The sequence below is a fragment of the Artemia franciscana genome, chromosome 16, assembly GCF_032884065.1.
Source record: "Artemia franciscana chromosome 16, ASM3288406v1, whole genome shotgun sequence".
Taxonomy (NCBI): domain Eukaryota; kingdom Metazoa; phylum Arthropoda; class Branchiopoda; order Anostraca; family Artemiidae; genus Artemia; species Artemia franciscana.
Window position 1 is genome coordinate 35,186,422 of NC_088878.1, and position 144,179 is coordinate 35,330,600.

General features: G+C 34.9%; 2 protein-coding genes across 3 annotated transcripts in view; both read right to left on the reverse strand.

Moving 5' to 3' along the window:
* Positions 1-40,818: 40,818 nt before the first annotated feature.
* Positions 40,819-113,996, reverse strand: LOC136037390 (large proline-rich protein BAG6-like). Of its 2 annotated transcripts, none has more exons than XM_065720134.1 (14): positions 113,884-113,996; positions 103,917-103,995; positions 96,279-96,396; positions 93,201-93,350; positions 87,945-88,104; positions 82,306-82,613; positions 81,043-81,263; positions 76,761-76,946; positions 64,578-64,756; positions 62,321-62,484; positions 56,495-56,733; positions 54,090-54,167; positions 51,012-51,165; positions 40,819-41,626 (listed from the first exon to the last, which is right to left on the reverse strand). In XM_065720134.1, the coding sequence occupies exons 2-14, from the start codon at positions 103,989-103,991 to the stop codon at positions 41,517-41,519; spliced, it is 2,142 nt and encodes a 713-aa protein (XP_065576206.1). In that variant the 5' UTR covers positions 103,992-103,995; positions 113,884-113,996; the 3' UTR covers positions 40,819-41,516. The 2 variants fall into 2 exon arrangements, with proteins under 2 accessions (XP_065576206.1, XP_065576207.1); XM_065720135.1 differs by having other exon boundaries at positions 41,284-41,626; positions 113,823-113,934.
* A 5,884-nt stretch (positions 113,997-119,880) lies between these two features.
* LOC136037391 (uncharacterized) overlaps positions 119,881-144,179 on the reverse strand; it is a 29,236-nt gene continuing 4,937 nt past the window's right edge. Inside the window, exons 2-4 of the mRNA XM_065720136.1 lie at positions 143,628-143,773; positions 124,121-124,248; positions 119,881-120,209 (exon numbers count right to left, since the gene is read on the reverse strand). Coding sequence (XP_065576208.1) covers positions 119,991-120,209; positions 124,121-124,248; positions 143,628-143,773 — 493 coding nt within the window. The 3' untranslated portion in view covers positions 119,881-119,990. The remainder of the gene's footprint in view (positions 120,210-124,120; positions 124,249-143,627; positions 143,774-144,179) is intronic.

Consider the following 144,179-nt stretch of genomic DNA (forward strand, 5'->3'; position numbering starts at 1 on the left):
GTCAACATTAACATCTTGGGAAGAAGTTATGCCGTTGGCAATGTTTCTAAGCTGATTGTCACCTCTGAACGGAGAAGATTCTCCGAAGTATCCGACGAGCTTCTGGGTATCGTCGAAGTCACGCTCCTTTCTACTGGAACTCGTGTCGCGGTACTGCTCACTTGTCAAGTAACCAATTTTTGTCAAATTTTGCATCAAGAGGTTGATCTCCAGGCATGCTGGTCTTGACAGAACCCAAATGGCTCTCTGCTGTTCTGTCATCCCACCTCCAGTTGTAAGACCGCCCGATGTTTTCAGACTTCTCATATACTCCTGCTCGATGACAAGATCTGCCGAGAGCCCAGCCCAGCGTCGCTCTGATCTTCTAATGGTGTGACCTCCCTGTTCAAATGTTTCGAAGATTGGTGGGTGACTAGTTTGAAGCTTAGCCATCTCTTGCTGGTATATCCAGACCGACTTGACATAGAGGTTATGTTCAGATGCTGCTAGAAACGGAAGCATCTCGACTGCAGATTGTAGGTGCAAATCCCACAGGCCTAGTCTCTCGGCACGTATGAACTTAAGCAGTATCCCAACCATGTCAAGATACTGAAACCAGAGCTTCGCAGTTCTCTGAGTCAGCAGGTTTTGGCGTCTCTGCTTGAGAAAGTTTTCAAGTTGCTTGAGCTGGGGATCATGACTGAGATCTTCGGGTGGGAGGTATCCATCCAGTACGTTAGCAAAGACAGTAGACATGTCTAGAGACGTCAACGTCGCTTGCTCTTCTTCGAGGAGATGAGCATATATGGCCGAGCTCACGATAATGTGAGCTCGAACAGCTCTAGAAATCGCTTTTCCAGAAAGAATGTGCGGCACTGCACCAGTCGCGTATACCAATTCCAGAACCTCTTTCAGACCAGAACCTTCCATGAGGTGTCCTATGCATCCGACGAAACTCATCATCAAATGAAAACCGCCTAACTTGAGAACAATACTACTCAGCTCATTCGTCGTGTCGTACTTGAGGATCTTCATAGACTTCCACCAGAGCGGCTGGTCAAATGTGAGAACGGGTGTGAATCCGTAGGTTCTGCCTTGCGAAGCTACAAAGCGCAAGGTTGAGTAAAGGCAGGATTCGTTGCTAGACGGGAGGTCAATCATGGGCAAAAACAAGACGCTTGCCTTGCTGCGAAGGTTTCCCGTTTCATGATGTATTTGGTTAGAGAAAACTGACTGCATGAATCCATTCCAGCTCGGCCTTGGGACATTCAGGAACCCGGTAGCTAACCAGAGCTGATCGAGTGAGGCATACGGGTCGTTGACATTTTTGTCAGGGATCTTCTCATATTGCACCTTTGAAAGCACCGTCTCACTTAAGCGGTAAGGGTAGATGGGAATTTTTCCTATTTGGGCTACTTCATCTAATGAAACTTCAACTCTCGGAATGGGCGATCGGCTGTTAATGAGAGGAGGTGTGACTGTTGCTAGCAGAGCCATCCCATGGAAAGTGTTTCTTCCGTCCATCGTGCAAACATCCTGATCTGCATTATCAGCTACATGCTGCACAGCATGTGCGGAGGTAACTCCTGCAAGGCTAGATTCATCATGGACTGATGCACAGCGTTTAAATTTCTGGACTTCAGCATAGGAGGAGCAGAATCCATGGCTGTGTAAAGTGTCAATAATAAATCTGGACTTGAAATGGTGATCCAGTTGCACTGCTAAGCCTAGTTGCAGTGGACAAATGAGGGCACGCGGGCGAGCTGCTTGAACGATGGAATTGCCAATGGCAAGCACTTTGAAGGAAATATCGGTTCCAACGAATATTTCATCTAAGAACACCATTAGGCTATCAGGTACAGAGCCTTCCAGCTGTTCTCCGGGAGATATCTGCTTTGCGGTCATATATGATTCCTTCTTTGCTCGCAGTCCTTTGATATCACTTTTGATAATCTTTGCTGCTGCTCTAATAAGCTTGATTTTCTCACTCTCTTCGTTATCAGTTTTGTCCAAGTAATAAAAATTCTGGAGTATCGCTGATGCTTTTTCTTTGAATGTCACCACGTCAGCCTTACCGTCAATAGTTGCAAATACTAGCTGGTCACTGAAATATTCCAGAAACTTACTCTTCAAGTACTTGAAGTTCAAGGTCTGTCCCATTCAAAAGCTCTCCCATTTTAACAACAAGTTCACTGACTGTATACTGTTCTTCGTCATTTGCTTCGAAAAAAGTAGCCAGCTTCAAAAACGCCTGATATTTTCTCATCGTGACCTGGCCTCCCCCTTTTTGGACGTTTTTTATCTGGCTCAGTATCTTCGAGTATTCCAAAAAGTTCTTGCGAAGCAAATCTGGCTGGAAGGCTCTTATTTAATCGAAACATAGAAGAACAGGCTGCGTGATAAATGGCGTCAACTGCGTGCAGGTCTGACACTGCACATATTCGGCGGAAAACGTTATTTGACCAATCATCATCACGGCTTTTGCACACTGCCTTTATACTCTCTTCAAAGTCTTTAGTCCGAACATTCTACCACTCGTGTCCTTTTCTGTGGGTAGTGTGGAGATTTATCCTTGTAGTGCAGAAAAAGCAACACTCTTGGAAGTTGAAACTTGGAGTCCGTGATCGGAGTACCACTTTTTCTGCTTTCGTCTTTTCTTGCAAGGTTCGAGGTCTCTCATTCTCAATTTTCGACAGGTATATTTTGTTTGTGAAAGTCTTTCTGCAAGCAACATGGAATTGGTTCCCTGCCTCGACAGAGACGCTGGTACCTCTCGTTTTGCTAGCTTCATTGATCGCCGTAGCTCCTTTTTCTGCCAGTACCGACGATTCTGAGGTGTCTATTGAACGTTCACAAAGGGGACATAAAACTGCGGTCTCAGCCATCTAAAAAAGAGAACTGGGAATAAGTGAGCTGTCGGTGAATGTTACAACGAAAACCCTCATTCTGAACCGAAAAATTCGTGCTCCTCTTCGAAAAATACCCCGTGATCGTGTGTCGCTTGATTTTTTTTTTTTTTTTTTTTTTTTACTTCGTACAAAAACAAAACATAAGATTAAACGTGATGTTTCTGTCTAATAAAAGAGCACAAAAACAATCGTTTCTTAAAAGGGAAACCATCAATAAACTACTTTTCTTTTCACGATTCCTCATTCTCGGATTCTGGAAATATCTAAAAAATAGGCGCAAAAAACGTGAAAAAAAGGGAATTTCGCAACGGGATGGAGATTTAGATTTTTGATATGTTGTAGAGCTCTCTTTTCTGAAAACAGTGGTGCAAAAATAATTTCTGTACCAATTTTTTCCTGGTTCGACCATTTGTTTCCGTATCTTTCCCCTACTATTAGGCCACATTTTAAAACAGGTTTATACTGAGCTGTAACGAACTGTAACGCAACAGTAACTATAACGAATAGTAACAAGATTTTCTGCTTGGAGGAAATTTCCACAGTGAGAATTTTCCGTTGGGAAGGAAGTTTCCAGCGATTACCATCCGAAATTCTTTTCATTTGTCTTACTTTGTCTTTGCCGACTAAATTCAACATGTGGAGATGTTCCGGGGGAAAGTTTCAGCAGGTTTGAAACTGTCTGGAGGATTTTTTCGTGGGAGGTGAATTATCCGGGGAGTAACTTTCCACTGGGGGTGGGGGGAATTAAAAAAAAAACTTCAATTGAGAGGGATTTTCAACATGATTTGACTCTATCAGGAATTAAAGTCTTTTCAAATGAACGTATGCTAAGGAGAATTTTTCAGGCGAAAACGTCCGCGAGAAACTTTCCTGGCGGATTTTCAGTGAAGATGGAATTTTCCAGGAAGTATTTTCCAGGGGGGGGGGTACTTTACGTTGGAGGATATTTTCTTTGATGAATCTATTGTTGGGGGAGGGAATTTTTCATGGAGGAAACCTTCCATTTGTCGGCATCATTTGAAAAACGAACAGAAATTAATAAAAAGAAACAAATTTTCTCAATTGAAACTAAGGAGCAACATTAAAACTTAAAATGAAGAGAAATTATCCCGTATTTTAGGCGGGTTTCCCCTCCTCAATACCTTGATCTTTACGCCAAAGTTTGGCTTTTGTTTAAATAAGAATTATTCCTGAAACGCAAACGCTGTTTAATTAAAATTAATTAAAAAAACTATTTATACAATTAAGTTTATCAAAGAAAATTAAAGAACTGCATTAAACCCAAGATGACCAAAAACAGAATCAAATAATCTACCAAGCGTAAAACTACCCCAAAGCAGCATCAATAGACAAATGAAACCCAAAACTAACAGAAATTACAATAAATAACCGAGTCAAACTCAAGATGAGCAGAAGTTCATATGATTAGGGCTTACAACCCCATGCCTTCTCAAGGCCGGAACACAATTTGCACTTATGAATGTCTTCACTTTATAACTTTAATAAATAAAAAGTTGTTAAGATTTCGAGAAATATATATTAGCATATGTATATTAACAGACGATTCACATCCTTTTGTATTTTCGTCCTTTGGTGCATTGGGCTTTACAGCATTTTGCTGCAAAGCCCTGCATTGGGTTGCATTGGGTTTTTAGCTTTCTACTAACTAATAATTAGCTTTCTACTAGCTTTCTACATTCTACTGCATTGGGTTATTAGCTGCAGTAGTAATGTTGCTTGTAAGAAAGCTGCAGCATTTTGCTGCAAAGCCCTGCATTGGGTTGCATTGGGTTTTTAGCTTTCTACTAACTAATAATTAGCTTTCTACTAGCTTTCTACATTCTACTGCATTGGGTTATTAGCTGCAGTAGTAATGTTGCTTGTAAGAAAGCTGCAGCATTTTGCTGCAAAGCCCTGCATTGGGTTGCATTGGGTTTTTAGCTTTCTACTAACTAATAATTAGCTTTCTACTAGCTTTCTACATTCTACTGCATTGGGTTATTAGCTGCAGTAGTAATGTTGCTTGTAAGAAAGCTGCAGCATTTTGCTGCAAAGCCCTGCATTGGGTTGCATTGGGTTTTTAGCTTTCTACTAACTAATAATTAGCTTTCTACTAGCTTTCTACATTCTACTGCATTGGGTTATTAGCTGCAGTAGTAATGTTGCTTGTAAGAAAGCAAAAGAGAAAGATGAATCATCTTGAACAGATGTTGCTTATTTCGATAAATATACCTCAAAATTATAGATTCCGGAATCATTTAAAAGCTATGTTTTCCCATCCAATGAATATACCATGATTTTGGTCATTTAGATGCTCCTAACCTAAATTAATTTACATTTTACCTTACCTTTATCTACTGTCAAATCAGGTACCATCAAATACAGCTGTTTTATAACTGTCCACAAGGTTTATGAATTGCGAAAAATTCGCAACTTTCAGTCTGTCACGTCCAGGTCAAATTGCATTTTATTTATTAAATGTTTTTTGCAACGTTTTTAAAATCTGTCTTTTTTCTTGAGTAATGTTTCTCTCTTTTAAAATAATTTGGCACCGTACCTGGAGTTGCTCCCAAAAAGGTATTCTCTAATTTAATATAACGATTTTAACGTCGCAGGCAGGCACGTTTGAAGAGAGGTGTTCATTGGGATCACGCCCCCTCCGAAATATTGATATTTTTAAGATTTTTCCTAAAAATATTTAAAATTTATATGTAACTTGGCTATTTTTGGTACTTCTTTCAGATAATCCCCCCCACACAAAAAATCCTGTGCTTTTGCCCGCACAGGAAAATACAAGCACTTTGACAAGAAGAGGGGGGCATTTGGAAAATTCTCAAAGAAAGTATTTAGAAACATTTCCTCTTTAAATTCAAACTTCATAAATAGATGATTTTTTATATCATCAGGTAGGTTTTGCCTCCGGCATAAAATAAGGTCGTTTTCACCCGGCTCCATGGATAAGAATCAATACTACTACTACCACTACTAACGACTCACCGCAGCACCAAGCCGCCTGAGACCAGCATAGCTACGCACACTCCTCTACAATCCCAATCCATTCAAAGCCTCCCTCTTTACAACCTCCCAGGAAGTTCCCATTTCCTTTAGATTTTTCTTTATGATATCCTCCCAGCCCAGATGAGGAGTACCTGCTTTCCGTTTAGCCCAAGATGGTTGCCCGAAAAGGACAATGTTCAGCAATCTGTCATCCTTCATCTGCAGAATGTGCCCTAGCCATATCAACATTTATTTCATTGTAGCTCTAGTAAGTGAGATTAAACGGAATTTTTTGTACAGTCTACTGTTTGAAATACAGTCAGTCAGCCGAGTACCCAGAGCAATCTGTAGGCAATTTCTCTGGAAAACATCTAGTAAATCTTCATTCGCTTTTCGGAGTGCCCATGCTTCAGAGCCATATTTGACCACTTTATCACTGTACCTTCCAATATTCTAATCTTGGTTTGCATACTTAACTTCTTTTCCTCCAAACTTTTTTAACTGTGAAAAACACCCTGAGCCTTGGCTATTCTAATTTTAACACCTTCACTGCTCCCACCATCTTTTCTAATAATACTACCAAGGTAAGTGAAGCTGCCCACCTGATCAATCATTTATTACCCAACGTTACCTTTTCCTCTTCACTTATTCCTAACCTTAGTGACTTAGTCTTCTTAACATTAATTTTCAAACCTATTCTAGCATCTTAAACTCACAAAAGCTCTATAAGTTCATTCATTTTGCTCAAATTTTCAACTAGGATGCTTAAACCATCAAGATAAGATAAGATTTATTCATCACGAAACACACATACAATATTACATTTTACTATTTCCCCAAAGGCTCTTTGGCCTGCAAAAAAGGGGAAAATGAACGAGCCACTTACTCAGAGAAGAAAAAAAAAATAATCACTTACTCACAGAGAGAAGAGCAAAAAGGAGAAGAGAGGAAGAAGAGAGGAGAAGAGAGCATAATCTAAGCCCAGGCGAGTTTTTCCTCCCCATTTGATTTTGTTGTCTCCCATTACCTGTGCTCCTTAAGACAATGCTCATCAAAATGATCCATATAAAGGGGGATAAAACACAACCCTGCTCAACTCCTAGTTTAATATAAAGCCATCTGGTTTCATCTCCTACCTTAACCACTGCAGTATTATTCTCGTAAATAGCACTAATCATTTTAATATATTTATCTGGTATAGCGTATAAGGATAAGGACCTTTGCTAAAGCTCTTTTATCAACAGAATCGAACGCTTGTTCATAATCTATAAAACTGAGAACCAAAGCTGTTTGACAACGAAGGGACTTCTCAATTATTAACCAAAGAGTGAAAATTTGGTCGACACGTCCTCTTCCTTTTCTAAAACCACTCAGTTCCTCTCTTAAAACTTTGTCAACAGCATCTGTCAGTCTAAAAAGTATGATAATACTAAGTAATTTGCTACCTACAGAGATCAGACAAATTCCTCGATAATTATGACACTCACTCCTATCACCTTTCTTATACAGTGGTTTCATTAAGGTTTTCCTAAAATCGTTAGGTACTTCTCCCTTTTCAAAATTATATTCATAATCTTCAGTAGCTTATTCCTAACCTCAGACCCACCATATTTAAAAAACTCATTTACCCCACTATCAGCACCTGGAGCCTTATTATTTTTTAATCCTTTTAGTGCTGTCACTACTTCTTCCTCACAAAACAAATCCTTTTTCACATCCCAGGTATCACACACATTTTCGTTTTCCTCTATATCTTTTCCCGCAACTGTCTCTCGGTTTAGCACATTCCACCCATCTCTCTTTAACTCTTTCGTTATCACTAATTGCGGCCCCGTTCCTATCTTTAACTTGGACAAGTCCATATTGACAACTCCCTCTCAGTCTATTAACATGCCAGTACAATATTCAACTATTATGCCGTTTAGCTGTATCTTCCATATCCTTGGCAATTTTATCCATGGCCTCCGCTATACGCCTTCTTAGTTCATATTTTAATGCTTTCTCCACTTTCTTTGCATTCCTTTTGTTTTCATGTGATCTATCACTCTGATAATTCTAGTGCAAACCTCTTCTAGTCTCTATTGCACATAAAGCTTTTTCACTAATATTCCTAGCTGCAGTCTTAACTTTCTTCTCTAAGACACCATCAGCAAATTCACAAATTATTTTTCTAAAGTTATTCCAACCATCTTCCACATTGTCAAATTTTAACCTCTCAAGTTTAGACTCAACTGTTCCTGGAAAGTTTCTCCCAAATTATCATCCTGGAGTCTACCAACATCATAACTTCCCGGGAGGTAGTTACCCTTCCAAAATTTCATCTTTAAATTAAATCTTAACACTACTAGATGGTGATCTTTACTTTTAACATTAATAACAGCCCTCCTTTATACCCTAGTATCTTGTATTGATCCAGCCAGTCTTCGTTTTACTGTAACATCAAAAAGTTCGTGGTAACGAACTGTAGTAAGGAGCGACCCGGCTCAATAGTAAACAAAACTCTAAAAAATGGAATTTTGATACCAATAGTTACATCAAAAGAATTGCATTTTAATGCTGAATTCAAATATACAAGTTTTATCAAGACTTGTTTTACCCATCAAAAGTAACGAGCGTGAGAAAATTTGCCTCATTTTCGAAAATAGGGGGAAACACCCTCTAAAGGTCATAAGATCTTAACGAAAATCACACCATCAGATTCAGCGTATTAGAGAACCTAATTGTAAAAGTTTCAAGCTCCTATCTATAAAAATGTGGAATTTCGCATTTTTTGCCAGAATACAAATCACGGATGCGTGTTTATTTGTTTGTTTGATTTTTGTTTTTTTGTGTGTTTTTTTCCCAGGAGTGATCGTATCGACCCAATGGTCCTAGAATGTTGCAAGAGGGCCCATTCTAACGGAAATAAAAAGTTCTAGTGCCTTTTCTAGGAAACCAAAAAAATTGGAGGGCACCTAGGCCCCCTCCCACACCAATTATTTTCCAAAAGTCAACGGATCAAAATTCTGAGATAGCTATTTTATTCACCTTAGTCAAAAACCTTACAACTATGTCTTTGGGGGCGACTTACTCCCCCACAGTCCCTGTGGAAGGCGCTACAAGTTAAAAACTTTGACCAGTGCTTACATATAGTAATGGTTATTTGGAAGTGTACAAACGTTTTCAGGGGGATTTTTAGGTTAGGGGGTGAGAAGAGGGAGATATGTTGGGGGAACTTTCCTTGGAGGAATTCGTTGTGGGTGAAGAAAATTTTAATGAAGGGAGCGTAAGATTTTCTAGCATTATTTAAAAAAAAGCAATGAAAAAATAAATATGAAAAAGTTTTTTCAACTGAAAGTAAGGAGAAGCATTAAAACTTAAAAAGAATAGAAATTATTACGCATATGATGGTCTCACCTCCTCCTAATACCCTGCTCTTTACGCTAAAGTATTTTTTCTACGGCTTTTGTGATTCAAGGGTCATTCTTAAGGAATTGGGATAAAATTTAAGCTTTAGCGTAAAGAGCGAGGTACTGACGAAGGGGAGAACCCCTCATATACGTAATAAAAACATGAGACTACAAAAGTTCGCTACGTAAGCTAATTTGTAAGTTACGTATATCTTTTACTAATAAAAACATTCGTAAAAAATTAAAAGTTCTAGTTGCCTTTTTAAGTAACCTAGAAATCGGAGGGCAACTAGGCCTCCTACCCCGCTCTTTTTTCTCAAAATCATTCGATCAAAACTTTAAGAAAGCCATTTAGCCAAAAAAATAAATGTACAAATTTCGTTTTAATTATTCATCTGCGGAGAGCCAAAATCAAAACATGCATTGATTCAAAAACGTTTAGAAATTAAATTAAAAAACAAGTTTTTTTAACTGAAAGTAAGGGTCTGACATTAAAACTTAAAACGAACTGAAATTACTTCGTATATGAAAGGGGCTGCTTCCTCACCAGCGCCCCACTCTTTACACTAAAGTTTTTTACTGTTTTAAAAAGTAGAGTTGAAAGTGTCAAACTCTAGCGTAAAGAGCGGGGCGTTGATGAGGAAGCAGCCCCTGTCATATACGAAGTAATTTCTGTTCGTTTTAGTTTTTAATATCGCTCCTTACTTTCAGTTAAAAAAAAACTTCTTTTTTTTTATTTAATAATCAATAAGGTTTGCCGTCTTACCATTACGCGAATACCATGTCAACTTATAGGCCATTTCATGACCAAATTCCGTATTGGCTATAACTAGATTCTTATACCTACAAAATTACAAAAGTCAGTAGCCATTACTGTTTTCTTTTCCTACACCAAATTAACCTAGGCTAGGATACCATCTATCCCTATTTTTACCGACCTAGGTGTTAAAATCTCTTAGTAAAAACACCATATTTCTACCTGGGACCCTGTCTATTTGCTCCTGTAACTGTAAGTAAAATTCATCTGAGTCACTAGTATCTCCGTCAGTCGGTTCAACAGGGGCATATACTACTAAAACTGATACCCTGAATTTTTTAGTCATAAATTGAGCTATTAATATTCTATTATTAATACCTTCCCAGCCTAGACAAGACTTAGCAGTTTCCTTATTCATCATGAATCATGAATTATTTTTTGAGGACTATAAAAATTCAGAAACTCTTGTTTGATCGAAGTAGAAAAGGTAGTTGAGGCTGAATAAGCAATTCCTCATTGTTTGATGGGCTTTCTGAGGCTTTCAAACTTACAGAACTTTCTATGCTAAATACTCAAGTTACGTTAAGTATAACCTTTCACACTAAAACAAGTATTTTTATACTAGGCTAGCGTCTAAAATCACCAAATTGTCACAAGCAATCTATTTAAAAATGACAAACGCAGAATGGAGACAAAGATTCAAGCTCTGATCCGGCTTTAGAGGCTTTCTAGGAAAAGTATACTTGTTTATTTTCAAAATTTATTAATTACCATTTAGAAATTTAATTTGTTACTACTATATTGACTAATTCATAACGTAACATAAGGTAAATAACGTAAAGTTTTTTTTATAGTTTAAATCTATTCGGCCCGGCTTAGCCTCCGTTACAACCGAAATTTGGTCCGGAAGATTAACATAACGCAATGTAAAGTCTTTTATTAAGGATACTTAACATTGAAAACGTAAGACTTAAGACTATGTTACGCTTAATGCTAGGATTGTTACGTCTCATGCTATGGTTCTTACGTTTATCTCCTTTCATGTCGAAACTTTTCGCTTCACACCAGAAGGGTGCTTTGTCGTAACGTAAATATGATTTACGTAATTATGTATATATTATTTACGTAATTACGTAATTACGTATATATTATTTACGTAATTATTATTTAACGTAATTATGATTTCTATGGTCCAATATGACCATAGAAAATGATCGCATTCATATTTTGCATAAGCTTTGAATTTGCATTTGCAATATGCCACCAACAGATGCCACCAACATGCCACCAACAGTTGCAATATGCCACCAACAGAGAGTGACAGTGAGGAATTATTTGGTGATAACCTCTGCAACTGTTTATGAGGCGTCTGATCAGCCAGGGAAGTATGTTGTCTGATTTCTTACATGTTTCGGAGGAGGAAAATTTCTTTTATTTCAAATTTACTTTTATTTTAAGAAAATTCTCTTTACTTCTTTAATTTTTTTCTTTCGAAAGGCCCCTTAAGCTATACATATATTTTATAGCTTCTACAAACTCAATGATTCTTTCATCGAAAAGGCCCGTTACTACCTTGTAAATGTAAACGTAAGAAGTTGTTTAACTTCTTCCATCAATGCTCTTGTGATTACGGTTACCTAAGGTCTTACGTTTAGTTACTGAGCCTTGTAGAACTGGGCATGAAGGGTGGAACGTAATGCCGAAAGGTCCCTAATGCTAATATGCAAAGTTCTAAGGGGTAGCGTATAAGCATCATAACTCTTGGGTTTAAGTGTCGACTTCTTGAACAGCTCAGCAGTAGTAATAAAACGGTTATATATTACGTAAAATATATGCTACAGGACAGAATAGAGACAATGAAGTGTTGTCATTTTTTTACTGTTATTGTAAAGCAGTTGTTGGCAAAAGGAAGAATTTGTTTTGGCATCTACGATTCAGTAAAAATCCATTTTCATATCAAAAACTATAGTATCAAATTATTTCTGTCAGTTGGAAAAGAAGACCTGACTTCTTTTCAGGTAGAATACCTTTTCAGGTAGAACCCCTAAATATTTCAGAAGCCCAGTGCTTCACTATTCTCAAATCTTTGGGTTTTTTTTACAAATTTCCTTAAGAAAAATTGAGTTCTCTGAAATTCCCTAGGAAATCAACGTTAAAAAAAAAAAAAATAACAACGATTGGTATTTTGTGTTAACGTTGACGGATTTACGAAAACTAATTTTGGATATATTTCAGAGGCACCAACTTTCCTTAAAGGTAATTTGGGGATATTCCCAAAAATTTGGGGAAAAGCAGAGAAAGCAGACCAGAACATTGAGTAAGAGCTTTTTTAGTTTAAGTCAGATTTGCTCCTAATCAGATGCAACACTAAGGCTTCTACTCGTGGGTACAATTTCGATTTTGTCTCCACCCACAACTATCACTACAACAGAATAAGTAAACGAAACCGAGCTTGAAACCCCTCAGAGATACACCTGGGCATAGCTGTCCCCCTTCCATCTAGTTACGTCACTGCTCCTAAATAAGATATTACAGTGTTCAGTGCAGTCAGGTTAAAATTACACGCAAGAAAGGGGCCTTAAGGCTCATGTCCCCTCTAAAGTCTCATCAGAACCTGGCTTGTACATCTCGTCTAGCCCTGCATCTTCACGTCTGCATCTGATCATCAAGAGGTGCATCTTGTGCTGCCTACATGCGACTTAGTGCACAGTTCATTCAAGAGCAAGTTAGTCCTCTAACTAGTGGCGAAGAGGAAGAAGAAAAAAAACAGAAGTAAGAAAAAAACGGTGATATTCCTTGCTGATCAACATGGGAGGCTATAAGTTTCTTGCGTGGAGTTTTCGACAATGGCAATTCCGATGGTGCAGTTTTCTTTTCGTTCTGATGATCTTTTCGAGGAGTTTCAGCCTATTTTTCGAAATTCCCACGAAATTGTTTTCAAGATAACACTGTACTATTAAGACTAATTGAACATATAGTTATCACTCCTGAGTAAGCTAAAAACGGCAAGTTCTTCTCACAAGATATTTTTTTTCTAAACATGTTTTTAAATTTTCGGCTTTTATGGGCTGTTGTTCATTCGTTATCTTCTATTATCTTCTGTTTTTGTCTTCTATTTTGATCTCCTATTTTTATTCTTATCCTTCAAGTATTCGTTCTAGCTATCGCCGCAACCACAAAAAGGGGTAAGCCCAATTATAATACTATGGCACCAATTTTGTGCCGTATGAATAATGGCACCATTTGTGTCCTGTCTTGAATAATGTTTCTCTCTTCTAATGGCAATTTGGATCTAGATCTGAGTGGCTTCTAAAATGGTGTTCTTTATTTTATAGGAGACCCTTGTAGGGCGAATCTCCCCCTAAGAAGGGGGAAGTCTGAGTATAATATTTTTCAAAATGTTCCACTGTGAGGGGAGCTCACCCGAATCCCCTAAATTATTTACAGTTAGTGTTTCCAACAGTTTATAAGCATTTTGAAATGTTTATTTAATTCTACCTCACGACTCCTATGTTTGCTTGTTTAACCTTCAAGTCATTTTATGCCTATTAGATTTTGTAAAAGGACAAGGAACTTTTAAGGAAATGAACGCATGTGGTTACAAACCGGCTAATTAGGATTAAGCCTAGTGAATGAAAAATGATTCTCTTAGCCTAGACAATGACCTAGGGTTTGATACCTAAGCATTCTAGGAAGGGATTGGAAAATGAATATAAATCCAAATCAAGGCAAAACGAAGGAATATGTTTCTTTAGCGGTGAGAAATGGGCCTGTTATTATTAATGATGTCCTTGAAACAAAAAATAAATCTAATTGTCATTTTCAAGACCAAAAGCACATCAGCAATGACAGTTTGGCCGCAGAGAAGCGGAGAGGTTACTTTGGAAAAAATGGGGCAAAAATTCTTTGTTTTTACCGGCTCAAAATTCGATATAGCTAGAGAAAGTAAAGGCAGCAGCGGGTAAAAAAGCGGGGCTTTTGATTGCCTTTCTAACATAAGCTTAAGAAATAGTTTGATTGACATACGAAAGTACGTCACAAAAATAAACCAATAGGACTCAAGCACACTTTTTAATACAGAAAAAATAAGACAGTATTTATCTTTTTTTTTTCTCGGTTCAGTACTATTTAATTGCCTCGTTTTCAGGTTTGACTGCTTTTAACCCCCAGCTTGAATGATGATGATTTTTTTTTTCATCCTATTACATAACTTTCCCTGACAAAACTTGAGTCTTCTATAATAGGATTGCCACCCGTCCCAATTTATTCGGACCCTTACCGTCACGGACCTTCTCATCCCAAAAAGACTCAGTTGTGCCCCAATTTTACGAAACACTATTGCGAGAAGGGCTCAAGTTCGGAGACAACTCCACCATGGTTATTTCTGCTGGCGTCGGCGCAGTGGACTGACGAAATAAATCTGCTGGCAACACAGATTGTGCAATCCGTTGAACAATGATAATTGAACTACAAGCGGAGTTGCATGGAGCATTATGGATGTATAAATGGAAAGAAAGACTTCCCAAAAAGGACAAAATCATCTGAAAAATAAGGAGGAGCATATTCGTCGAAATAGCAAAAGACATGAGCTTAATGCAAAAAATACAAAATAAATCAACAAAATTTGATAATTTTAAAAAGAGTGGGTTCGAGGCCTCAAACACCTCCCCCTGGCATATTCTGCCTTCTGCCAGGGGATTAAATAGTTTTTGGCGACGATTGAGCCCCCTTCTCCATATTGTGAGGACATAGGTCAATGCGGCTGAAAAAAATTCAAAACCTTCCAAAACTATAGAAATAAAAAATAGAAATAAAAAGGTAAAAAAGAACCTAAACGTGAAAAAGGGACCAATGACTAGATCCCGACGCCACGCCAGTTTTCTTTTCGGCAGCGATTAGCTGATTTTTAGGGAAAACAGCAGCGCGCCGCAGGCGCGCTGCGTCGGGCGGCGTCAGGGTCTGCAAACAGCACAATCTCTTCTGACTTTTAACAATTACATATTCCTCTTAGTTAGGAAGGTTTTGCTGAGGTAACCTAGACCTGATACGAACAATTTCGTAATCCTTAGGCTACCTAATTTTACCAATGAATTACAAAACGAAGTTTCTCCTACGGGAGTAAAGAGCGAAGTTGGAACTTAAAATAAATAATAATTATGGTTTTACAGATTACGTAAGATGTATCTACAAAATTAACGCAAACAAACTGACTCGTGATATTTTCCAATGTCTGTAGAATTCTAAATACTGACACTTTACTGAAAACTTGAGTTTTTTCTAGAGGATTAAAGTCGTATACTAAAAGCTATCAATGTCATAGTTGTTATAAGACTGTTGAGAGACATACAAGTTGAGATAAAGTGTTTTTAAAACCGCAAAATGGGCTATGTAGGCAATAAGTTCAAATAATATCAGCGATCTATAGTAGTAATAGGTTCCTACGACCGAATGCTGTGCGCCCTAGCAACCAGATCCGGTCATGACCTTTCCCAGCAACCTTATCTCCTATGAATCCTGTTACAGCAAATATGTTTCTAATTGGTCATTATAAAACGCTGAGTTGATTAAAGCTTCTATTGTAAAGAGTGAGACCATTAAACTATGTTCGGCGAATCTGAACTTTTGCGAATAGGAGGAGGGGAGGGGGTACGCCAAGGAATAGTCATCTGGAGTTTCAAAATCAAACCAGTTGTCTTTCTATGAACGTCGGCTGACTGTGTTAAAGACAAAGGGTTCTTAGCGAATTCTCACAACGGACTAATGAAACTTACTAAGGGGGCTGGGAGGGGGAGCATGCGGGGGGATCTTGTAAACCTCCACTTAATAATTTTGGACCATAATTATTACAATTGTACAATTTTATTACTTCAAAGCTTTTCCACTTAAGAAGTGGCACCAAAAGTGCCGTTTTTAGTGCTATATTACACTTAAGGATGATAGAATTGATAAAAGGCCTGTAGATATGAGCGTTAGATTTCAAATGAGCCGTTAAAGATCTCTCTAAGAAGTTCTGGTGGTCCACTATCCTTAGATTTTCCACTTGAGACGTGGCAAAGAAGCGCCATTTTTAGTGTCATTTGGTACTTGCAGATGGTGGAATTTATAAGAAGAACTTACATATAAGCAATAGGTTCTATATGAGCTATTCAACATCTGTCTACGATGTTCTGGTAGCCCCTTACCCACACTCAGGCACGTACGCAGGAATTTTTTTTCCCGGGGGGGGGCAAAACCTTCGAAACAGCAGAGATAAAGTAGCACTTTTTTTTATTCAGTAATGCAAAAAGCACGTATAACGGAAAATACAGATTAACTTTAATCTCTAGTATTGTAGCGGATGGGGGGAAGAAGACTGAAGCCTCAAAAGTACGTTTTAGGCTCACGTTATGTTCATAGCGATTTAGAACCAGTGATTAATCTATTATATCCCACTGAAAGGGAAATTTTAGGGTTAACAGTGCAATATGGGTGCTGTGGGGGGTAGTTCTTCTGTTGTAAAAACGTAGATTTTAATGAAAAATAATAGTTTCCCAAATTGATCCATTAAAAGCTGTACTTTATCCTGAAAAGGGGGGATAAACGCCCTAATATCAAGGATAATTCTATTTTGCTGTGGAAAGCAAACTCTCTTTACAAAAAAAAATAACAGTACAATTGCTAATAACTTTAAAGAGGGTAAAAAATTTAGACAGAAAATGGTTAATAATTGGGCAGTGACTTGACCGGATAATTGCATGCTGTAAAATCCCACAAAAAAGGCTTTACACATGTATCTAAATACTTAATAAATGTCCTACTTTTGGCAGAAATCCCAAGAAACCATGGGAAAATTAAACATTTCACAAAATTTCGGGGGGGGGTGAGGGCCCCCCTGCATACGTGCCAGCCCACACTCCTTGTGAAAATGGCACAAAGTGCTATTTTCAGTGCCATATGGCACTTAGAGATGGTGGAATTTATAAAAATCAATTAGATACGAGAACTTGTTTGTAAATGAGCTTTTAAACATCTCTCTGTAATGTTCTGGTGACCCTCAAGCTCTGGAGAAAAAAGGAAAAAAGAAATAACAATAAGAACAAAAACAAAAAAGAACAAAAAGAAATAACAAAAACGGGAGACAGATCAGTGCTACCCATGCAAAAACGTGATTTTCCTTGTTGTTCAAGGTGGGGGACTGTAATTCCCCTGAACAAGTTTTTTTTTTACTATGCTGGCTCCAATGGTGGACTTTTACTTTTTGATCTGACGCCATTTTGAAGGGTTTCAGTCTATTTTTCCGAAATCGCCATAAATTTCTTTCAGCAATAAACTTTTACTTTTAGGATGAACCGAAAAAATGGTTACCATTCCTGAATCAGTGTTAGATGGTAATTTTTCCTCACCAGGCAGTTCTTTTTTCCAAAACACGTTTTCTCAGCTTTTGGTTACTATGGGCTCTGGTTCACTCTTTACTAGACTGCAGCTGCTGCTGCAACCATGATCCTAGTTATTATGTTGATTTTCTTTTTTTTGATGTTGTTGTTTTATTTTCATAGACAAACAAAAGCACACTGCTTGAGATAATAAATTTTGAAAAAATCTTTTCAATAAAGTGCAAATGACGCTCTAGCCTTTAGAAGGTTTAGAGGCGTTATCCCTACTCCTTTTTGTGGTAATTTCTGCTTGTTTTAAAACTGACTCGATTATTCATTGTAATTTCTGTTCGTTTTAAGTCTGACCTGATTATTCATTGTAATTTCAGTTCATTTTGCACCTCAATTGGCAGTGATTTCTGTTTAATTTAAGTTTGAAAATTTATTTGACCTTCGTTGGTTTTAGGTAGCTGTTTACTTTTCTTTGAAACACTTTTTTTTGAAAGTTTCTTTTCAATTAATAGGCGGCAAAGACAGTGCGGTATAAGATGTTATTTAGTATAACTGACCAATATATTTTAGTACAAATTTTCTGAATTTCCAGCCTAAATCTGCTTCAAAGCTAGTTTTTTTGTAATATCTTTTAAGTAAAGTACCGTTCAAAAGTGAATGTCGAATAAACAAAATATCCGCGCGAAAGGTTAAGAGTCATCAATCTTTTTGGTTAAGCGTTTGATGACTCTAGTTTTCACTTTCGTTTAGGATTGAATGGCTGAATGTGATGTCCCGTGGGGGGTTTCGAGGAAGTGGGGGGTAAACATACCAATATGAACTAGTTTACCGTACTAAGCAAGAATATGTTGATGAAAAACCTTGAAACTGAGAGCAAATCAGAATTGTCACTCGCTGGAAGTTTTGGTTCTCTTTGGGCCATAATTGCTGTTTTGTTGTGATTACTTTTTGTGATAAGCCCCTGGGGTGATCGGAAAAACAGTCGAGCTACCTATGCTAAAATGCGGCTTTACTTGATTCTCGAGGTGGAGGACTAAATTTCAGTGTCTTCAGCATGATTATATATATATATATATATATATATATATATATATATATATATATATATATATATATATATATATATATATATATATATATATATATATATATATATATATATATATATATATATATATATAACCCCCCATTGTACTTCCTGGCTGAAGGGCCAAGTAACGGAGATCAGCACTGCCGGTAGAGACTGTAGAGTCTAATGCCGTGTCCTTTACCTTTGTATGTATATATATATATATATATATATATATATATATATATATATATATATATATATATATATATATATATATATATATATATATATATTTCAATTTATATTTTAATTCTGCTTAGCTTTATATACTGCAGTATTGCATTTTTAGTAGTAGTGGGTGCCAAATGTAAGAAAATTTTGGGTGAAAAATCATAAGAAAATAAGGTAAATCAAACAGTTTAGAAAGATGCGGCAAAACAGTTTAAAGCTGTGGTTGTCTTTGGGAATCAGCACATCGTCAATGTATGATTTATTTCGAGCGAAGCGTGTACGCAAATTTAACTAATTAGTGCTACATATTTACTTTCACGGTTCAAAGTATCAATACTGTCGAAAATGTGGCCCTGCCATAAAAGGTTCAAATTTTTGAAATTAGCAAAAGAAAAATCTTAGCAAATTATGGATTTCGGATATGAATGGACCGAAGCCGGGCCCATGGGTAAAACATATTTTCATTTTAATGTCCTGGACATCTTGTCATTAATTTTCGTGGAACTTCTTACATTCAAACAATTTTTTCAATCTTTCAGGGCATATTCAACAAACCAAGAGACACTATGAGACACTAAGTATGTTAAGTTGAAACTTTCAGGGAATACTTAGGGAGATGTTGAACTAAAATTAAATACCCTATGTGCATTCAGAAAAGAGTGTAAGAACGATTTCTCACGAATAGCTTGGAGTATTAAGTTGAAGCTTTCAGAGCTCGTCTAGAGGGATGAGGAACTAGCCAAAAGGCACTCAGTGTATGCTGCAACTACTACTATGACTACTACTACTGATGCTAAGGGTATTAAGGTGGCCTCAGAACATCTGACTGATATTTTTGATGAATTACTAAATAACATGATAAGATACACTATTTAGGGATCATGAAATTAATACCGAAAAAAGGTAGCTCTGAAGACCTCAACAACTGGAGGCCAGTCAATATCACAGATTGCGATTACAGAATTATATCTAAAGTATTACCAAACCGTCTAAAAAAGGTGCTACCGTCCATACCAAAGAGGAGTAAACCAAAGAGGAGGACAAGAAAACTGGAAAACAGCAGATGAATTGGCTAATATTAGAGATGTAATAATGCAAGCAGGAAGTAAAAAAAACGAAAATAAAGTACAGGATAACGAGTTATGATATTAAAAAGGTCTTCGATAAAACAAGAAAAAAAATTCTAGTATGGATCATGAATTACTACGGTTTCCAAGAGACATTCGTAAAATGGATATACAGGATAATTGAAAAAAACAAAACAGTACAAGTAATTTGTGTGAATAGCGACGTTACGGGAGAATTTGAAGCAGAAGATAGAGTGCTCCAAGGGTGCCCGCTGAGTCTTTTACTGTTTGAACTGTATTTTGACCCGTTACTCAAATATTTAGAAAGGGAAATAAGTGACATTGTAATAGAAAATGTGGCAATAAAGTTGAACAGTTTTGTGGATGATCTGACAACCTACACAGAAACAGAAGATTCAAAGTGGCCGTTCTAAATACTATCATTGGGAGATGAAGTAGAAGAGGTGTGTGAGGGGATCCCCAGAAAGAAAAAATTAAAATATTGGGTATTTGGTAGCATTGGGCATTGGGTAGCAGGTAAAATACTGGGAATGTTTTTTCAAAGAAGTTGAAACCGAACGGAAAGTGGAACGATATCGAAACTCAAAAATTCCCTTAAAATAGAAGATGTCTGACTGTTCACCAGAACGCCTACTTATGCTTGCCCAGTTTTATGGTATATGTTCTTTGTTTCGCAACCAAAAGACACATCCAAAGCAAATTGTAAGGGCAATTTACCAGTACATATAGAATGAAAAGTTTCCACCTAATTTGAAAACGGAAAATATGTTTACACATAGAAATCATTGAGGCCTTAATGTCATACATGTGGAATGTAAGATGAAAGAACTCTTCATTAGGACGATGTTGGAACAAATGAAAAGGAAAAAAAAAATCACCAACAAGAGTTTGGTATGAAACATGGAAAAGAAAAGAAAATGCTTGATATAATCAAGCATTCGAAGAAATTTATGAAATAGAAAAATTAGGAATGTTGCTTGAGATACGTTGGAAATTTGACAAAAAAAACTTAAGAAATATTGTTAAAAAAAAAAAAACAGTTTCCTCCACTAAAGATCATAGAAGATGGAAGTTATAGTGAAAAAGAGGTGGACAAAGGTTTCATGCTGCTAAAAAGTTGCCTGTTGCCGCTAAAAGTTGAAGAACACATGTTGTTCTTTATGCATAATTTGTTTCCCACAGAAGAGTTTAAAGTAAAGATGAATTTGAATTGTAGTAATGGACTATGTAAGCTATGCGAGAAAAAACTAGAAACGCAATGTCACGTAATGTTAGAACGTGAAAAACAAGAAACCAATGTAGCAGGACTGAGAAATTTATTAGCAAATGTTACAGGTAAAAAAGATGAAGTTATTTTAGTGGAATCTGTGTACCAAAAAGTAGATGATGAGGCCTATATAAGGACAATAGCTTACATTGTACCGCATTTTTGTTATTACGCGTGGAGGCAAAAAGAAAAGCAGAAGCAAGATTAGGATTTGATAAATCGTGTGAAAACAGAAGGAAAAATGATAAGGATTATGAAGTGTAAGAAATTTGAAGATGTGTTTGGCCTAAAGTAGAAGGGAATAGTTTTGGGTCTTGGTGGGTAAGGATGTGTTGTTAAAAAAAAAAAAAGGAGAGTTAAGAAGTCTAAAATTAAGTCTAAAATAAAGTATAAAAATTACAAGTCTAAAGGTTTAAGGTTTTATTTGTGTGTGTTTTTTGTTTTTTTTTTCATTTTGTGGTTTTAGGTAGAAGATTAGAAAAGGGAGTTTTTAATTCTGGTATACAAAAAAAGAAGGAATCTATATGTATGGAATAGTTTTAAAATTTAAGCTAATTATCTCGGAATTTTAATGTGTTTGATTCAAGAGTTCGATTAGAATTTTAAATTACAATATTTAGCTTTAAGATTTGTTCAGTCACTTTAAGTTTATATATTTGGTAAAATTTAAAAGTAATATAATTAATATCGTAAATTAATATCGTAATTTAAAAGTAATACAATATAATCGTATAGAAATAATATACGATTAAAAAAAAGTATTAAGGTGAAAATTCCAGAGAAAGCTTGAGGGGGTGTTCAACTAAATCAAAACATATTATGCACATACAGGTTGTCAAAAAGGTATGGAAATTCCAGAAAAAGCTTAAGGGGGTGTTGAACAAAATCAAAACATATTATGCGCATGCAGGTTGTCACAAAGGTATATCAACAATATCCCAGGAATGGCCTAGTGTATTAAAGTCGAAACTTTCAGGGCATATTAAGGGGGAGGCTGAGCCAGCCAATAGAAACTGGTTGCATACTGCCTACAATATATATATATATATATATATATATATATATATATATATATATATATATATATATATATATATATATAATGTTGAGCCAGCCAATAGAAACTTGTTTGCATACTGCCTACTATTACTACTGCAATTGCTACTACCATTAAGCTGCAACTGCTACTACTACTACAGTTACTACTACGACTACTACTACTACTACTGCCAAAGCTAAGGGCTATGAGGTGAAACTTTTAGGGAATGTTGCGGGAGATGTTGTCTAAATTTAAACTACTGCTGCGACTACTTCCATTTTTTTTTTTGAAGAAATTCAGGACAACCAAAAATTTCCGCGATAGTACCACGTTGCTTAGAGCAACGTTAAAAAACAATGCGAACATAAATTGTAAAACTTATAGAACAATTGTAAATGCATACGCTAAATATTTTTCATGAGGAATCTTATTAGTCAACAAATACAACGATCTCTTTATTGCAGGTGATTCATTGCCCGATTACATTTCAAAGCATTTGACCCGAAAATTTTATTATTTAAATCAATTATAACTAAATGAGCCATTTGATTCTCGAATCGTTGCGGTAAAGAAGTTAAACTTTTGTATCCAATTTTTGTTACAATCGAGCATTCACTCTTAAAGCATTAAGATAAGAAGTCAACTTCAATTTAAGGGGTGAGTAATGTTGAGGGAGAGGCTATCTCTTTCATAGAATAAAGTATTTTTTGATCATTTAAGGTTTTAGCAAAACTTTAAATTCATGAAAAAAAAACGTTTCCGTTTTTAATTACATATTAGAGGTCATCTCGTATGTGTTAGGTGGATACCCCCTAAAACACCACTCATTAATACTTTAAGAACAAAGGGAATCACGCAAGGGTGCCCACTCAGTTAAATACAGTTATACTAAACATAAGGGGTTTGTCATTCCTTCAAAAACAAGGTAGCCAGAAAGGCTACCTAGGATATAAAATGTTCTCCTATATTAATCAAAAGGACCCCTCCTTAAAAATTTAAACACTCTGGCCAAAAAAGAAACATTTTCCAAAGTTGATCGGAAGGTCCTATCATTGGTCCTGATCTTCGGCCTAAAACACGATTTTCGAGACTTCAGATTCGTCTGCCGCTGTTACAGAAGATTTAATGTCCTCCTCCTAACAGCCGGTGTGCACTTTATTGTTGTGCCGTGATATGCACTATGCGCTGAAAATTATGTCACAGAAAATTACCGATTCTAGCCCTTTTCTGCACCAAAGCAAACTTTTTATTCCGAACAAGGTAAAAATGCGATCAAGAAAAAACAAAAACTGTGAGACAACCAATAGGCTTAGGAATTTCGAAAGCTCTTAGCACCCACATTTAGTGGGTACAGGAGAACATTCATCCGTCATACAGAATGCATGGTTATCATATACCTTCATATACCAATACTACCTGCATCGAAAAAGCTGTCCTGGCCGAGCGGGTTTGTGCGCTGGATTCGGGATCCTTTGTCTGAGAGGACGCGGGTTCGAGTCCCAGTGTATCCAATTCTTCAGTTTGGGACGGGGGTCAGTGGCGCGACTCTTTAAGCTTAGCCAGAGTTGACCCAGCTCTAAATGGGTGCCTGGAGAAATCTGGGGAAGGTAAACAGGGAGGGTGCGCGAAAGCACAGGATGGCTGGCCCCCAACCCCCCTTTGCAGTTCTTGGCTGAAGGGGTTAGAAACGGAAATCAAACGGCTAAGAAAACAGCAGGGACTGTAAAGTCTAATGCCGCATCCTTTTTTACCTTTACCTGCATCCGATGGTGCATCGTTTTCTTATATATATATATATATATATATATATATATATATATATATATATATATATATATATATATATAAAGTTATTACAGAAGATTAACTTACATTTTTATTTGAGTGCGTCAATACTTCCGTGTAGCTGCATAGTTGCAACTTACATATACAAGTTAGTTTGAAGCTTCAGCAGTTAACTGCTGAAGGAGTTAGTTAGTTTGAAAGCTTCAGTTTGAAAGCTTCAGGAGAAGTTAGTTTGAAGCTTCAGTTAGTTTGAAGCAGTTATTTTTTAAAGGGATCAGTTAGTTTGAAGCTTCAGCAAATTTTAAAGTCAAAAGCTTTAAAAGATGCCCGTTCAAGCCATAATTTTTTGCCTTTCGTTTGAAGCCCATTGCAATGAAATTAGAGGAAAATCGATTGGACCGTCTTTTTTTAGGTCCGACAGTTCCATAAAATAAGTGTTGCAATAAACAATAAAACATTTTTTTCTTTCACATTTATACTAAATTTTTTCTCTTAAGTCAACTAGAATGATTCAAAATTATGAATTTTAGAGGAGAGAACAAGAGATAGGAATATTATAAATATGTTCTAAGTTATTTGACTATTAATTTGAAAGAGAGGTGGCCCGCTTTTGAAAATCATGTACACGCTGTGTCGTACCAAATGCGCCAAGCGTGGCGAAAAAAGACGTGGCGTGGCGAAAATCGACCATACAGATGGCAATATCACCAAAATTGACTAAAAATTCTTATGAAACGTTCTAACTTAGATTAATGTTTATTATTTTTGTTTATTATTAATGTTTATTATTAATGTTTGTAATGTATTAATGTATTAATGTATAAATTAATGTGTTATTAATTGTAATGTTTATTATTAATGTTTGTTATAATGTTTAATTAATTAGATTAATGTTAGATTAAGATTAGATTATATTATAAAAATGTGGGTGCCACATCCTGTACATTAATACATTCTAAGACCAAACTGGTTACACATGACGTATCAAAAAAAAAAAAAAAAAAAAAAAAAAGAAAAGAAAAAAAAGGAGAGAGAGAAAAAATGAGGATTTTATCAGTCAGTAGCAAACTATGAATACAACAACAATCAAATATTTCGACAAGGACCTCCGCCAAGTCGTGTGTCTTTCTTCTTGTGTCTTTTCTCTTCTTGTAGGGTTCACTTCAAAAGATTAGATTTTGTCTGTGTTGTTTGTTTGATTGTTTTTTTTCTGAGCACTGTGGACGACTTGGTGGAGGTCCTTTTCGAAATAATTGCTTGTTTTGGTTTTCATAGTTTGTTACAGGCTGATAAAATCCTCGTCTTTTCACTTTTTTGTTTCATACCTAGTACACTTTTTATTCCTTAAACAGGAGGTAGGGGGGGGGGGGGGGGTTGAATGCCAAAATTTCACCTTTGTCCTGCAGGAGCCGATGATGAAATATGTCTAAAGTATTTGACTGAACCTTAATTTGATTTTTTTCTATGTTTATCAATGCTGACAAACTGGGGGGGGGTGGTCTCTGTAAATAAAACCTAATAAAACACATAGTAGGTGAAAATCTTCTAAGAATTCAGTTATTTAAAATGAATTTGGACTGGTATTGGTGAGGTGAAAATTTTTCCAGCCAAATCTCACACAGGATAGAATTAAAAAAGAAAGAAAAAAAAGGCCCATTTCTTTATTTAAATATTAACCTGTCATTCTAATTTCTTAATCAACGTGTGCCCGTTATTGCCCCAACGCATTATTGGTTTGAGGGTAGATCTTATAGGAAACTCAGCCATTGACTGCGCCTTCCAGTTTCCGGTTGCTGCGTGACAGCAATTGAGCCTACCCAAAAATTTTTCTCTGTAATTTTAGCAACTTTGTCTTGAGCTTCTCACGAGGATCTTACTTAATTTAGTATGATAGATAGATAGATAGATTTATTCACACGAAAGCCCAATTGGGCCATGGTGACATACACAAAACAAGCGAAAAAATACAGCAACAAAACAAAAACTGAAAAGAAACTACAACTGATTATTTAATAAAATTGTCACAATACCTCATACCTACCCGGATGAGCTTTCGAATATTATTTTTATTTAAATAATACCTATTTCTCAAAATATCTAAAATAAAATCTTTTCCCCGACGTCCCTACCAAATATTTCCAGGTATAACTCCCTACATTTCCCTAAAAATGATGCAAAGACTCATCCATCTCTCCACACATAGGGCAACTGTGAGGACCATCCCTCCCTAAATATTTCCTACCAAGAGACATAAAATTCCCCTTACATACATTATCCATTTCAAATCTTCCGGAGCCAATTCCATTTTTAGGTAAATTTCTTCGCCCCAGTTCTCCTTGACCTCCGCATATAGTCCGAGGGACGGCGAGGTGGCCTTCTCAGCTTGGCAAACCCAAACTTCCTGAGACGCTAGCCTAGTAGGAACTAACCTAAATACAGTCCCTAGCCCCCCCCCTATCCCTCATTTCAACAATTACCTAGTCCTGCACGGTCTATTATATTCTTCACCAGATTTGGAAACGAATCCTTCCTCCTATCTTGAAGCATCATTAAAAATACTTGTTTAGATAGCCTATTATCTTCTATCGATGACACCCTTTCCTGGGATATTTAAACATACTAATTAACCTATTCTATCTCATACACTTTATTCCTATATCCCCTCTTAGTAGTAACCCATTAAACTTATTATCAAGCCCTAACATACGCTTAAAAAACCTAAACTACATTCTTTCTATATTTACCCCCTTACGTTAATTAACCATTTTGCAGTCCTGTTCTACCATACGGATTAACTCCAGTCAGCTCCCACTTTCCTCCCCGTCATCACTGGTTATGGAATTATTAATTTTACAATAATAAATTTGAAATTTTTAATCTCATAAAAATTAATTTTACAAAATCGGTCATTAAAACCTAGGAAACCTATATCCGAATTTCTTCAAAGAAGAATCAATTTTCTTCTCTAAATTTTACACGAAGGATTTTACTATAATTCCCAATGATCGTGGGAAAAGGAAGGAGGGGGTTAATCCAAAACCGCTTAAAATCATCAAGGGCAAATTACTTTGGAAATTCCAAACAGGACTTAAACTTGACATTTCAAAACTTTCTTCTAGTATTCCTGGCAAAGAAAAACATTTCCGTGAAGAAAAACGAATCCAAAGTCACGGCCAATTTATTTGGCATCCGTATTTTAAGCCTATGAGCCCAGGTTCACCGAACTAGCCGCCGTCAGTGGGTCACCAGATGAAACTTTCACCATCCTACTTAATAACCATAGTGCAATGAACTTAACCCGAGTAGTTAAGCAACTGAAAAACTTGTTTATAATTAACTTATTTTACCTTTGGGTCTTGCTAATTTGGATGTACAGAAGAAGCACTTTAGCACTAAACTTAAAAAAAAAAACAATTTAAAGAAGTTGCAACAATGCTCAGAACCATGAACGTACCCAGGACTTTGTCCTGGGGGGAGTATTTTGTTTAGGGACGGGGGGAGTCACAAAGAAAAACTTGAAAAAACGCGTCAAGAATTTGTTTATATGCATTTTTGTTACGATTTTACGAGTCAGACTCTTTTTTTGGGGGGGGGATGGGTCAAACGCAACAACCCCCTTGGATACGGTCTTGCTCATAACGTATATTTGAATGCTAAAAAAATCTTAAAAATTCGCGTAATCAAAGGGTGGGGGGCTACGGATCAAAGATGTAGGCAGGGGGAAGAGGACAAAAACCTATATTTTCACGAGTTTATGGGTTCTTCTTATTGAACCTATCGAATAATTGTTTTTTTATTATTCCCCCTCCCCCCAAAAATTTCTGAAGACCTGCCTGATGCGCATGAAGCGTTTTAGTGCTTGAAAGAGTTCTGCAGAAGTTGAGAGAATGATCAAATCGTATATAATATGCTAAAAGAGATTGGCCTCACGCATGCGCGTAATCAAAGGGAAGCGGGTGGGAGGGGGGGGGGGTATAGATAAAATATTTTTGGATTTAACTTAAAAAAGAGTGACTTAAAAAAGTTACGAGAATGATTACAACGTATATTATAAACTGATTAGATACTGATACAGCAGCACCATAGATATGGTTTACTGCTGATTCTTATATTCGTCGTCATCCCTCGCCCCCCATCGATTCCGTCGAGTGATAAGCTCTCTGTCCTTTCTTAGAATAGGATGGAATTCCCTCGCATTTCAAAGACCTGTTAAAAGCGCACTACGAGGGCGCGCAGATGAGGGTACGGGCTTAATGTGAAGACTATGAAAAATTTGCTATGGATTCAGGAGTAAGCGAGGCGACGTCCACCCCCTATCTTTATCAATTACGTACTTGATTGGATTATGGAGAGTTGTGAGTACGCACGAAGTAGTGATGGTTCAAAAAGGTGTTCAGGTACTGACTTTAACTATGCTGATGACATTGCCCTCGCAGAGGATGATTCACTGAAAGCCCAAATGAAGATGAACAAAAATACATACTACTCTGGCATAGTAGGATTAAAAATTAATCCAACAGAGGCCGAAGTTACCATTCTCAGTCGCCTTCTATATCCCTGGACGGAAACAGCATTGAACAATTTGGAGAAATCGTCTTCCTCGGATCCTTATCGATCTGGAGGGGGTGGGGGTCTGACCTTAAGCAAAGGCATATTCAACTAGCCTCTACTAGTTTTGCTCAGCGCATCAAACCTCAATTAAAGCATCGAAGCATAAGTCTCACTGAAAATTAAAATCGACGAGGCAATTATGAGAAGCACTATCCTATACGGGTGTGAAACGTGGGTTGTCGAAGCTTAAAATAGTAGAAACCTAGATGACTAGATGATACGATTGCCTCCTTCTTAATTTACGCGTCCCGTGCCGTGAACAAGCATCCAAGAAGTAGATCCGTGAGCGCTGGAAACAATAGTCTCAGAAATGGTAAAGAAACGAGGTACTGTATGACTGAGCTATTGTATAAGGCGTGAAGACCACTGACGTAGCTCGGAGTCCGCTATTGGAAGTACAGCCGCTCAAAAAATTGGAGCCGTTGCTCTGGAGGCCAGAAGAAACATTGGTAGTAAATGATAAAAACGGTGGTGGACCGCTTGAAGGCTTCCATTTCTTCGGGCGGGTCCGAGAAGAAATTGGCTATACCATGTCGCAGATGCTGCACCTGACCGTGCCTCATGGTAGACTTTTGTTGGTGAAAATATGGATGCCAGGCGAGGCAGAGTAGCGTCTGTTTCCAATCGAAAGTAAAGTAAGTAAAGTATACACATAATAAAAGGGAGAGGGGCTTCAAGCACAGCATTTTATGATTTAACTTAAATAAGAGCGACCCGGAGAAGTTGTAATAATGACCAAAACTCTAATCATTCATTAATGAGATTTTGGTTTCAAACAGGCGCGTAATAAAGAAGGAGAGGTATACGAACAAAAGATTGGCCTCAAACATTAACGTAATCAAAAGGAGAGGGATGAGTTTCAAACAAAACATGCGCATAGGGCACAGGGAGATGTTTAGACCCGTGGCTTCACCGAAGTATTTTGATTTCTGTTATTTAGCAGACAGGGTGATGTAGGTCTAAGCCATTTTTGCTTTATATGTAGACTATTTTATAGCAACTGTTCTTCCCTCATTTTTTCCGCAATTACTCACAGTCAAGACTACCAGTAGCGTAAATAGGGGGCTGTAGTGGTGCAGACTGGCCGAGGTGACACGGAGGGAAGCAGTGACGCAATATCGTCAAAATCTTTGAGAGGGGAACTGGAGGTAATTCTCCATAATCAAGTGAAAATGACAGTGAAAACTGAAAAATGAATCATATGTTACCATAAAGGCAAAGATACACTAAACCGAAATAAGCCCTTTTTCTGGATACTTGAATTATGCAGGCTTATCTTAATTTTGACCAGTTTTTTTGCAGAAACTAAATTTCACATGAGGGGGAGTGGAGGGAAAACTTGGGTCTGGAGGGGGCAGTTGCTCCCCTGTCCCATAGCAAATTACGCCCCTGGAGGGAAGAGATCAAAATAGAAGCATAAGCGGTTTAAATTATATTGCGTTCACGGAAGTTCGAGCTCATATTTTGAAGACATCGAAGCAACCATTAGAAGCATTGCGAAGAGCATGGTCTGGATTCAGAAGTCGCAATAGTTGGTATCAAAGTTGAATGCGCTACTCCGGAAGTTCTCCTGACCAGCTATTCCAGGATCTCTAAGTTCTATATCCAGAATGTCCTGACCAGGTTTTGTTGCACAATGAAAAAAAAGATCTCCTCTGGGAAATTAAAACCACATGCTAATGCCAATACAACTCTAGAGCTCAAAGTGTTATTATTTGTGTAAATAAGTGTTCCACTCTATTGCAATTATCATGTTCACACAAACAAACCCAAAAAATTCTATGCAATTGAATATTGTTAATATCATACTCTAAAATAGACATTGAGTATTGTTAAAATTGTTAATTAATTAATTGATTAAATTGATTTAATTAATTAATTGTTAAAATTAATTGATTAAAATTGTTAATGTCATACCCACCATTTTCTAAAATAAAGACGGTTGTTCATCAGACTCAAAAGGGAGGCTACATCTTTAGAGTTCACTTTTATGGTTTTTGCACTTTTAGAGTGTGCTATTTCACATCCTTGAATTAAATTACACTTTTAGGCCTAATTTACACAGATTTTCTAGCATTTTAACGCCTTGTTTTCCCAAATTTTCCTAGGGATTCCATTGGACCAACCTTTTAGGATCCCCCTATCACGGCATATTTACTGCACTGATATGTAAGTATTTTAATGTGATGCTAAAAGTATAAGTTTATAAGAAATAAAATTAGGAGCAAATATATTCTACCCTAACCTCTGCAATATATTTAAATATATCGTATTATATATATATATATATATATATATATATATATATATATATATATATATATATATATATATATATATATATATATATATATATATATATATATATATATATATATATATATATATATATATATATATATATATATATATATATATATATCACCATCAAATCCCCATTTTTCAGTTAGTAGTAAATACGTATCTGATTTAGATCGAGTATCCAAACGAGATGGTAGATTCTCTGTACTTCAGCTTAATGTTCAGGGTCTTTGCTCTTCGTTTGATGAGTTGAAAAAAATAGTGCGTAGTTGCCACCCTGACTTCATTGGTCTTTGTGAGACTTTCCTTGATTCAAAAAACGAATCTCTATTGCATCTCCCTGGGTACAAGATGGAATATTTGAATCGAAGTAGGATGGCTAAAGGTGGCCTGGCTGTTTATGTTTCGAAATATCTTCCGTACTCTGTTAGACATGACCTGTCAAGAAATGAAGAAGGAATTTTTGAATCCATATTTATTGAGATTAAAACCCAAGCTAAAGCTTTGATTGTTGGTAATATATACCGGTCTCCTAGTGGGTCTGTTCCTCTTTCCTTCAGATTCTTGATGAGGTCTTGGAAATAATCCAACTTCATTCATGTGAACTTGTAATTATGGGCGACTTCAACCTTAATTTGTGTGACCGGAGGTCATCCTCGTCCTTGGATTTTCTTTCGACAATGCTCGCTTGTGGAACACTACCTTCTGCATGCATTCCAACTCGCATAACTAACACTACCGCTTCTTTGCTTGATAATATTTTTTCATCTTTGACGTTGGTGCGAAATTCTATATTGATGAGTGATATCTCAGACCATTTTCCTGTTTTTTCCATGTATGATTTTTCCGATTCGTTGCCAAGGAGGAGCTAAGAAGCTGGTTTTTCCTCTTTAAAATTTAATGATCAGGGCTTGCATATTCTTAGGTCACGGTTGGCAGGTCGTTCGTGGAGTATTTCTAAAAATGGATCTGACATAGATTCTTTGTTTAATTCGTTTTATGATTCTTTGAAAGAAGTTATCTTTGATACATGTAATGCACCCCAGTCGAATCCAGCATCGAAAAGAACAACCCCTTTGAATCCTTGGATGACCCCTGGACTTCTTAAAAGTTGGAGGAAGAAAAATTATCTTTGGAAGGCTTACAGGTGCTCTAAGCCATTTTCGCGTGATTCTCGGCTTCAACTTTTCAAAGCTTATAGAAGAGTTTACAATTCGCTTTGCCGAAAAGCTAAATCGTTATTTTATCATAGAAAATTCTCTGCGTGCGGTAAAGACATTAGGAAGACACGGCAAGTAATCAATTCTGTTATCAGGCCATCTTTTGTGCCTCCTTCTGTCCCTTCAAGTGTTGTGATTGACGGGAAAAATGTAGAGGGTGAGCTAAAAGTTCAAGATGCGTTTACTTCCTATTTTGCTAATATCGGCAAAAATACAGCCTCTTCTGTAAGTCCTTCTTCTTCTCTACCTGATTTTAGGTCTTATCTAGGACCACCTTGTCCTAAATCAATGGCATTGGAACCTGTCTCTGAAGCTGAAATAGCCAAAATTGTCAATTGTTTGAGGGGTTCTTCATCCTCTGGCCCAGACCGTATTCCGACTAAGGTTGTCAAGTTCATTCTTCCTGTCATTTTGTGTGCCCTCACGAGACTTGTCAATCTTTCTTTTGAAAATGGTGTCTTCCCAAGTGCTCTAAAGCGTGCTCGTGTTATCATCCTTTTTAAAGGTGGATCAAGGAATGATCCTGCAAATTATCGTCCCATATCTCTTTTATCAGTGTTTAGTAAAATTTTTGAAAAAGCTATGCTTTCTCGACTTCTTGATTTTCTTAATTCTAAACTCTTTTTTCATGATTTTCAGTTTGGTTTTAGGGCCAAACATTCAACTGAGCATGCATGTGCAACTCTCTTGAATTATTTAAATTCAGCTCTTGACTCTGGTTTGATACCTACTGCTCTTTTTCTTGATGTTCGAAAAGCGTTTGACTCATTAACACACAAGATTCTTCTTCTGAAAATGTCCCATATTGGAATAAGAGGGAATGCTTATTCATGGTTTCTATCATATTTATCTGGTCGAGTCATCTCGGTTCATCCGGACTTTTCTAATCCTTCTGGAATAGAGTTTGGTGTTCCACAAGGATCTGTCATTGGGCCGATACTCTTTTTAATCTACGTCAATGACCTTATTAATGCGGTTAAAAATTTAAAACCTACCATTTGCTGTCGTCTTTGTAAACCAGTATTCGTTACTAGCTGTGACAAGAGTTTGTCCTTACCGGATACACTTATTGCTTTTGCTGATGACAGTACTCTTGGCACAACTGGTAGAACTGAGTCTGATCTTCGTTCAAGGATGATAGCCCTTTTTGAAAGAGTTATCCAGTGGTTTGATGTAAATTATCTTGCCTTAAATGTCGAAAAGTCATGTTTTCTCATTTTCTCCAGAGTCTCAAAGGCTTGCCCTGATTTAAATGAAATAAATGTATCAAGAGGTTCTCTAAGTAGACCTAAGGATCGTTACGTTCGATTCCTAGGCATCTTGCTTGACGAAAATCTTTCGTTCAAGTATCATATTGACCTGATTAAAATGAAAGTCTCCAGGAGTCTTGGAATCCTTAGAAAGCTCAAATATATATTTCCAGGGTCGATTCTTAGACTCTTGTTCTGCAGCCTAGTTCAGTCTTATGTTTCATATTGTTCTGTTATTTGGATGTCAACTTTTCCCTCGTCTCTGAAGCCACTTTCAAAGCTTTATGATAAAGCAAGGACTCTTATTCAGGAGACTAACCGTTTTTCACTTAAACCCTTGCTTGATTTGAAATCTCTCTATTTTATTTCTTGTTCTTCTTTCGTTTTTTTACAGTTGCACGGCCATCTTCCTGCTGTCCTATGTAATAATATATCTTTTGTTTCTGATCAATCGACTTATCATCTCCGCACTTCCAACAATTTACTGCTTCTTCACACACCGTCAGTGAGGTCTGACTTCAACCCTCTGACAGCTTGCAACAGGATCTGGAACACGCTCCCAGAGTTCGTACGAAGCTGCCACTCGTTTGGTATGTTCAAAAATTATGTTAGAGATTTTCTAGCTAGTAAATAATTTTGTTTGTTTGTTTTTTTTTTTTTTTGTCTTTATTTTTTATTCCGGTTTCCCTTGGAGTTGATGTCTCTGGATTGAGTTGGATATTTAATTGAGCTGGTGAAATCATGTGCTACCCCCTGCCTAGCTTGTCATTTTTTGGAGATTATTAAGGTGGGCGACTCAATTTTTGGTTTTTGTTTATATTTTTTTGTTGTTGGTATTTTTTTCTCCCCTGTTCTTTCCCGGCCATGGAGCCTTACGGGGGAGATTGTCTTGAAGTAATTTTTTTGTTTATGGATTTTAATGTTAAATAAAGAACTCAACTCAACTCAACTTGTACAATTTTCCATCTCTTAATGTTTAATCTAAAAATAATTAATTGCAATAAATATATATATATATATATATATATATATATATATATATATATATATATATATATATATATATATATATATATATATATATATATATATATATATATATATATATATATATATATATTACATGTTGCAATATATTAAATAATTTTTATTAAATATATTTAAAGAAACACAAATTTCATCTTCAGCATACAGTAATATAGTAGCTTTTAATTCTTTCCATGATTCTCATCCCTATCTCCAACTACCTTTTTGTCTCTTTTTGAGAAGTTTGCATTTTTGTTGCTGTTGGGTTTCTTTCTTGTGATAAAGGAGACAAATCAAGTATTACCTTACCGTCTACCTTTGTTAAATGCTTGTTTTGTATTCTGGGCTGATTCAATAAAGTAGCCTAAAGAAGATATGATCCATTTCAATTCGAAAACAGAGCACGTGGAAAAGGAAAAGCGTCGTTCATTCCTTTTCTCACATTTGAGCCCCCTCCCCCCTTTTCTTAGCTAGAAGATACTGCGCTTAAAAATAAATCAATTTCTTCTTTATTGTGAGGGATAAAGTTGCAACTTCGTCGCCGGGCTCCCGGTATTTATATTTTATTTTTATGTTATGTAATTTATATTGTATACTATTATTTTAGTCCATAATATAATATTATGGTAAAATTTTAGTTAATTGACTTCTTGCTATCTCTGAAAGGGTTTAGGTTAGGAAAATAAAACTTTCAGGGACTCAAATAACAGGAATTGCATTTTCAGAACTAAAAGTAGAGAAAAAACAACTAGTAACTGAAAATTAAAGTTAAACTGTTGTTTTGTCAAAATTTCAATAGGTATAGACCTGTCATGTAGGCAAATTTCAGGGCCCTCTAGAGGAAGAAGAAGTGGAGGTGGGTACTTTAAAATACCTTCCCGGGACATACTTTAGCCTGTAGACCCATCCCTGAAAGTTTCATTTTCCTAACCTAAACCCTTTCCGAGATAGCGAGAAGTCAATTAACTAGAATTTTACCATAATATTATATTATATTTGTATTGTACTTAATTTTATATGACATAGTAATATAATATGTTTTTTACTTTATTAGGCTACTTAATTGAATCAGCCCAGTATACAAAACACTAGCTTTTACCAAAAGTAGGTGGTGAAGAGAAAAAAGGTAGTTGGAGATGGGGATGAGGATCACGAAAAAAATTACAAGCTATTATAATACTATATGCTGAAGATGCGAGTCTGAAATTTGAGTTTCTTCTAAGTGGGGACAGGGATTAGGACAGGCGAAGGAAGATGTTTCTTCTCCGAATACAAACCTGCGAAATAATATAAAACTCAACTTATTCTACAAAGCAATACAATAAGTTCCTCAGTTTTAACTAGTGTTGATAGATTAGAATGAATAAAATTTAAATATTTTAACAATAAATGTATATGGACCACAGGGGCGCTAAAAGGATTTTTTCTTATGTAAGAAGATACAAAAAAGGTATTTTTTGGAAAATAGAGAGGAACATTTAATTTTTCTTCGATTTAAAAAAAATTATTCTAGATCTAAGCAGGGGGGGGGGGGCAGTTGCCCTTCCCAGATTGGCACCCATATTGATCTAAACAAATTATATATAACTATATGATATCCCATGTTAAAATATTTAAAATCTTATACGAAGAGCAAGACTACCAGACGGAACAGATTAGCTGTTCGATTTCGAAAAATTGTAAAGACCAAAACGCAGATTTCCGCTGATTCATATCAAAGAGAGGTATTCAGTAAACTAAAAAACTACGAGAATGACAAAACTAGAGTAAACTCCAAAGGCAGAATAAGAAGAAAATAAAAAAGCCTAAGTCTAAATCTAAGTTTCACTTGCTAAATTTGCTAACTTACTAAATTTCATTTGCGGCAGAACGACGGTCAGTAATTCGAAGGCGTTAACTCGTGAAAAAAAAAATCAATTTTAATTAGCATTAAAACATTACAATGAATGCAAATCAAACATTTCGACAATAATTTTATATTGTGTACATTCTACATAAATTCCATGTCATCCCATATCAAAAATCTGACACCTCACAACAATAAAAACATATCAGAACCTTCATTTGGATCAAGAATTTCAGAAGTAGAAAATTAGGTGGAAATCCAAAATGTGTTAAGTCACAAACGATTTCTTAGTCGATGTTGCCTTTCAAGTTAAAAATAAAAACTTTGAATTGAGACAGAAAAACAAAATAAGATAGGAATATTCGGGCATTTTTTTGTATATTTTTCTCTTTTTTTTTTAATAAAGTTTATCCTATTGCTTATAAATATGGATATTTCCAATTCTTTCAATAAGTAATACAAACAAAAACCAGTTGTTTATTCTAAGCATCCATAAAAGCGGAATAGAAAGATAGCTAAAGGGGCTCAAAAAGTTAATTGAGGGGTGGGAAAATTTTGGCCTGAAAAGTCATATTTTTCTTCAAATATCAGTTTTTTTACTTTTTGTAAAGTTTTGGCCTTTTAAAAGAGTAAGCCTGAAATATACCAATCAAATCAATTGCCTAGTTAGGTTTTAAATTATAAAAGCTGCAAATTTTAAAGTGGCAGGTGCCACTTAACATCTGACGACCTCATTTATAAATTTGACGACCTCATCTGTCATTTGAGTGGCAGGTGCCACTCAACAATTCGCAGCTGTGACGATATTTTTTTCTAAAAAAAAATTTGCCAATTTTTTAGAATGAAAACAAAGAAACAAAGATTTTTGAAGAAAACAAAAATTTTAGAATGGCAGCAACCATTCTAGTTACACCAATGGATATTCCCTGTAGTTTTTCACACACACGAAAGCTATTTCACATCCTTGAATTAAATTACGCTTTTAGGCCTAAGTTACACAGATTTTCTAACATTTTAATGCCTTGTTTTCCCAAATTTTCCTACGGATCCCATTGGACCAACCTTTTAGGATCCCCCTATCACGGCATATTTATTGCAATGATATGTATGTAATTTAATTTGATGCTAAAAGTATAATTTTACAAGAAATAAAATTTGGGGCAATTATATGCTACCCTAACTTCTGCAGTAAATTTAAATATATAGTATTATATTATATATATATATATATATATATATATATATTTGCAATATATTCTATATATATTGCAATATCATAAGATCCCAAGAATATGTGACTTAGTTCATTTCACCGATCTACTCCCTTCCTCTTTTTACAGAAGTTTCTGTGTCAAATTCAGTTTTGTCTTTATAAAACTTTAAGAAAAACATTTCTTTCGTACAATTTTCTATCTGTTCATGTTTAATTTAAAAATATTTTCTATTTTCGCTCCTATTTCTATTATTTCTATTTTTTCTTCAAGTGAGTTCAACATCACTTTTAGTTTTCAATTGGAACTTCTGGAAACGTATATAATCAGAATACGAACAAACCATCATACCCACCCCTCATTTTTTTTTTTTTTATCGATTTTTCCCTCCACCAAAACAAATTCTTGCTTAAAAGTTTGTTGTTCAATCATATCAATGAACGTAAGGAGATAAGTAAGGAAGTAAGGTAAGGAAGCAAGCAAGGGAGTCATACACATTTTGCCAGGCAATTTAAGGAGTTTTTCATAAGCACAACAACCGTAAATGTGCCAAAAAAAAAACTATTTCAGCTTTTTGAAATAGATCATCCAAAATAATAAAAAATAAAAACCAATTGTAATTAACTTTAGATTACATAATAATTTCAAATGCTGTGTAAAATTTGAAGTATTTTCGAGTGAAAAACTAATTTTTTTTGTTAAAAAATTGGTGTTTAATTAAAATACAACTATACTGTGTTAATTTAAAGGTATTGCATAAAGTTCAGAGTATTGTGAAACAGAAAAATGGATCAAAATTTCAATAAAATAGCAATTTTATTAAAACTCAATCTTTGTTTAAAGTGTTGTGGAACGAAAAAATTAACTTAGTTAACTCTTATTTTTCGACCTCAACATAAGGACCAATTATTTATAATTGGAGCAAGGGGGCCAATTCATAGAAATGTAGGAGAAGAGGCAAGGACTTATTTTCATTAAAAAAAGAGGATAAAAAAATAATTTTTTTTTTTGGTAAAAATATTCCCCACCCAAAACGCAAGGCAGGAAAGATTTCGCTGTTTTTTATATACCAAAAAGGAAAATATATTTGTCAAAATTCAAGGTACAATTCTCTCCCCCCCCCCAACTGGCACCGCTGAAGCGGAATATTAGTGTGCTTTAAATTTCAATTAATAATAACTTAATATGAGACCTCAGCATTTATCGGTGAAATACCGATTTCCACCGATTTTTTATCGGTGGAACAGTGTTGTGATTTATAGATTACATTTTAATTGTGATATAAAATATATCAAAAATTTAAATTTTAATTAATTTTATTTAATTGTAAATTGAAATATTGTGTAAACATCAGATAATAAAAAGAGGGGAATTCAATGTAATGCTGAGCCCTCAACAAAAGGACAGGTTATATGTACGTGGTCCAAACAGCATTGCCAAAATGAATCACCGCAATAACCACCCAAAAAAAAATCAGGGATTTTAAATAAATGATTAATAATAAAAATCAGCTAAACAAAAATATAAATAAATAATAATGATAATAATTTAAAAAAAAGATTCAGCGATACACAGTGCATGCCATATGTTTGCATTCAAATATAAATCATGTGAGCTTGGTTCATACACAATACCCAGGTTTGCTATTCCCCCAATATTTATGTCAAATGAAAGTTTAACATTACAATGAAAAAATTAGAATGTTAAATGTTAAAATAGGAAAAAAACGGTTTAAGGTAAATTTAGACATAACAAATTTGGAAAAAAAAACAAGAGAATAAACTTAGACCGGAAAGAAAACTAGGCATCGTGCCAAAGACTAACTAGATGGCTTTTTTTTAACAGGCTTCGGGAAAAAAGAACAGATGGCAACCCTGGTATTAATTTTAAAAAAAGACAAATTTCAAGAATTTCATTTGGGAGTAGGATCGTTGAAATCACTTCCCCCTTAATTTTATTTGCAAAGTCGTAGTAGAACATATTTTTAATTAAAGCCAATTCCTCCCATACGAAAACGTGTAGAACCATTAAATGACAATACCAAGTACATCAGACACTAGAATACAAGAAAAGAGGAGAAAACAGCACTAACATAAAAAAAAATCCAGTTTTAAATCAGACCATTCAGTAGAATAAGACAAATACATTCTGCATAGCATCCAGCACCATAAACGTTGCCACAATCTCTGCTGGGGAGGAGGAGAGGGAGGTTTTTTTTTAATTCAGAAGGAGAAAGGGGGGTGGGGGAGAGAAATCAGAAGAAACGGAGAAAATAGAGTAATTTTTATGATTTTAAGTTTTATGCAGTTTTTTTGTGGATCATCGAGAATTGCATATTTATCATATGCATAGTAAAAGCAGGAAACCCAGATTAGTGGAGACCCAAATCAGGCCTTCATCCCAAAAAAAATTATTCATACCACGTGAACTAACCATCTTGAAATACAAAGATATCAAAATAAAACCACTTCTTCGGCCCCAGAACTCATCTATCATTAAATAATGCAATCCCTCTTATTACTTAATATGTTTTTTTCCTATTCAGGGGGGGGGGTGGAGGATTTCATGAATTTGAGTGATTATATTCTTCTTGAGAATTGCGGGACCACATAAAGGTTCTCTTAGACGGACAGAGCGCTATGAACAGGTGAAGCATTTCTTTTTTATTTCTAAAAAACATTTTACAATATGACTGAATGATTTCAAAAAATCCTTTTAATTAATTTTTTAAAAGTTAATTGTCAATGATGTTTTTAACAGTGTCATTATTTTTAATACATTAAAAATAAAAATAAAAGAAGCATTACTCTGTGGAATCGATCAGAGATATACACGGGGGGCCAACATGAACTCCTATTTTTTTCCAGATTCCTGCACACTTCTTCAAATTAGTAAATGCAATTTCTATGTCCCCCCGTATGCATAAAAAATTTCTACGTAAGGGCCTGGAGCGAAAGTAAGATAAAAAAAACCCATAAATTGTCAGATGTCTGTCCATCCGTTGCAAGAGCTTCCACTCCTGCCCAAATTCGGGTATTTTGATTATTCAGGCAGAGCTAAAATCTCTAAATGACATGGCTTGACCAGGGCCGTATCCATGACTTTTTTGGACAGGGGGAGGGGGTTAAAAATTTTTTAACGCGTAAAAATTTGATGATATTAATTTTTGTTACGTTTTTACGGGCCGGAAAAATATTTCGGGGAGGAGTCAAACCCCCTACCCCTCTGGATAGAGCCATGAACTTAACCGTTCTTCATTACGGCTATGGATCGCAAATCCATGCCGTTCAAGAAGTGACGAACACTCATTTCGTTTCCAGGATATGAATACTAGCAGCGTCCAGTTTTAGGCTTATTTCGACATTTTGGCAGAAATAACGGCAACGCTGACATGCATATATAATAATTATGGATCTATCTAACGGTATACTGTGGACAAAATGATTATTTCAGACATTACCTATAATTCTCACGTAATCCTTCTTGACATTTTCATATAACTGGGCACTGTGAATAAAAACAATCAATCACTTGGCCTATAGCGTGAACCCAGATAATTTTAAATCAATAAATCTGCCGTAACACAAATAAAATCAAACCCATGACTTCAAACAGTGGTTTACAGTTAGTAGGAAAAGGCTAATCAGTTTGATTTAATTTAAGAACTTATATACGATAAGTCAGGAAACTTTTTTTCCCTGTTTCACAATAGAAATAAAAAATTAAACATTAAAAGATTTGATTCTTCTAAAATAAATCTTCTAAGGTAACTTAAAAGCTTATTTCACTACCCAAAGCAATACTGTTTCCTCTCAAGTAATACAATTTACTTTTAAAGTGCCATCATTTTGAAAAAAAATTAAAACAACCGAATCTTAGCCACAAGTAATTTGAAAATACTACTTTAAAGTTAGTCGCGATAAAGCTAATTACTCGCGATTTAAGGATTTTCAGTTAAAGAGAAGCCACTTGTTTAAAGCAGCCTTACCAACCATATTTGATTACAAAATTGATTTAATTTAAGGATTTTCAGTTAAAGAGAAGCCACTTGTTTAAAGCAGCCTTACCAATCATATTTGATTACAAAATTGATTTAATGTAAGGATTTTCAGTTAAAGAGAAACCACTTGTTTAAAGCAGCCTTACCAATCATATTTGATTACAAAAAACTAGCCTATAAATCTTCATCACTATCACGATGATCAACAGATTTGCCTGCTCCACTAGATACTTCCATGTCCACCTCCATTCCATCTGAACCTCGAATATCTTCATTCACCGGAACTGAAAACATTTAAATATCTAGTATTGGCTACTAAATTTAAAGGAGTATTTTGCTTAATAATGTAAAAATATACAAACAATATCAAAACTTAAACTATTTTCACCAAGAGTTTATTGACAGACAAATTTACACAAAATACAAGCCAGAGAGCATTTCGGTTCCTTAGGACAACCCCAAACTAAAACAAACGCATATATATAAATAAATAAACAAAAACAATAACCTTTATTAACGGGCTAACGCGCTGAACGGTAATTATGTCTAACGGTAATTTAGTTATGGCTCTACTGAAACAAAATCACACCAAATGACAATTCAAATTACAAGTTGCAATATAAATACCTCATAGTTACCACTATATTTTGAAAGATTATCTTATTTTATATGATTGGTAGTGTCCGTAACCCGTTACCAATCACGAATCTGAAAACAGTCACGCGATGTTTTACAAAAAGTGCCTAAAGACAAGGTAACATTTCTTAACGGAATAATCAGGTTTCAGTCCTGACTATAGAGCATAAATTTGTTCGTGTTTATGCCGTGCAACATATCGTAGATCGTCGTATTATCACTTTTCTTTTTTTATACCTCCCTGTCGTTAAAAAAGCTCTTGCTTTTTTTTTTGCTTTTATAGTATAGCATTGTGAATTTGCCATGCTGGGGTGACCTCCTTTCTCCCTTTTCTGCCATAAGCTGCAATTTTTCTTGGTTGTGCTTTCCCCCTTATTTTTATTATATTCGTGTTTATTTTTGACGGTTTAAATATTTTTATGATAAAAGGTAGCCTTTGTTTGGAGTGTAGCTCCCTATTGGCTCCGTTTGAATATTTGTGTTCATTTTGTGTGAAAAAAAACGTGAAATCATAAAAATGTAGTTAAGTGTTTAATTTTATGAAGTGGCGTCTAATTATAAAAGGGAGCTTTTTCTGAAGAGAGTCATTGTTAGTATAGTTATTATATCCGTGTTTATTTTTGACGGTTTAAATATTATTGTGATAAAAGGTATCCTTTGTTTGAAATGTCAAACAAAGGCCCTATTGGCTCCAATTGAATATTAGTTTTTGTTCATTTTGTGTGTAAAAAAAAAAAAATCATGAAATCATAAAAAATGTATTTAAGTGTTTAATTTTGTAAAGTGGCGTCTAATTAAAAAAGGGAGCTTTTTTTGAAGAGTGTTATTGAAAATTAGGTGTGTAGCATAATAGGAATCTTAGAGAAAAGTGGGAAACTAAAAAATGTGAAAAGTAAAGAGCCCATAAAACGAGCAAAAATTAAGTCAAATAACAAGTCATGCTTAAAACGAACATAAATTACTAAGAATGAACATATGAAATCTAGAATGAGCAAAATAAAAATGAATAATTACAGCAAAGCGAAAAATAACATATACTACTATAGAACACACTTTATAGAAAAAAAAAGAATTTTCGGTACTGTTCTGTTATAACGCCGATGTTAAATTCTTCATCGAATTAGAACCTGTTTCTCTGACTATTCCTGATGAAGTATCATAAAATTTGATGAAATATAATACTTAAGGAACAAATATGGAAAATATATTTGCACTTTAGGGGGGTGGGGTAAAGTGTAGTGAGTCTACATGCAAAATGTGTCAGGTACAACTGTTTTGCATATTATGAAGTAGTTTTCGAACTTCACTGTGCAAATACTTTACCCCCATCCCCCTTAATATACATATAGCCCAAATCATATATTTACAATCTATTCTTTCACTTGTCTTTGTCTTAGAAAAAGAGTTTCTCTTTTATTGACGTTGGTGCTTGTAGCTTAGTGTTTGTTAGTCAATTTTTTTTCTTTATTTCAGTGGAGCGTTCGAAGAAAATAAAAAAATAAAAAAAGAGAATATTTCCTTGGTGCTTTAAGCTTAGTGTTTATTAGTCGATTTTTTTTTTCTTAACTTCAGTGGAACGTCCAAAGAGTGAGAAAGCATACACAATAGGCTTATATATTTCGCATCGAAATTGATCCAAGTTAACTATCATTTTTTGAACAGAAACATCAAAATTCGTTTGTAGAAATTTACACCACAAATAACTGAGATTTTAAATAGGGTATTATAGAGAAAAAAAAACAATAAAATAACAAAGTGACAATTTCACGCATCAACTTCTTAAATAAACAGAAACTCATGGCAAAGTCTTGAAAGAGAAAATGACATTAACGAGGGCAATGGACTCATTAAGCGGGTTCAAATCCTGGGACAGAGACGCGATTTTTCCAGGGACATACTATTACTATTCAATTGTGGGTTTTTGTTCTAGGATGTACTTGAAATTATAATTCAAGTTTTTCTTTTAAAGGACAAATGAACTGAATAGAACTATAAGCCTTTTTAACGTAACTGGTTTAATCATGTGGCGCATTAATTAATTTGAAGTGATTTGGCATTTTCACGTGTCTAAACCAAAGAAATAAATTTTGAAAATAATGGATCTACGGCCACTAGGAAGATGAAAAAGAAGAACAATCGAACTAATGTTTTTTTGTTTACAACAAGGCCTTTTCAGAGTTGAAACTGAGAGAGAATTTAAACAACATTTAAAAAAAAATTAGAGAATCTGAAATCAAAAGAGGAAAAAAATATTTTTTTTATCCTATTTAATATTTTATTTTCTTTAAATTTTAAATTTCTTGCCTGTTTTAACCTGTTAAAGGAGAAAGGAAAGAAGAAAAAGAGCATTTCTTTTTATTATGTTTCATTTTCTTTCTTTCGATTTCTTTTTTTCTATTATTTTTATTATATTATTCTCTTGAAATTTCAAGTTCTTGCCTCTTATAACCTGTTAAAGGAGAAAGGAAAGAGGAAGAATAGAAATATAGGTCTGCGAACCAATATTGGAATATTAGAAGCAACAGTGATGAAGTATGGTTCTGAAGCATGGGCACTCCGAAAAACGAGGGATTATTTGCTAGATATTTTCCTAATAAATTACCTACGGATTATTTTGGGTACCCGACTGACTGACCGTATTTCAAACAGTAGATTGTACGAAAAGTGTGGGTCAATCATGCTTTCAAGGGGTAAAATGAAAGAAAGGTTCAGATGGCTAGGGCACGTTCTGCAAACGAAAGATGACACATTGCTAAAGGTTTTCCTTTTCGGCAAACCGTCTAGGGCTAAACGAAAAATAGGTCGTCCTGGTTGGGATGCGACGATGTTATAAGAAAGGATTCAAGGGAGATAATAACTTCCTGGGAGGGTATAAAGAGGGATGCTTGTCAGTAATTGTAGTAATAATATTAAAGACATTATTTTTACAACGAGAATTTATTTGGTTGGATGTTGTCTATTCTTGTTCATCAGCAGGCCTAGCTATGGAAACACAGATAAATTTTTTTGCTTTATTATAATAACAGTGGTTCTTTTTACTGGTGCTATGGATGTTATGTTGTTATGTACATGATAGATAATTTTAATGAAAAAAAAAATGGATTTCAAGTGAAGTTATATGTCTTCCACACAACGAAAACCTCCACCAAAACCGATTCAGGAACAATAGGGCAATGTTTTTTGTTAGTCAATCTATCATCAGGACACGGTTCGATTAAATTGCGCAAAATCCTAATAATCTAACTGTACATTGTATTCTTTTTTTTATTTTTAATATTTTTTAATTTTACTATTGCTACTAATAAAAAGAACTCACTGCAGCACCATGCCACCTGGAGCCAACACAGTCACGACAGCAAAGATGACTAAAAAGCCACCTGAAGCCAGTATGGCAAATTGTCAAATTAATATGGATCCAAGTGATCCATCCTTTTGATCCTATTTGACTCTTTCTTGAAATAAAATCAATCAAATATATGCATATTAGTTTAATTACACCCCTCCCCAAGTAAGCCATCTGTTTATGCCTAGCCTCATTTAATGCACCCGACCGTTGATATTGAACTTAAACAAAAAAGGTAAAGAAAATGATACATTTATTTCGAAAATTTAATCTGCTTTTTATTATGAATTAAGATAACCTTTGGCTTCAATCGAAAGGAAAAATAATAATATCTCATTCAATGTTTAAACCAGTGTAACTATTAAAATAAAAGAGTATGTATCCATGACAGGGTTTCAAAGGTCATGACCTCTCTCTATATATATATATATATATATATATATATATATATATATATATATATATATATATATATATATATATATATATATATATATATGTATACATATATATATATATATATATATATATATATATATATATATATATATATATATATATATATATATATATATATATATATATATATATATATATATATATAAACATAAGCATTGTGTGTAGACTTGAAAAGTATAAGTTGGTGACATGTGTCACCAACTGGGTCACATTGCTTTTTTTGAGCCAGGACAGTTCCAATGATTTAAACAATATGGAAATCACGACTAGAAATGTTATATCAGTGAAAAACAACTATCGTATTGACGTTTTGACTGTCGAACTCGGATGTCTTGAACTGAACTTGTTAAGAATTTCAGAGACTCATTTCCCAGGGCTAGGAAACATAAAATGAGGTGATATAGAATTTATTCATTAAGGTAGGAAGGATGGGGTACACAGGCAGGGAGCAGGGCTCATGATGAATTAGGAAGCTTTTCGGACTTGCTTAGGCTGGGTAGGTATTAGCAATAGAATTCTAGTTGCTCACTTTACGACGAAGAAGTACAAGGTATCGTGTGAAGCTGATTAAATCACTTGCCTATCACTATTAAATCACTACTAAAATAATAAGCTGAGATATAATAAATTAGTGACATAATAAATTGTATCACTATCAAAATAATAAGAAAACTACTTATACCTGACTTTACACGAACACACACAGAGAGGTGTCGGTAAATCAAAATCAAAACACACAAAAAAAAAAAAAAAAAAAAAAAAAAAAAAAAAAAAAAAAAAAAAAAAAAAAAAAAAAAAAAAAAAAATCATCCGACCATTCATACTAACGAGAAGATAAAGAGGGCTAGTCACATATTAATTTTTCTTTGGGGGGGGGGGTAATTAAAAACTCTTATTTGAGAAATTGAGAAGGAAATGCCAAATAATCGATACCAATTTATCTACGTCAAACAAAACCTCCCATTTTCAGAAACAAACCTGCTGGGTGGTTGCACATTCATTCATAAACACATACGTGGTCTATATAAAATCAACTTCTGCTATGGACCGTTTATAGAGTATTACATGGTTTTCCATCATCTATTAGAGGAGAGAGAGCGAGGAATCGATAAACCTATATAAACCTAAATATATAAACCCTATAAACCTATCGCCCCTTTATTGAAAAAGGGGCGCATGAAGCATCAAGGTGGATGGATTTTAGGGTAACTTTTTCAAACCCATCAAGACCCATCAAATAAATAAATGATAATGCTTTATTCGAATATGAGCTACACAACCTATGAACCAAATTCTAAAAAAAACAAAAACAAAACAATACTTATAAAATAAATACAAAAACATACTGAATGTGTAGGTATCTTCGCAAAATGTGCAAACTAAAAAATAAAATAAAAAAGGAGTACAGAAAAACTAAGGGCTGAAATCAGAGAACATGCACGTACAAAAAACAAAAAAAAACTTTCAACAGAAAAGAGGGGGGGGGAGAGAGAGAGAGACCAATTTTATTTGTTGATGCTATAAGAGTGAATCTTCTCCAATATCTTCCGGTAAAGACACGAATTAGATAAAGATAGGTAATTTTGAGGAGGCTAAGGATCAATTAGTCCAAGGCATTATGAAAGTCAATCAAGATTAGATTGTAGAGGTATAGCTGGGTATGATAGAAACCAAAAATTTGGCTTCCCGAGGTAACTAAAGATAGTTAATATCAAAAAGCACCAGATAGTGGGTGGTTGAGGTGTGATCAGCTGAAGAGGTATGTCAATTATAGAGGTATACTAAAATCAAATAAGCCAACGGAATTTCGAAGGTCAATCAAGACTAGATGGTATAGGTATTTGGCTAGGTGTAGTAGAGGTCAAAGATTTGTCTTCTTGAGATAACCTAAGATAGTAGGCATCAAGTGTTCAATGTGACGGGTGATAGAGGTGTGGCTAAGGGGTCGGTGTCGTTTCTGTTTTTGGCTAGAACAGAAACGTAAAAACGGCGATTAAAAAACGGAACAGAAAAAGATTCTAACAGAAACGGACAAAAAGAAAAAAACAGATTTCTGTATCTTCTTTTCCGTTTTTTTTTTACCGAAAAACAGAAAAGCCTTCTTTTCTTTTTAACGGTCGTTTTAACAGATATTTCCGGTTTTTTCTATTTTTTAGGTTTATGAAAGTAAAATGAACATTGGCAAACATTGATTAATAAAAAAGATCAAATATAAAAAATGACCCCAAAAAAGAGCAAACAGACACCAGTTTGCCCCCCAGCTGAAATTTAGTTTCTTCCAAAATCAGGTAAAAGTTAAGATAAATTTGGATAATTCAAGCGTCAACAGAAACAGATTAATTTTTAGTTTATATTTATCTTTATAGTACTGTAAAGTACCTTTATAGTACTTTTATACTACTAAATACGGTAGAACCTTTATGGTACCAAATCGCTTCTTTGTTAGTTTTTACTGTCATTTCACTTTATTTGGAGAAATCGGCTCCAACTTTACCCCCCCCCCTGGACTTTGACGAAATTACGCCACTGTTTATCACCATCACCATCACCCCCTACCCCACCCCCTAACGTGCAAATATATAGCCGAAATTTGCTTCTAAAGTACTATATTTTCATAATACTTAGGTATATTTCATTAGGATTCGAACAGAAATTGAAAGTTCTAGTGGCCTTTTTAAGTGACCAAAAAAATTGGAGGGCATCTAGGCCCCCTCCCACGCTCGTTTTTTTCCAAAGTCACCGGATCCAATTTTTGCGATAGCCATTTTGTTCACGATAGGCAAAAAACCTAATAACTATGTCTTTGAGGACGACTTAATGCCCCACAGTCCCTGGAGGAAGGGCTTCGAGTGCTTTCAACTGAAAGTCAGGAGCAACATTAAAACTTAAAACAAGCAAAAATTATTTACTTTTTACGCTAAAGTTCGAATTTTGTTCCAATTCTTTAAGAATGACCCCTGAATCACAAAGGTCGATTAACTAGAATAAATTTGAAAGTGATCTCTGCGCGGGATTTCTGCCTCTGAAACTAAATAGCTTTTCCTATACTTTTGATCGCTTTAAATCTATCGCTTGATTTAGCACCTCCTACGCTTGCTGGCCTATGCTATAGCATATTCCAGATTTAATCACCATAAAACCATATCCAATCTGATATTTTTGGTAAAAGTGTTAATCAAGGCCAGACATGTTAAAAAAAGGTTTTGAAATTAAACTAAAAATTAATACTAAAAATGGCAGAGCAAGAAAAACAAACTTATGAAAAATGTCTTGTCAGGAATTGAACCTATAACCTTAGGGGAAGAATACCAACGCTATATCCACTGCACTATGCAGACTGGCAAGGATGCATTTTAAAAATATTTTTTCGAAATTTTCCAAATTAACCGTCCCTCCAATCCCTCCAGATGATTGAATCGAGAAATCGACTATTTCTAATTTGATCTGGTCCGGTCCCTGATACACCTGCCAATTTTCATCGTCCTAGCTTATCTTGAAGTGCCTTAACTAGCAAAACCGAGACCGACAGACCGACGGACAGAAATTGCGATCGCTACTGGCACTTGGCCGACGGTCAAGTGCCAGAAAACAGAAGTGCCAGTGATAGAACAGAAAACGGTGGAAAAAAACAGGAATAGAAACGGTAATGGTAGCGGTACCGACCCCTAGTATGGCTCAGGTTACCGTCTGGCGTCGACACTGGGAATGTTTCTAACTTTTCGCTGATCGCAGGAAAGCTTTCTGTTTCAGAAAAATTTCGAAGAATTTAAACATATTACACCAGGCACATACATAACGGATAGGAGAGCATTTCCCTCCCCATTTTAATATTTTAAGACATTTCTATTCTATTCTCTTTTCTTTTTGCGTTTTCTTAAGTTTGAGTCTTCTCGTAAACCAAACCCCTGGGGATGTATCTACAATACATTTATTGATGAAGCCTTCTTAAAGTACAAATTTCGATGTGGTGGAATCTCTTAAAGTGTTTAAATCATTCACTGCTCAAGCGAGCTTCGTACAAGTGTTTATATCTCAAATTTCAAGCTGCTTTATTTTTTTTTAAGGGGAGGAGAAAGGTGGGGGTAGAGACAGAGAGAAGGGAAAAAGATAGGGAAGTGCAACTGCTGAAAATAAAGGAATTAGAAATTTAATGCCGCAAGAGGCGAAACAGCTGCACAAGCTCCCCCTCCTTCTCAGTCTATTTAAAACTTCAATCAGCTACCTTTAAGTCCGTTTTATCTTTGCCTCTCTTCCTACCTCATTTGGGAACACCCCAACCCTTTTCGTTTGGCCCTAGATGGATGGCCCAAGAAGACACCATTTGTCAATCTGTCATCTTTCATCCCCAAAACGTATCCTAACCATCTCAAAGTACGACTATGGATCAGGGACATAATTTGATATGGGACAGGGAGGGAAACGGGAACTCCCCCTAGACCCCAGTTTGTGCCTCCCTCCAAGCTGAAATTTAGTTTATTCAAAATCTTGTCAAAACTAAGATAAGTCTGCATAATTTCAAGCATCCACAGAAATGGGTCAGTTTTCTTTAGTACATATTTGCCTTTATGGTATTATATGGCTCTTTCAGTTTTCATTTTCACTTGATTTTGGAAAATTGGCTCCAACTTTGCCCCCCACCCCCAGGATTTTGACGAAATTATGCCACTACTTTGAATATGGTGGCATCTTTAACAGTGTTTAGATCATTCACTGTTGGAGCAAACTAAAACTACTCCTACTATTACTAACAACTCAATGCAGCACCAAGCCAAAAGAGACATACAGGAGTGCACCCTCCTCATCCACCCCAGTCAACTCAAAGCTTCACTCTTTACCCCTTCCGTGAAGTTCCAATTTACATTCAATCCTTCTTTATGACCTATTTCCATTCATTCGGGGACAACCCGCTTTTCAATTGGCCACAGAAAGATGACAGTCTTTGGCGATATGTCACCCTTTATCCGTAAAATGTTATCACATTCACTAACAAAAAAAAAAAAAAAAAAAAAAAAAAAAAAAAAAAAAAAAAAAAAAGAACAACTTTTTTTCAACTTTTCTGATTCTTTCAAAAGAATCAGAAGAACAACTCAAACTAACACTGGGGGGGGGATGAGTTTTTCGAGACCACAACACATTCGGGAGTAATATGAATGTCACGTGACAATAAATGCAAATATTTTTATTAAACACGAAATAGTATTTCCATGTGCACTAGCAAAAAGACATCATACCTGTATTAGTTGAAGGGGGTATTACTTCTAGGGGTGCAAAATTACGGCGATAAGCAGGTGGCATCTCTTCAACATAATCCATACTGAAACTAGGTCTTCTAGAATAGATGGCACTAAGACTTAACACGTCTTGACTTATCACGTGTATCCATGGCTATAAGAATAAGAATTTAGGACGAAAAAGAAAGGTAATTCAAAAGTCTATATTGCACAAAAGCATTTATTTACAGAAGGTTTAACCTTAAAGATACGACATAAAATAACAACATTTTCTAGCAAAATATCGCATTTCCAACTTTTTTTTTATGCAAAAGAGTACATAACGTATTTACGGAAAACCGAAAATTTATAAGTATCCAAGGAGCCATGCAAGACAGGAGGAAACAGATTGAATCAATCAATCTATTGAACTCATTGACTGAAGGACGAGGGGGGGGGGGGAGAGTACAAAATTTTTCTTTTTTATGTTTGTATGTAGCACCCTGAATATTTATCTACTCCAGTTTAATAACTTTTTGCAATAGCAATTTTTGTGATTTTTGCGTTCAATAGCCAATCGTAATTACTGGATTGCAGTCAAAAGCACTTACTGAAACCTATTGCAATCAGTTTTTTTCTTATTGTGTTTCAAAGCAAAGCGTATGGGTAGCTAATATGAATGGGAACTGGCACTAGTGTTGCCGAGAAATTACAAGCACCATCTAACGTTTGGCAACACTCGGCATTTTTGTCGGTAGAATAAATAGTCAATTTAATTACTGTAATCTCAGTTCCTCACAGAAAAGTGTCTGATCTCAGTTCCTCAGTAATTAGTGTAAAATGCAAAAAGGCGCCAAACGCTAGATGGCATTGATGGTTTTTTGTTGTCAACAGCAGCACCAGTTCCCACTCTTACAAATTACCATACTCTTTGATTCAAAGTACATTAAGCTGCATTTCGTCCTTTACAAAAAGGAATTATTGAAATATATACCTATTAGAATAAGCTAACAACATTTTCGGTCATTTTCAAAGGTCCTATAGACCTTCTTAAGAATTTTTTAAATTTAATTTTTGAAAGAAATTCATTTTGATGTTCAAACTGCATTCAATATAGTAAAATATTTACGCTTATCCAAAATGTTATTGTAATCAATTACAAAAAGCTGTGTTAAACACGGGACTAAAATTGCATTTTATTAGTCAAAGTTGACAAAAACTCACTCCTTGAAGTGACAAAACATGGCAACTTCACAAATTACACGTCAAATGTTACAAATTTAGTAACATTTCGACAAAAACTCTAATCCTAAAATTCGAACAGCTCACACACCATACTCAGATTTGCTTCCACCGGATTTTTTATGGCAAGCGCATAATAAATACAGAATTTCAGACACTTGTAGCACCAAATACAAAGCTTTAATGAATTGTAATGGCTGATGATCAACGATTTTAGCCGTTGTCATTGTCAAAAAGATGAATATACCCTAATTATCGGTCATTGATGAAAAAGTATCTTATTCGTTTATTCAGAAGGCTCCTTGCTCCACCCAACATGAGCTCCCAAGATTACTTAAAAATGCTCCCAACTCCTAATGATCCATTTTCCCGAGTTGATCATGATCTGCTCTTTGAAAGATGTAAGGTGTACGGGATCCGAGGAAAAGCCCTTGATCTTATACGGAGTTTACTTAGTAATCAGTACTGGTTTGCGGAGACCATTTGCTTAATAGCATCAGCAGCATAGACAAGAGTTACTGCAGACATTAAGGATTGCTAAATCCCGGTCATTGCCAAAGAGATGAATACATCCTAACTACCGGTCATTGACAAAAACATATCTTATTCGTTTATTCAGAAGACTCCTCAGAAGACTCCTTACACAACCCAACATTAGCTCCCAAGATTATTTAAAAATGCTCCCAACTCCTAACGATCCATTTTCCAGAGTTGAACATGATCTGCTCTTTGAAACATGTAAGGTATATGGGATCCGAGGAATATCCCTTGATCTTATACAGTTTACTTAGCAATCGGTACCGGTTTGCGGAGATAGCATGCATACAGTCTAGAGTACGTCCATTTGCTTAATAGCATCCACAGCATAGACAAGAATTACTGGAGACATCTAGCTTTGCTAAATCCCGGTTTAAAATGTTGGAACTGAATGGTATATTTTTTTTTTCCAAGTTTTAGGCCTACTAGAGTAGCCTAGTAAAAAAAACCCTAAGGAACCCTGAATCAGCGTGCACTTTGAAACCACAGTAATTATGCATGAAGATTCGCTCTGTCAAGAAAACTCTATAATAACAAAAGAGTAGTACCATTCAATCCCACCCTCAACATTCTTGCAAAACTGTTGTTCACATGATGGAAATCAAACACACTAAATAGTTAAATTTATGTTTAAGGGTAAATAGGTTTAAAATTAAATCAAATTTTCGAATTCTCCACCAAATTTCTTATTTTTCCCCGCGGATTTTACACGATATTCTAAAGCATGTTTCTTTCTCTAGGTACCCGTGGGTGTATTTTGATGAAAAATTTGACATATTTACTTGACATATTTTATTAAGTCTTGTTTCTAAGCCAATTGTAAATCGTTGCTTTGTTGAGTATTTTTACAATTTTAATTTATGGATTTTATATACCCCTCCATTTAGAAGGAAATAATTAAATAAATATCCTCTGACTCTAGCCGCATGTACAGACAGTTTGTAAAACCTGTGTTCTCGTAACCTTAGCATGATGATAAACTCAAGAATTTTTCCCCTCCTTTGGTCCTATGCCTTCTTTACTATTTCCTCATCCATCCATATAATGTGCATTGTCAGGTTGGAAAACTGTGCCACAGTCATAGTATTCGTCATAGTCATTGTCATTGCTATTGTCATAGTCATGTCATTGTCATGGTATTGGCTCAACTGTTCCTACATCTCCAAAGTTCTCTGCAGAATGCGTACGAGTGTTATTAAAAAGTCTACGAGACTGATTTTACGATTAAAAAAAATCCCCCTCTCCCTCTTAATAAGAAAAAAGAGAGAAAGAAGCAGAATGAGAGGAAACCGAGAGAGAGAGAGAAAGAGAGAGACTCACCTCTGGTACCCTTGAGTGCCATGGTTGAGGTTGTAGAGAAGAACTAATCGGAGTCAAATCAGGGTCAAAATCCATTGGCTAAAAAAGAGAAAATTATAACTGAAATAATATTAAAAATTAACAAAAAATGAAAATTAGAACGAAGCTTATTGCCGTGGTTAAAGTAATTAAAAAGTCATCAAATAACACAAAATCATACCTAATAGAACACAAAAATTATTGAATTTAAGAATTCAAATAAGAGAAAAATAAAGACAAAATGATGTTTGCTTTACACTGGTTTAAGCAAGACTCATCTTACAAAACCAAGGACACAAAAAGCATTTTTGCCCCAGACCAACATTGCATCTATCCTAGAAACACGACTTTCTAACACGGTCTCTCAGGCTTGATGTAATAGGAAATAGCCTTTCAATCCAGAAAATCCTGCAGATATTTAAATTCGAGATTCCCTCCCCCCCTTTTCCCTAAAAAAAATATGTTTTTTTTCGCATGGTTGATTTTGACCAATTTCGGATATGTTATTGAGCAAATTTTTCAAACATTTTGGTACGAAAACATTTCTGTTGCTCAAATGCCGGAACAAAAACCGTATTTTTACTTGACTATTTGGTTGCTTTGGCATTATGAAGTTTATATTACAGAACAGCATTTTCGTCACTGTTGCCACACTGAAATATCAAAATGAATAAACACAACTAATTAGTCAAGCTGAAACAGTTTTTAGTCATAAAAAATTCAAGCATTAGCAATCAGTTGACTCCCGCAGACAAATACACCTTCAAAGGGAATCTAAACCTGCTTTAGCAGATTGACCTGTTGGCTCGTTGCCAACCTAACAGCTTATGCACTTAGCTTACTTTTTTAACTTGGCGCTCGCTACAGCCAAAAAATGTAGAGGTCTCCTATGAGGTCTCTCATAGGAGAACTCCCGACTTCTTTTATTTTTTCCGACAAATATGGTTGTGTATGTTTCCTTATAACCAATTAGAACAGTCAGGTTCTACTCTCGCTGTTCTTGGTATTTTACGTCAAATATCGTAAAGTAAAATTTAAGGTAAATGGGAACTTCTTGGGAGGGTGTAAAAAGAGAGGCTTTGGATAGATTAGAATGGAGGAGCATGCGCAGCTCTACTGGCATCAGGTGGCTTGATGCTGTGATGAATTGTTGGTAGTAGTAGTAATATGGTTGTGTAAGTTTCAACATAACCACTTCCAACAGTAAGATTCCACTCTCACTATTCAAAAGCAAAAATGGAGAAAACAGTTTTTAATAGCTTGTCGACCCAAGTATAGAATTCGTACATTCACTTTCTACATTTTATTTTAACGGTTTCAGTTAGTAGCAATTCAAAAGGCACTATATTACTGCGGCACTATATACTTATATTATATAGAATTCAAAGGGCACTAAATTACTTTTTACGTAACAATCCAGATTCATTACCCTGTACATTCAGCAAACTGGATCGAATAGTCTAACCATTATTCTGTGTAAAGAGGGGGGGAGGGGCTTGAATAAATAGGAATGGAGAAGGAGCGTGTGTAGCTGTGTTTGACTCAAGCGGCTTAATGCTGCGGTGAGTTGTTATTTGTAGTAGTTTCATTCCGTGTTCAACTTTGTCCTCAGGACACTTTTACTCTTTTTTGAGTCCTTTTTTTCTCCCACAGTATGAGAATTTTTTTATTCATGTGCATAAAGAGGTAGAAACTAGCACAATTAAATCAAAAAACTTGTCCCTAAAAAAGCCCTCCTTTTATAAAACACAGTTCATCGAAAAATATCAAACCCACAGAACCATCAAAAATCCCCAAGCGCAGTTTTCAGCTAACTCACTTTCCTCTAAATATTTATACCACCGAACATAACACTTTCTGGATTACTATAGTCACAGCTACAAACAACCGAAATTTGAGAAGCAGCCCCCCCCACAAAAGCCTTTACTACCTTTTGAATTAAGGGCATCTATGCCTTTACTAGTGGACGTAAATTAACCAGTTATGAGTGACCACTTTTCTAGCATGACCAAAATGCAATAAGAAGAGATTCTAGAATATAAAAAAGAAAATCAAAATGTATATATTTCGAAGCTAAAAGAATACATTTTAAGAATAGATGAAAGACTATTCAAAATAACAGTTAATGTTTATAAGCCATACGTGGTCCACAAACATGATGCTTGTATAAAATCCCTAAAAAGTCTAGTAATTTAGCAAATTAGCCAAAAATCGGTGAAACATAAACTAACCAGCGGTGACTAACTTCTGGCTAAAAGCCAAAGGTAAGAATTAAAAGCCAGTTAAGCAGTAATACATAAAAATACTATATTCGAAGCTACAGGATAACTCTGTAAGAAACTTCTTTTGATATAAGTAAAAAATCCTTGTCTAGTAAGAAGCCTTACCTCGGCGTTGCTAGGGCTCCTTGTGCTGGGCGTTCTAGTACTTCGTTCTCTCCTGTTCATCAAGTGATGCGAGTTACACGACAGAAACTCATCAAAAGTACTGGCATTACCAGGAGCAACACTGGATATAGGCACAGCAGGGGGAACAGGTCTCAAGCCTTGAGACTGCGAAGAAGGGGGTTGCTGAGACAAAGGCGGTGTTTGTCCACGAACCTGGCTGGATGGTCTTGTAGGACCTCCTAAAAGGAAATTTTTAGTATTTAAATTAGCAAAAAGACTCCTTGAGGAGCAGGGAGGTGGGAGAACACAGTCCTCTTGCTAGCACTGGTTTAAAGGAGCAAGTGCCGTTTGCAACTGATGGCGGCGAGTGATGGGTGACTCACCTCTCGTTTGAGGGACGGGTGGCGCCTGCCCAAGTCAGTAAGCTGCCATCTAAGGTAGAGGATGGATCGACAACCACATCAAAATACACGAATAGTTCCATCCTTTTATACTGTATTTGTATATATCCTTTTATGTCTATATTTGTCGGGATATGAGTCTAGATTAAGACTAGGAATCTAATTTTACACAAGGGCCAAAAAAAAAGGAAAAAAGAAAAGTTTGTTTCACAGCTTTAATATGATCCAAAACAGTTTGGACATCCTTTTTCTAGATGCAATGACAAGATTAATAACAAAAGTTAAAAGAAATGCTAAATATACAATATGACACCATCTTTGCTGATACCTGCGATTTTAGAACATACTGACCATGTCTTCTTCTGAGCTTACTTCATTTAAGGAATATAGACAAAACAATATATTCAACCCGAAATAAGTGATAATTGTCTATTTTTATGTTAAGAGACATATTTTTTCAAATAACGAGCTCGGATAAATATCTAACTAGTCATCTAAGAATCTGTTGGAATATAGAAATATTGCGAAATCTATAAATACTTTTTATTTTAATTAGTGTATAATATTATTTCCTTTATCATACAAAAAACAAAGATTGCTTTTCAAATATTCTAAAATCGTTGCTTCTCTTCCTGTTAGTTCATTACCACGAAATGTTCGATGATGTCAAAGTTGACATAATTCACATGATGTCAAAGTTGACATTGACATCGATGATGTCAATGTTTGATGAGGATGGCAAATTTACAGGCAGAAAAGCAGCCATTACAGAATATTTTAAAAGCAATATTTGGCTTTTGTATTTTGGAACTATTAGAAAAAAAAATTCTGTAATCTATATCATAAACAAAAATTGTAAACAAAATGAGTTTAGCCTAACAGTTTTATTGAGGCCTTTATAGTTAAAGGCAGTTTGAAATAAGCCACACGGCATTACTGTTTTTTTCCCTGAGGTTTAGTCTCTTGGCCCTTCCTCGTTTTCTTTGGGCTTCCTAATATAGATAATAAATAGCAAGTAAGCGATAAAAAATTGAATTTAGCAGTCTAGCTAGAATTTTGACATTTTTTTTTTGCTAGAACATATTTTTTTTTCTCGACTGATTCGCAAAAAATGTAAATAGAGAACAGCACTCGAATAAAAAGAAAACGGGTTACCCCGCTGGTTCTGGAAAGATTCGTATAAATGCAAGTACACTGACACAAAATTAACCTCCACCCAACCCAGGTGGTCATCCCCCTTCCTCCTAGATCTGCCAATAGGCTCTGTATGTAGACAATGGCTTACCTCCTGATGTATTGTTGTCCTCCTGACGATACTGGTTATCAATATAGGTAACAAATAGCTAATAACCGTTATAAAGATTGAATTCACGAGGCCGACAGGAATTTTTATTATCTTTTCTTATATAGATTAATTCCAAGATTTTTTTCTTTCGGGGGGGAGGCTCTTCATGCAAAGAGCCTGAGGAGGATTGAGGGCCTACGATGGTCTGACTTCGTCAGCAATGAAAAGCTTCTGCAGACACAAAGCAGTCTTGGTTTTCGTCTCAAGCAGCCGAGCGAACCTTACGATGGTTCGGGCATCTGCTTCGAATGCCACCACATCTACCCGCAAAGATGATCTATGACTTCGACCCAATCAAAGTTGGTTGGAAGCGACCTCGAGGCCGACCGAAGAAACGTTGGTCCGACAGCCTGTCCGAGTTCTTAGCGATGGCAAACATCAGGCAGGGCGAAGAGCAAATACTCGCCATGGACCGAAGTGGGTGGAGGAGGCAGACGTCACTCTCTACGCCGAGCAGTGCCCGGCAGGAGACTTAAGTCAAGTAAGTCAAGGGGGGGGGGCTCGACTGGTTTGCATAAATAACCAATTAAACCCAAGTCAAAGGACATGAAAAGTCAGCCCTTTGACGATCAACAGATCTGTATAAATGCTAATAAAATGGCACAAAATTAAACTGCACCCAGCTCACGTCTCCTCCCCCCTGCATCCATCGCTAGGTACTGCATATAAACAACAGCTTACTCTATTGTACTTACTGCGTTACAATATTATCTAGCACAATTTTTCGTTTGCAATATTCAGTCCACGACCTAGATGGTTTCTGTCGATCATATAGATAAAAATAGCTACAAAGCGCTACAAAAATTGAATTCAGGAGGCTAGCTAATCGTTTTTTTTTAATAAATCAATTAAAAGAATTTTTCGGACTCGGCTGATCAAAACCGATTTTATAAATATCAGTAAAACAAGAAAAAACTAAACTACATCCAACTCAGACAGTCACCGCCCTTCTGGAAATGCCACTAGGCATTTTGTTATAGATAATAGCTTACCATGTTGTCTTGATAGCGATTCTGACGATCAATGTTGGTAATAAAAATTAATAAATGTTCTAAATAAGCAATCAATGTTGATAATAATCAATGACAATCCATTGACAATCAATTGACAATCAATGTTGATAATAAATAGCTAATAAACGTTCTAAAGAAGCAATCAATGTTGATAATAATCAATGACAATCCATTGACAATCAATGTTGATAATAAATAGCTCATAAACGTTCTAAAGAAGCAATCAATGTTGATAATAATCAAAGACAATCCATTGACAATCAATGTTGATAATAAATAGCTAATAAACGTTCTAAAGAAGCAATCAATGTTGATAATAAATAGCTAATAAACGTTCTAAAGAAGCAATCAATGTTGATAATAAATAGCTAATAAACGTTCTAAAGAAGCAATCAATGTTGATAATAATCAATGAAAATCCATTGACAATCAATTGACAATCAATGTTGATAATAAATAGCTAATAAACGTTCTAAAGAAGCAATCAATGTTGATAATAATCAATGACAATCCATTGACAATCAATGTTGATAATAAATAGCTAATAAACGTTCTAAAGAAGCAATCAATGTTGATTATAATCAATGATAATCAATTGACAACCAATGACAATCAATGTCTTTAATAAACAGCTAATACAAATTCAAGAAGCAAGCTGGAATTTGAATTGATATTTTTTTGCTAAAGCAATCCAAAGATTTTTTTTTTTGGGGGGGGGGGCAGGGGGGCTCAATTGACTCTCAAAATGTAAATAAGCAACAAGATCCATGTCAAAGGGAGTATGGGGATTAATTCAACGAGTATGCAACACCTATAGGAGTGGCACCTGACAGTAGGGTTCAATTTTTTTTTAATTTTCACACTAATTTAAATAGATGACAAATTGACACTATAATGCACGATACAACAAGAAAAAAATATTTACAAAGTTTGCCTACAGAGTGAATTGTACTCGAAAACCGACACCCATAAATAAAACAAATATACAATAGTATAAAAGTAATGAAAACAGAAATAATAAAAATAAAATACTCAAGATATAAAAAAAATCAGACATCATATTCAGCTCGCAACCCACATAACACATTAAAGTAATTATTTTGTTTAGTATAAAAACGTTTGCTTCAATTGTAAACGACAATTTCAGATTTTTTGTAACTGTTTTCACTGCCTAATAAAAGGACTTATCCCCATTTGAACTTTTATTTGTTCGTCATAGAAAAGCAGTGTGGTCTTAGAAAAAAAAATACCTAATTTAAGGCATTACGTGGAAAATTCCCACATTCCAAATCAAATATTAGCCTTAATATAGATGAACATATAGCACCAGAATCCATGACTTCATATAAATTAATAATTATGAATTAGTCAAATAATATTAGTCAATTAGTCAAATCATCAAATAATAACACTAATCCTGTTTTTAACTAATCCTGTTTTCAACTAATCAGAAAGTACAATAAAAACGTTTTTAAATATTCATCACTCCAGATGGTTCTGTAGTGTCTCCATTATCAGTTAGATGATCAATTAATTACAATTAGATTATCAATTAATTAATTAATAAAACATTACCAATTAGATTATCATTATCAATTAATAATTATCAATTAAATATAGTTATAATTTATTTTTGGGAAGCGAAATAGAAGATCGTGAATTCAAATAACTTTCCTGAATGATCCAAAACTTTATCATGGATTTTGTGAAAACTGTTTCAAAAAATAGTTTGTTCAGTATGGTTTCTAGGGCAAGGTAATTTTGCTAAATGTCTCCTTAAACTATACCCGTTCTGAGCAAAGGAAATCTGATCGAAATTATATTACATATCTTAATATGTAAGATATGTAAAATAAAATCAAGAGAAAATGGCAATGATTCTTTAATCTGTTTAACAGGACAGAAAGTACTAGATCAACTGGCAATATTCTCAAAAAAGTATTAAGATTCTTAGTAGGGGATTTATCAGGGAGTGCCGATGGGGAAGGAAGGAGTGCTTTTATGTACAAAGGGCTTCATTTTGAAGCAGTTGAAGGGGCTTAATTCCAGATTTAAAATTATTTAGATAACCAATGGGACAACAATTGAAATAACAACGAATTAAAGGGCAATAAAAAGACTTGAGGGCAGGGAAAGGGACTTAAAATTTTAGATGCCACAATAAACCTACATTCTTTTCAAGCTTAATCCTTTGTCTATCAAGATGAAGCTTCCAAGATCAGTCTCCAAATTTGCTTAACCCACAACTGGTGCATAGTTGTTCTTCCAGGTCTTTTTAAATTCAGAATGGGTTAAAAAGGCAGAATTCTTTCCCCTAACAGCTTAAAGTCAACTGGCACACCTAATCTGTCAATATTTTAGCCGTCCTAACTAACTGATTAGCGGGCTAAACTTGAGATCCATTGTCCGTGAGGAAAGAAATTTTATTCCTGTTGTCGGTGGTTATTTGGTCTGAACGGGGGTCAGTGGACTCTGTAAGCTCAGACAGAGTTGACCCAGCTCAAAATGGGTAGTAGGGGAAATTTTGGGTAGGTAAACAGGAAGGAATGCGCGAAAGCACAGAAATTGATTGGCCCCCAACCTCCCATTGCACTTTCTGACTGAAGGGTCATTAAACGGAGATCAGTACGACTGGAAGTAAGTACTATTATTTCCCTCTTTTTTCATTTAAACTATGACCCACTTTGTGCAAACTAGATATTGGCTTAAAATAATTCCTGAAGATAAAAATACTGATCAATGGAACAGTTACAGCTTAAATTTGAGCTTTAACTGTATGAAATTGTTGAAAAATTACACCATATATTCGATTTTCTGTGAAATTTTTAATATTTTTGATGCAGTTACCAGACACTACGCTGTCAGAGGCGGTAGTACTTTTTAACCCTATCTTTCCATGTTACATTAGTCATAATCATACTCTTATTAATTGGGTCATCCCATTAACCATCGACATATTCGTACAAATGTAAATAAAGTACACCGGCATAAAATTAAACTAGACTCAATTCAGGCGGTCACCTCCGCCTGATCCCCCACTAGGCACTGGATATAGAAAATAGCTTACCCGACTGTCCTCCTGGTACAGCGCCTCTAAATAGAGACCCAAATAGATTGGCAATATTTGTAGAAATGGCTGGACGCGGTGCTCGATTCCCAGACAAAATGTTGGCAAGATTGGCTCTAAAGGGTTGTGATGCAGCACGAAAGGTAAAACCACCAGAGCCAGCCCTAAAATACAAAGAATTAAAGATTTAAAGAAAAAAGGAAAACGAAAATGGAAAAGGAAAACGAGACTGTCCTCCTGGTACAGCGCCTCTAAATAGAGACCCACATAGATAGGCAATATTAGTAGAAATGGCTGGACGCGGTGCTCGATTCCCAGACAAAAGGTTGGCAAGATTGGCTCTAAAGGGTTCTGATGCAGCACGAAAGGCAAGCCCACCAGAGTGGGTCGGTAAACCCACCAGGAGGACAGTCGGGTAAACCCGACTGTCCTCCTGGTACAGCACCTCTAAATAGAGACCCAAATAGATTGGCAATACTTGTAGAAATGGCAGGACGCGGTGCCCGATTCCCAGACAGAATATTGACAAGATTGGCTCTAAAAGGTTGTCATGCAGCACAAAAGGTAAAACCACCAGAGCCAACCCTAAAATACAAAAAAAAAAAATCTTTGGGAACCGACAGATTGTTAATGCATAAATTTTTAAGGATATAGGCGTTGCCAAGTTCAGCTAATTTGTTCTGCTTATTTATTTTCAACGTGGCAACACTAATGAAAATGTAACACTACCCAAAAAATTAACAATTTTGGAATGGCCTAAAGATAATTATAGACAATCACTGTTTACACGCATGAATAGGACTAAGATGGGTCCATAGGACATAAAAATGTTTCTATTTTTGGCTCCTTGGTGGTTAGATTTCTAAGTTGGTAGAACAAATCCTAAAGGCACCACTGCGTTGGAAACTCACAACGAAAGTAAAATTCACTCCATCAATGTTATAAATTACAGCTATAGAATATATAAAGGAAAGAGTTATATATTAAATAGTTATAATGAAAATAATCATGCATTACAAAAGCTACACTTCACCCGAAATTCAAGTCCCTAAACAAATTTGAAGACTTGAGGCAAGAATAATGTTGGACGTCGAAATAATTTTTAATTTAAAAAATATGTTTTTTCAAAAAAAAATATAAATTAAAAAAAATATAATATTTATGAATAAATTTCAAAAATGTGTTTCGAAAAGAAAACTCAGTCGTGAAAAAAATTTCTCGTTTGGAGGTTACTGCAGTAATGGTAGCTATTATATAGGTTTAACTTAACAGTAAAAGTTTAAAGCGAAAATAAATTTTCAAACATTTTGAAAAAAGCGTAAAACCCATTAAAAAAGATGTGTGCAAATGTGTGCATCACTGGAATCGAAAACCTAATACTTCCGACTTCTGAACAACAAGTAAAATCCCTTTTTTGAATAGGTAGCATTGATACATCTACTTTTTTACGTTTTTTCCAAGGGGTGATCGTATCGAACGACTAGTCGTAGAATATCGGGAGAGGGCTCATTGAAATGGAACCACAATACCATATACCTTTTTTAATAAGAAACAAAAAATGTACTTCACCAACGTGCGTTTTCTGCCATTTTGTGCCATAATAAATGTAATATACTAATATTTTCATTAAGGCTCTGATAATTAGATTAACGATAAAAATATATTTTTCTGGATCAGAAATAGCACTTGCTCCATCTAGGCTATTTAAGTTGTTTATCAAAAACATATATATTTTTTTTTCGCTTTTTGACTATAGAATGTTTAGGCCTATTTTAGAACGCAGAATGGACTAGCTAAAAAAAATCAACGCAATATACCCTTTTTGTGGACAAATACACTATTTTTGACACTCAATTGATTGACTGATTCTCTATTTTTGACTGATTCTTTTATCTTCTGCCGATTTTGAAGATAAAAGAGAAACAAAGAGTAAAAAACTGACTGTTTTTACAGTCATCCTTATGATTTGGCTGTATTATTCATCTTACACCTAACCAAATGAACTACGAATAAACAAAAAAACTTTGAGGAACTATTTTACAGGTTTTCTAGTTGCTCTTAGGTTAAATATTAAAACTTCATATTTATAAATTTTGGCCCGTTTTTAAATAACGAAAACTATTTTAAAAGAAAGATAACACGAAAAAAGAAGGAAAGAAGAGACAATCAGAAAAGAAGAATAAGAAACACAACTAAAAAAAATATAGCATAGTGATTCAAAAAAAAGATAACTAGAAAAATTGAAAAAAAAACAGACCTTGGGGTATCTCTGCTAGGGGCGTTGGCACCTTCATCTGGGGTAAACGAGATATTTTGCATAGGATTAAAAGATTCCGAAGGAGGAGGGGGTCCAGTGGGAGCCGATGGAGGCACTGACCCTTCTCTGGCTGGTTCTCCACTTTGATGATTGGTATTTGCCCTTATTTGTATCTCAGCCTATAGAAAAACAAATTCTGAAAAACAAGTTCAAAATCTTATTGTAATTATAAATACCTGTGCAGACATTCTCTAGGAGTTGATTGGCACTGATGCACATTCTCTTGTCCTAGGCGGATCAAAAGCATTTACGGGTTCGTAATATACGTTTATGCATTTTACGAATTTTTTATCCATGTTTTAAAGATACACGCTAGATGTTTACTGATGTTCTTAAACACTTATCAGTCGTTCTTATTATACATTAGTATAGAAGTTTTCTAAGTGGATACTGACATTAGAAGCAGGTTCAGTCGTTCCACTGATGATAAATTCTTATAAAATCGAATTTTTTGTCCATGTGCACGAAGAACACGAAGAATGTACTTTCTGGCCACCAGCCGAAAAATAGATTGTCACTAAATACGAATTGAAACTTCTAATTTATCAGGCGGAGGAGGAACGAGTACTGCAGTGTTATCATCATACACACACACACACACACACACACATTCACAAGTACCAGTGGCGGCAATTGATGAAAATTTTGGAGAGGAGAGGGGGTCAAAAAGCATTTTTCAAAAGCTAGAGATTAGTCAATTTTGTTTCATTTCGATTTTTTCCAGTGTAAATATATAAAAAGAATGCTTCTCAATGAAATTATAAAAAAAAAATTATTTTTAAATCTAGAAGCCCTTCAATTGGCATCACTGATCAGTCATGCAGGGGTGCAGCTGAGAGGGAGGGGAAGATTGATTCCTCCTGTGCATTTAAATTCTAAGGTTAACTCCAACGCTAGGTGCCGAAACCTTTGAAATTAGCTTATTTTAGTTTAAGTTTAGCTTATGTGTCAGCATTTGTCAGCACACTGGACAAATTTCGGCACATTTCTTACTCCCCCAAAACTCAAGCTGCACCCCTGCAGTCATGGGGCTAGTTTGGGAGCAATTGAGTTTTAAATTTGGGGTTATTTCGATTAAAATAAATGTGTTAATTTTATTCCCCCCCCCAAAAAAAAAGACTAGATCCGAAAAATCATGCACAATTTTAGGTTATGAAAAAAGGTCATCGTCAAGGCCGTATACAGGGGGATACGCTCCCGCCCCCGAAATGTTTGTCTGACTCGTAAAAACATAACAAATATGAACATTAACAATTTTTGATGCGTGTTTCAAAGTTTCGTTTGTGTCCCCCCAAAAAATACTTTTGCAAACCCCCTCCCCCCCCCCCCAAATAAGATCCTTGATACGGCCCAGGTTACCGTCTACAACTTTCCTAAGGTGGGTAAAAAAAAACCTACAGCATCAACAAACAATCAATAAACTGATAGATATACCAATTTAGAATGATTCCTAACATGTTGCTTTTAGGGGTTATCAGTAAAACATTACGTTCCCTAAATTACTTTCTGTTTAAAACTAGCTCTCATAGGGAATACACAACTGTTTGGACTTCTGAACTGTTTGAACTTGATTCTCTAACCTCGAATTAATTCAGTGATTACAGAAGTTTTGCAATCTGATGCTTGAATTTTTTACACAATCAAATTTTTGGCGTTTTAAATTGAGAAAATTGGATACAATACCCAAGGATATTATTTGAGGATGGTGTTCTAGATGTCAGAGTATGATGGTTAACAATCAGCAGGTCTCCACGGACTGTGGTGATTGTTGGACTGTGTAGTGATTGAGGACGATGGACCGTCCATCAGCCCACCAGCCAACAAAGTGATTGCGACTGCCATTCGTGGGGATAAGAAATTAGAGATAAGAAAGAAAGTATGAAAAGTGAAATTAATGAAGAAAAGAAGAAATTTCGGAATAATCTACCTATATTCCAAAACATAGACAGAATCTGTGCTGTGGAATATCCTTTTAATATTCATTTTACATTTTTGTTTATCTTAGTTCTTTTTTGGCGTTTTAAAGCCTGATTTATCATAACAGGGTAAGATAAACGTGAAAGAAAAATATCTTGAAGATATGAAATTAGTAACGACTCTAGAAGAGTTACCCTATGACAAAAGTATACAGATTTTGAATGATATATGGTGAACGTAATCTAATCGTTTAATCTTGAAGTATTGTTTTTCGCCTTTTTCTTTTTCCTTTTCATTTTTTTTCTTTATACTCCCCCATGGTGTTGTTTTTATGGTGGGCTAAAATAAGATATCTATATATCTATCTAATGTTGCGGCTACACTTACACTGAATTTCTCAGAAGTTATGTAGACAGTCCTCAATTAAATGACTTCATAGTGGAATATACCCTTTCCTATCAGTATAATATTGATTTCAATAACCTAAGAATAAAGTGTTTTAATAATGTTTGTAAATTTGTTTATTATTAAAAAGAAACGTATGTACAATAAGAGTCTTCGTTATCATCTTTTAGATTTCTTCTTCACGTGTAAGTGATCAGTTTCCAATATATTTCACCGTTTTATATAAGGAATCTTGTAGCTTACATACATTTTTAGTCATTAGGTACACCCACTCAAGATTTACTATAATAAAACTGTAAAGTTATGTGTACAAAGAAGAAAAAGACAGAATAGTGTTTATATTACACCTATATTCCAAAATATAGACAGAATCTATGCTGTACAATATCTTATAATACTTATTTTACATTTTAATTTGTCTTAATTCTTTTTTGGTGTTTTTAGCCCTCAATTATCATAACAGGGTAAGATGAACTTTAAAGAAAATAGCTTGCAGATATGAAATTATATGGATTGAAGGTAAAGTTGAAGTTTTTTCAATTGAAATTGAATTTGATGGGAGAAAAAATATAATTAGTAAGGTGTATATAAGCCGTCCAGTGCTCACTGGGATTTGTGGAGGTATTTGTACTATTGGGAGGAAATTTGTGGGACGTATGAGTCAGTTGATTTCAAGGGTATTCAAGGGTTTTCAAGGGTACCGTCTGAAGCTAATCATATTGTTATGGGTGATTTAAATTTTAACCCGCTTGATTTGTCTAATCATAATATTCATTTGTTAAATTTTAAGATGTCGACTGATCTATACCCGCTTGTGAGTTTACCCACGAGGATTGTTGGACAGAGTGCAACCCTTTTGATAATATTTTCTTTCGTTCTGCCGATCTGAAGCTTCGTTATATTGATGGTGTGGCTTTTCCTGGTTCTGACCATCTTCTATTGGTGAGCATTATCTAGTTTCAGTTGAACAGACCAAAGAAAAAGAAAATAAAGGCAAGGTTAATGAAAAAAGAGAATCCTCGAAGGTCTGTGGAGGAGGTTAGCGGTATTGGCTGGACCCCTGTATTTTCTGAGGAAAAATCCCCTATTAGAGCACTTGATAATCTAATGTCTGTTATTCTACCCATTTATGATAGTGCATGTCCTATTGAGGCAATAAAAGTGAAGAAACAGGAACCCCGTAAACCTTGAATAACGAGCGAAATACTGGAAGAAAAAAAGCTAAGGATTTAGTTTTATCAAAGATATCTAGATGATAAAAGTGATGGTTCGTATGAATTGTTCAAAAAACATCGCAATTTAGAGAACAAATTACGTCGCATAGCTATGGCCAAATATTATGATAGAAAGCTATCAAATAGTAAAGGAAATATGAAAGAAACATGGAAACTGATAGATGACGTGACCAATGAGAATGCTGAAATTGGAGGGAATAAAGTACAACTTGAGGGTACGCCCCAGATGATAAGTCTGGAATTACAAACAAGTTTCGTAATTTTTTCTCTAATATTGGTATTAAAGTGCAAAATTGTGTAAAAAATAGATGTCAATAGGTTCAAGAATACATTACATGTGATAATAGAGGTGAGAGTTTTGAATTGGCTTTTGTACACGTCCGTGTACAAGTGATAAACTGCTCATAATAATAAAAATCTCTGAAATCCAATTTTGCTGGAGTTCTCTTCGAGCGTTTAAGGCAATAATGCATTACATTCTACTGTGTCTGCTTTTTATCATAAACCTGTCACTTGAAAAGGGTATTTTCCCTGATCAGCTAAAAGTTGCGAAAGTGATACCACTTCATAAAAGTGGCCCTAAAAAGGAAATTAAGAATTGGACCGATTTCAATCCTTCCATTGTTCTCAAAGTTATAACAAAAAGTTGTCCATAAACATCTATATAGTTTCCTACAGGCTAACGGTTTTCTGAGTGAGACACAATTCAGATTTCGCAAAGGGCACTCGACGACGAATGCTTTCCAACAACTTATGGAATCAATTAACAGTAGTATGGACAGAGGTTAAACATCCCTTTCTGTATTTATAGATAGTCGCAGAGCATTCGATACAATTGATTTTCAACACTATTAAGTTGGATGGAGTCATTAGGTGTCCCTTGAAAGTGATTAAAGTGGTTTAAAGTTATCTCATAGGGAAATCCGTCAAAGTAATGTCGAATGATGTGCGCTATGCAGCATTTCCAGTGACGTGTGGAGTATCACAAGGATCAGTGTTAGGTCCGCAGCTTTATCTCATCTATGTTGATCTCATCGTCTTTATTTGAAAGATGTGTGTCTTATCTCGTTTGCTGATGATACCATTTTAACTGTGTTCTCCTCACCTGTGAAAGACCTGGTGAGAAAAGTGAATCTCGCATTGCAAAGGCCGGAGACTTTCACTTCATTTAGTTTATTGTGTGTAAATGTTCACAAGACATTTTTAATGAAGTTCTGTAAAGTGGGTACACCGATGGATGTGTCCGACCAAGTCACTTTGTGTGGTAATCGAGTTCAGCAAGTTGATCATCTCCGCTACCTTGGTTTTTATCTTGATTGCCATCTGGCATAGAAATGTCACAGTGACGGAATTTCATCAATAATTGCTCGTGGGGTAGGCATACTTCGAAGTCTGCAGCACTTTCTCCCTCAAAGAATACCTCTAACTATATACTATTCGTTGGTTTATCCAATTATCTCCTACAGTTGCCTCCTATGGAGCAGTAGCTTTTTATGCAACTATAGAAGAGTACAAGTTCTACAAAATAAAGTTGGTAGAACAATCGGTATGTATGTCCAGGATGTAGATGACACCCGTGCTTGTTTTAGGTCCCTAAAGCTCCTTAATATCGATCATATAAGAGATTACCAAGCCGCAGTATTTGTGTTTCAATGTAAGAATGGTTTAACCCCTGTCGTCTTTAAGAGTTTTTACAAAATTAATAGTGATTTGCACAATTTTGGAACTAGGCAAAGTGAGAACATAGTTGTTGATTTGCGTCTTGGTACCAGGTCTTCATTTTCAATAAAACTGCATCGAATGAGCTACCATTGAGCATTGGGAGGCAGAACACGTACCTCAGTTTAAAAAGAATTAAAAAAAATATTTTTCGGGTGGAGGTCAGTATTGAAGAGAGATGGATACTAGGTTTGTTATTATTTTTTTTTCTTTTATATTTTTATTTACGTAGTATTATTTTTAATTCAGTTATTTACTTATTTATCTTTTTTTCATATATATGCGCTATAGTTTCTTTATTTTTGGTTTATTTATAATAGTTTTAATTAAATAGTTGAGGTTTAGGTAAATAGCCGAGTTAATGGGTAAGTAGTTAAGTGAACTTTCGCACTACCACAAACCTTGCATAGGTTTTCGCCAGCGCAAAAGTGTTGTTTAATTTATTTGTTTGTGAATATGGATTAATAAACTTAAAAATAAACTTGTAACTAAAGAATATTTCATTAAAAAGGGAATCCCTCCCAATACATTTAAAAATTTTCCTGAAGATTATCCCAAACCCATCTTGACAGAAGCTGCTTATTACCTTTTCCCAGAATTTTTCACTATTGAAGGGGAACCAGAATACTAAGTTTTCCTTAGCATAACCTTTTTTTTTACAATATTTGAGGGTGTTGATAGTTGTTTCAACAATGATGCTCGTTTTAGATTAAAAAAGTAAATGGCAGTTATTTACATAAATATTTGTAAATTTGTAAATATTTATTATATATATAATTGTAATTACATATTGATAATTACATTAATATGTAATTGCCAATATTTAGTGTGTCCAGGGTGGGCACTTTGCAATAGCATATACTTCTGGAATATTAGAAGGCTGAGAGCCAGTCGATGTTTACTTAAACTTCATTAAAATTTTTCACTTCTGGTAGCTAGTATATTAGGTAATTTTTAGTATATAGGTAATTAAATTATTATATAGTATTATAGAATATAGTATAATATAGTATATACATATATAGTATAATTTATAGTATGTAGTATATATATAGTATATAGTATTAGTATAATTAAATTAGTATAGTATATATAGTATATAGGCTAATATTGAGTATATTAGGTAATTAGGTTATTTGAATAATCAAGTATTTATACAAAACTCTTTTAGCACTAAAGCTAAAAATTAAGAGAAGTAGTCAGTATGATAACTATCATCGTTGTGATCCTGCGATGAAATGCAGTTGACATTTAAAGTATAAACGGTTCTAGATACGAGAGATAGTTGATATTTTTATAGTTGATAGAGAGATAGTTAACAACATCTTTTATATCTGAATTTTAAGTTTCAATTTATTGTAATTTCTGTTCGTTTTGAGTTTCACTTATTTATTGATAGTGATTTGTTGTAGTTTTACGCTTGGAAGGTAATTTGACTTTGTTTTTGCCCATGCTTGCTGGAGCTCTTTACTTTTCTCTGAAAAACTCGCCTTGTAGAAAATAAGGGATTTTTTACATTACTTTCTGTTCATTTTTATTTACATAGTCTTTTTGATGAAAGAAAAAAAACATATTGTATGTCTTTTCCGTTTTCTTCTATAAGAATCCATACTATGTGATGCTATTTGTACGTTGGGGATAAATTTTCAACGATTTTCACAAACAGTACTTTTTAATTTAAATTTATAGCTTTTAAAATTGACCAGAAAAATAAAACTTTATATCATTCACAAAAGATTCTATCGATGCTCTTTGACAACCTCGATACACTTACTCTCTTTTATTTATTTAAATTACAAGAGCAGACGTACTAATAGCAGTATCCCCGAAAGTTTCAACTTAATACTCCCAGTCATTCTCTGTATATTGCTGAAGTGTCTTATAGGCAAACATTTAACATAATGCCTTTTGATTTTTTTAAAGCAAATTTTAGTTTTAAAGCATAGACCACAATTGCAATGGGACAATTGCATATTGTGGGAGGGGGGTTGACATGGCTAATGCCTCAAAAGACATACTTGATGGACCGTTCTACTATGCTAAACTAAATGGCTGTCTGAAAATTTTGACTGGACACGTTTGGAAAACGAATGGACTTGAGAGGAGGGCTGCTTGCCCTCCAATCTCTTGTTATTCTTAAAAAGAACACCAGACACTAGCGCTGTAATTGGAGTGCAAGGGGGAGGACTTACCCCTTCATATATTTAGTAAGAACATTTTAATGAAAACATTTTAAATATATTTTGTTTTCAGCAAAGTTCAAATTACGTTCTGGTCTTGAGAATTCATGGGGGTTGTCAGCCCTACTCGTTACTCGTCTTTTGCTCGTTGTAGTTTGACTCGGTTGCTTACTGTATGATTTAAACAAACAAACAAAAAATCCACCTTCCGATCACTGTGAGCTTTAAAAATGGCACTAGAAATTCTGATTAAGAATCAAATGAGCCCCTTCCGAAGTTTATACAAGCACCTTCTCTATATGTACTTTATTTACCCCAGGGCATAACTTACACCCCTTGCCTTTGGGTATATGGGGGGGGGGGTTTCATCCTCAGACATAATTTCCGGACCTTTCAATTACGTTAAACAAGATGACTATCTAAAAATTTCGATTAAATGTGTTTTAATCCACATTTAATGGGAAATGGTGGGCGCCGGAGGGGTGTTAGGTGCCCTCAAATCACTTTCAACTATTAAAAACGGCAATGTTCCTTTAATATTCCAACCAAATGAGCTGTTTTTGGAAATTTCTGCGGCAACAAAATGCAATATATGAATTCCTGTCAGATGCATTTCAGGAAAATACGAGGTGTGGGGAAGGGGGGGGGGGGGTAATCCAACCACCGATCACTTTCCATTTTATATAGGGTACTAGAACTTCTGGTTACCAATCCAATAAGCTCTCTCCATAGTTTGTAGGACAATCCTCTCTATACAAACTTCATATTCCCACAGGGCATAACTTACTATCCTTGCCCTGATGGATGTGAGGGGTTTTCTTCCTCAAAGACTTAATTTCCGAACTTTTTAACTATGCTGAACAAAATAACTATACTAAAATTTTGATCGGATGTGTTTGGGAAAATGGTGGGCGTAAGAGGGGGTTAGCTGCCATCTGATCACCTTCGGCTATTAAAATGGGCACTAGCCCCTTCAATTTCCAATCGAATGGGTCTTTTTAGAAATTTCTACGACAACAAATGGCCATCTCAAAATTTCTATCAGATATATTTCGGCAAAATACGATACTCTTAAAAGGACTCTAGAACTAATACGAGAACTAATACGAGACTCTAGAACTATACATTTTCAAATGAGCTTCCTCTAAAATTCAAAAAAACCACCCCTACCACGAAAAGCTTATGTGCCCCGGGATAAAACTTACAACCCTAGTCCAGAGGGTCTGGGGGGCTGTGTCAATCCCAAAGGTCTTGCTATGCCGTCTTTGGACTGCTTTTGAACAAATGGCTCTCTCAAAATATCAGTAATATAGCACATCAAAAAATATAAATTTCTTAATATAATAGCTTAATAGCATTAAAATATACTTATCAGTTATTAATCTCATTTTAGAACAATCTTATCTTTTCTTGTGTGTTTTTTTTTTTTAAACAAAAATATCTATTTTGCGTTCACTTTCCCATTTAAGACTCAAAAGCCATTCTTTTCCTTTCATCCTGCGACATGGAACGACACAATCCGATTAAAATGCTTCAACTTATTTAACTTTAACAAATAAAAATTATTAAAACTTTAAGAAATATATATCAGCATATGTATACTAAACTGACAATCCAAAGCCACCTTTTTTCATTAAAGTGCAAATTACGTTCTGGTCTTGAGAAGGTATGGAGGTTGTCAAAGACATAATTTCCAGGCCTTTTAAATACGACTGAATAAAATGGCTATCTAAAAATTTTGATTTGATGTGTTTTGGGAATTGATGGGAGTAGGGGGGGGGGAGATTTGCTGCCCTATGATCACTTTTGACTTATAAAAGGGGCACTAGTCCTTTCATTTTCCTATCGAATGAGCCTTTTTCGAAGTTACCAATGACCATCCTAAAATTTCTATCAGATACTTTTCAGGATAATACAAGGTTTGGGGGGGGGGGTATCAACCCTTCAATCACTTCCAATTCTGAAAAGGACACTAGAATTTCTGATTACCAATTTAACAAGCTCTCTTCGAAATTTATACGATCAACCTTTCTATATAAACTTTATATGCCCCAGCGTACAACTTACAACCCTTGAAAATACGATCGTGATCGTGAAAATGCGAGTATGAGGGAGGGGGTGTATCCACCCTTCGATCACTCTCAATCTTAAAAATAAAACTAGAACTTCTGATTACCAATCCAATGAATCCTGGTTACCAAAGTTTAAACTATCACCCTTTCAATATAAACCTTATATGCCCCCAGGGCATAACTTACAACCCTTGCCCTGAGGACTATGGAGGGGTGTTTCATCTTCAAAAACATAATTTATGGACCTTTCAGTTACGTTGAACAAAATGGCTATCTCTAAGTTTTGATTAGATGTGTTTGGGGAAATGGTGGGCGTGGGAAGGGAATTAGCTGCCCTCCAAACTCTTCCGACTATTTAACAGGGGAGTAGCCCTTTCAATTTCCAATCGAATGAGTCTTTTTCGAAGTTTTTATGACAACAAGTAGCCATCTAAAATTTCTATCAGATGCATTTCGGGAACCCTTGCCCTGAGGGCTCTGGGGGGAAAGACATAATTCTTGACCTTTCATTTACGTTGAACAAAATGGCCATCTAAATTTTCATTGGATGGAAAATGGTGGGCGTCGGAGGCGGGGTTAGTTACCCTCCAATCAATTTCGACTACTAAAAAAAGCCCTTCCAATTTCCAACCGAACGAGCCTTTTTCGAAGTTTCTACGACCACAAATGGCCATCTCAAAATTTCTATTAGATGCATTTCAAGAAAATAAGAGTATCAGGGGGGGAAGGGGGAGTATCCACCCTCTGATCACTCTGAATCTTAAAATGGCACTAGGACTTCTGATTACCAATCCAAAAACCCCTCTCCGAAGTTTAAACCATCATCTTTTCTATATACCTTATTGCCCCCAGGGCATAGCTTGCATGCCCTGAAGGCTCTAGGGGGGGGGGGTGTCATCCTTAAATACATAATTTCCAGATCTTTCAATAGCATTGGACAAAATGGCCATCTCAAAATTTTGGATGTGTTTTGGGAAATGGTGGGCGTGGAAGGGCTGTTAGTAACCCTCCAATAAATTTAGACTATTAAAAAGGAAACAAGCCCTTCCAATTTCCAATCAAATGAGCCCTTTTCGAAGTTTCTACAAGAACTCCTTGGACACGAAATGATCCGATCTAAAAAAAAAAAAAATGAAAAAAAATAATAAATTGTGCCCATATCGCTTTTTATTATAGGCGGCGCTATTGTGCTGCCTATGATAATGTCACCAAAATATCTCATTTTGGAGACTTTCTTAGCATCGTATTTTATGCATTTGATTTATTTTCTCTTTTTAGATATATTCGGAGAGTTAAAAAACATTATTTGTTTTACATCTAATTTCGTAGCGGTTCCTTGGATCAGGAATCAGAGAATGGCATCAGAAACAAAGAGTTTTACAAACCCAAAAAAGGGTTGTAAGTTGTGCGCCCTTTGTTGGGTTTTACAAACCCAACAAAGAGGCGAACAACCAAACAATGGAATAATACTATCTAACAACTGGCCTAGTAGGGAACTGCACAAAAAACGATGATTTAAAAGTATATTTATGTTCCTTTAAGCCAATTAAATTTTAAAAAATAAAGTTTTTCTGATGGAAATAAAAAGAAGAGTTGAAACTGAAAACGGACACAAATTTTTGCTTCGCAATTTATGTAGCACATACCTACAAACTTACTCAAATGAACAAATTGATGATAATTCCCATCAATATATAGAATTTAAATACTGAATAGAAATTCAATAGAAACTCAATTTACAGAATTCTGGACTTACCCACTTGGTCAAAACCTCAAATACACAAATTTAATCACAGACAGACAAAATATGCACTCCAGGCTTAAGGTAGCGTTGAGGCAATTATCATATATTGATAAGTTAAAATAATAAGTTATATGATAATAATAATATATAACAATATAATAATATTGATATCTAAATATATATAAATATAATATAAAGTAATATAATATTAATTATATAATAATACTAAAAAATAATAACAATAATAATAAATTGTAATAATTAATAAGTAAAAAAAATATAATTAGCTTTCGCAGAATTACTTTGATTTATTTTTGTTTTTCGGTACCAAGTTTACAAATTGTAGACCTTAATATAGAGGGAAGGAGAGATGATTTTCCTTAATGACCCAGTCTGAACATGTTAATATTGTTTTCGATGACTTTTGGGTGGTTCCTGAATGGGTGTAGTTTCTTGTACAAGAGCCATTAACAGAACTAAATACGACACACTATATAGATTCTTCAGGGGTGTATGCCTGAGGTCTATCATGAGATCACTTAAAACATGATAACTGTCTTCGAAATGATAAAACGCATTGAAATTTCTACTCGGGGCTAAAATATTTCTCAGTAAACCAGAGCAAGCTTTAAGCTTTAGAAGTGGTTGTATCCATAACTAGATGTTGAGTTTAGTAATAATTAATTAAATATTTACTTTAACGATAATTAATTGAAAATTCAACTTACCTGATGATAATTAATCAAATCCCGAATTGAAATAAAATTTAATTTATTTAAGCATTAGATGTTAATTAATACAAACTAAACGTTAAACAAAAATTAAATTTTTGAATGATTTTTGGGTAGTACCTGCACGGGTATAACTCCTTGAACAACAGCCATTGACTGAACTAAGTAGGGCACACCATATAAATTCCTGGGGGGTGCACGTCGGAAGTCTACCATAAGATCACTTAAAGCATGGTAACCATGAGCCAAATAATGAAAAGCTTCTGACACACGACGAAAAACATGCTGGGCTTCCAATTCCTCTTCCTGTAAAAAAATGAATATTTAAGCACCAAGGACATCGAAATAATTATTTATCTTTTATTTATACTAAACATAACATAAACAAAAACAAACGGAAAAAGCCCAGTCCCCAGATGCAAGCTTGTGGAGGAATCCATAGTATATTTATAAAATAGAAACGTTTTTTGACAAAGCGACTCATCCGAACCCCATTCTCCTAAGCTTCCCCAAACCCCAAACTCCGATCAAACTCCAATAAAGATACCCAAAAGTTTTGAAGTTCATGTCCTTCAAAACAAAACATACTTTTCTGGGAATCAAACTCTGCTTTCAAACTTGTAGACAAAAATAGAGATATAAGCATTTTAACTTTTGTTTTTTCCGTGGAATGGAATACTTTATTTTCTAAATAAGACTGAATAAGATAAGAGCCCATCAACTCCGTTTCGAAACTCTCAAATTGGAAAAAAAAAAAATCAAATCTGAAGATTGCAACCGAAAATATTGGTTGTCATGACTGGGGTTGACATTAACCAAATGTTGGTTATTTATTTTGAATTTATAAATAAAAATCTGATTAAAAAAGAAAATTAAACAGAATTAAAAGAAAAAGTGCTTTGGACAACTACTACGACTAATAACTCACTACAGCACCAAGCCGCCTGAGGCCAACATAGCTACACAGGCTCCTTCTCCATCCCAATCTATTCAAAACCTCCCTCTTTACACCGTCCCAGGAAGTTCCCGTTTCCCTAAAATCGTTCCTTATGACATCCTCCCATCCCAACCACGGACGACCTGATTTCTGTCGAAAAGGACATTTTTCGAAAATCTGCCATCCTTCATCCGCAGAAGATGCCCTAGTCCTCTCAACCTTTCTCTTGTTATAGCCCTAGAAAGCAGGATTGAACCACACTTTTCGTACGGCCTACTGTTTGAAATACAATCAGTCAGCCGGGCACATAGAACAATCCGTAGGCGATTTCTCTGGAAAACATCTGGCAAATCTTCGTCCGCTTTTCAGAGCGACCATACTTCAGAGCCATATCTGACCACTGCCATAACTGTAGCTTCTAAAATTCTCATCTTGGTTTGTAGACTTAACTTCTTTTCTTCCAAACTTTTTTTCTAACCGTGGAAAAACAACCTGAACCTTGGCTATTAGATAGAAAAGAAAAGAGAGAAATAAACATTCTGACACATTTTTATACAGCGAAAAATTTTCGCTACCAATTGGCTTCCTTGAATAACTAACAATACCCCGAATTTCTATATTTCACGTCATTTTAAGAAAACCATACTTTTTTGGCAATGAAAATTTCGTTCTGGATTTGTAAACAAAATCAAAATAAAATCAAAGAGATAGACGAAAGATTGCAAATGCTTCGGATTCCCATATGGAACAGAAACAAAACAAGAGAAAAAAATTCAGTAGTTTTTATTACGTAGTTAAAAATTTTCGCTAACCATTGCTTTCCTTAGATAACTAACAATACCACGAATTTCTATATTTCATGTCATTTTATGAAAACCATACTTTTTGGTAATGAAAATTTTCATTCTGGATTTGTAAGCAAAAACAGAATGAAATCAAAGAGATAGACGAAAGATCGAAAATGCTTCGGATTCTCATATGGAACAATAACAAAACAAGAGAAAAAAATTCAGTAGGTTTTTTATGTAGTTAAAAATTTTCGCTACCCATTGGTTTCCTTAGATAACTAACAATACCCCACATTTCTATATTTCATGTCATTTTAAGAAAACCATACTTTTTTTGCAATGAAAATTTTCATCCTGGATTTGTAAGCAAAATCAAAATAAAATCAAAGAGATATACGAAAGATTGAAAATGCTCCGGATTCTCATATGGAACAGAAACAAAACAAGAAAAAAAATTCAGTAAGTTTTTTTTACATAGTTAAAAATTTTCGCTACCCATTGGTTTTTTCCTTAATAAAAGAAACCTCGAAACAACTTAAAGTCTCAAAAATCAAAGTAACCAAAAGCCAATGTCAAAAACACAACGTCACTAAGAGCATAAAAACTTCTCTTATATGCAAGAATAAATTATGAGTGTTTTCGGCACCCTAACATATCAAACGGATATTATGAAGAACTTCTGGTAGGCACGCCATAATGAATGGGTCAAGAATTTAAAGCGCCGAACCACATAAAGGCTAGTGTGTATTTCTCTGCACAACCCTGATTCATGGTGATCACTTGGGAATAACTCATTGCATTTGAGGAGTTTTTAATTTTGATGTTACGACGGCTTATATTGACTGACTATATTGTTATTTGTTCATAGACTTTTTGTTTTTTTTTCATGGCTGTACTGTTAGTCCTAGATGATTAGATGATTGAGTAGAGTCAAGACCTCGTTCAAGTGCTTATCTGTTTAAATTACTAAAGTAGGAAAACATTTTTTCCTACTTCTCGAAGTCATTATAAAAATATTATTATAAAATTGTCAAAGGCAATTTTACTTGCAATTATCTTTCTGTGGGTTAACAGAAAAATGTTCCAAGCAATTCTCATTTAACTGCTAAAGGGCTTAACAATTTTCCCAAATTTGAACCTCCTTTCAAGAACAAGATCCAAGGAGAGTAAGAGCCAAACATCACCCAAATAGTCTTAACTGAATGAATTGATTACAAACCCAGGAGTTGGTCACCAGCATGGACATGTCATATATAGCCCTATTTTCAACAGAAAAGCTAAATCGTAAAACTTCCATACCAAGTTTGTATCCCCCATCTGTGCTCTTATGAGGAACTACAGCACCAACATTATTAGCAAAGTGACCTCTATATGAATTAAAGAAAAAAAAACTTTTTTCAACTTAAAGTAAGGAACTATATTAAAACTTAAAATGAACACAAATTATTACGCATACGAAGGGAATTGCCCCTTCTTCAGCACCTCGCTCTTTACGCCAAAGCTTTCGACTTTTTAAGAAAAAATTACTGATTGTTCTAATTAAATAAACCGTGTGTCTCACGAGTCGTTTGTAAAGAACTGGAAAAAATTTAGACTTAAGCGTAAAAAGCGAGGTGTTGAGGAAGGGGCAATCCCCCTTGTATGCGCAATAATTTCTGTTCATTTTAAGTTCAATATTGCTTCTTACTTTAAGTTGAAAAAACTTTTTTTGTAATTCAATTTCTGATCGTTTCTCAAATAACGCCAGGAAATCAAAGTCCACCACCACGGAAATATCCTCTGGACAATTCAATCTCGATGAAACTTTACCCCGGATAATTACCCTTAACAACTTCACGCGTAAAATTGATTCAGCAAAGAGAAAGCAAGACATAGTAAAGACATTTCGGAAAGGAATTTAGGCAAATCCCCCCAGTATACAACTTCCCCTGATAAGCTACCCCCCCGGATAATTCCCTCTCTGTGTGAAGTTCTCCCTGTGCAAAGTCCCCCCGGCAAAAAATTTGTCCTCCCTTCCTCACCCGAAAAATGTATTGGTATCAAAATTCCGTTTTTTAGAGTTTTGGTTACTATCGAAAATTACGTGTAAAAAAAAAGAAACAAAAACGTAACTCTTCAAGCTAGGTACTAGGTACTAAGGCCTGACTCTGTTTATGACTGATTCTATTTATAACGGAAAGCACTAGACGATTGAACCCGTATCCCATGCGTCAGAGCTCTAATGAAAAAAAAAAATCTGAAGACTAAAAAATAATCCATAAAAATTCAAGCTAAATATTTTCTGCCCCGGGTACTGAACGACCAGTAACAAATACTGCTTTTTACCTGATACATCAGGCAGTATAGAAATTGGGAAAATTAATAATATTCAAATATTATATATATATATATATATATATATATATATATATATATATATATATATATATATATATATATATATATATATATATATATATATATATATATATATATATATATATATGATTAGTTTCAACTTAGTCATATTAATAATTGTTGCCACTATGGCAAAAAGCAAAAATATTTTCCCATTAAAAATCAGATTACAAAAGGCAAGATTACGAAAAGTATCATTATCTGTACATTTAGGCCGGAGGGGAGGGATAACCCCACCCAGAAATGACATCGAATCTACAATACTTGTAATAGTACTTACACGACTCGCAAAAACTGGATCATTTCTCAAAAGAGTTCTAACTTGGTCAACATGGGGTCTTAGTAGGTCTTGAACACTCTGTAAATCTTCAACAAGATCCGCCATAACTCCAACTCTCGGTTGTCTACTCCCCCGAAGTGGAGTCTCTGACGAGGGAGCGGGAGGGGTAGGATCTCGTGTTTGTGAACCACCTCGGGTCGGATTGTCCTGGGGTTGTTCATCTATTAGAAGAAAAACACAATTAGTCACTAATGCATATTAAGTCACTAGTGCAAACAAGACAAAACAATATAAGAAAGAAGGAAATATAAGAAAGGAGGAAGAGAAAAATAGCAAATAAGTATATATCAGCCACTATTTAGTTGTGGCAGCAAAATTTTATCGAGTTTATTCGCCAGAACGACTCAAATGATGTATGCAGGAGGGGATGAGGTAGAGGAGCAGGCTTCGGGTAATAGACCAAAGCCGTAATTTTTTAGAATTACTAAGTACTTCTTATTCAAATTATCAAAAACTTTTTTTATTACTGGACCCGCATAAAGTAACAAAGTTAAATAGATAAAGTCGATACCTAAGCCCTTGTTTTGGAACAGCCAAGTGGTGAATCTTTGTCTAGCTTAAACCGTGTGATTACTATAAGAACAAATACACACACGTATATATATATATATATATATATATATATATATATATATATATATATATATATATATATATATATATATATATATATATATATATATAATGAAAAGAGAAATCACCAGTGCAACAGCACAAACACATAAAAAAAAAAAAAAAAAAAAAAAAAAAAAAAAAAAAAAAAAAAAAAAAAAAAAAAAAAGGAGGACTTTCCCTACATTAGTGATTAATACATATATATATATATATATATGTATATATATATATATATATATATATATATATATATATATATATATATATATATATATATATATATATGCTTGAGTCACACTTGTTTTTTTCTAATCGCATATTTCATGTACGATCCAACGCATTCGTTGTGATGCTGGTTTTCACATGTCTTCTAGCCGAATATCTCATTTGCACTTCATTTCCCTGCATAATTAATTTCGATTTTTTCCATGCCTTTTACTTTCGCAGCTCAGATACATTCAAAATAAATGTGGATTTGACAAAAACTTATCTTTGCTCACTCCCTCCATGTAACATGGAATATAAGACAAGGCATACAATTAGCAATATAGGAAATGAATATAAAAGGGCAAAGAAGATAAAACATACGCTGCTGAGGGTTCCTTTGTTCCCTGTTTTGGGTATTGCCATTACTCTCCCTCCGATTATTCACTTCGCCGTTTCTCATTTCAATGAAAACACCTGGAATATCTAAGCCTATAACGTTTGGATTTTGTGGGACACCTTCCATCCCTGGAATAGGAACTGCAGAAGCCCCTTGTATCCCTGGTATCCCCATGCTTTGGGCAACAGCTGCCAGTGCTGCACTAACTGCTGCTTGTGCGTCTTGATTGGTGGCATTTCCCATTGGTATTTCAACTTCTACAGAGTGTGCAATGGTTTCTGAATATCTATTCCTAAAACAGAAGAAACAGAAAATTAAATCAGTGAAATTTCTTTTTACTTTTGTCCAGAAGTAGCACTCACCCTTCGGTAGACTGGACCATATTTGGAAGAAGCCAATGATCAAACGAGCCAGGAAAATGAAGATCCGTGGAGGGTCAGTGTATTTGATCCTCCTGTACGGAGCTGAAACTTGGCCTGCAACTGTAACTGTCCAGCGCTGTCTCGACATCCTTCAGTCTAAGTGGCGTCGGACAATTGAGATGATCTGTAATGCATGATTTAACGCTGCATTTCATTCCACTTCTTCAATATTTTACCCAGTTTGTTGCTACTCTATTCCTACTTGTCGATGACATTTCGTTGTACCTATGAAAATGCAGGGGGAGACCATGCCTCCCCCTAGATTCAAAAGTTAGCTTGTTATTTGAATTTCATAGTTCTTTTTTAACTAAGTTAACAAGTGATACTGGCAAACTGGTCGTTTGTAATTGTCACCTATCAGCTTCCTTCTTTCACAGCTATTAAACAAAAAACAAAACAAGTTTTTCATCCGAATGTAAGGAGCAACATCAGAACTTAAAACGAATGGAAATTACTCAGCATATGAGGAGGGCTACCCGTTCCTAAGCCCTCGCTTTTTACGCTAAAGTCTTAAAGTTTTTTAAATAAACATCTCATTCAAATTTAACAGGCCTTGTCTTTGAACAGTCTTTCATTAAGAATTGTGACGAAAAGTAAAACAAAATTTGCATATTAATTTTACATTTTTTTGGCCAAAGGGCTTTCTCAAAGTTTTGATCGGACGATTTTGAGAAAAAAGGGGCAGGAGAGGGGGCCAAGTTGCCCTCCAATTTTTTCGTTTACTTAAAAAGGCCACCTTTAATTTTTTATACGAACGTTTTTATTAGTAATAAATATACGCAACTTATAAATTAACATACGTAATGAACTTTTATATTCATATATTTTTATTACCTATATGAGGGGGTTCGCCCCCTCGTCAATACCTCACTCTTTACACTAAATGGATTCTGCTCCAACTCTTTAAGAATGACCCCCGAACCAAAAAGGCTGTTTAATTAGAATAAATAGCTTTTTTGAGCTATTTATTACCAAAACTTTTTTTTTCCAAGATTTATTACCAACATTTTTTGAGCTATTTATTACATTTTTTACCAAAAATGTTTCAGCGCAAAGAGTGATGGTCGAGGAAGAGACAGCCCTCCTCACATACGGAATAAATTCCATTCGTTTTAAGTTTTAGTGTAGCTCCTTACTTTCAGTTGAAAAAACTTACGCCAGAAAATCCCCCCGGGTAAAATTCCGCCTGGAAATCCCCTCCCCCCTAACACAAACTTCAATTCAAACGAAAAATTCTCCGACTAAAAATAACTATAAATTTTCCCATAACAAGTACTATATGTCCAATGGGCAAATTGCGTAGCTTACAGCCTTTTTCCTGCAACTATGGGGGTCATGTAATCCCCAGAGGCATAGTTATTGGGACTTTCAACTATGCTGAATCAAAGAGCTACATCAAATTTGGATCATTTGTATCTGGGCAAAAGGGACGTGAGAAGGTGACTTGTTGCCCTCTAATATTTTTGGTCCGTTGTGGACAAAGTGGACTAGAACTTTTGATTATCGATCAAATGGCCCCTCTCTTGATCTTCTAGGATCACTGGTTCGATACGATCGCCCATGAAAAAAAAAAAAAAAAACAACGACAAAAAACAAATAAACATGCACTCAAAGTCTTTCTTCTGGCAAAAAATGCAAAATTCTTTTTTTGTACATAAGAGCTTATAACATCTACGGTAGGGTTCTGTGATATGCTGAATCTTATGGTGTGTTTTACATCAAATTTGCTTGACTTTTGGGAGGAATTTCTCCCCTTTCTAAAAAAAAATTGGGAAAACATTCTCGTGTTCGTCACTTTTGACGGGTAACACATTTTTGGAATTAGCATAAAAATTCAATTCGTTTGATGTTTCTATTGCTATAAAAATTCTATTTTTAGTATTTTGGTTACTACTGAGCCGAGTCGCTCCTTATTTATAGTTCGCTACCACGAACTGTTTGATTAAATAGCACTGTTACTTATTTTACACTTATTGTAAAAACCCTTGGTTCGAAATATCTAAAGCAGTTCCCAGCCTCTGTTTTATCACCCTATTCTAAACCAGAAATGTGACCTTTGAGCGTTCAGTCAAAAGCTAAGCGTCGGCTTGTCAGTTTATCTTTATTGTTCTAGTGGATTCATAATCAAACCACAATCAACTCGGCGTCTTCTGTCTCGACTGTGCACATAACGAAAGAAGTACTAGTCATTGTAAACTGTTTACCAATCCACTTTAATCAGAAAGTTTCCTGATTTATAAGGCACTTGCTCTGATTTCTTGGACATACGAGACACTGCAAAAATATGAGACATGATAGCGAATGCAACAACTCAAGCAAAACACATCCGAAATCTTGGCTTTACATGATAATCCTAAAACTGGTATAAAACCGGTGCCAAAGAAGTCAAGCCAATTCCATTCCCTTATAAAACTTTCTTTTAAACTCAGTAAACGGTGAGCGAAATTTCAGTCAACCGGTTCAACAGGACACCGGTCAACTTCTGTACGTCAAAGTATCGGAACGTTTTATGAGCGAGATGGATCAACCTTTCACGTAAAATATACTTCTACTCAACACTTTATCTGCCGTTTATTCGTCAAGTTCCGATCTTTTCGAATTTTAAAAGTGGAATAGATTGTGTTTTTTTATCAAAGGATACTCGGTATCGATGACTATGCCACAGAACCCCAGTTTTCTCTTGCAAAATACATTTTCTCCGACCTATTGAAATTTCGCCTCACCCAATTTCCTATTCGCAGTGCAAAAGTTGATGAGGCTAATTGCCACTTTGCTTGCGACCACTGCCAGCATTGGCCCTAGTGCCCTCTAATTTCTATCTCGCTATCACCATCTATCTCTCTTTGCCTCTTACCTCTTGGTCTTAGAATACACCTAGATACAGGTGCAACCTGAAACTCGTTCCAGCAGCCTAAAACTGTTTCTGAATTCATATATTTCTAATCTTCTTCTCTTTTAATTTTTCAGTTTTCCCTCGTGTAAAATCTGTTTTGTTCCATAGCCAAACAGACAGTGAGCATTCTAGCATACTTTTTTGAGGCTAAGAAAATTGAAGCATATTGAAATAGCCCTATTACAAGCAGCTACTGACACTTACTCTATTTAATGCCGAAGACCACACTGCCTTTCCATATTACAAATACAGAAGAAAGAATAATGAGGGCTTTTTTCCTAAGACAGTGTATTTCTGCCCTATATCTAAGGGCCGTCTTCAGCAAAGAAAATAAAAAAATAACACACAAAACACTTACAGTAAAGCTCTTGGTTAGAAATCCGTTTTTTAAAATAGCCTTGGCATCATTACTTCTAAACAAAAAGTTCAGTCAAGACTATGTGATAAAAGCTAACATTTTACAAGCTAAAAAGGCTCATTCATTTCTCTGACTGTATTTACTAAAAACTGGAATAATTTCTTATTGCGATGTTTGCCTTCTCTGCAGCTAATCTTGTAGTTCCTTTAGGATTGAACTTGTTTTTTTCGGTTCATATTTTTGTTTTATTTTGAATTAGATTATTTTCTATAATTGCCATATTTTAAAATATAAAATAAAATATAATGGAAACATTCAAATAGGTTTTGTTCATTAAAAAAAAAAAAAAAAAAAAAAAACACTGTCTTGGGAGAAAAAGTCCTCATTATTCTGTCTCCTGTATTTGTATTAATCTTTTTTAGCTAGGTCTCACTACGAGACCATCTCCTATTCGTGTTTAGGGCCCAGGAAAATCGGAGCTAAATGGTTATGAACTGCTTTATACCTTTGTATTAAGTGTGCCAGGCATCTTTACAAAAAGTAGAAAAAAAAACAAAACAAGGTAAGACAATAATGCAAGATAATGCGATCACCAATCTTCAACGGTGGCTTCAAATCCTTAATTTACCAGACTACCACAGCGACATCTGCTGCAGCAACGAGGGTAAATACTAGTGTATGAGCCGGTGATGTTGGTAAACATCTTCGTCATAATAAGTAAAAAAAAAATCCAGGCGATCCAAGGAAGAGATGTCTTTGACCAAGTAAGGAAGATATTTACGCTACCCTTTCCCAACAAAGGTATACTGAAATGTAGCGCTAACAGTGAGGGCTCTATAGGGTTTTAACCATCCTTGCAAAGGGGACAATTTTAGAGTGTAAAACGAATTTTGTTTGACAGAACTCACCTTACCATTACATCTACACAAAACATCTACAATAAGATTCATGGCAAAAGACTAGAGATGGAACCTAAAAGACAGGTAGGCACCCCTCTCATAATGTAAAAAAAAAGAAGAAAAGCACAGAAAATTAAAACGCCCATCAAAAATTACCAGAAGGTACCATTGAAATTCATTCAATGAATGAATGTATTTTTCTGACTTATCACTATTATTATTATTATTCAACTTAAAAAAAATATAAAAACAATATTAAGCCCCAATAGAGAGCAGAGCTCGTAAGGCCGGGACAGTATAAATACATAGAAAAAAACACCAACATCTCATCATACTAATAATTCCAAAAATTAACACGGCAAAAAACAAACAAAATAGAAAAAAAACACAAATGAGAAGTAACAAAAATAAGTAAATAACAAAATATCGGCCAGGAGGGGCGTGGGAGGCCATCCCAAACACAGGGACACAAAAACAAAACACACCAAAGAGAACATCAAACAATTTAATATTCCATCATCAATGGTAAATAATCAAACATTAGCAAACAATCTTTAACAATTGTTTTTTAAATAGAGCTGAGACTTTTGGGATGGATCAAACAGAATTTTGTCATTCAGGTTATAATTGTTTGCAATGAAGGGTATTTGGTACCTAATCGAAAACCTTGACCTTTCAAAACTTACAAAAGGAATTTGGTATATCCAAGACCGCCGACAATCAGAACGAGGAAGTAAAATAAACAGCGATTTATCGTAGAAATAATTATTAGAATTTTGAATTTGAAAACAAACATCAGAAAACTTTTTTTTAAACCTTCTCAGGTTTATGACGTCAAATTGTTTAACCCTTCTTCTTAATTCACTGGCTTTTTTTAGCGTTTTTTTTTTACCCTGAAATATGAATTTAGCCAATTTGGGCTTATGAAAGTCAGTTTTTAAATAAAATCTTATCTTATTACTAAGAAACATCTTCGGCTTCCAGCTTTCTCAGCGATTACGTGGACAAATTCTAACGCATAATGAGAGTAGCAAATATAGAAATGTCTTACCCTAAATCAGAAACAGAGAAATCAAGCGGATTTTGCTCATCATCATCACGCACACCAATACGGTGTATGACACTCCTTGCACCGTTAAACATCCTTTGAGCAGTTGAAGCACGCATCTGGGAACTGCTAGGTAAATTCAGCGATGGTGGTAAGTTGCCTCCTGAGCAAAAAGAAAAATGAAAAAAGACTGTGACACTAAAGATTATTTGCAAATTTAGTGTAAAATTAAATAAAAAAAAAACTAATTTTTTAGCTGAAAGTAAGGAGCGACATTAAAACTTAAAACGAACAGAAATTACTCCGTATATGAAATGGGTTGTCCCCTCCGCAATCCCTCGCTTTTTACGCTAAAGCTTTTAATTGTTTTAAAAAATAGAATTGTGGCAAAGAGTCAAACTTTAGCGTAAAGAGCGAGGGACTGCGGAGGGGACAACCCATTTCATATACGGAGTAATTTCTGTTCGTTTTAAGTTTTAATGTCGCTCCTTATTTTCAGCTAAAAAAATTAGTTTTTTTTTATTTAATTTCTGAACGTTTTTGATGCATGTTTGGTTTTGGCTCTCCGCACATAAATTATTAAAATGAAATTTGTACATTAATTCTTTTTTTGGCTAAATGGCTTTCTCTTAGTTTCGATCAGACGATTTTGAGAAATAAGGGGTGGAGAAGGAGGTCTAGTTGCCCTCCAATTTTTCGGTTATTTAAAAATGCAACTAGAACTTTTAATTTTTAAATAATGTTTTTATTAGTAAAAAATATACGTAACTTAACTTACGCAACAAACTTTCATAATCTTATATTTTTATCATGTATACGAGGGGGTTTGTACCCTCGTTAATACCTCGCTCTTTACACTAAATCGTAAGTTTTGTCCCAATTCTTTAAGAATGACCCCTGAATCAGAAAGGCCGTACAATAAATAGTTGAAATTACTAAAAATACTTTAGCATAAAGAGCGAGGTATTTATCTCCTCCAAAATACCTCGCTCTTTATGCTAAAGTATTTTTAGAACCCCTCATATGCGTAATAATCTCTGTTCGTTTTAAGTTTCAATGCTACTCCTTCCTTTCATTTGAAAAAACGGTTTCATGTTTATTTTTCATTGTTTTCTTATAGTAATGCTAGAAAATCCTGCGCCCTTTTCATTGAATTTTTTCCCCCATGACAGATTCCTCCGAGGAAAGATCCTCCATCATAGCCCCCTCCCCTCAGCCCCATACCCAAACAAAATAAAATCCCCCTGAAAACGTCTGTACACTTCCCAATAACCATTACTATATGTAAACACTGGTCAAAGTTTGTAACTTGCAACCCCTCCCCCAGGGATTGTGGGGGAGTAAGTCATCCCCAAAGACATAGTTATTATGGTTTTCGACTATGCTGAACAAAGTGGCTATCTCAAAATGTTGATTCGTTGACTTTGGGAAAAAATGAGCGTGGGAGGGGGCCTAGATGCCTTCCAATTTTTTTGTTCACTTAAAAAGGGCACTAGAACTTTTCGTTTCCGTTTAAATGAGCCCTCTTGCGACATTCTAGGACCACTTGGTCGATACGATGACCCCTGGGAAAAAGAAAAAAACAACAAAAACAAACAAATAAACACGCACCCGTGATTTGTCTTCTGGCAGAAAATACAAAATTCCACATTTTTGTAGATATGAGCTTGAAACGTCTACAGTAGGGTTCTCTGATACGCTGAATCTGATGGTGTGATTTTCGTTAAGATTCTATGACTTTTAGGGGGTGTTTACCCCTATTTTCATAAATAAGGCAAATTTTCTCAGGCTCGTAACTTTTGATGGGTAAGACTAAACTTGATGAAACTTACACATTTAAAATCAGCATTAAAATGCAATTCTTTTGATGTATCTATTGATATCAAAATTCAATTTTTTAGAGTTTTGGTTACTATTGAGCCGGGTCGCTCCTTACTACAGTTCGTTACCACGAACTGTTTGAAATATACTTTTGGCCTATGTGTGTATGTGTGAATGAAAATGTTTCATTTTGTATCCGAGTGTAAAGAGCTGTCTGAGTTGCGAAATGAATGTTTTGTAAGAGTGTCTGGGAGTGGCTGAAAATGTTTCATTTTGTATCCGAGTGTAAAGAGCTGTCTGAGTTGCGGAATGAATGTTTTGTAAGAATGTCTGGGAGTGGTTGAAAATGTTTCATTTTGTATCCGAGTGTAAAGAGCTGTCTGAGTTGCGGAATGAATGTTTTGTAAGAGTGTCTGGGAGTGGTTGAAAATGTTTCATTTTGTATCCGAGTGTAAAGAGCTGTCTGAGTTGCGGAATGAATGTTTTGTAAGAGTGTCTGGGAGTGGTTGAAAATGTTTCATTTTGTATCCGAGTGTAAAGAGCTGTCTGAGTTGCGGAATGAATGTTTTGTAAGAGTGTCTGGGAGTGGTTGAAAATGTTTCATTTTGTATCCGAGTGTAAAGAGCTGTCTGAGTTGCGGAATGAATGTTTTGTAAGAGTGTCTGGGAGTGGTTGAAAATGTTTCATTTTGTATCCGAGTGTAAAGAGCTGTCTGAGTTGCGGAATGAATGTTTTGTAAGAGTGTCTGGGAGTGGTTGAAAATGTTTCATTTTGTATCCGAGTGTAAAGAGCTGTCTGAGTTGCGGAATGAATGTTTTGTAAGAGTGTCTGGGAGTGGTTGAAAATGTTTCATTTTGTATCCGAGTGTAAAGAGCTGTCTGAGTTGCGGAATGAATGTTTTGTAAGAGTGCCTGGGAGTGGTTGAAAATGTTTCATTTTGTATCCGAGTGTAAAGAGCTGTCTGAGTTGCGGAATGAATGTTTTGTAAGAGTGTCTGGGATTGGTTGAAAATGTTTCATTTTTGTATCCGAGTGTAAAGAGCTGTCTGAGTTGCGGAATGAATGTTTTGTAAGAGTGTCTGGGAGTGGTTGAAAATGTTTCATTTTGTATTCGAGTGTAAAGAGCTGTCTGAGTTGCGGAATGAATGTTTTGTAAGAATGTCTGGGAGTGGTTGAAAATGTTTCATTTTGTATCCGAGTGTAAAGAGCTGTCTGAGTTGCGGAATGAATGTTTTGTAAGAGTGTCTGGGAGTGGTTGAAAATGTTTCATTTTGTATCCGAGTGTAAAGAGCTGTCTGAGTTGCGGAATAAATGTTTTGTAAAAGTGTCTGGGAGTGGTTGAAAATGTTTCATTTTGTATCCGAGTGTAAAGAGCTGTCTGAGTTGCGGAATGAATCTTTTGTAAGAGTGTCTGGGAGTGATTATTGGTTAATTAAGCGGATGGCTGAGAGGAACGCACATGCTATTAAACAGTTGTGCAATTTTCTTCGTTTAGGGGATTAAACATAGGGAATCATGTTTAATGGGATTGTTTATTATGGATTTTAGGAGTTGAATTTTATTATGGTTCTTGTTCGGTTACTAAAACGTTGGACCTTATTCTTTTTTTTGTATTATTTAAAGTTGTATTTCTTCCTCAGCCTTTTTTTTTAAGGTCTATATTGTGTTGCTATGGCCCGCAGGATTTTTGCAATAGATTTTATCTTATATTCATTTCGTATATAAGTTGGATTTGAAGTTGGAAGGAAGAAGCTTAGATGCGATCAGGTTCTACTCACAAGATAAAACCTGGAACTGAAGTCAAGCCCATATGTCTTCTTTTTTATATAAATTTGCGTTTGATATAATTTACTGTTCAAAATGATGAAAATATCACAGTACTTGATTTTTAAGTGTGTTAACTTGTTTCGCGTTTAGTGTTATGCGATAGTATTAATTTATATCACACATTAATTAAAAAGATATTTTAAAAAACGCGTTTTCCAATGAAAAGCAAGTAAATAAAACAAACCAAAGACGAACAGCAACTACCAAAAACAGGAGTTGGGCTAAAACCCTCTAAGCCTTCTCAAGGCCGAGGCGTCATTTGTGCTTTAATGAAAACAATTTTAATATATATATATATATATATATATATATATATATATATATAAAGGCTAATCATAATGTAAAAATATCAGTGGCGCTACCTGTCCCCTTCTTTCCTTCTGAGACCTATACACGACTTTAATATCATTTGTATTTTACTGAAAATCAGAGCAACAAAAAAAAAAAAAAAAAAAAAACAATTCGTCAAAATAGCCAAAATTGTTGAAAAGAATAATGAAAGTAGACTTACTGTTAATTACAAAATGATATTTATTCCTAGAAGACGTGAAAATGAGAAAATGTTTTCTCCCTCTTAAATTTTGATAAATACATTTGCCCCCCCCCCACCCCAAGTTTTCATGAATTGACGCCACTGTTGCAAGCACCAACTGCTGATATAAAACAGGATATTCAAGGTATCTAGGCCACAAAAAAAAAAAAAAAATCAAAGTCACAAGTCGCTTCCCTAACTTTTGATATGAGTGAGAAAAGAAGATACAAAGCAGTTTGGGGAAAATTTTTTTAATTTTCCTGAAAACCAAATAAGATAGGAGAAAATAAGTTTTCAGTTGAACCTTTTCCGATCCACAAAAAAGTTCACATAATGTCTTCTAATTAAATTTGTACTTGAACTCATTTTCAAGCTGAATCTAATCCATTCCGTTAATATTTACTAGCTCTAGTTCTAGAAGGAGAAATAAAATTCATTTTGCTAAAGGAAAAAATACACTTTGACATCAAGTTTAGACTAACATTATAATATATAAATAATATAATGAAGTAAAATAATACAATGACATAGATAATAAATAAAATAAAAACTAAAAATAAATAAAACATGATAAAAACTACTATTACTAGTAACAAATTACCGCAGCACCAATCCACCTGAGGTCAACACAATTACACACACTGCTCCATCCCAATTTATTCAAAGCCTCCCTCTTTACACCTTCCCAGGAAGTTTCAATTTCTTCCTTAAACATTTCCTTATGACATTCTCCCACCCCAACTGAGGACGACCTGATTTTAGTTTAGCCCTAGCGGCTTGGTCAAAAAGGACAATCCAACCTCCTTCTTCTGCACAACGCGCGGTAGCTATCTAAACCTTTCTCTCTTACAACCTGTCTAGAAATAGAAAGCGGGATTGAACCACATTTTTCATACAGCCTACTGTTTGAATTACGGTCATTGAGTTGGGTACCCAAAACAATCAGTAGGCAATTTCTGCAGAAAGCATCTAGCAAATCTTTCGTCCCTTTTCTCAAGTGCCCATACTTCAGAACCATACTTGACTATTGTCATCAATGTAGCGATAAAAAAACAAACAATAATAATATTAAAAACAAACCTAATCGGAAAGCCGTGTGTCGAACATTTGGACCCCCTGCACGACGACGAGTATGATGAGGTGGTGGCGAGTCTCTTCCTCTGTCTTCATCTCCAGTCAAGGTAGTTGGTGGAGGTCTTTGAACTAAGTGGATGGCCTTTCCATTTAAATCTGAAATACGAAATGAAAAAAATCTTTTGTTGACCACAACCCCCTTTTCAGTTTGTAAGCGGACAAATGAAAACTAAAATGAAAGCAAAGGGTAGCACAAATTGAGTACAATTCTATCAGCTGATAATTGATTTTTTAGCTTTAAAACTTTCCAAGAATGAGCAAGAAGTACCAAAGAAAGCAAAAGAGAAAGTTTAATAAAATACCGTTAATAAAATTCATAGTTGTAATTTTAGACTTAACGTTTGAAATACTTTCTATAGTACAGGAAAACTTGAGTCCTACCTCACCTCCTCCTTTCCCCATGAAAACTATTCATTTATTATCTTAAAAATTGAGCTTAATACATGAACTTGATATTAAAAAACATAATATTTTCCAGGCTACACTTAACATTCCCCCCCCCCAAAAAAAAGAAGCCACGACTTGGTGTTTTATTTATGATACAAAATGTTTTGGCGAGGGCAAATGATACCAAATCGGATACTATGCTTTGGCAGCAATAATGTATTTCATACTAGTTGCAGGAAGTTTGTTACGAAGTTGAAGTAGGTAACTTTCAGTAAATTTCAAATATAAGAAACTTTTTATGGTGTATATATTATAGTATATGTTTTATCTCTCGTATAGTTGTGTTATTTTTCTTTCATTATCTTTTATTTACTCCACTTGTCTTGTATTTTAGTGGGTTAAAAATAAATTATTATTATTATAGATATATAATTTTGAAACTTGGAACATAAAATTCAAACATCCAAAACAAAACAGTAACTAATTGTGAACAATTGCAATCTGTATGAAATATATCTGTATAAAATATGTAGCATCAAAACTAAAAAGAAGCAAGAAAAAATTGAAAAGGCTAATATTTTGAAAGAGAAAAGGATACGAATAACCATAAGCATAAACCGTGAAATGCATAGCAGTGGAATGCATACCACCTCATAGAAGAACCACCTCAGACGCCGGCGATCGGCCACCTACAGTATTTTATTTCCTGAAAGTATTTTATTTCCGTTTAATTCCATATTGTCCCAAAGCCTTTGTCGTGTTCTCCAGGACAAAGTCCATCGAAATGGTTCAAGTAAATGGGAATAAAACAGAGCCCTACTTAAACGAACAGAAATTATTCCGTATATAAAGGGGTTGCCCCTCTCCTCAATACCTTGCTCTTAACGCTTAAATTTTTGGGACTCATTGGAACAAAGGTTGAAACTTTAACGTAAAGAGCAAGGTATTGAGGAGGAGGCAACCCTTTCTCAAACGGAATAATTACTATTCATTTTGAGTGTTAATATTGATCCTTACTTTCAGTAGAAAAACTCGTTTTTTTAATTTAATTTCTAATCGTTTTCCAAATAATGCCGGTAAACCTGGCTCTCCCTCCATGAAAAATACCCTACCTTCACTGGAACCTCCATGAAAAATACCCTACCTTCACTGGAACCTCCTCTGTGATAGGTTCCTCCCATGCAAAATACATCCCTCCCCCAATAAAATTCTCTCCAACTTCGGTCCTAATAAGTTTGAAATTGGCAAAATAAGGTTAGTCTGGCCTAACTATCTTTTTTAGTTCTGATTATCGGCTTTCGATGTGTTAAACCAAAAATTATATTTTCAGCAATTTTATTTTATCCAATTTTGTCCAAAAGGGTCCAAGTGACAATTTGGACCCTTTTTGGTGAGATTTTGACAGGATTCTTAACTTTCCAATTAGCAGTGGTGAAAGAACTGACACTCAACGTTAATTTCGAAAAGCAAATACGCTAAATCAGCTCAATTTTCTCAAAGCAAAATTTTCTCAAAATTTTCTCAAAAAAAAATTTCAAAAGAAATTTTCTCAAAAAATTTTTCTCAAAAAAAGCAAAAAAGCAAAAAAAAGCAAAAAAAGCAAAAAAAAAGCAAAATTTGAATTTCGATTTAAAGAGTTGATATTGATATTGCCAAAAAAAAGTTAATCTGCCCTTTAGCTGATAAGGTAACAAAAACTACCTTATCAGCAATTATTTTTGTCAAGTGACAATTTACACCCTTTTTGGTAAGATTTTGACAGGTTTCCATAGCTTTCTAATTAGGAGGAGCGTAGAATTTACCTTCTCTCATATTAAGGAGATGATAGTTTAATAGTTTAATCTAGTCAATTATACTTAATTTGAAAAAGCAAATGCACTAAATGAGCTCTATTTCCCAAGGCATTGCTGTATAAAAGCTAAATCTTGATTTAAAGAGTCGGGTCGGAGGGCTGGTAACCCTCTTCGCATTTACGGTAACTCGGCATACTATGAAAAAAAAAAATACAATTGAATAAGAAAAAAATCTTAAATGAAAATAAAGAGCAATATTCAACCTTAATAGGAACAAATAGTGCGATTGAAATGCGTATAGTTTTCCATATTATTCCAGTCTTAAGTCATCTTTTAAAATATAATAAATATAAATATAATAACATCAGCATAAATAATAAACACCCTTATAACTTTCCATGCTTTTCTAGTTTTAAATCATCTTTTAAAATATAATAAACATAAAAATAATAAATCAATAGTGAACAATAAACGTCCCCATAGCTTTTCATGTTGTTCTAGCTTTAAGTCATCTTTTAAAATATAATAAATATACATATAAGAACATCAGCATAAATAGTAAACACCCTTATAACTTTCCATGCTCTTCTAGTTTTAAGTTATCTTTTAAAATATAATAAATATAAACATAATAACATCAGCATAACTAATAAACACCCGTATAGCTTCCCATAGTTTTAAATCATCTTTTAAAATATAATAAATATAAAAATAATAAATTAATAGTGAACAATAAACATCCTCATAGCTTTTCATGTTGTTCTAGCTTTAAGTCATCTTTTAAAATATAATAATTATAAAAAATTTACAATAAATATGAGAAATAGACAATAGCAGAGCTTACCGTGTTGTTCTAGCCTTTGGTCATCTTTTAAAACGCGTCCACAATAAATCATACGCTGTGAGTCAGCCGGGATACTAACATCACTTTGTATAAACTCTTTAAATTCTTTCACCGTCAGCTAAAAGTTAAATAAGTAATTAATTCATAAATTAATTAGCTACCTAACATTTTGTACGATTAATAATAGGACTAACTATATAACTAACACTAACTAATACACAAGGAACACTAATAGTGATAAAAACGGTTGACGTTTAAAAAATGTCAAGTATTTTAAATTGTTAAATATTTAAGTTTGTTAAATATTTAGGTCATGAAATATTGGTTTTAAAGAACAGCTTTATTTATAACAGATGAAAAAGGGCTTATATATATGAGCTGTACAGCATTTAGCTGAATAAACGAACTTCCTTTTCTGTATATAGTATGCATGGTATCCATGTCAGGTAATTGATTTAATTGTAATTTCAAATGTTTTTAATGACTATGGATTTAAAAAAGCAGTCACTTTGGGTATAGACTTAATTGGGCAGAAAGAAGGGGGTGCTGGTTCTTCCTGTGCAAATGATTTCCTATTACACAAGTATTGTGCAAGATTTTATTTATTTAATATGTTGTATGATTAATAATAGGACTAACTATGTAACTAACATTAACTAATACATAAAGAACACTAAATATGATAAAACGGCTGGAGTTTTTGAATAGTTGAGACTAACTTTTGAATCAGTAGAAAACAAAGTCTCACTGTAAATATAGCGCCACCTGAAACATGATCTTACTGCGTTATTTTGGGAAAGTATTTAGATAACCATGGTAACAGCCATGGATATATACTACTATTGCTGACACTAACAACTCATCGCATCACCAAGCCACCTGAGGCCAGCATAACTGCGCATGCTCATCCTCCACCCTACTCTATTCAAAACTTCACTCTTTACCCCCATCCCATGAAGTTCCAATTTCCTTAACATTCGCTTTTAAAACCTCTTCCCATCGCATTCTGGGGACCTACTTTTTGCTTGGTCCCAGAAAGATGGTCTAGCCATCTTAGACGTTCTGTCATTACAGCCTTCGAAAGTGGGATCAATTCATACTCAAGCAAATTATTGTTTATATGGAGTCAGTCACAGAGCCATTCCTAGGGTTAGTGGCACTCAGGGAAAAATAATCATAGTATCCCCCTCCTGACTCAAATATAAGTAAAACAGCCAAATCAAAGTGACAAATTTGATCAAAGTGGGCAGCACCAAGCCACTGCACCCAGAGCAACTTGCCCCAGTCACCCGCCTTCCCTGTTTGAACGGCTCTGGTCAAACAAATTCCTAAAATTACCCCTGCACAGTTCCTCTGGAAAACATTTAAAGTACCATCCTCAGCCTTTTTAAGCAACATCGTTTCAGTCACACCTGACCATTGTCATTGGAAGGCTGTCAAAACTCTCAGCTAGCAGACTTGTCTTCCTATTATTCTGAACTTTTCAACTCAAAAACAACATCCTATCTCTAGGCTATTCTATTGCAACATTTTCATTGTTTCCATCTTTACCAATAATACTACCCAGGTAGGAATATTTCGATGACTTAGTATGTCTTCATCATCAGCAGAAATACTTCATCATCAGCAGAGTATTTCTGAGACTGACTATATTTTCGAAGTATCCAGAACTTTTGTATTTGTTTTTCACTGTCTAATAAAAGAACCTATCTCGATAGAACCCTTTATTTGTTTCATAACATCCAGTACCCTCATGAAAAATAAAAAATACACAAAATGCTTAGAATTCGCAAACAGTACAGAAAGTCCCTCTTTTTTTTTTACTAATCCCAATTTCTTTGTTACCCCCTCTTTCTGTTTTTATTAACTTCTTTAATCTCCTTATAAATTCAGCCAGTTGAATTCTCTATCTATCTTTTTTTTCTGAGCAAGCTTACCAATTTTTTTCCTGTGTCTGCTTTTAAGTTTAACTCTGAAATGTAATCTGCAGTGCTTATATTATATAACATTATAAAAAGAATAATATATAAATATGTAAACAATCATATATAATCTAATATTACAAATATACTATAAGGCTAAATTACTAACGATTTTTTATAATATTTAAGATTCTTTATTAAGCCCATGTTGAGTCCTTCCCTTTCTATCACTTCCAACTCCTCTGACACAATGAAATCGCACAAAATTGCCAGGGAGAAAACTAATGTCATAATAAAAATTTTAATTAATAAAAATTCACCAGAACCATGGACATTATTTTATCCATGAAATAATAGATGAAATACCATCCATGAATTTTTTTTATCTGCAATTAATTTTGCAGATTTGTTCCATTTCAGAAGATTGAACTTTTTGTTTACAGGTGATGTTGTTTGTCCTAATTTGTCTTGTATTTTCTGGGGTTAGCATATGTAACACATTTGACACATCTAGCCCAGACGGTTTCAAGCAGCAATCCTCCTAATCTCTGACGTTATTTATGTCTAATAAACCTTTATGATGAGTAGTTATGCTTGTCATGTAAGCAACCTTGGAATGCTCAAATGCACTATCTATTGCAGAAAGTGACATATTTTTTTACCTGGAAGGCGGTGTTTTGAGAATATTTGATTAAAAGATGATATTTTGAAAATTTTGCAGAGACCAGCAATTGACAAAGCAGGTTCAATAGCTGAAATTAGTGTAACTAACTTAAAAAATATTTTTGTGGGACTGTATTTTACTTTCGGACATCCATGTCCATCTCATCCAGGACATCAATGTGCCCTCCTCCTCCCCCGATTTTTAAAAATAGCTTTCTGAGGGTACATTCATTTAATGCGGCTTTTCTTGCCATTTTCATTGAATAATTGAACAAACAACACACTTTCTCCTAGATGTTAAAAAAACATTTTGCCCCCCGCAAATTTCCGTGAATTGATGTCACTCTGTAAGATTTATTTCAGCAATGTCAAACAAACCTATTTCATCCAATTGTCATATTATAATATGATATACTATCAATATCACCAAACAGTTCATGGTAACGAACTGTAAGGAGCAACAGAGCTCAATAGCAACCGAAACTCTAAAAAAACAGAATTTTTATGTCAATAGATATATCAAAAGAATCAGCTTGTTATTCTGATTCAAAATATATAAGATTCATTAAGTTTACCCATCAAAAGCTACGCGCTTGACAAAATTCGCCCAATTTTCGAAAAGGGAGGAAACACCCCCTAAAAGCCAAGGGATCTTAATGAAAATCCCATCGTCAGATTCAGCATATCCTAGAACCTGGTTGTAGAAGTTTCAAGCTCCTATCTGCAAAAATGTGGAATTTTGTATTTTTTGCCAAAAATAACATCACTGATCCGTGTTTATTTGATTTTTGTTTGTTTTCCCAGGGGTGATTGCATCGAACTAATAGTCCAAGGAATAGCAGTAAATTGAATGGAAATTAAAAGTTCAAGTGCTCTTTTTAAGAGACCAAAACGACTAAAGGGCAACCAGCCCCCTCCTCTTCTCTTTCTTTTCTCAAAGATGTCCAATCAAAATTTTGGGATAGCTATTTTGTTCAGCAGAGTTGAAAGGCCCAATATGCCTTTGGAGATAATAACATGACCTCCACAGCTCCTTAGGAAAAGTAAGTTATAAAATCTGTCCATTGTTTGCATATAGTATTTGTATTTGGGAAGTATGCATACAATTTTCGGGTGGGGGGAGGGTGAATTTTCCGCTGGGAGGATTTTCTACGAGGAGAATTTTCCATAAGCAGGGAAATTTCCGGATGGCGAACATTCCTGGGGAAATTTTACACTGGAGGAATTTGCCAGAATTCCTACACACATTACTTTTTATTGGTCTTACTTTCTCTTTACCGGCTCTATTTTACATGTGGAGATGTTAAGGGGAATTGTCTGGGGGAGGAAATCTTTACCGTGTTGGAGTTGTCTGTTGTATACTTCCGTAGGAGAGGGGATTTTTCACCAGAGAATTTCACCATGAGAAGTTTTCCACAGGATAAATTTTCCAGGGGGAATCTTTTGCAGAACAACTTTCTACCAGGTGGTGGGTTATTTGTTGGAAAACTTTTCCACAGAGGATGGAACTTCCAGCACGATTTTAAAAACAATATTTTCAAATAGAAGTATGCTAAGAAAAAATTTTCACCTAAAACTGTCTGCCAAAAATTTATCAGGGGGAATTTTCAGCTAGAATGGAATTGTCTGAGAGGAACTTCCTTGCGGGGGGTATTTTACATGGGAATATATTTCCATGGAGGGATAGTCCTTGGGAAGAAAAAAATTCCATGGAGGGGGAGCAGCATTTCCCGCAATAATTTAAAAACGACTGGAAATTAAATAAAAACACAAAACAAGTTTTTTTGTCAATTGAAAGCAAGGAGCAACATCAAAACTTAAAACGAACAAAAATTATTACTTACATGAGGGGGGCTGCCCTCTCCTCAATATCTTACTCTTTATGCTAAAGTTTGACTTTTTGTCCCAATTCTTTAAGAATGACTGCTGAAACACATGGGCCATTGAATTAGAATAATAAGTTTCTTTAAATGTTCTAAAAGAAACTTTAGTGTAAAGAGTGAAGAGAAGGCAGTCTCCTCACATAAGTAGTAATTTCTGTTCGTTTTAAGTTTTGATATTGCTCCTTACTTTCAGTTGAAATAAAAACTTGCTGTTTTTTTTCTATTCAATATTATGAATAAAATGATAAATTTGGGTGCTTGCCCTGAGGGGTTGCGATACTTCTGGCCTTTATGCTTTGACCATTCTAATCGATATGATAATCCAGAATTTTAACACCATACCTTGTTTGCTACAATAAACCATAAAGTAAAAAAAAAAATACAAAACCCTGTATTTATGTAATTAAGGACTTAAATATTCTTGTAAACGAATCATCTAAAAAGGGGCATTTAAAAATTGATGCTGCAATTTTCATAAATTTAATCCAGCAAAAACTGCTGCAGAGAAAATTTTAGGGAAATTTTTCCCATTTCTGAAATCATGCAAATTTACTTATGCTATTAACTTTTAATGGGTACCTTGAAACATAGAAATCTTTCTATGTTTTTACATTTTTTACATCTTTTTACATTTTTTATAACAGTAAAAAAGAAAAATTCCTGTAATATACTAGTGCTAAGTATATATATATATATATATATATATATATATATATATATATATATATATATATATATATATATATATATATATATATATATATATATATATATATATATTATTTATATACATAAATAATATAAATTATTTGTATGTAATATAAATAATAAATATATATGCACACATAGTATGTATGTATGTATGTATATATTTATTTCCCATCAAAAGAAACAGATGGAGTATAAGATAAAAAAAGCAAAAAACACACTACAAAAGAATACACAAACACAAGAAAAATAAAGAACAAATGGATATCTAACTACAAAAACAAAAACCTATTGCCTCAAAATAATTGCCCAAGGATGAGTAACAATATTAGAGTTATATCTGGCGATCTGGGCTATTATTGCTTCATTAGGGTCGATAATCCCATACCGACTTGTCACAATACAGTTACGTGTCCATGGTGAAAGCCGTAAGAGGTACTTTGCATATTTATAATATGTAGACCGCAATTCTTTCTTATCTTCCTTTTGGAATATCCTCCAAAAGGGACTCAAATACAGATAATGGGGTAGTGCCATTACATTATATAGATGGGTCAAAATCCGCCGATCAAACTGACGCTTATAAACTACAACACGGCTATACGCAAAAGAGATCCGCTTCTGCAGATGACTCTGCAAAAGATGACGTGTTTCAAGCATAGACCGACCAATAGGGATCCCCAAATAAACTATGTGTTTGGCAAGCCAAACAGTAGCACCACCCAGCCTAACATCAACAGCAGACCCTTGCTTAGCATCAAACAACAACACATCTGATTTCTTTTCGTTAAACTGAAGGCCTATTTTTCCATATTCTACTTGAAACTGGATAAAATTCTCCTCTAAACCGCGAAGGAGGCGGCTCAGATTAAGTACATCGTCTGCATAGCTTATTAACGATAGATCAATTCCTCTCAGAATGTATGTCAGATTTGACTTAGATTGTGGTTTAATGATTATTTTTATTTATTATATAATAAATACTCATACTATTACAATATAAATAATATATATATTATATGAATAATAAATATATACATATTAATTCCAGACTTAAATTTTTAAAATGAGCTAGCTTTTTGTATGGGCTAGTTTTTACTTGGTTTATCACACCTTTTTTCAATAACTAACTAAATATATTTATGTTTCTGGTAGGAAGCTTGAAATAAAGTTAGTTTAAGACCAGAATATCCGATTTTTTTTTTATTTAGTATGTGAATATTGAAGGAACAGCTTTCCAGAAAAATTACTATAAATTTACAACAAAATTATGTTTGTTTTTAACAAACATAATTGGAATAAAAGTCGATCATGGATTAGTTACATTAATAGCTGCAATCTAGTAAAGAGCAACCAAAGACCCCAAAGTAACAACGAATTTATAATTATTTAATTTATTATTACTTATACATTACTTATTTATTATTATTTATTTTTATTTATTTATTATTTATTTATTTATTATTTATTTATTTATTATTTATTATTATTATTTATATTATTTATTTATTATTTATTATTATTTTTTATTTTTATTTATTTATTATTACTTATGTAAATACTTACTTGTTACTTATTACAAATTTGTTACTTATTTGAGCAATTCACACACATAACACCTTTCTTTAGAAAGACTTACTAGTTTTCTAACCCCATCTTTTCATTAAATAACTTGAACAGGAACTTTTTTGTAACATTTGTGATATAACTATAGTGCTCATTGCTCATAACAGTGGTGCTCAGTGGTCATTCACAAAAAAGTACATAGGAGTCATCATTTGCTAACATATGAGCCATTAGTCACCTTTTTAAGACTTTGAGAGAATTATTTTGACTATTTTTTTATTGTGACTATATTTTTTGACTATTTGACTATTATTTAAGACTATGAAATTATTTTTATATAAAATTTTATATAAAAGTAATTCAGTTGACAATTTATCTATATACTTAATCAAGTTTACATTATTTCAACAATTTCCATTACAAATCCAGAGACAGTCTAGCCAGTGTCTATATACTTAATTATCTATATACTTAATTAAGCTTCATTATTACAGCAATTTCTCTTACAAATCTGGAGAGGGTCTACCCAGTGTCTATATACTTAATTATCTATTTACTTAATTAAGTTTACATTATTACAGCAATTTCCCTTACAAATCTGGAGAGGGCCTAGCCAGTGTCCTAACCTTTCCAAACACCAGAAATGGCCCAAAAGTAGTATTTTTGCCTCCATATAACACTTTAATCAGATGATATTCAGACATGTTAAAAAAATTACATTTATTAACATAATGCACACAAAAAAAATCAAAAAATTTGCCACAAAATTATTTCAAGTTTAATTTCTCCATAGAAGATTGATTATAGCAATGATGTGCTCTTGGGCATAAAATTACAAATAAAAAAAATATAATTAAATCTGAACTTGACAATGTTGTCAAGTACTTGTCACTTACTTGAGGAGAAACATCAAAACTAAAGTTACTTGAATCCAAACACTTGACAGTTATTTTTATTGTTTTCGAATCCATTGATCTAAAAGATATCAATATCATTAATACATTAAATTATCATTAATCATACTGTACAACTAAAATAAAGAAAATATCTTATTACTAATATATATATATATATATATATATATATATATATATATATATATATATATATATATATATATATATATATATATATACATATATGTGTAGGGGTAAGTGGTATATGCAGGGACGGGGTATAAGGTGGGACACGGTACTTATCTGCCATCTAACTTTCTTTAAAAAATCGAATAAAGCCACCTAGTATAGTTCATTCAATGGCGGACATGACAGTTCTATCATTTTGGCAATTTGCTATTTTCATTTTTGAGAAAATCGACTTCAAAGTTTCGGCTATACCCCTCAAAAAATATTTGGGCAATAGTTTTTTGTGCTTTATTTTGTAACGGTTTGCAGAAATTGTGTGTGTAAGATAGCAAACGAAAGCTAAAACATCAGGCCACGTCGTGTGGTCATCTGGTGGAAAAATATGCAACAGTAAAAAAAATCGGACACAATTTGCAAGTAGAGGTCGCATGGTATATACTGGGACAAGGACAAGTGGTATGTAGTGGGACATGTCCCAGTATATACCACATGAATTCTTACAGTTCAGTCCATACATTGCGTACTTGTATCCTAATGATAAAAATAGCTTATACATCTTTTTTTTTATCAGATTTGACATCAGAATAGAAGAAAATGCCACAATTTCCAAGAGCTAAGTGGGAGGAATATTCCAATTCGGTTGCTGAAAAGAAAGTTGACCAGCATTTCATGATTAAAGCAGCTACTGTAGACCTAGAGGCTGGCTTACCAATTAGGGCAGTGGCGGAAAAACACGGAGTGTCACGTTCAGCCCTTCACAGATACTACCAAAAGTATTCAAAACTCAGTGATGACGAAAAAGCGAATTACAGTGGTGCTCAAAAGTTCGGATTTGCTACTATTTTTACGCCTGAAGAAGAAGCATCGCTCTCTCAATACCTGCTGCAAGCGAGCAGAATGTGTTATGGTTTGACCAGTCGAGACACGAGAACCCTTGCTTACAACTACGCCGTTGCAAACAACAAGACTGTCCCAGACAGCTGGATAGACTCTAAAGAAGCCGGTATAGACTGGTTAGCTGAATTTCGGGCTCGAAACCCAGAGCTTTCGCTTAGAAAGCCAGAGGCAACAAGTTTGGGGCGTGCCACAAGCTTTAACAAGCACAATGTACAGGAGTTTTTCTCCAACTTGCAGTCAGTTTTGAAGAAAACTCCATTTACAGCAAGTGACATATTCAACTTTGATGAAACCTCAGTCACCACTGTTTATGTTCCTCCAAAGGTTTTTGCCGAGAAGGGTAGAAAAATAGTGGGCAAAGTAACCTCAGCTGAGCGTGGCGTGCTTGTGACTATGGTTGGAACCATCTCTGCCAGCGGGCAGTACCTTCCCCCCCTACCTTATATTCCGAAGCAAGAAATTTCAGCCTCACATGCTGACTGGTGCTCCTGCTAACTCTGCTGGAGGAGCCTCGCCTTCCGGATGGGTAAACCAAGAACTGTTTCTGGAATATCTCAAACATTTCAAGACCTACTCGCATGCTTCCCCTGAAAGCCCAAAGCTTCTGATAATGGACAACCACGAGTCCCACATCTGTTCTGCAGTTGTGCAGTTTGCGAAAGAGTCTGGTATCACTTTACTAACAATACCACCTCACTGCAGCCACAGGTTGCAGCCATTGGACATTTGCGTGTATTTTCCCTTCAAATGCCAATACAACAAGGCTATGGACAACTGGATGCTGTCCAACACAGGGAAGACCGTGACGATATACGAGATTGCATCTCTTGTTGGCCAAAGCCTCCCTGTATCTTTCACGCCAAACAACATAATGAGGGGCTTCGAGAAGACAGGGATATGGCCTTACAATCCAGACATCTTTACAGAAAATGATTTTCTAACCTCTGCTGTAACTGACAGACCTGCACCTGATGCTTTGGATCCAGTTGAACCTGGAAACAACCTGGCCAAAACCCCAAGTACAAGTGGGCCTGAACAATCCTCTACACCCGTTTCAGTTCCTGTGATGCCAGAACAAGCTCGGCCATACCCTAAAGCCAAGCCGCATGTACTGAGTGGCAGAGGCAGGAAGAAAGGCTCTACAAAGATTCTTACTGACACTCCTGTGAAAAGACAGATTGAAGAACAAGAAGCCGAAAGAAAAGATAAGAAAGCACGGGGTGGCAGGGCTAGAGGAAAAGTTGGGACTGTTGGAAGAGCTGGAAAATCAAAAAAAGACCAGACAACAAAAAAGCTATTTGTGGATTCAGAAGAAAGTGATGATGAAAAAATGGTTCTTGATGATGATAGTGATGACTCGATGAAACTAGGTGAATCGGAAGATGAAAGTGAGAAAGAGGAAGAGATCTTTGACAGTGTCTCTACAGGAGATTTTGTTAAAGTTGTTTACAAAGGAGAGTATTTTCCTGGGTCTGTCCAAGAGAAAAACGAGAACAGTGTCAGAGTGAGTGTCATGTGCATGGCCGGTCTAAGAAAGTGGAAGTGGCCGGACCGAGAAGACTCAATATTTTATCCAAGGGAAGACATTTTGAAAAAGTTGTCGCCTCCTACCCCAGCACCCGGTACAGCTTCCAGAGCAACGTCATACTTCGTGTTTGCTGACTGGTAGTCTAGTCTTGTGCCTAAGATATTTTTACTTTTGAAGTCGAATTTTTAATGTAGTTTTTATATGATGAATAGTCGAAGTTTTCTACCAATACATGAATCTTTTTACTATGTCCCAGAGTATACCACCCCATGTCCCAAGATATACCACCCACGGTACTTAGTGGGACAAATGGTATAAGCAGGGACACCCCCTTTTTTTCTTCTAGCTATACAAGAAAAATCTGGAAAAATCTCAGTTTATGCAGCAGTTCTGGGGCTTTCATTTGAGCCATAAACCATTTTTCTACTCCAATGTTAACCATGCATTTTGGAGGTTTTCCAAAATCTGTCCGAGCATATACCACTCTCCCCATGAGAGTGGACTTGCGCGCGCGTGGGGGCTTGGGGGGTGCTCAGACCAGGACACCGGGACACAGGGAATATAAACGACGACCGCGACACTCAAAGAGAAATTACAGACTGGGACACAGGGAAACAACAACAACAACGGGGACGCCGGGGGGCACAGGGGGATATATAAATGACGACAGGGACACAGGGAATGTTCGATTAGCAATCACCATCAACAAAGCTCAAGGGCAATCATTAGAATAAGACACAGGGACACAACTACAATGGCGCGTAACGACTTGCGCGCGCTGGGGGGCTTAGGGGGCGCGAAGCGCCCCCACCAACTAGGTAGTGGGACTATCCCAACAGCTAGTATATATATATATATATATATATATATATATATATATATATATATATATATATATATACATATATATATATATATATATATATATCTTTTTAAAGATATTTGATTATTAAAGCAAGTGCAATTTCTAGCAATGATATATACAAAGCTTTAAACTTTTAGTTTTCTTTCTTAAGGTTTTTGAAATGTTGTAATCCCTAATTAAAATGTATACAAATATTTCTGTAATTACCAGCAGCCAGGCCCTAGCACTCAGCAGGCTTCTGTATATGGATTCTCATTGTCGCTTGTCTTCTAACCACCAAGAATTTTCAGTCTTTTCAAAGATATTTGATTATTAAAGCAAATCTGATTTCTAACAACAATATCTACTAAGCTTTAAACTTCTGGTTTTCTTTTTTTAAGGTTTTTGGATTGTTCTAATCCCTTGTCAAAATAGAGAATCATCAGTTTAATTTTTAATAGTCGCAAATTTTCGTTTTTTGGGCCTTCCTACTGACATTATATAACTGATTGCATTCAAAAAGGTTTATTTTTTTAAGGTTTTTGAATTGTTGTAATCCCTTGTTAAAATTAATACAAATAATTTTCTAATTACTAGCATTTTGCTTTTTATGCAGTTTAACATCATTTCATACTGAAGTATTTTCAAAAAAATTTGATTATTGAAGCTAGTATGATTTCTAACAATCACTAATCCCTTGTCAAAATAGAGAATCATCATTAGTAGTAATTGTAAATTTTCGTTTTTGATCCTTCCTACTGACATTATATAACTGGTTGCATTCAAACCTGTAAGCTGAATCACGTTGATTTTATCTAAAAACAGAAACTTCTTTTAAAATTTTCAGGTATTTTTCTAGTTTTGAATTAGAATAATAAAATTATTGCTCAGGCACCATAAATATTTTCGCAGTTTACATAATAACTTTAGTAACTATGAACTGAAAAAAAAATTATACTTTTGCAATTACTAGTATTTTGCTCTTTATGCAATTAATGACTTTTTATACTGATGTCTAACCAAAGATATTTGATTATACAGAAAACTCCCAGTTGACTGAATTTCAGGATGTCTACTGCCTCCTGAATTCTGAAATTTAGTGATGTCAAAAAATTATTTGGTTGAAAAGGTATTTCTGAATATTGTAACCAATTATAAAAATCATAAATGGCTAAGTGAACAAGCAATTCTGGCAGCCAAGAACAAAGACGTCCACAAAATCAACAGTATTATTCTGACCAAGATTCAAGACCAGGCAGTCATTTACAAGTCAGTCAACACAGTTCTGGAATCAAATGAAGCAGTAAACTATTCATCAGAATTTTTAAGTTCCCCGGATCTCCAGGGAATCTCTAGGCATACCAATAATACCGTTGCAAAATATTAACCCACCAAAGCTTTGCAATGGCACATGACTTGCTGCAAAAAAAAAGAAACAAAAAACAATGGAAAACGTAATAGAGGCAACAATCTTGACAGGGCATTCCAAGGATGAGGCTGTTCTTATTCCTTGCATTCCCATGATTCCAATGGATCTGCCTTTTCAATTTAAAAGATTGCAATTCCCAATTTGATTAGCATTTGCAATCACCATCAACAAAGCTCAAGGGCAATCATCAGAAAAATGCAGTATAGATCTTAATATGGATTGTTTTTCCCATGGACAATTATATGTTGCATGTTCTAGAGTAGGTAAACTGGATGATCTATTTATATGCACAGACAATGGGACTACAAATAATGTTGTATATCCACAAGTTTTACACAGCTAAAAATTAGCACCTTGCATATGTGTTGCTTTAGGGGGGGGGCGGGGTTTAGGCTTGTAGCTCAGAGAGAAATTACCTAAAGAAAGTGTGTTGATGTATTACAAGAGCAACGCGAAACCTGGCTTGCAGCTAAAAGAGAAAGTAAAAAAGGAATGCATGTCAAGGAATTACCAGAGTATATCAGAGGAATTACCATTTGTTTTCTGCAAGTTGTACACAGTTAAAAATTAGCACCTTGCACATATATCTGACATAATAAACAATATATTAACTAGAGGAAAAAATGGGGTAGTTTGCTCATTACCTCCAGAAAAGTTGTAGCATAGAGCTGTAATTTTGTTGGAACAAGACTTTTTCATTCTCATGTACTCTTTTTGCATAGATGGTACTTTTGTAAGTATGAGAGTAATTATCATGTGTAGAAACTTGTAGAAATTTAATAATTAACTGAGTAAATTCATTGCTTTGTTTATTTTATCTTTTCATTTTCTTTGTAATTAATAAACAAACCAAGTTTTCAAGTTGGCTATTGGTGGTTTTGGGTTGTCTTTTTTTTCCATAAAAATTTTAAACATATCCCTAAATGTTTTCTCTAAGTAGGACTCCTTGATGCTTAGCATTTCTTTGCCAATGGGTATCTATGGTAAATGTTGTTTTTGGATGACAAAATCAAGTGAAAGCTGAAAAATGTGCCATATGGTAATACAAAGGTCAAGATATACAAGATAAAACTGACCCAATGCTTGAATTCTACAGGCTTACTTAGTTATGACACAATTTTTGAAGAAAACTAATTCTCAGCTGGCAGGGGCAGTTGCCCCCCTGTCCTGTAGCAAATTACACCCCTGCAGAAAATCTCAGTGTGCCAATAAAAAAAATATATGGGGCTGTTTAAAAAAAAAAAAAAGTAAAATTCTAGACAATTAACTTTTTGCAGTATTAGAAAGTAGTTAAGATAAGGAAAATGAGACTTTCAGGAATGGATCTATAGAGTAGAGTATATCTTGGGTAATGTATTTTAAAATGCCTACCTCTACCCCTTCTGTCTCTAAAGAGCATTAGCCTTAGATGATTTTTAAAAATCTTTGTTATATAAAAGTGTAACCTCATGAAATAGACTTTCTTCTTAAATGGAGAACAAGATAAGTATTTTCAGCTTCACAGCTTTGTTCAATCCCAATTTATGAAGTTTCAAAGATCTGCAAATACATTTCCCAAATAAAAAAAAATGATATGGCTTAAAATTCTACTCAAATAACAGGAATTTTATTTCCAAATCAAAAGTAGAAACATATAAACTGAAAACAAGGCATAATGTTGTTTTGTCTAAATTACAATAGAAATAGAAATCAGAATCAGGTTATAAAAATCATACATATGTACATAAAAATCAGAAGAGGGTTAAGATAGCAGCTTGGCAATACCTTCCCATATTAATTTTGGCCCTAGATTTATGACTGAAAATTTTATTTTCCTAACCTAACTGCTTTCCAAGATAGCAAAAAGCATTTTTTCTATAATTGTACTTTAAAACATACACAATTGCTCACTTAAAGAGAGTAAATATAGGCTATATGTAAAGCCCAAATCACATATTTCCTATATATGTTCTGTTTCTTGATTTGGTCATTTTTAATCCAACTTACAGGTACACAGGCTAAAACAAGAGCAATCTGTAGCAGAATGCACATAGATTATATAATTTGAGCTATATATTTGCACACTAGGGTTTTGGGGGATAAAGTGCAGTGGGGTTAACTACAATTTCTCTTGGGCTATAATATAAAGTAAATCATTTTCATAACAAGTTTCTCTCTTAATAGCCTCAATCCTAGGCTTATACCCTATTTGTTACATATATGAAAAAACCCTTGGCAGGCGCAATAGCTTAAAAATCAGCTGATATTTGCATTTTCAAAATCCAAAGACAATGAATAAGAAATTAAAAACTAAAAACTAAGTTTTTTTGTCAAAATTTAGTCAGGTACATTTGTCATTAATGTAATCTTCTGAGTTCTAGAAATAAAAGTAAATATTAGATAATTCACATAAATGACCTACAAATAAGGTGAACATACCACCCAATGACTAATTTTATGCTCTTTTTGAATATAATGATTGTTTTAAATTCAAATTAATATAGCCTTTCTAACCTCTCCCACACATACAGACCATATTATATGTTTCCTATCTATTAACTGATTCTTGAATTTGTCAATTGAGTTTATGGATAAACTAGGTTTAATAAAAGTGATGCTAATATAGGTATATGTTAACTTATAAGTGATATCTAAAATAAGAGAAAAAGGTATAATCTTTGAGGGCCTGTAAAGGGCTTAAAATTAAATTTGCAGAAAGAACAATTATTATAGGCTATTCAGAAAGAGCATAAAAAGGCATCTAGTGATATATTTACATCTATAGGTCATTTAATTGAATGAATCCATTCAACCTTTACCAAAACAAGAAGAGTAGACATAGCAGCAAGGCATACCTTCCTGTGTATAATAACTTGCTCTGGGTTCATTCCTGAATGCTTTAGGCCTATTCACCACACTCAGCAAGGCTGCTTTCTAAGACATGAAGAGGCTTTCTAAGACCTCTTTTCTAAGTTTAGAGGCTTTCTAAGACCTCTAAACTACAACTTTATCAATAACAATTTATACTGTCTCCATTTCTCCTGGTCCTCTCCTAATGTTGCTAGATACAGCCCTTGAAAATGTAGCATAACTCTGCTACACAAGTATATAATTTGCTTCACAAGCATTACTCTTTACCAGTAAAATTCTACTTTAGCTACTTTTGGCTATCTTGGAAATGGATTAGGTTATGAAAATGAACTTTCAGGGATGAGTCTACAGGCTAAAGTATGTCCCTAGAAGGTATTTTGAAGTACATATCTCTATCCATTCTCCCTCTAGAGGGCCCTGACCTTTGAAAATCTATGTGTTATTTAAGCAAAACCTTGAAAATAGACCTTCTGCTTAAATGAAGAAAAACTAAATTGTTTTCAGCTTTGCAACTTTGCTCAATCCCAATTTATAAGGTTTCAAAGATAAGCAAGTAGGTCTACATTTCCTAAATTTTGAAAACAAAACTTTGATTACCATAACTGAATTAAAACAATTGATTAAAAACATTGCTTACAATTCAACTACAATAGTAGGAATTGTATCTCCAGAACTAAAGCCATAGACAAAGATACTGATAACTAAAAATCAAGGTAAAATGTTGATTTGTCAAAATTTCAATTTGTTCTGTCTTGTAGTCAAATTTCAGGACCATCTATAGGGAGGAGTGGACATATGTACTTCAAAATAAGGTAAAATTCTAGTTAATTGACTTCTTGCTATCTAAGAAAGGGTTTAGGTTAGGAAAATGAAACTTTCAGGGATCAATCTACAGACTAAAGTATGTCCCAGGAAGGTATTTTGAAGCAACTACCACCACTCCTCCTCCCTCTAGAGGGCCCTGACCTTTAAAAATATGTGTGTTATAAAAGTGAAATCTTGCAAAGTATATTTCCTGCTTAATTGAAGTACAACAAAATTGTTTTCAGCTTCATAAATTTGCTCAATTCCATTTTATAAGGTTTTAGAGATATGCAAATACATTTCCTAAATTTTGAAAAAAAACATTGATATGGCTCTAAATTTTACTCAAATAACAGGAATTGAATTTTCAGAACTAAAGGCAGAGAAAAAGCAACTTGAAACTGAAAATTAAGGTAAAATGTTGTTTTGTCAAAATTCCAATAGGTATAGACCTGTCATGTAGGCAAATTTCAGGGCCCTCTAGAGGGAGAAGGAGTGGAGGGGGTACTTTGAAATACATTCCTGGGATATACTTTAGCCTGTAGATCCATCCCTGAAAGTTTCATTTTCCTAGCCTAAACCCTTTCTGAGATAGCAAGAAGTCAATTAACTAGAATTTTACCCAAAATAACTTCCCAGGATATAGGCTACTTTGGTAAATGTATGACAGTTCATAATATTGACTTACCAATAAAAAGTGAACATAGCCTACTACTCTATGCCTTTTTTATGCTCTTTACAAATATAATAATTTCTTCAAATTCAAAAATAATTTCTGCAAATTCAAAATTTTAGCACTTTATGAGCTCTTAACAATGACATACTTTCAATTAAAGCTATTAGTCATTCTCCAACAAAATAATTTTCTCAGTTGTTTTTGGCAAGATAATACTATATTTTCTCAGTGCCAAAATTATTTATAATAAGGTTAGTTTAGGTTAGGGTTATTTAGGTTAGTTAGGTTAAAAAGTACTTAAATTTGAATTTGCAATAGATGCAATTATTATTTTCATAAAGAACATAAAAAGGCATCAAGTGGTATTTTCAATTTATTGGTGAGTGAATTATATGAACTGTCATGCGTTTACCCATACTCTAGCCTGTAGACTCATCCCTGAAAGTTACATTTTCCTAACCTGACCCCTTTCTAAAATAGGCTACCCAAAAGTAGATAAAGTAGAATTTTACCTTCTTTACCTGCAAATGGCTAAATAACCAATCAAAACAGTAAAAGATGCAAAGGCAGGTGCAGCAAAGAGACTCATTTATTCTAGGCAAATCACTAATTAAAACTTTGACTAAGTGGGAAATTAGGCTTCCAAATAATCCCATTAACATAGGATGAAAAATATAAATGGCAGTCACACTTAAAAGTAATAGAAAACTTTTTAAAAGCAGTTATCAAAACAATTTTCTGGGTTTTTACTTGTGAAAATATGAAATCTGACTTTGATCTTCTAGCACAATCTATCTATTCTTTCTATTCTTCTTCAATAGGCAACTGTGGTTTGTACAGCGTTTATTTTATACTTTTTAGCCGCTTCATCCGTGTTTGCTATACGACAGGCAGTATCATATCTACATCAAAAATTACAACGCGGGGATCAAGTTAGAATATGTACAGACTCTAAAAGTACTGTTTCATGTTTAAAAGAATTCAGTGACAGAGCAAATCAATCAAGAGAAGTGATTTCATGCTTTGTAGCCATGCAACAATTGCTTTCAACAGAAATAAAGCTATCGCTTCATTGGATACCTGGTCACAGGAAAATCGAGGGTAATGAACAGCTGATTCAGCAGATAAAATGGCTGCCAGTGCAGACATGCAAATAATGCAAACAACGACACCAACATTAATATTCCAGATAGAAGACATTATACAGCAGATAAAACAGTTTAGCTTTGAAGAAAATATAAATCTTTCTAGAATTCTTTTGATTACAAAAAAGACCAGAAGGAAATTTGAAAACAAGTTATATGAAAGTTTCTCGAGAGAAGAAGGAAAAATTGCATTTCGACTTAAGTCACAGCATGCAGCTACAAGATCATATCTTTCTCGTTTCTATGGAGAAGATCCGGATTGCATCTATTGTGGTCAGACCTTAGCACACCTCATCATCCATTGTGTCCGCACAGAGTGTTGTAGGACAGACATTAAAAGGTTTTTGAGAGAACATCGAATAAAACTATGTGCAGAATTACTCGGAGGAGCATTAACTGAAGAACAATCGATTGAAAGAATAAATTTAGTTTGTGAATTTTTGAGATTGATTGATAGAAAAAGGACGTTGTAAACTTTTCGCAGAGGATTGTGAAAATCCAATTGTGGAAGTGCATGGACCCTAAGGTGTTAAAACACAGAGGTGTCTTTCGGCGATTCACTTGACTTCACTTTAGGTGCTTCACCGGACTGAAATTTACTGATAAAATTATTGAATTCGCTATTCTACTTATTACTTAGTATTCTACACACACTATTCTATATTCTACTTAGTATTCTACACACATTATTCTACACTATATACGTTATTCTACTTAGCCGCTATTCTACTTTACTTTTAAGATACATGTAAAATTTGCATGAAGACTATTCTGGATGAAGGGGAACAGATATTTAGAAAAAAAAATATAGATTATGCTTATAGCATCCTAAATTAGCTAGATGAGCCTTGCATTTGAAAAGTCCATTAATTATTTGAGCCCCTTTTTTGATTCAAATTCTCATTAATTTTGTCTATTGCGTACTCTAAGGATAGTAATTTGATTTTTTTTTCAGCTTTTAAATTAGCTTATTTGGAATTCGAATTGTTTCCATCATAAATCTTATAGAGCCTACCAACCTTAAAAAACCAGTGTGAATAGCCAGCTTAGCCTATGGGCAGGGGGTATAATATTTAGCTAGTTGCCTCATTTTTTTAAAATATTTTCTTGCATTTATTAGAAAATTTCCAATGCGTGCAGATTTGCATTTTTCAGCAAAACGCTCGTAAAAAGCTTTGTAAAGTATAAAGTATAACGCTCGTAAAAGTATAGTGGGTCTGCATACATAATGTGTTAGGTGCCATTTTCTGCATATTATGTAGTAAGAATTGTTTTCTAACTTCACACTGCCCAATACTTTACTTCCACTCCCCCTATTATGTAAATATATAGCCCAAATTATATATTTTCCATCCATTGTGTCACTTCTCTTTGTCTTGTTTCACGCTAAGCTGAAAGAAACTAACAAAAAACTGGTTTTGCAATACATTAATAAATGAACAACTAGAGCGATAGGGTGTAGATTCAACAAGTGCTGTTATTTTAAATTTTTGGTTATGGAGGGGGAGAGGTGCTTGTTAGACTTACTTAGACTTAGGTCCTCCCACGCTTGAGGGCGCATAAGGCAGCAACAGTGGTTCGCCACGACAACCTGTCCTGAGCCCTCGACCAAAGCTCCTCCATCGAAGACTTCGCCTCCTTCTCTAACATCCTACCAACGGTCATTTTAGGTCTCTCTGACTTGCGGAGGCCAGGGGCTATCCAATACCATATGTCATGAGGTAGCCTTCCATCACCCATTCGCACCATGTGCCCCCAATACATCCATCGTCGCTTTCTAATGGCATCAAAGATAGGGGTATGATCTGTCATGGTATAAATCTCATCATTTCTTATTCTCTCAGTCTAATGTAAGTACAACAATGAACATATATTTGTAGTTGCCTTCCATTTATATTAATGACCTTTTTTTGTTTCTTTGTTTCTTTTTTTGTTTTGTTTCAGTTATTTTTCAGTATTTTTTTTTGTATCAAAACTTGCATTTTTTCTGCTATTTTGATTGAAAAACAAGCAAATAATGAAAATTCTCACTTTCTAGATTTTAAAAATACATATTCCCATTCCCCGTCCCCCACAAAATTTTTCTTAACTCACGGCCTTGCATGTTACATATATTACTTCATTGATTTTGCTGAGCACCCAAATTAGCGAACGATGTCCCTGATTTTTATCGATTTTTTTTTTGCTATAGAAATTGGGAAGGTGCTATCTCAACTTTAGATCATCAGAGAACCGAATTCAGTCAGGCCTGAAAGAAGACCTGACTTCAGTTTTACCTTGAATATAAATTATTCAAATAAGTGAAAAGTCTGTTTTTGTTTGGGATTAATTTTAAGAAACTTTTTCGCATAGGAGGTTTTTCAAAGAAAAGTAAAGAGCTAAATTACATCATAGATGAGCAGAAATACAGTCAAATAATTTTTCAATCTTAAAACTACTCTAAATTGCAATAAAGTAATAGATGAAACACAAAATAAAAAGAAATTACAGGAGATAAACGAGTCATACTCAAAACGAGCAGAAACTATGAGGAGGATGGCTGACCCAACTCCTTTGTGACCCCTGACCCCTTTGTGCTACGTAAAGACCATAAGTTGCACTTTAACTAAAACAATCCTTATTTCGAGCTATGTGTTTTTATTTCTCGCAAAATTCAAAATTAATTTCAAAATTAAGAAAAAAATACCATCATAATCAAATTACTGGAAAGAACAAATGAATGTGGATTGACAGTTAAATATAAATTTGGATTGACTCAGAATTTCGAAATTATGAAAAAAATTACCTTCTTAACCAAGTTACTGGAAAAAACCAATAAATGCGGATTTACAGTCAATTATATTCATATATATTTCATTCCTGAAAGTCTTAAAAATTTTGGCTCTATTAAATTAAAAAAGGAAAACATTTAAAATGTATTTTGTTTTCAGTGAAGTGCAAATTATATTCCGGTTCTCAGATGGAACGGGGAGGGGGGTCAGCCCCACTCCTCTTAGGTTCTGGTCTTTTTCAGTTTGAATTGGTTATTTATTGTAATTTATGTTCGTTTTGAGTCTCATTTATTTATTAATTGTAATTTACGGTTGTTTTAAGCTTGAAAAGTATTTACTTCACATTAGCTTTTTACTTTTATTTGAATTTTTTTTAGTGGAAAAAATTAAAATTAATTTCTGTTCATTTTTAATAGACATAGTGTTTTTCATTGGTTAAGAAATCTGTTTTTGCATACTTTTGCTTTTCTCTATAAGAATCCAGATTTTGGCTTACAATTCATATCTTGGAAAAAAAATTCACAGATTTTTAATAATACAAGCCGTTTTGACAATTTGGATATAAATCCACCCTAGATTTCCCTAAATATAAAACATGATACCCTATTCTGTTCCTAAGACATTGTATCTGTGCTATTCTGACAGCCTGAATGTACCTAAGCCCTTTTAATTTAGTTCAATAGTAAGAGAAAAAGCAATAATAGATGTAGCCGTGAAAGCTTCAACTTCATACCCTAAGTCGTTCTTGAGACATTGCTGAGAAGGCTTATTGACAATCAGCATCCACATGGTGCCTTCTGATTTAGTTTTAAGCTCCTTAGTTTCTTCTTGGAAGGCTACTTGTTAAACGATTTAACGGTATACCGTTTTTTTGTTTTTTTAATACAGTTTAAATCAATTCAAAAAATTTTAAAGCAACAATTCTTTCCCTGGAAGTTTCTACTCTATACCCTATTCCAGCCCTAAGATATCCCAATTTGATATCTTGACAACCTTATCGATTTTGACAGCCTGGTCGATTTTGACAGTTGGACTATTCTGATATTGTTCTTAGAGTAGCTGTAGTAGCAGTAGAAGTAATAGCAAAATTATTAGTACTATTGGTAGCCCTGGTAGTTTCAGCCTAATACCCTAAGGCGTTGTTCGGGTATTGATAATACACCCCTTTGATAATCCACGTACACATAGTATGTTTTGATTCAGTTCAGTACTACCTACACCATTCCCTGAAAGTTTTACTAGTATCCTTACCATTAGCAACAATACAAGTCATAGCTATAGAAGTAATAGTAGGAGCATAGGGAGTAGTAATAATGATAGGTGTTGCAGTTTTAGAAGTAGCAGTAGCAATAGCATTTACATTGTGCATTTTTAGTGCAGTTCAACACCCCTTCCTCATGCCCTGATAGTGTCAACTTAATACTTTAAGCCCTTTGTGAGATGATGTTGATAACCTGCATACACCTGCATGTTTTCGCTTCAGCCCAACATCTCCCTCAACACTTCTTGAAAATTTCTCCTTAGTACCTTAGTGGTAAGTAGGATCATTAGAAGGAGTATTGTGCATAAAATACCTTTTGGTTGCTCCAACATTCCCCAAAACATACACTGAAAGTGTAGTTGCTGGTAGTAGTAAAATACACATCTTGCCTTTTGGTTTGTTCAACATCCCCCGTAACATGCCCTGTAGGTTTGAGTTCAGTTCAGTTCCTTTTATTATTACGATAAATATTTACAAGAGCACTATTCTAATGGTCTTTATAAGGATCCATGGCCCACACGTTTAAAATCTATCAATCCTTTGACCCCATCCACTGCATAGGGCAAAAACAGCTACCATCCAAGCCCCTGTAATCATAATAATAAGTCTAACAATAACAAATAGATTAAAATTAAACTAACCAATGTCATAATTAATACTTTAAATATCCATTTTATATTTTAATGTAAGAAAATTCTTAAGCTGAGTTTTAGATGTACCGAATGAGTGATTGCCGTGGATTTCATCCGGGAGCCTGTTCTATGCTTTAGGACACGCGGGGAAAGGATTAAAGTCAGACCTGAATGTTTTCGTTTGCGGAATTTGCATGTGGGTTTCTATTTCGAAGCGTATACGAATTTTTATCTTGCACAAAATCTTGGTTTCAAGCTAATACTCTAATACATTCCTAAGATGCTTTTGACACGCCCTCGACAACCTGCATATACATAGTGCGTTTTGATTTAATTCAAATTCCTCATCAATATTCTTTATAATCTTTATCTTCATATCTTTAGCTATAGTTGTAGCAGTCGTCGCAGTATTTGTATTTGAAGCAGTAGTAATAGCAGTATATGTAGCCAGCAGTAGCCGTAACAATTGTAAGACTAGTTTAAGTAACAGTAGCAGTATGCATATACTGCCTTTGTACTAATTAAACATTCCCCTTAACGCTCCCTGAAAGCTTCACCTAGATGCCTTTGGGCTTTTTAGACAACAATGATCAATCACGTATCTCTTTGATAACAAATACTACATATAAACAATGGACGAATTGAATAACTTACTGCCCTTACACAGAGAGATGTCCTGAATCCTGAAATTTTGAACCGATAAACTTGTGGAGATGAGGTGCTTTAGGGCTCTTAAAAAGAGTCCTAACGACTCTTTAATCGCTCTTGACTCTTAAAAAGGACAGTAGAATTTTCAATTCCCATACAAATAAGCCCCTTCTAAAGTATTTTTTACAGCTTCTTCAATACAAAGTGCCTTGAGGAAAAAAAATGCGTTGTGCCCGCTTAGCTCTTTAGTTCACACCGCTATTGCTTTGCCCATGATTAACAACATTAGATTACAAAGGATGTGTTTAATCAGGAAAAAAGTTCAAATATAATAAGGCAAGCTCTAACTACAGAGCAGATAGTGGCAAAAGAGATTTTTTCTTTTCTTTTCTGTTTATTATCAAAACAGTCTTTTTCCGTACAAATTCCCTACAAGTCCTTCTTCTGCAAAAGGGAACTGTATTGTACCATTTAAAGTGTAGTCCCGTATGCTAAGACTCTTTAATAGATCAAACTCCATTTTTTCGAACAGGTTCACTGTAATTGGGCTTGTGGCAAGGACTGTAACAACTCTGAGCCCTTTATTTGCTGCAAGGGCCATTGCTCTGCTCACCATCTCCTGAAAAATATGAAATCCACAAAACCCAGAAAAGCTGAGAGTTACAGAATAAAATTATTATTTTTTTTTCTGACCAAGAAACTTCGTGTAGAAGGAGTTGTCGTAAAAACGTCAAAAGGAGCCATTCGAATGGAAATTGAAACTTCTAGTGCCCGTTTAAGAGTAAAAACTGATTGGAAGGCAACCAGCCCCCTCCCCCCATGCCTATCATTTCTTCAAATGCGTCTTATCGAAAAGATGGCCACTTGGTTCATGTCAACCCTCTCGGGGGTTGCCCTACCACTAGTTGCCCTACAATCACTAGAAATTCTGATTCATAATCGAATGAGCCCTCTTTGCGGTTTATGCTATCATCCCTTCCATAAAAACTTTACATGCCCCCGGGACATAATTCACAACGCTTGCTCCCGGGTTCTGGGAGCTGTGTTATCCCTGGATTTTTTTTATATGATCTTTGGTCTGTTTTGAACAAAATGGCTATATAAAAATTTCTATCAGACACATTAATAGAGAAGAGGTTTGGTGGGAGGGGGCTAGTTGCCATCGAATCACTTTTGACTCTTAAGAAGAGAACTAGAACTTTGAATTTCCAATCATTTGAGTCTCCTCCGAAAATTATAAGGCCACCTGTTCCATAAAAACCTTATATGCCCTGGAGCATAAGCTGCATTCCTTCCCCTGGGCTCTGGGGTGTGCGTTGACCTCAAAGTTTCTATTATCTAATCATTGGACTGCTTCATGGCTATCTAAAATTGATCTGACACTTTTAAGGAAAACAGTGTCTAGGGGGGGGGTAGATACCCCACGATAACTTTTGTCTCTTAAAAAGGTAGTTAGAACTTTCAATATATAACCAAATAAGCTAACTCTGTAGTTTACACGACCACTCCTTGCATAAAAACGGATGGGTTACCGAATGGATTTTGGGTAAAAAGGCTTGGGGAGGGGGGATAGCTGTCCTCCGATCTCTTATGACTCTTAAAAGTGAACTGAAACTTTCAATTTCCAATCAAAGTGGACCCCTTCTATAAGAACCCTTAATGCCCCCAGGACATAACTTAAAACGCAGGCCTCTATGGGTTGATGTCAACCCTGGAGTTTTTGTTATCAATCTTTGAACTATTTTTAAATTTTTATTGGATTATTTTGGGGGAAAAGGGTGGGGGGAGGCTGGTGGCCGTCCAATCACTTTTGACTTAAAAGAGCACTATAACTTCCGATTTCCGATCGACTGAGTCACATCTTCCGAAGTTTATACGACCATCCCTTCCATATGAAGTGCCTCTGGGGAAAAATAATAAATTATTAGATCCCTATGACCTTAAAGTTGGTAGGGGGAAGCTAATTGAAATTGGGTCACTTTCTCATCTTAAAAAGGGAGCTAGAACTTTCAATTTTCAATCATTTTAGTTCCCTCCGAGGTTTATACGGGGACTTCTTCCATAAAAATGTTATATGTCCCTGGAGCATAAGTTGCAACTCTTCCCCCAGGTTCTGGATGCATTTGGGGAAAAGAGGGCGTGTGTGGAGGGGAGGGGAGACACCCTTCTCTAACTTTTGATGATTCTTAAAAAGGTAACTGGAATTTTCAATTTCCGTTCAAATGAGCCACCTCTGAAGTTTATACAACCATCCTTCACATAAAACCGTATATACTCCTGGGGCATAACTTACAACACTTGTCCAAGGGATCTTTGGGATTGTGTCGATCCTGGAGTTTTTGTGATTTGATCTTGAAACTATTTTGAACAAAATGGCTATTCCAAAGTTTTTATCAGATGCATTTGGGAAAAAAGGGCCCTGGGGGGGGGCTGGTTGTATTCTGGTCGCTTTTGACTCTTAAAAAGGGAACTAGAAATTCTTATTTACAATTGAATGATCCCCCTTTAGAGTTTATATGACCATCCCTTCCATACGAACCTTATATGCCCCTGGGGTATAACTTACAATGCTTGTTCCTGGGCTCTGGGGGGGGGGGGCTGTGTTATCCTTGGCGTTTTCGTTATATGATCTTTGATCTATTTTGAAAAAAATGACTTTATAAAAAATTCGATCGGACGCATTTGGGGAGAAGAAAATTGGGGCGGGGGCTAGATGCCATCGGCTCCATTTTGACTCTAAGAGCGGAAATTAGAACTTTCAATCTCTAATCATTTGAGTTACCTGCGAGGTTTATAGGTCCACCTCTTCCATAAAAACTTTTTATGCTCCCGGGGCATAAGTCACAACCCTTCCCCGGACTCTGGGAAGGTGGGGGGATATGTTGAATCCAAAGTTTTTGTCATCTGGTCGTTGGACTATTTTAAACAAACTGGCTATCAGAAAATGTTGATCGGATGCAGTTTGGGAAAAGAGGGTGTGGGGGAGAGTGTTAGATGCCCTCCGATCACTTTTGACTCATAAAAAGTGCTTTCAATTTTAAATAAAATGAGCCACTTCCGAATTCTATACGACCATTTACTTAAAATCCTTATATGCCACCGAGGCAAACTTAAAACACTTGCCCTAGGGCCCTGGGGGATTGTGTCGATCCGGGGTTTTTGTGATCTAATGTTTGAACTATTTTTAGCAAAATGGCTATCTCAAAATTTGTAATCGAATGGGTTTGGGGAAAAAGGGCTTGGGGGAGGGGACTAGTTTCTCTCTGATCTTTTTCGACTCTTTAACAGTGAAATAGAACTTTTAACATCTAATCAAATGAGTACCCTCTGAAGTCCCCTGAAGAACCATATATATTCTCAGGCCATAACTTATAATACCTGCTCCTGGGCCCTTGGGGGTTGTGTCGACCCGGCATTCTTGTCATCTGATCTTTGAAGTATTTTTTTACAAAATGAAAGTCTAAAAATTTTTATCGGATGCATTTGGGAAAAAGGGCATGGGGTGGGAGGAGAGGGGGATAGTAGCCCTTCGACCACTTTAGACTTTTAAAAAGGACACTAGAACTTATGATTCCCAATCGAATGAGCCCCCTCCGAAGTTGTACGACGACACCTTCCATATGAAGTGTTTCTGGGGAAAAAATAATAATAAAACATTGGAGTCTTATAGCCTTTAATATAGGCAACGCTATTGCGTTTGCCTCTGATTAATGCTACTACTACGATTGCTGTAACTAATGACACTAAGGGTATCAAGGTATAACTTTTAGGGTATGTTTAGCGGGAGTTTTAATTAAACGAAAAAACCATATGCATGTAGGTATTCAAAAGGGTATATAAGCATTACCATAGATAGCACAGTGCTATCATAGACACCAGTATCATGAAAACTTTTAAAGGGGTTAGCCCAATTGGTAATTGTAAGTTCTAGTGCCATTTACAAGAATCAAATGTAATAGTTATGAAGTTTTATTTTGGATCAATTTTACAAAGTATGAAACTAAATTAAACAATAGTATTTGTGCCCAGATTATCATGAGGTTGTATGTTGTTAAAAATTGTTAGAAATTTTCTCCAACATTCAAATAGCAAACCAAACTATGGATTGTTACTGTAAAAAAGCTTGGAATAGGAAAGGCTCCCATCTGCGATCGGTACTCTTTTTATTACCCTCTTAAACATTTGGTAACGGGTGTACGTGCATACTTACTTTTTATCCGGATATGTTGAGCTATTATACGAGTGTTTAGGGGTCAATGTTCAAGTGTTCCTTCAATAGGAAAACCAACCAAACATTAAAAAAGAAATGTACTGTTGATTTAATCCATAATATTAATTCTGGGACAAGTTAAATTTACATACTTAAAAAAAGGAGGAAGGGGTTTTACGCTATTTTTTCGGCTAAAATTTTTCGGCTAAAATTTAGATACAAGCACCAAAAATTGAATCTAGAATTCGGCTGCTAAATCACTCCTATTTGGAAGTTAAAATAAACTAATATTATCATCGATTAAGAAGGAGACAAATCACCTTTGCTATGCCCCTCCGTGTGTATAATTCTTTAACAACAAGAAAAGTAAAATCAGCAACCTGATCTACCCCGTATTTCTCAAATATATCAAAATCCTTCGCGTCTTCTAAAAACATTGATACATTGCCTGAAAAGACAAAGAAAAAAAATTAGTTTATAATCTGGCAAAAATGCCTATGTAATCTATATAGTAGACTAATTTAAAAAGCAAACAATTATAACTTAAAGACAAAGCATTATAATGAAAAAGAACTTATCTTAAAATAGCTTAAAAGTTACTACACCATAGCGATCACATTGACAAGTTTAATGATGGTGACTTAAGGACAAAATTGTGGTACACTGAAAAGAGAGGTCGCTGTAACCCGGGACTGAATTCTTGTTCAACAGAGAGCAAAGCTAATAATTCTTTAATAATTCTCTAATATATATATATATATATATATATATATATATATATATATATATATATATATATATATATATATATATATATATATATATATATATATATATATATATATATATATATATATATATATATATATATATATATATATAAATATAAATAAGTTGTCTGTGTGTGTGTGGGTCTGTCTGTCGGGTGACGTCATGTTTGTGTGTCGACTGACGTCATGTTTTCAACTGACGAAATTACAGACCGGGACATCGGGACACAAATGACGACCGGGACACCGGTACATAGGGAATATAAATGACGACACTCAAAGAGAAAGCGACCGGGACAAAAGGAATGTTCGATTAGCAATCACCATCAACAAAGCACCGGGACACAAATGACGACCGGGACAAAGGGAGTATAAATGACGACCAGGACATAAGTAAAAAAAAAACTAAAAAAACTAAAAAAAAGGTAAAAACTACAAAAAAACTAAAAAGAAAAAAAAACTAAAAACTAATAAAAAACTAAAAAAGCTAAAAAACTAAAACAACTAAAAATAAAAAAGGAAAAAAATGAAAAATAAAGGTGAAAAACAAAACTAAAAAAACGAATGTATATACAGACCGGGACACCGGGATACAAATGACGACCGGGACACAGGGAATATAAACGACGACCGGGACACAGGGACACAACTACAACGGGGACGCTGGGGGGCACAGGGGGATATAAATGACGACCGGGACACCGGGACACAAGGAATATAAATGACGCCCGGGAAACTCAAAGAGAAATCACAGAATGGGACACCGGGACACAAATGACGACCGGGACACAGGGAATATAAATGACGACCGGGACACAGGGACACAACTACAAAGGGGACCCTGGGGGGCATAGGGGGATATATAAATGACGACGGCGACACAGGGAATGGTCTATTAGCAATCACCATCAACAAAGCTCAAGGGCAATCATTAGAATCATGAGGTATAGATCTGAATACGGATTGTTTTCCCATGGACCATTATATGTTGCATGTTCAAGAGTCGGTAAACCTGAGAATCTATTTATATGCAAAGACAATGGGACAGCAAAGAATGTTGTATATTCGCAAGTTTTACGTAGTTAAAAACATATATATATATATATATATATATATATATATATATATATATATATATATATATATATATATATATATATATATATATATATATATATATATATATATATATATATATATATATATATATATATATATATATATATATATATATATATATATATATATATATATATATATATATATATATATATATATCTATATCTATATTCACAGGTGGGACATAGGGACACAACTACAATGGCGCGTAACTAATATGGCGCGTAACGACTTACGCGCGCGGGGGGGCTTGGGGGGTTTGCGAAGCGCCCCCACCAACTAGGTGTTGGGGTAGCGCGAAGCGCCACCCCAACAGCTAGTATATATATATATATATATATATATATATATATATATATATATATATATATATATACATATATATATATATATATATATATATATATATATATATATATATATATATATATATATATATATATATATATATATATTAGTATATTTGAGTTTTGATTGGATTGCCTTACCCCAGTCTCCCCGAAGTATCTTACAGCATATAGAATTTAGCTGAAGAGCCCTCTTATTAATTCTAGCCCAGCTTTTCACACACCAACTCACAGACATGATTTCTTTTCTATCTCAAAGAAACTTCCAAGGGCAAAATTCGATACGCTGTACCTACAATTGAAGTATTTTTTTTTTGGGGGGGGGGTGATGGGGTCAATCCCCCTAGATTTTGAAGAATACCTCTTTTTATGTCTTCATTATCTCTTCATTATTATGTCTTCAGGCGCCCTTGAGTTGAAGACTAGTCAAGTGCTCCAACAATATTCCTCATACCCTGTTTGCCGTACACACCCTTCCTGGAGAGCCCTGATAGGACCCCACCCACGATCCCCAAAAATTTAAGTTATCTTTTAATATCGATAATACAATTCAAAGGAATATCAAATTAGAGAAAAAGTATATTTTGGACCTTCAGGAATGAGCGCTAAACTCCCCAACCTGTAATACAAATTTTCATTTTTTTTTCTGTTATCATAGTTGCCTGTTATGCTGTAACAACTATTATCATAGTTGAGCAACTTCGGCAGATTTTGCGTGGGATAGAATCCCATGACAACAAAATCCCCAAGAAAGTAATTTGACTACATTTTTGAATGTAATCAATTCAAAAATGTGAATTAATGCATGTTTGATTTTGGGTCTCCGCACATAAATTGTTAAAATGAAATTTGCATATTAATTCTATATTTGGCAAAATGGCATTCTCTTAGTTTTGATCAGATGATTTTTAGAAATAAGGGATGGGGAAGGAGGCCTATTTGGTCTAATTTTTCCGTTACTTAAAAAGGCAACTAAAACTTTTAATTTTGAACGAACATTTTTATTAGTAAAAAATTTACGTAACTTAAGAATTAAATTACGTAACAAACTTCTATATTTTTATAGTTTTATTATGTACATGAGGGGGTTTATCCCCTCGTTAATGCCCCGCTCTTTACCCTAAAGCTTTAGTTTTGTCCCAATTCTTCAAGAATGACCCCTGAATCAGAAAAGTCGTAGAATAAATAGTTGAAATTGCTAAAAATACTTTAGCATAAAGAGCGAGGCATTTAGGAGGAGAAGAACCCCTCATGTGCGTAATAATCTCTGTTCGTTTTAGTTTTTAATGCTACTCTTTACTTTCAATTAAAAAAACTTTTTTATGTTTATTTTTTTATTGTATTAAATTAATTATTTTTTTCATTGTTTTTTTTTATAGTAATTTTATAAAATCCTGCGCCCTTTTCATTGAATTTCTATTCCCCCGTGACATATTCCTCCAAGGAAAGATCCTCCCAGATAGCCCCCTCCCCAAACTAACAAAATCCCCCTGAAAACGTCTGTACACTTCCCAATAACCCTTACTGTATGTAAAAACTGGTCAAAGTTTGTTAGTTACAGCCCCTCCCCCGAGGACTATAGGGGAGTAATTCATTCCCAAAGACATAGTTATTATGTTTTTCGATTATGCTGAACAAATGGCTATCTCAACTTTTGATCCGTTGATTAGGAGAAAAAATGAGCGTGGGAGGGGGCCCAGATGCCCTCCAGTTTTTTGGTCACTTAAAAAGGGCACTAGAACTTTTCATTTCCGTTAGAATGAGCTCTCTTGCGATATTCTAGGACCAATTGGTCGATACGATAACCCCTGGAAAAAAAAAACAACAAATAAACACGCACCCGTGGTCTGTCTTTATAGATAGGAGCTTGAAATTTTTGCAAAAGGGTTCTCTCATAGGCTGAATGCGATGGTGTGATTTTTGTTAAGGTTCTACGTATGACTTTTAGGGGGTGTTTCCCCCTGTTTTCCAAAATAAGGCAAATTTTCTCTGGCTCGTAACTTTTGATGACAAAGACTAAATTTGATGAAACTTATCATGAAACTTATTATGAAACTATATTTACAATCAGCCATGAAAATCCGATCCTTTTGATGTATCTTTTAGATCCATTTTTTAGAGTTTCGTTTGCTATTTAGCCGGGTCGCTCCTTACTACAGTTCGTTACCACGAACTGTTTTTTTTTATATGGAGAACCTGTCTTTATTAAGACAGACTATGGTAATTCTTAACCAATGCTGTTTTTCCTATCACGCCAAAAAATTTACGACTAAGCACCAAAATTTGAGCGATTTTTAGCTTAATTTTTTTTTGATAATTTCTGTATAAGAAAATGGCTTCATTTTTTTTACATTTCCCTTTAGAATTTCGAAAAAATAGAATTGAGTAATTTAAATTTGTTGTTTCTTTTGGTTTCCATAGTTTCCAAAGATGGGGTTGTAAGTCACTCAATTTGCCCATTGTTCGCATATAGCCTAGTATTTGTTATTTGGGAATATTTGGACATTTTTTTAGGGTGAGATTTTTACAGGGGGGATTTTCCACGCGAAGAGTTTTCTACGGGAACAAAACTTTCTAGGGGAGCTTTCGAAGAGAATTTTACACTGGGGAAGGGAATTGGATTTTCTGGAATTAGATTAAAAACTGTCACATATAAAGCTGGAAGTAAGAAGCAACATTAAAACTTAAACCGAATAGAAATTACTTGGCAGTCTTGTTTCTATATTATATTTAAACTGCAAATTGGCAAAGATTAATTTGAAAAAGAAATTTTTTTTTTAAGGGATGTAAAGAGCAAAGTCGAAACTTGAAGAAACAAAAATTATTGCTACTTAGCCTATCTAGCAAATATTGATAAAACTAGGGCAAATAAATCAACTGATAATATTTCCCTATATTCGTATAATTATAGAAAACTAGCGTTTTACTAAAAACCCTCGAAAGCCAAGCATAAAAAAACCAGAATATGGGAGTCAAAAGTGAGTACATAGCACGACAACAACAAACTAATCTATAGGTATTTTCATAGACTTATACCAGCTGTGATACCAGCAACTTTCAACAATTAAAATTATACAATACAATTAAAATTGTATACAATATACAATAGCCCCAACAGCTATTATATATATAAATAAGTTGTATGTATATTTGACGACTAAAATCATTATAAGGATTGAGCATTATGATGTCATGTATGTATTTTGTATGTTTGTATATGACGTCATTATAAGTTGACGTCATTATAAGTATATAAGGCTTTGTAAATTAAAATTCTATACAATTAACATTATACTAAAGTTTAAGCACAAAAATGTTATTTATGCTTTTATGTCAACTAGCTTCAAGGGAAAAATATAAACTAGAAAAGCGATTGATAGATTAATAAAAAGGGGATTAGGGGGGAAGGAACTTATTTTCAGTATTTATGATTCAAAATTACTCCTTTGTATGCTCAAATTTTCCCTGTTCATTGACTATAACTATTAAGTCTTCACTAAAATGACACTTGTTTCTAGGAGTGGGCTAAAGAAAAGGAAAGAACAAACCGCTTAATTATTTGAAATGACATTAAATCATTAACATTGTAAGATCTTCATGACATAGAAGTCAAAACAGGCCTGGAACCTCCCTTCCCAAACACCTCTCATGCATTCAGGTGCTGATCTATATTAGTCACTAATGTAGGAAAACAGTCTTCCTTTTCTCCTTCTGTCCCACCTTTTTTTTTTTTTTTTTTTTTTAATGTGTTTGTGCTGTTGCTTTGGTGATTTTTCTTTTCAGTATATATATATATATATATATATATATATATATATATATATATATATATATATATATATATATACTAGCTGTTGGGGTGGCGCTTCGCGCCACCCCAACACCTAGTTGGTGGGGGCGCTTCGCGCCCCCCCTCCCAAGCCCCCCCGCGCGCGTAAGTCGTTACGCGCCATAATAGTTACGCGCCATTGTAGTTGTGTCCCTATGTCCCACCTGTGAATATAGATATATATATATATATATATATATATATATATATATATATATATATATATATATATATATATATATATATATATATATATATATATATATATATATATATATATATATATATGGTTTTAACTACGTAAAACTTGCGAATATACAACATTATTTGCTGTCCCATTGTCTTTGCATATAAATAGATTGTCAGGTTTACCGACTCTTGAACATGCAACATATAATGGTCCATGGGAAAACAATCTGTATTCAGATCTATACCTCATGATTCTAATGATTGCCCTTGAGCTTTGTTGATGGTGATTGCTAATCGACCATTCCCTGTCCCGGTGTCCCGGTCGTCATTTACATCCCCCTGTTTCCCCCGGTGTCCCCGTTGTAGTTGTGTCCCTGTGTCCCGGTCGTCATTTATATTCCCTGTGTCCCGGTCTGTATATACATTCGTTTTTTAGTTTTGTTTTTCTCCTTTATTTTTTTCCTTTTTTTTTCTTTTTTAGCTTATTTAGATTTTTAGATTTTTTAGTTTTTTTATTAGTTTTTAGTTTTTTTTTTCTTTTTAGTTTTTTTGTCCCGGTCGTCATTTATATCCCCCTGTTTCCCCCGGTGTCCCCGTTGTAGTTGTGTCCCTGTGTCCCGGTCGTCATTTATATTCCCTGTGTCCCGGTCGTCATTTGTATCCCGGTGTACCGGTCTGTATATACATTCGTTTTTTAGTTTTGTTTTTCTCCTTTATTTTTTTCCTTTTTTTTTCTTTTTTAGTTTATTTAGATTTTTAGATTTTTTAGTTTTTTTATTAGTTTTTAGTTTTTTTTTCTTTTTAGTTTTTTTGTAGTTTTTACCTTCTTTTTAGTTTTGTTAGTTTTTTTTTTTACTTATGTCCTGGTCGTCATTTATACTCCCTGTGTCCCGGTGCTTTGTTGATTGCTAATCGAACATTCCTTTTGTCCTGGTCGCTTTCTCTTTGAGTGTCGTCATTTATTTTTTTCTTTTTTAGTTCTTTTAGTTTTTACCTTTTTTAGTTTTTTTTAGTTTTTTAGATGAAAATTTTTTTTAGTTTTTTCCTTTTTTTCTTTTTAGTTTTTTATTGGTTTTTACCTTTATTTTAGCTTATTTTTCAGTTTTTTCCTTTTTTTAGTTTTTTTTTATTTTTTTTAGTTTTTTACCTTTTTTTAGTTTTTTTAGTTTTTTTAGTTTTTTAGCTTTTTTACTTTTTTTATTAGTTTTTAGTTTTTTTGTAGTTTTTGCCTTTTTTTAGTTTTTTCAGTTTTTTTTTTAGTTTTTTATTGGTTTTTACCTTTATTTTAGCTTATTTTTCAGTTTTTTCCTTTTTTTTAGTTTTTTTTAGTTTTTAGTTTTTTTAGAGCTTTTTACCTTTTTTTAGTTTTTTTAGTTTTTTTAGTTTTTTAGCTTTTTTATTTTTTTTATTAGTTTTTAGTTTTTTTTTGTAGTTTTTGCCTTTTTTTAGTTTTTTCAGTTTTTTTTTAGTTTTTTATTGGTTTTTACCTTTATTTTAGCTTATTTTTCAGTTTTTCCTTTTTTTTAGTTTTTTTTTAGTTTTTTACCTTTTTTTAGTTTTTTTAGTTTTTTTAGTTTTTTAGCTTTTTTATTTTTTTTATTAGTTTTTAGTTTTTTTTTGTAGTTTTTGCCTTTTTTTTTAGTTTTTTAGCTTTTTATTAGTTTTTAGTTTTTTTTGTAGTTTTTGCCTTTTTTTAGTTTTTTTAGTTTTTTAGCTTTTTTATTTTTTTTATTAGTTTTTAGTTTTTTTTGTAGTTTTTGCCTTTTTTTAGTTTTTTCAGTTTTGACGTCACCTGATCCAGTTTTTTCAGGTGACGTCACCTGATCCACGATCCACAGATCCACAGACAACTTATTTTTATATATATAGATAGTTGTTTTTTTTACTTATGTCCTGGTCGTCATTTATACTCCCTGTGTCCCGGTGCTTTGTTGATTGCTAATCGAACATTCCTTTTGTCCTGGTCGCTTTCTCTTTGAGTGTCGTCATTTATTTTTTTCTTTTTTAGTTCTTTTAGTTTTTACCTTTTTTAGTTTTTTTTAGTTTTTTAGATGAAAATTTTTTTTAGTTTTTTCCTTTTTTTCTTTTTAGTTTTTTATTGGTTTTTACCTTTATTTTAGCTTATTTTTCAGTTTTTTCCTTTTTTTTATTTTTTTTTATTTTTTATTTTTTTTAGTTTTTTACCTTTTTTTAGTTTTTTAAGTTTTTTTAGTTTTTTAGCTTTTTTACTTTTTTTATTAGTTTTTAGTTTTTTTTGTAGTTTTTGCCTTTTTTTAGTTTTTTCAGTTTTTTTTTTAGTTTTTTATTGGTTTTTACCTTTATTTTAGCTTATTTTTCAGTTTTTTCCTTTTTTTTTAGTTTTTTTTAGTTTTTAGTTTTTTTTAGTTTTTTACCTTTTTTTAGTTTCTTTAGTTTTTTTAGTTTTTTAGCTTTTTTATTTTTTTTATTAGTTTTTAGTTTTTTTTGTAGTTTTTGCCTTTTTTTAGTTTTTTTAGTTTTTTAGCTTTTTTATTAGTTTTTAGTTTTTTCTGTAGTTTTTGCCTTTTTTTAGTTTTTTTTAGTTTTTTAGCTTTTTTATTTTTTTTATTAGTTTTTAGTTTTTTTGTAGTTTTTGCCTTTTTTTAGTTTTTTCAGTTTTGACGTCACCTGATCCAGTTTTTTCAGGTGACGTCACCTGATCCATCCACAGATCCACACACAGACAACTTATTTTTATATATATAGATATATATTATTGCTTGAGTGTTTCATTTGCCTAATTAATCAAACAGTTCGTGGTAACGAACTGTAAGGAGCGTGGTAAGGAGCGACCCGGCTCAATAGTTAACGAAGCTAAAAAAAACGGAATTATGATACTAATTACATAAAAAAATAGTTTTTTTAACTGAAAGTAAGGAGCGACATTAAAACTTAAAACGAACAGAAATTAATCCGTATATGAAATGGGTTGTCCCCTCCGCAATCCCTCGCTCTTTACGCTAAAGCTTTTAATTGTTTCAAAAAGCAGAATTGTGGCAAAGAGTCAAACTTTAGCGTAAAGAGCGAGGGATTGCGGAGGGGACAACCCATTTCATATACCGAATAATTTCTGTTCGTCTTAAGTTTTAATGTCGCTCCTTACTTTCAGTTAAAAAAACTTTACTTCAGTTATGTAATTTCTGAATGTTTTTGAATTAAAGCATGTTTGATTTTGGCTAACCACACATAAATTATTAAAATGAAATTTGCACATTAATTCCTTTTTTGGCCAAATGGCTTTCTCTAAGTTTTGATCAGACGATTTTGAGAAATAAGGGGTGGGGAAAGCCTAGTTGTCCTGCCTTTTTCGGTTACATAAAAAGGCAACTATAAATTTTAATTTTTAACGAATGTTTTTATTAGTAAAATATATACGTAACTTAAGAATTAGCTTACGTAACAAACTTTTATATTCTTAAATTTTTATTATGTATATGAGGGGGTTTGTACCCTCGTATTAACGTAATACGGGGGTTTGTACCTCGCTTTTTACACTAAATCGTAAGTTTTGTCCCAATTCTTTAAGAATGACCCCTGAATCCGAAAGGCCGTAGAACAAATAGCTAAAATTACTAAAAATACTATAGCATAAATAGCGAGGTATTGATCTCCTCCTAAATACCTCGCTCTTTATGCTAAAGTATTTTTAGAACCCCTCATATGCGTAATAATCTCTGTTCGTTTTAAGTTTCAATGCTACTCCTTACTTTCAATTGAAAAAACTTTTCCATGTTTATTTTTTCATTCTTTTTTTTATAGTAATTTTAGAAAATCCTGCGCCCTTTTCATTGAATTTCTGTTCCCTCGTGACATATTTCTCCAAGGAAAGATCCTCCCACATAGCTCCCTCCCCTCAACCCTACCCCCAAAACCAAAAAAAAATCCCCTGAAAACGCTGTACACTTCCCAATAACCATTATTATATGTAAACACTGGCCGAAGTTTGTAACTTGCAGCCCCTCCCCCAGGGACTCTGGAGGAGTACGTCATTCCCAAAGACATAGTTCTTATGGTTTTTGACTATGCGGAACAAAATGGCTGTCTCAAAATTTTGATCCGTTGACTTTGGAGAAAAATGAGCGTGGGAGGGGGCCTAGGTGGCCTCCGATTTTTTTAGTCACTTAAAAATGGCACTAGAACTTTTCATTTTCGTTAGAATGAGCCCTCTTGCGACATTCTAGGACCACTTGGTCGATACGATGACCCCAGGGAAAAAAACCCAAAAAAAAACAACAAACAAATAAACACGCACCCGTGATTTGTCTTCTCGCAAAAAATACGAAATTCCACATTTTTGTATATAAAAGCTTGAAAATTCTACAATAGGGTTCTCTAATACGCTGAATCTAATGGTGTGATTTTCGTTAAGATTCTATGACTTTTAGGGGCTGTTTTCCCCCATTTCTTAAAATACGGCAAATTTTCTCAGGCTCGTAACTTTCGATGGGTAAGACTAAACTTGATTAAACATATATATTTAAAATCAGCATTAAAATACGATTTTTTTATGTAGCTATTGATATCAAAACCCCATTTTTTAGAGTTTTGGTTGCTATTGAGCCGGGTCACTCCTTACTACAGTTCATTACCACGAACTGTTTGATAGACACATCAAAAGAATCGGATTTTCATGCTGATTTTAAATACATAAGTTTCATGAAGTCACGGGCCAGTCTTACTCATACTCATCAAAAGTTAAAGGCAAGAGAAAATTTGCCTTATTTTGGAAAATAAGGGAAAACACCCCCTAAAAGTTCTTATGAAAACCTTATATTAATGAAAATCACACCATCGAATTCAGCGTACAGAAAACCCCACTGTAGACGTTTCAATCTCCTATCTACAACAAGAGCTAAGAGCTCATATGGCACTTGAGAAGAGGTCGGAAGAGCCAAGAGCTCATATGGTACGAGTTCTAGCAAAGTTCTAAGAATCAATAGTTTGCTTTAAAAGGAAAATCAGAGGCTTAACGCCGGTTAGGATTTAAAATAAGAGCTTTGAGTCACGAGCTCCTTCTAAATATCAAAATTCATTAAGATCCGATCACCCACTCGCAAGTTAAAAATACCTCAATTTTTCTATTTTTCCTCTCCCTTCAGTCCCCCAGATGGTCAAATCGGGAAAAACGACTTTATCAAGTCAATTTGTGTAGCTCCCTGACAAACCTACCAATTTTCTAGACATCGTCCTAGCGCGTCCAGAAGCACCAAACTCGCAAACGCACTGAACCCCACCCCCTAACTCCCCCAAAAAGAACAGATCCACTCCGGTTACGTCAATCACGTATCTACGATATTTATAAGGGTTTTCCAAGATTTCCGGTCCCCCCAGGTCCCCCCAATGTCAACAGATCTGGTCGGGATTTGAAATTAGAGCTCTGAGACACGAGTTCCTTCTAAATATCAAATTTCATTAAGATCTGGTCACATGTTCTTGAGTTAAAAATACCTCAATTTTTCTAATTTTTCCAAATTAACAACCCCCAGCTCCCCCAAAGAGAACGGATCCGTTCCAATTATGTCAATCACGTATCTATAACTTGTGCTTATTCTTCCCATCAAATTTCATCCCGATCTCTCAACTCTAAGTGTTTTCCAAGATTTCCGGTTTCCAAGATTTATGTTTCCCCCCTCTGACCCTGTATGTCGCCGGATCCCTTCGAATTGAAAATGGAGCATCTGAGACATAAGATTCTTCTATATATCAAGTTTCATTAAGATCCGATCACCCATTCGTAAGATACCTCGATTTTCATGGATTCCAAGAATTCCGGTTTCCCCCTCCAACTCCCCCCCCCAATGTCACCAGATCTGGTCGGGATTTAAAATGAGAGTTCTAAAGCACAAGATCCTTCTAAATATTAAATTTCATCAAGATCTGATCACCTCTTCGTAAGTTACAAATACCTCACTTTTTCTAATTTTTCCAAATTACTCCCCCCCCCCCCAACTCCACCAAAGAGAGTGGACCCGGTCGGGTTATGTCAGTCACGTATCTTGGACTTGTGCTTATTCTTCCCACCAAGTTTCATCCTGATATCTCCGCTTTAAGCGTTTTCCAAGATTTCCGCGCCCCCCCCCAAACGACACTGGATCTGGTCTGGAGTTGAAATAAGAGATTTGAGTTCCGAGGTTCTTCAAAATATGAAATTTCATTAAGATCCGATCACTCCTTCGTAAGTTAAAAATACCTCATTCTTTCTAATTTTTTAGAATTAACCCTTCCCCTAACTCCCCCAAAGGGAGCGGATCCGTTCCGGTTATGTCAATCACGTACCTAGAACTTGTCGTTATTTTTCCCACCAAGTTTAATCCTAATCCCTCCACTCTAAGCGTTGTCCAAGATTTTAGGTCCCCCCCCAACGTCACTGGATCCAATTAGAATTTAAAATACGAGCTCTGATACACGATATCCTTCCAAACATCAAATTTCATTACGATCTGATCACTCCTTCGTAAGTTAAAAATACCCCTTTTTAAAAATCGGAGATTTTTCAGAATTAGGCTAACCCTCCCCCCAACTCCCCCAAACAGAGCAGATCCATTTCCGTTATATCAATCACGTACCTAGAGCTTCTGCTTATTTTCCCACCAAGTTTCATCCCGATACCTCCACTCTAATAATATATAATAATAATAATATTTATTTCTAACCCACTTACATCAAAAAGATAAATAGTGGAGTAAAAACTTGAAGAAAAACGGAAAACAAATAAAAAAAAAATGTGATACAAAAAAAAAAAAAACGAGAGTCAACAATAGACATTAATCATACAAACGGATCAGACCGTGGTGAGGCGACAAACGCCGATACGCCGTTTCTGAGAGCTTTTTGTGTAGATCAGTCAGCTTCTCAGTAATGTTCGGAAGATGGAACTTTTTGATTATCTTTCGATTCCTATACCACAGAGGAAGATAGAGAAGAAATTTACAGAAACGGAAATAAGAGGATCGAATATCGCTAATATCTTTTTTCTTAAATATAGGGTAAAGCCCAGAAAGGTAAAGAACAGAATGATCGGAAAAAGTAGAATAAAGCTTACCAAGGGCAATACGATTGTATTTCCCTCGATTGGCTGTAATTTTAGAGTAACCAATCTGGATTTTCACGCTAGCATCCCAGACAGCACGCTCCCGAAGAGTTTTAAGATTTTTTGTAAGTGTAATACCCAACCACCGGATCGAATCAACATGAGGGATAGAAAAATTTTGAAAAATTAGAGGCCTAGGAGAAGAGGGAACATTGAAAGAAAGATACTCACATTTATCAACATTAAGCGAAAGACCGATTTTAGTAAAAGAAGAAGAAACTTTATGAACCATCTGCGATAGACTTAGTTTAGACCGGCTAATTAGAAGAATGTCATCACCATAAGCAAGGTAAGAAATATCACTCAAACCAACAAAACACATAGAAGAAATATTCTCAAGAATACCAGAGATACAAAATTTGAAAATACTAGGAGATAACACTCCACCCTGCCCTACGCCCCGACGAACAAGAACATTAGAAGATGGAAGGGCACCATTAGTTTTAATTCGAAGATAAGAATTACTATACCAAAACTTTAGAAGAAAAATAACTGAAAGGTTAATACCGTGACTATAAAGAGAGTAAAGAGCCTGACTATGTACAACACTATCGAAAGCCTTAGAAAGATCAAGAGCACAAATATGAAGACCATACCCTTTCGCCGAAGCATCTTTAAGAAGGAAAGCAAGAGCACGGTGAGCGTGCTGGCACCCGATGCCAGACCGAAAACCAAACTGATTCTCCCCGAAATCAGCATTCACACTTATGAAAGGAAGTAGGATGTGTTCAAGGATTTTACTAAAATTACAAGCAACCGTGATAGGCCTGTAAGAAGAACAATCCAAAGGAGTCTTACCTCGTTTAAGTACAGAAGGGACAGTTCCACACAAAAAGCTGTCAGGAACGAGGGAACAACAAAGGCACATTTGGAAAAACAACTGTAAATGGAAAAACAAAGACGGGCAATTTATTTTTAGATGACAAGCACTGATACCGTCAATATCAAGAGAACTTGATTTCAATTTCTTAACAGATGCAATTACAGCGTCAACTGAAACGGGAATAACTTGTGCCTGAGTCAGGGAAGGCGGGAGAACCGAATCAAGCAGTTTCGAATAAAGCGCGTGCACTGCATAATTCACTTTGGAAAATATAACTGAATAGTGGTCCGACCATGCGGAAGGCGTAATGGGGCAATTAGGATTTGCCGAGTTATTTAAATTAGCTGAATTAATCACTTTGTCCCATTCTTTCTTATTGGTAGGATAGTCTAACCCTTTGTAACGGCTCGATCGCAGACATTTCTTAAACTCACGCTTAGTTTTTTGTTTTATTTCAAACACATTCCCAGCTAATGGTCGACCGTTAGCAACCCATATACGCAGCCACAATTTGGCTTTAATTTTCACACTTTTCAGCTCAGGGTCACACGACCAGATTGGTTTCCTTGTACTTTTCCTCACTCGCTCCTGAGGGACAGCAACCTCCTCAGCGCGTTTTAAACACCACACGATTTGGTTGTAATAATGATTCAGATCGTAATTACTTTTAGTAGGACTAACACTCAGCTGGAGTAGATGAAAAGGTACACGTAAAGAACCAAGGAGAATGGCCAGGGTTGAAATATATAATGGCATATTAACATTTTTCCAATTACTCCGCACAAACCATTTAGAGGCAGGAGCACAAGCCTGGTCAGTACTATCTTTTCTAATCAAAAAGCATAGCGATAAAGGAAGGTGATCAATATCTTGCTCATCTTCGTGGACATGCACTGTTGAAGATGTACTGAACGGGGAACAAATCACGTGATCAATATCCGATAAGCTGCCGGAATTATGCACATACGAGAAAGGTAGATCCTTCACAATTAAATAATATGAAAAAAACTTCGTTTTCTTAAAGAGTTAAAGAGGCTGCGTCCCAAAGTCGAACCTTAAAACGTACAGGAATTAGAAGAGGCAGTTGGGGGGCCGCCGCCCCCCAAACCCCCAGCTTTTAAAGACTCTTTTGTACAGGTTTTTTTTGGGGGGGGGGATTTCATTGTTACTAATTACTAGTTTCGGCGAAATGGTTCTCCTGTCCTCTTGTGTTTAACATTTTTCGAAGTTATTCCATTATTCATTCATTTCAATTTTTTGTTAATTAAAAGAGGGCCTTTCCGAAGCCAAGAGCTGGGGGTTAGCAAAAAAACAAAAAACCTGTACAAAAGAGTCTTTAAAAGCTGGGGGTTTGGGGGGCGGCGGCCCCCCAACTGCCTCTTCTAATTCCTGTACGTTTTAAGGTTCGACTTTGGGACGCAGCCTCTTTAACTCTTTAAGAAAACGAAGTTTTTTTCATATTATTTCTGTACGTTTTTCTACAATCCATGGTGGATGTAATTTAATAATTCCTGTACTCCTCGTCTCTCAAATGATAAGCTGTCCAGGTGTTATCAAAATTTTTTTGATGTTGTGAAAAAAAACCGCCCGTAACGGACTTGAACCCTTGACCCGGGGATTAAAAGTCTCACGCTCTACCAACTGAGCTAATAACTTGCATGTATGTAAATATAACTTCTCAATAGCTTTTAAAAATTTCAAATTAACATGGGCTCTTATGGAGAGAAATCCGTTAATTAAATAGCTAATGGGTGGTTTCTGGAAAACAGGGAAGGAGTTATCGGATCAAGCTGAAATTTCGCGGATAAGCTCCTGGGCCGTAGGGGACCTTAACTTGTGAATTTCAGCCCGATCGGACAACGTTAAAAGGGGTGGGGGGGTTGGAGGGTCAAAACTTTCGGGGGGTTAAGATTTTCCTACGAAACTTTCATGGGCACTTACTCGGAGAATTCCGCATCGAATGAGTCTTCGTACACCCAGATCCGATGTCGGATGTGACCTGTAGGCGTCTAGGAAAAAAAAGTAAATGAATTTTAAGTGGCTATGCGTGGTTTCTGGAAAACAGGGAAGGAGTTATCGGATCAAGCTGAAATTTCGCGGATAAGCTCCTGGGCCCTAGGGGACCTTAACTTGTGAATTTCAGCCCGATCGGACAACGTTAAAGGGGGGCTTGGGTTGACAGGTCGAAACTTTCGGCCAGATTTTCCCCATGAAGAAAAAGTTGGAGGGGGATGAAATTTTGCAGGTTTCTTAGTTGGAGCTCGGGCTACGAAATGCATCCCTCCCCATCCGTCTGCGACCACTGGAACCGAAGATCGCTTAACATTGTCGTGTGTCGCCTCTTTATAGAGGCACGAGTGTGCCTCCTTGATTCTGTAATCAGGGACACAATCAAGTAGGTTCACAGTACGAGCAGAATCACGTTTTACATCAGTGTTCATATCTCCAATAATAATAAATTCGTACCCATTTTTGCTTATACTTTGAAGGAGAGTTTTCAAACTAGAGCATGCTTTGGAGAATTTATTAAGCGATGTCATATTCTTCCCATCGTGAGGCAGGTAAGTGTTTATCAATACGGTTTTACCAAGTCTTATAGCCAATAAATGTTCATCAGAGAAATAGCATGACGGGGACAGAAAGCTGAGCTTTTGTTTTATAATACATGCTAAACCCCCTGAAGGCCTTCCAAAAGTAGATTTAGCATTTGTTGTGAAAACAAAGTGGGCGGAACTGCGGCGCAGGAAATTATCACTCGTTGCGGTCAAAAGATGTTCCTGAAAGCATACAATGTCAAACTTACTGTACAGTTCATCAATGGTCAGGTCCTTGTTTTTCGTCCCATTAATATTGAAGAACACGAGTGATACTGATTCAGACATTAGTTTGTTTTCGGTAACTTGCGACTAACAATTGCTTTCAATTTAGGGCAAGTGAGGATAAACGAAACATGATCACCTCCACAGTTTGCGCACTTAGGTGACAAATTGCAAGGCGAGTCTCTATCTGAAACATGAGGACCGGCACATCGCGCACATTTTGGTGTAACACTGGGACAAGACGACTGGAGATGGTCAGGGGTCATTCTTAAAGAATTGGGACAAAATTTAAGCTTTATTGTAAAGAGCGAGGTATTAACGAGGGTCAAACCCCCTCATATACATGAAAAAATATACGAATATAGAAGTTTGTTACGTAAGTTAGTTCGTAAGTTACGCATATTTTTTACTAATAAAAAAGTCCGTTAAAAATTAAAAATCTAGTTGCCTTTTTAAGTAACCGAAAAATTGGAGGGCAACTAGCCCTCCTCCCCCGACCCTTTTTCTCAAAATCGTCCAATCAAAAGTATGAAAAAGCCAATTAGTAAAAAAAATAATAATACGCAAATTTCGTTTTAACTATTCATGTGCGGAGAGCCAAAATAAAACATGCATTAATTCAAAAACGTTCAGAAATTAAATAAAAAACAAGTTTTTTTTTATCTGAAAGTAAGGAGCGATATTAAAACTTAAAGCGAACAGAACTTAAAGTCTCAAAACAGTTATCCCGTGGGCACTGGGCCAAATAGTAGTTGCGACGAAAGTCTCAACTTATGATATGCCCTAGGATGGATTTTTTTAACTGAAAGTAAGGAGGGATATTAAGACTTCAAGATGAACAGAAATTACTCCGTGTATGAAAGGGGCTGTTCCCTCCTCAACGCCCGGCTCTTTACGCTAAAGTATGACTCTTTCTCTCAATTCTACTTTATAAAACAGTAAAAAACTTTAGCGTAAAGAGTGGGACGTTGAAGAGGGAACAGCCCCTTTCATACACGGAGTAATTTCTGTTCGTCTTGAAGTTTTAATGTCGCTCCTTACTTTCAGTTAAAAAAAACTTGTTTTTTTACTTAATCGAACGAAAAGCCATTCAAAGAAATAGTTTCTTTACATTCTATGTCAAGATGTGCAGGCTCTGAAAGACAAAATCTAAGTGTATTTCCTGAGTTTTCATTGGTTTTCAAATTCACCAATCATTTTCAAGCACTCTACAACGCAACTGTGACCACGGCTGGAGGCTCACGGAACCGGTTTTAGACAGTTTGGATACAGGTCTCATCTGGATTGCTCGTGGGTGGGCACCAGCTCTACTTCAAGGCCATTGTCATAAAGCAGTTGCATGCGCAATCGGTTAGCAATTCTAGTCTCAAAACAGTTATCCCGTGGGCACTGGACCAAATAGTAGTTGCGACGAAAGTCTCAACTTATGATATGCCCTAGGATGGATTTTTTTAACTGAAAGTAAGGAGCGACATTAAGACTTCAAGATGAACAGAAATTACTCCGTGTATGAAAGGGGCTGTTCCCTCCTCAACGCCCGGCTCTTTACGCTAAAGTATGACTCTTTCTCTCAATTTTACTTTATAAAACAGTAAAAAACTTTAGCGTAAAGAGTGGGACGTTGAAGAGGGAACAGCCCCTTTCATACACGGAGTAATTTCTGTTCGTCTTGAAGTTTTAATGTCGCTCCTTACTTTCAGTTAAAAAAAAACTTGTTTTTTTTACTTAATCGAACGAAAAGCCATTCAAAGAAATAGTTTCTTTACATTCTATGTCAAGATGTGCAGGCTTTGAAAGACAAAATCTAAGTGTATTTCTTGAGTTTTCATTGGTTTTCAAATTCACCAATCATTTTCAAGCACTCTGCAACGCAACTGTGACCACGGCTGGAGGCTCACGGAACCGGTTTTAGACAGTTTGGATACAGGTCTCATCTGGATTGCTCGTGGGTGGGCACCAGCTCTACTTCAAGGCCATTGTCACAAAGCAGTTGCATGCGCAATCGGTTAGCAATTCTAGCCTCAAAACAGTTATCCCGTGGGCATTGGGCCAAATAGTAGTTGCGTCGAAAGTTTCAACTTATGCCAGGGAGGGGAGGGAGCTAGATGCCCTCTATCACTTTTGGTTATTGAAAGGGCTACATTTTCAATCAAATGAGCCTCTTCTATAGTTCACAAGTTCACTCCTTCCAGAAAAAACATTAAATGTCTCCGCGACATAACATTCAAATCCCGCCTCCAGACTCTGGGGGTTATGTCAACCTCAAAGCCCTGTTATGTGATCTTTAAACTTTGTTTTAGAATAAATGGCTATCTCACAATTTCTACCGTATGCATTTGGGGAACATTTGACGTGGGTGGGGAAAGAGTAGGTGCTCTTCGATCACTTTGACTCTTAAAAATGACACTAGAACTTCTGATGTCCAATCCAATGAGCACTCCGAAGTTTATACGACCATTTTTTTCCATAAGAACCTCTTTTGCCCCCAGAGTATAACTTACAGCCCTTGTCCTGAGGGCTGTGGGGGAGGGTTGTCATCCTTAAAGAATAATTTCTGGACTTTAGAACTACGTTGAACAAAATGGCTATCGCAAAATTTTTATTGGATATGTTTTGGGAAATGATGAGTATGGGGGATGCCAATTACCCTCCAATCACTTTCAACTATTAAATAAGCCACCAGAACTTTCAATTCCTAATGAAATGAACTCCTTTTGAAGTTTCTATGACAAATCCTTTTATAGGAAGTGCCCCAGTCTAAAATAAAAACAAACTGAAAAAAAAAATTGGAAAAAGGCCCTGTGCAGAGAAAAGCTCAAATACCTTTCATTTGGGGCTCTTTGGGGTAGCCCTTCTCCAAAACTTTGCTTGCTCTGATTCCAACAATTTCATTAGTTTCTGCATCTTTGGCGATAATAGACAGTTGACTTTCTAAAGTTGGAACTAAAAAGGTGTACAACTCTTGGTCACTAAAAGAGAAAGTTTTGAGAACACAAAATGCTCAATCTTTGTTTTCAAATTAAACAAAAGAAAAAAGTTTTTTTTAAATGAAAATAAGGAGCGACATTAAAATTTAAAACGAACAGAAATTGCTCCATATATGAAAGAGGCTTTTCCTCCTCAACGCCCCACTTTTTACGCTAATGTCTGACTCTTTCTCTTAAATCTACATTTTAAAACAGTACAAAACTTTAGCGTAAAGAGCGGGGCGTTGAGGAGGAAAAGCCCCTTTCATATACGAATTCGTTAAGATCGTATGGCTTTTAGGGGGTATTTCCCCCTATTTTCTAAAATGAGGCAAATTTTCTCAGGCTCGTAACTTTTGACGAGTAAGACTTGATGAAATTTATATATTTAAAATCAGCATTAAAATGC

What these genes read in the sequence shown, in the direction of transcription:
- LOC136037390 (XM_065720134.1), bottom strand. Translation starts at nt 103,991, where the DNA reads ATGGATTCGAAAACAATAAAAATAACTGTCAAGTGTTTGGATTCAAGT. An exon ending in ACAAAGGAACCCTCAGCAGC is followed by an intron (nt 81,264 to 82,305) that starts GTATGTTTTATC and finishes TTCTTCTAATAG; the next exon opens with ATGAACAACCCCAGGACAAT. An exon ending in TGTACCAGGAGGACAGTCGG is followed by an intron (nt 56,734 to 62,320) that starts GTAAGCTATTTT and finishes ATTTCCTTTTAG; the next exon opens with GAGGTCCTACAAGACCATCC.